This window comes from Balaenoptera musculus, chromosome 19 (genome assembly GCF_009873245.2).
Source record: "Balaenoptera musculus isolate JJ_BM4_2016_0621 chromosome 19, mBalMus1.pri.v3, whole genome shotgun sequence".
In the NCBI taxonomy this organism is placed as follows: Eukaryota; Metazoa; Chordata; class Mammalia; order Artiodactyla; family Balaenopteridae; genus Balaenoptera; species Balaenoptera musculus.
In genome coordinates, this window is record NC_045803.1 from 49,652,538 (window position 1) to 49,796,716 (window position 144,179).

A 144,179-nucleotide genomic window follows, 5' to 3' on the forward strand; every position below is an offset into this window, starting at 1 on the left:
TGTTGAGAACAACTGAATTAACTAAATGTAAATAAAAGTTTATAAATGAACTTTTCAACAATAATTATGCTTTATAATATGTCTACTTAAAAATGGTTTCCATAATTTTTTTGGTAACTTTAAACCTTAATGTTATACTGAGGTAAGTTAAATCATGGATATTCACTATCTACATCATTTCCAAATAAGACAAAATACTGAAACATTAATTACTGAACATAGGTTTATCCATTTTTGTTCCTTTTACAGAGGCACCAAAGATTTTTGGGTCTATTAGTAAACACGTCTTATGCCACATTGAAAATTTTACTATGAGGAAGAATATACTTCTAGAAAATGTGAAATGTACATATTTATAAATTTTCCAATCCACAGAATGCTAGTGTAACAGACAGTCCACAATTGCTGACTTCTTAGTTTTGACTAGCAACGAAGGATTCTAAAGGTTAATAATTCTAATTAATATATGTAATTAAAACTACTTAGAAATAATAAAGGTGAAAGGAAACAACTGTGTATGAAAAGTAAGAAAAGTAAAACGACTGACTGGTCCAGAATGAGAAAGAGGAAAAAAACCAAGGGCAAAATCTAAATGGATATAAAAAAGTTGTAGAAGGCTTGTGGAAAAAGAATCTTGGGAAAGGAATTTTATGTGTGGCCACACTAGCTGAGATTGGAATGGATTTATTTGAGTCTTTAAAAGAGTGAGTTTTAATATCAAATGTATACTGGAGCAAAGTTGGAATTTAGTTTTCTATTAAAATGACAAACTTCTATGGACTATTGGTCTGCTCTTGATAAGTGACTGTTAAAGCTTCGGGATGGGGGGGTTATTTTGTTTTGTTTTTAACTTTTGAGTAATCTACCTGGAAAGCAAAGATTTCTGTGGCTTACCAAATAATTTACTCTGCTTCATATTGTCTTAATATATCTTTAATTACTTAAGAAAACCCAGGCTTCTCAACATTAAAACAGCTAAGTTTTGTTCACACTATGTAACCTTCTGTATTTGCCTTTAAAATCTTCTATTGGTTACATAGATAATTAAATATTATTTCATAATGATCTATGCTCCTATTTAATCAAATGTTCAAACATTTGACCTTTTCCCAAAATCAAATTCTAAATGGAGTCATTTGGACCTCAAACTAACTGCAAGATTTCCCAGAGGACCCCTGGAAAGTCTCAAAGGTTTTGTCTCTCACCTTGTAAAACAGAGATGTTAAACTAAGTAGATAAATAACCTACAACTTTAAGCCTTTCAACAAGTAAGCTCCACATTCTCTGTGTAATGAATATTGTGTTGGCAACCAGTGTTTATTTGATTCTTTTATTTTGCTCTTCCCAGCATCAATTGACATCTGCATTTCTCACATTCCTTTGATGCCAAGGTTGTGGATTCTATTTATGTTCTGCCATTGAGATTCATTTCCATGAGATTTTGAAAATGCAAAGACGACAGATGCCGTATTATTCTTCTTTAGAACTGGTGAGCAAAGGCTCACAGTGCCAGATGTGAGGTTGCACTCCCACAGGTTCTTACCCTGATTCATTCACTTCAGTGATCATTAGCACTGGTTTCCCACAATTTCCTTATTAGGGCAGCACCAGTATATTCCTGACCCTCTGGACCGGAACTGTAGTGATAAGCCTGAAAACAAGCTTCAGCCTCTGATGCCTTCTGCAGCCTTTCCAGCATTGTTTAACACCAAATTCCCTATATAAATCACTTTCTGCTACAAATGTCTAAAGTGGTATTATATACTACTAAATATTTACTCTTAATCTTACGACTCAGATAATGAGCAAAGGCACATCCGTGTTTCATCCCCCAAACTACATTTTTATTGGGAAAAGTGCAACTGTCCAAATAAGCCAGGTAATTTAGGTCAAGACGAATAGCACTTCTTACCAGTCTTTGAAACACTCTTAAAGGAAATATATCTACAGAAACCTACATCATTCCAAATTTGAATTCTCATTATTATACAGCAGCATGCTGAATATTGAATGAGTATATCTCTATAAAACTTTAACAATGTGTAAAAAGTCAATTATGTCTCATGTAAAATGGTCTTAATTATAGCTGTGTGGTAAATTTCTTTAAATTCTGCATGTAATCACCAAACCTTGGGGAATAAGGAAGGAGAATGAATTCTTGACCTATAATTTTATAAGACAAACACTATCACAAGAAAGTAATATTGAGGGAGGAGCTTCAAGATGGCAGAAGAGTAAGACGTGGAGATCACCTTCCTCTCCACAAATACATCAGAAATACATCTACATGTGGAACAACTCCTACAGAACGCCTACTGAACTCTGGCAGAAGACCTCAGACCTCTCAAAAGGCTAGAAACTCCCCAGGTACCTGGGTAGGGCAAAAGAAAAAAGAAAAAATAGAGACAAAGAATAGGGACGGGACTTGCACCAGTGGGAGGGAGCTGTGAAGGAGGAAAGGTTTCCACACGCTAGGAAGCCCCTTCGCGGGCAGAGACTGTGGGTGGTGGAGGGGGGAAGCTTCGGAGCCACGGAGGAGAGCGCAGCCACAGGGGTGCGGAGGGCAAAGCGGAGAGATCCCCGCACAGAGGATCGGCGCCGAGCAGCACTCACCAGCCCGAGAGGCTTGTCTGCTCACCCGCCGGGGCGGGCGGGGGCTGGGAGCTGAGGTTCAGGCTTCGGAGTTCAGATCCCAGGGAGAGGACTGGGGTTGGCGGCGTGAACACAGCCTGAAGGGGCTAGTGCGCCACAGCTAGCCGGGAGGGAGTCCGGGAAAAAGTCTGCAGCTGCCGAAGAGACAAGAGACTTTTTCTTACCTCTTTGTTTCCTGGTGCGCAAGGAGAGGGGATTCAGAGCGCCGCCTAAACGAGCTCCAGAGACGGGCGCGAGCCGCAGCTATCAGCGCGGACCCCAGAGACGGGCATGAGACGCTAAGGCTGCTGCTGCCGCCACCAGGAAGCCTGTGTGCGAGCACAGGTCACTCTCCACACCGCCCCTCCCGGGAGCCTGTGCAGCCCGCCACTGCCAGGGTCCCGTCATCCGGGGACAACTTTCCCGGGAGAACGCACGGCGCGCCTCAGGCTGCTGCAACGTCAGGACGCCTCTGACACCGCAGGCTCGCCCCACCTCCGTACCCCTCCCTCCCCGCGGCCTGAATGAGCCAAAGCCCCCGAATCAGCTGCTCCTTCAACCCCGTCCTGTCTGAGCGAAGAACAGACGCCCTCAGGCAACCTACACGCAGAGGCGGGTCCAAATCCAAAGCTGAACCCCAGGAGCTGTGCGAACAAAGAAGAGAAAGGGAAATCTCTCCCAGCAGCCTCAGGAGCAGTGGATTAAATCACCACAATCAACGTGATGTTTGTACCCTGCATCTGTGGAATACCTGAATAGACAATGAGTCATCCCAAATTGAGGAGGTGGACTTTGGGAGCAACGATATATTTTTTTTTCCCCCTTTTTCTCTTTTTGTGAGTGTGTATGTGTATGCTTCTGTGTGTGATTCTGTCTCTATAGCTTTGCTTTTACCACTTGTCCTAGGGTTCTGTCTGTCCGGTTTTTTTTTTTTTAGTATAGTTTTTAGCACTTGTTATCATTGCTGGATTTGTTTTTTGGTTTCGTTGCCCTCTTTTTTCTTTCTTTTTTTTTAAATTACTTATAAAAAATTTTTTTAATAATTATTTTTTATTTTAATAACTTTTAAATGTTATTTTATTTTATTTTGTTTTATCTTCTTCTTTCTTTCTTTCTTTTTTTTTCTCCCTTTTATTCTGAGCCCAGGGGATGACAGGCTCTTGGTGCTCCAGCCAGGTGTCAGGGCTGTGCCTCTGAGGTGGGAGAGCCAACTTCAGCACACTGGTCCACAAGAGACCTCCCAGCTCCATGTAATATCAAACGGCGAAAATCTCACAGAGATCTCCATCTCAACGCCAAGGCCCAGCTTCACTCAATGACCAGCAAGCTACAGTGCTGGACACCCTATGCCAAACAACTAGCAAGACAGGAACACAACCTCACCCATTAGCAGAGAGGCTGCCTAAAATCATAATAAAGCCACAGACACCCCAAAACACACCACCAGACGTGGACCTGGTCACCAGAAAGACAAGATCCAGCCTCATCCACCAGAACACAGGCACTAGTCCCCTCCACCAGGAAGCCTACACAACCCACTGAACCAACCTTAGCCACTGGGGACAGACACCAAAAACAACGGGAACTACGAACCTGCAGCCTGCGAAAAGGAGACCCCAAACACAGTAAGTTAAGCAAAATGAGAAGACAGAGAAACACACAGCAGATGAAGGAGCAAGGTAAAAACCCACCAGAACTAACAAATGAAGAGGAAAAAGGCAGTCTACCTGAAAAAGAATTCAGAATAATGATAGTAAAGATGATCCAAAATCTTGGAAACAGAATGGAGAAAATACAAGGAACGTTTAACAAGGACCTAGAAGAACTAAAGAGCAAACAAACAGTGATGAACAACACAATAAATGAAATTAAAAATTCTCTAGAAGGGATCAAAAGCAGAATAACTGAGGCAGAAGAACAGATAAGTGAGCTGGAAGATAAAATAGTGGAAATAACTACTGCAGAGCAGAATAAAGAAAAAAGAATGAAAAGAATTGAGGACAGTCTCAGAGACCTCTGGGACAACATTAAATCCACCAACATTCGAAATATAGGGGTCCCAGAAGAAGAAGAGAAAAAGAAAGGGACTGAGAAAATATTTGAAGAGATTACAGTTGAAAACCTCCTTAATATGGGAAAGGAAATAATTAATCAAGTCAAGCAAGCACAGAGAGTCCCATACAGGATAAATCCAAGGAGAAACACGCCAAGACACATATTAATCAAACTATCAAAAATAAAATAATAAGAACAAATACTAAAAGCAGCAAGGGAAAAACAACAAATATCACACAAGGGAATCCCCAAAAGGTTAACAGCTGATCTTTCAGCAGAAACTCTGCAAGCCAGAAGGGAGTGGCAGGACATATTTAAAGTGATGAAAGGGAAAAACCTACAAGCCAGATTACTCAACCCAGCAAGGATCTCATTCAGATTTGATGGAGGAATTAAAAGCTTTACAGACAAGCAAAAGCTAAGAGAATTCAGCACCACCAAACCAGCTTTACAACAAATGCTAAAGGAACTTCTCTAGGCAGGAAACACAAGAGAAGGAAAAGACCTACAATAATAAACCCCAAACAATTAAGAAAATGGTAATAGGAACATACATATCAATAATTACCTTAAATGTAAATGGATTAAGTGCTCCAACCAAAGGACATAGACTGCCTGAATGGATACAAAAACAAGACCCGTATATCTGCTGTCTACAAGAGACCCACTTCAGACCTAGGGACACATACAGACTGAAAGTGAGGGGATAGAAAAAGATATTCCATGCAAATGGAAATCAAAAGAAAGCTGGAGAAGCAATTCTCATATCACACAAAATAGACTTTAAAACAAAGACTATTACAAGAGACAAAGAAGGACACTACATAATGATCAAGGGATCAATCAAAGAAGAAGATATAACAATTGTAAATATTTATGAACCCAACATAGGAGCACCTAAATACATAAGACAAAGACTAACAGCCATAAAAGGGGAAATCGACAGTAACACAATCATAGTAGGGGACTTTAACACCCCACTTTCACCAATGGACAGATCATCCAAAATGAAAATAAATAAGGAAACACAAGCTTTAAATGATACATTAAACAAGATGGACTCAATTAATATTTATAGCACATTCCATCCAAAAATAACAGAATACACTTTCTTCTCAAGTGCTCATGGAATATTCTCCAGGACAGATCATATCTTGGGTCACAAATCAAGCCTTGGTAAATTTAAGAAAATTGAAATCATATCAAGTATCATTTCTGACCACAACGCTATGAGACTAGATATCAATTACAGGAAAAAATCTGTAAAAAATACAAGCACATAGGGCTTCCCTGGTGGCGCAGTGGTTGAGAGTCTGCCTGCTAATGCAGGGGACATGGGTTCGAGCCCTGGTCTGGGAAGATCCCACATGCCGCGGAGCGACTGGGCCCGTGAGCCACAACTAATGAGCCTGCGCATCTGGAGCCTGTGCTCGGCAACAAGAGAGGCTGCGATAGTGAGAGGCCCGTGCACTGTGATGAAGAGTGGCCCCCACTTGCCACAACTAGAGAAAGCCCTCGCACAGAAACGAACACTCAACACAGCCATAAATTTAAAAAAATTTAAAAAAATTAAAAAAAATAAAAAAACAAAATACAAGCACATGGAGGCTAAACAATACACTACTTAATAACCAAGAGATCACTGAAGAAATCAAAGAGGAAATCAAAAAATACCTACAAACAAATGACAATGAAAACACAATGACCCAAAACCTATGGGATGCAGCAAAAGCAGTTCTAAGAGGGAAGTATATAGCAATACAATCCTACCTTAAGAAACAAGAAACATCTCAAATAAACAACCTAACCTTACACCTAAAGCAATTAGAGAAAGAAGAACAAAAAACCCCAAAGTTAGCAGAAGGAAAGAAATCATAAAGATCAGATCAGAAATAAATGAAAAAGAAATGAAGGAAACGATAGCAAAGATCAATAAAACTAAAAGCTGGTTCTTTGAGAAGATAAACAAAATTGATAAATCATTAGCCAGACTCATCAAGAAAAAAAGGGAGAAGACTCAAATCAGTAGAATTAGAAATGAAAAAGGAGAAGTAATAACTGATACTGCAGAAATACAAAGGATCATGAGAGATTACCACAAACAACTCTATGCCAATAAAATGGACAACCTGGAAGAAATGGACAAATTCTTAGAAATGGACAATCTACTGAGACTGAACTGGGAAGAAATAGAAAATATGAACAGACCAATCAGAAGCACTGAAATTGAAACTGTGATTAAAATTCTTCCAACAAACAAAAGCCCAGGACCAGATGGCTTCACAGGCGAATCCTATCAAACATTTAGAGAAGAGCTAACACCTATCCTTTTCAAACTCTTCCAAAATATAGCAGAGGGAGGAACACTCCCCAACTCATTCTACGAGGCCACCATCACCCTGATACCAAAACCAGACAAAGATGTCACAAAGAAAGAAAACTACAGGCCAATATCACTGATGAACATAGATGCAAAAATCCTCAACAAAATACTAGCAAACAGAATCCAAAAGCACATTAAAAGGATCATACACCATGATCAAGTGGGGTTTATCCCAGGAATGCAAGGATCCTTCGTTATAGCAAATTAATCAATGTGATACACCATATTAACAAATTGAAGGAGAAAAACCATATGATCATCTCAATAGATGCAGAGGAATCTTTCGACAAAATTGAACACCGATTTACGATAAAAACCCTCCAGAAAGTAGGCATAGAGGGAACTTACCTCGACATAATAAAGCCATATATGACAAACCCACAGCCAACATCGTCCTCAAGGGTGAAAAACTGAAACCATTTTCACTAAGATCAGGAACAAGACAAGTTTGCCCACTCTCACCACTATTATTCAACATAGTTTTGGAAGTTTTAGCCACAGCAATCAGAGAAGAAAAAGAAATAAAAGGAATCCATATCAGAAAAGAAGAAGTAAAACCATCACTGTTTGCAGATGACATGATAATATACATAGAGAATCCTAAAGATGCTACCAGAAAACAACTAGAGCTAATCAATGAATTTGGTAAAGTTGCAGGATACAAAATTAATGCACAGAAATCTCTTGTATTCCTATACACTAATGATGAAAAATCTCAAAGTGAAATTAAGAAAACACTCCCATTTACCACTGCAACAAAAAGTATAAAATATCAAAAAAAAAGTATAAAATATCTAGGAATAAACCTACCTAAGGAGACAAAAGACCTGTATGCAGAAAATTATAAGACACTGATGAAAGGTATTAAAGAGGCTACAAACAGATGGAGAGATATACCATGTTCTTGGATTGGAAGAATCAACATTGTGAAAATGACTATACCACCCAAAGCAATCTACAGATTCAATGCAATCCCTATCAAACTACCACTGGCATTTTTCACAGAACTAGAACAAAAAATTTCATAATTTGTATGGAAACGCAAAAGACCCCAATTAGCCAAAGCAATCTTGAGAAAAACGGAGCTGGAGGAATCAGGCTCCCTGACTTCAGACTATACTACAAAGCTACAGTAATCAAGACAGTATGGTACTGGCATTAAAACAGAAATATAAGTCTATGGAACAGGATAGAAAGCCCAGAGATAAACCCACACACATATGGTCACCTTATCTTTGATAAAGGAGGCAAGACTACACAGTGGAGAAAAGACAGCCTCTTCAATTATTGGTGCTGGGAAAACTGGACAGCTACATGTAAAAGAATGAAATTAGAACACTCCCTAACACCATACACAAAAATAAACTCAAAATGGATTAAAGACCTAAATGTAAGGCCAGACACCATCAAACTCTTAGAGGAAAACATAGGAAGAACACTCTATGACATAAATCACAGGAAGATCCTTTTTGACCCACCTCCTAGAGAAATGGAAATAAAAACAAACATAAACAAATGGGACCTAATGAAACATAAAAGCTTTTGCACAGGAAAAGCTGTCCAAGGAAAACATAAACAAGACGAAAAGACAACCCTCAGAATGGGAGAAAATATTTGCAAATGAAGCAAATGACGAAGGATTAATCTCCAAAATTTACAAGCAGCTCATGCAGCTCAATATCAAAAAAACAACCCAATCCAAAAATGGGCAGAAGACCTAAACAGACATTTCTCCAAAGAAGATATACAGATTGACAACAAACACATGAAGGAATGTTCAACATCATTAATCATTAGAGAAATGCAAATCAAAACTACAATGAGATATCATCTCACACCGGTCAGAATGGCCATCATCAAAAACTCTACAAACAATAAATGCTGGAGAGGGTGTGGAGAAAAGGGAACCCTCTTGCACTGTTGGTGGGAATGTAAATTGATACAGCCACTATGGAGAACAGTATGGAAGTTCCTTAAAAAACTAAAAATAGAACTACCATACGACCTAGCAATCCCACTACTGGGCATATACCCTGAGAAAACCATAATTCAAAAAGAGTCGTGTACCACAATGTTCATTGCAGCTCTATTTACAATAGCCAGGACATGGAAGCAACCTAAGTGTCCTTCAACAGATGAAAGGATAAAGAAGATGTGGCACATATATACAATGGAATATTACTCAGCCATAAAAAGAAACAAAATTGAGTTATTTGTAGTGAGGTGGATGGACCTAGAGTCTGTCATACAGAGTGAAGTAAGTCAGAAAGAGAAAAACAAATACCGTATGCTAACACATATATATGGAATTTAAAAAACAAAGAAAAAAAAATGGTCATGAAGAACCTATGGGCAAGATGGGAATAAAGACTCAGCCCTACTAGAGAATGGACTTTTGGATACGGGGAGGGGGAAGGGTAAGCTGAGACAAAGTGAGAGAGTGGCATGGACATATATACACTACCAAACGTAAAATAGATAGCTAGTGGGAGGCAGCCGCATAGCACAGGGAGATCAGCTCGGTGTTTTGTGATCACCTAGAGGGGTGGGATAGGGAGGGTGGGAGGGAGGTAGACGCAAGAGGGAAGAGATATGGGGATATATGTATATGTATAACTGATTCACTTTGTTATAAAGCAGAAACTAAAACACCATTGTAAAGCAATTACACTCCAATAAAGATGTTTAAAAAAAGAGAAAGTAATATTAATCACCTTGTGCTGATTCTTAATTGTGGACTTCAAAACCAACAAGGGATTAATTTCCAAAATATACAACCAACTTATACAGCTTAATACCAAAAGAAACCCAATCAAGAATGGGCCGAAGACCTAAATAGACATTTCTCCAAAAAAAGACATACAGATGGCGAAGAAGCACATGAAAAGATGCTCAACAGCATTAATTATTAGAGAAATGCAAATCAGAACTACAATGAGGCATCACCTGACACTGGCCATCATCAAAAAGTCTACAAATAATAAGTGCTGGAGAGGGTGTGGAGAAAAGGGAACCCTCCTACGCTGTTGGTGGGAATATAAGTTGGTGTAGTCACTATTGAAAACAGTATGAAGGTTCTTTAAAAAACTAAAAATAGAGTTACTATATGATCCAGCAATCCCACTTCTGTGCATGTATCAGGAGAAAACTCTTAATTTGAAAAGATACATGCACCCCAGTGTTCATTGCAGCAGTATTTACAATAGCCAAGACATGGAAGCAACCTAAATGTCCATCAACAGATGAATAGATAAAGAAGATGTGGTACATATACACAATGAAATACTATCCAGCCGTAAAAAAATGAAATAACGACATTTGCTGCAACATGGATGGACCTAGAGATTATCATACTAAGTGAAGTAAGTCAGAAAGAGAAAGACAAATATTATATGATACCACTTATCTGTGGAATCTAAAAAAATGATGCAAATGAACTTATTTACAAAACAGAAACAGACTCAGAAACAGAGAAAACAAACTTATGGTTACCAAAGGGGAATAGGGGTGAGGGGTAAATTAGGAATTTGGTATTAAGAGATACACACTACTATACATAAAATAGATAAACAACAAGGACCTACTGTATAGCACAGGAATTATATTCAGTATCTTTCAATAACCTATAATGGAAAAGAATCTGAAAAAGAATATATATATGTACATGTATAACTGAATCAGTTTGCTGTACACCTGAAACATTGTAAATCAACTATACTTCAATTTTTTAAAATTGTGGACTGCAAAAATAACTTATTTCATGATATTACCAAATTTAGTCTCATTAAACAAGATAAAGCAGTCCAGTCAGTAGGAAATGGATCCCTGTTTCTAGTGATCCATTTAGAAATAAACAAGTGCACAAATCTTGGTTTCCAGTACAGCAAGCTTGGGAGACAGAAACAGAAGAAGCAGGCCCTACTTCTGATAACAGGAAGAGAATGACAGAGGCCAGGTCATACAGCAGGTCTGCCATGAATCACATTCTGTTTGTGGATAAGATACTTTGAATTTTATTCAACTCTACCACGTTCTCCCCCTCAACCAAACAATCTAATCAGGTTGGACACCAAGAAGCAGCCAAATATAATCCAAGAAGAATCACCCTCAGAGCCTTGGGCACCCTATGTTAGGATAAACAGACCGTGAGGGCCCACCACCCTAAGAAGACCAGGAGACTGGGGAGTTCGTGCCACTAGTTTGCGTTAAAGAAAGAAAAATTAAAGCAATGAAAGAGCCTCTCACACCAGACTTACTGAATCAGAATCTGTCTTTTAACAAGATCCCAGGTGATTTATCTGCAAATTAAATTTCGAGAAGCATGGATCTATGATTCATTGGCAATTACCAGCTGTACTCTCAGAAGAACAAAGTAAAGAGAATAATACTCTTGGCTTTGTAACAGAGAAATGTATTCCTAGTCGCAGGAGAGAATGCTCTGAAAAATAAATACAAATATATGCCAAGGGTGTGGGAAACCAACCAACACATTCTGAATAAAATCAATGCTGGGCTGAGGATCCTGTTCTACGGAAGAGTCACGTCAGGATTATCAGTCCCACATCTTATAGTTTAATAGCCTTGAAATGTGTCCTGTGAGGGAGGAACGGCATTATTATGCTATGAGCCAATTCAGATACAGTTTAATTAAGTAATATGCAAGGTCATGGAGCACAACTGGCAGAGTGATTTAGAACAGAATTAACGACTCCTTTCATTGTGGCCATTTCTGGTTGTCATCGAACACTGCAGCACATAAACTCTAAGAAAGGTTCTGGCATTGCAGATGTATCCCTGCAGTCAGGGGAACTGAATTCTCTCTCTCTCTCTCTCGGAAGCCATAGAAACCCATCCCATCTTTCTGTTTTTAGTCCTTTGCTGATTCTAGGGGCTTTCTATCAAATAATTTGTTGTCAAACAGTTGTTCCCCTTGCAGCTGACAAGCAGACCAGCATTTGCAGCCTCGGGTTGTGTCCTGTGTTGGCTCTCTCCCAAATGTCATTCCCTACCAGGCTTTCTTTCAACTGATGCATTAGGGTCTTGAATGGCTACATGAAATTAACTGGAAACTGACATGCATGAGAAAAGATGTTCCTTTCCAATACTGACTCTCCACCCATCTGTCATTTCTTCCTTCTCTGTCAGCTTCACAGTTTCCCACAAATCCCAAGCAGCTTGATACAAGTATGATCATCAGAGGGGTTTTGTACATTAATGCAAAGTATGCCCTGGCAACACTTAGGATATTCTGCCCAGACTAGACTAATTGATGCCCTCCCGTAGAAGAGTGTGTGTCAAGAGAGTGCAGAGCCAAGCCACGTTCCTTTGAATTAGCTCTCCACTAAAATTATTATAAAACATTTCCAATAAAATTATCCAAAAAAACCAAGGTCCTTTAATTAACTTTGATGACTTTTGTCAATTATAAAATTAAATCAAAACTTTCTTACCTACAGCAAAAATGTATCACCTGATAATATGAGAAAGAAAAGAGAAAGAGAGAGACAAGGATAAATGATTGACAGATAGATAGATAGGTAGATAGATAGATAGATAGATAATGGATGGATGGATAGATAGATAACGTATAAACAGATGCAACAAATTCTGAGACTCTAAAAGAGGGCCAAGAGATCTTAACAGTGCTAGTTACAATAGAAGATCCAGAAAAATGAGAAATCCTATTTTCAAGGAAAATTAAGTTAATTAAAATTTGCTCCAAGAATAAGTATTTGAGCTCCATAAAAGATAAGTTTATATACAATAGACTATATGTGGCAGGAATTGGAGATAAGGACTTGCATAGGTATGAGTTGATAAGACGTAGTTAAAGATTAAGGAAGAATATTTGCTTTGCAGTGAGGAGAAGACAGCTGAATATTTAAAGCAAGCCACACAAAAGAAACCAAGGTGGTGAAGCAGAAAATAAGACCAGTATTTTTAGTCATTTATTAATTCAGTCAGTAAACAATCATTAATCCCCTTCTCCTGGAAGAAAGACCAAGACAGATCCAGGTCACTCCATCCCTATTCTTTAACCACTTATGTTATTGCTGCTGGGAGAAATAAACTCATGAACTGATGAATGAAAGGAACACGCAATTCCACTGACTACCCTTTCAGGCTATTTTAAGTAGGAGGCCATAGATAAGATGCTGGCAAGTTGGTTTAAAGTTGGATCCAAAAAACTCTTTAAAAGTTAGGATGACTATTCATTTTGTCATTGAATTTTTCCTTTTACCAAATTATGTACCTTAAATTTACATTAAATTTCTAGTTTCAGCAGTGGACTCAAAATACATGATTAAAAATATGGTCTGTGCACCTAAATATTTTCAAAATTATTTTAATTCATTTAAATGGCAAAGACAAACATTGTTTATAAAAGAGGTTATCAAAATAGGCCAAAAGTAATGTGGTAGGCTGAATGATGCACCCCCCTACTCCCGCCCCCCACCATAAAGATGTTTATGCCCTGTTCCCAGAAACTGTGAATATATTACTTTATGTGATAAAGGGACTTTGCAAATATAAGTTACGGCTCTTAAAGCAGGGAGATTATCCTAGATTATCTGTTCAGGCCACGTGTAATCACAAGGTCCTTAAAAGATGGAAGAGGGAGAGTCAGAATCAGAGAAGGTGACGTGATGTTAGAAGCAGAGATCAGAAACAGAAAGAGAGAGAGATTGAAAGATATTATGTCATTGTCTTTGAAGATGGGAGACAGGACTAGGAGCCATGAAACACAGGCAGCCTCTAGAAGTTGGAAAAGGTAGGGAAATACATTCTTCCCTAGAGCCTCCAGAAGGAATTCAGTCCTGCTGGCACCTTAATTTTAGGACTTCTGACCTCCAGAACTGTAAGATAATAAATCTGTGTTGTTTGAAGACATTAAATTTCTGGTAATTTGTTACAACAGCAACAGCAAACAAATGCAAGTATACAAAATGTTGTTTAACATCATTCATTGACATTAAAATAAAAATTAAATCACAATGAGAAAACAGTTTATACAAACCAGACTCACTAAAAATGGTGTAACCACTAAAAATGGAAACTATTGCGTATTGGGGAGGCTGTGGCGTTACAGAAGCACTCATACTGGTGGTGGGAATGTAAATTGGTGCAATCACTGTGGCAGACTGTTATCGTACTGGCTCCCATTTACTCTCCCATTTGTGTCGGGCATGGTCACATGACTTGCTTGGCCAATGAAACATCAACTAATGGAAAGTAAACAGAGGCTTGATAAGTGCCAGGACGTTGGAGCCCTCTTGGGACAAGGCTGTCACCATATGAGGAAGAACAGTGTAGTACCTCGGGGTATGGGAGATGACCTGTAGACAGAGGGACACAGTCAGTTATTCTAGCTAAGCCCCTCCCTAGTCAACCTTCTGGGTGTGTATGCAAAACTAGCAGAAGAACACAGCCTGCCCAGAGAACTGTGAGAAATAACACCTTGTTGTTATTTTAAGCCACTGAGCATAGAAGACTAGTTTGTGCTTCAGATCCCATAAAGTTAGGGCAAGGGAAGCACCAGGAACTTCTAGAAGCTAAAGTGTACAAGCATTAGAAACAGAAGGATGAGTTAGAGGCCCCAGGTTTCCTCCATAACATGCCCTGCATCTGGCTGCCTCCTTGACTCTCCTGCTCTCTGGACAGGCACTAGGACTCCAGGGCACAAGTCTCGTGCTGAAAACAAAGGGAACAGGTGAAAGTATCCACTGAGAAGCAAGACTCCGATGCATCAACCAAGTTCACGTAATCAGTCTTAGAATTTCCAGCCACACTGGGAGGGACACCAAGCCAATTTGCAGACAGCTAGAGGTCCCTTGTGAGATAGCTCTGTTGGGTCACCACACAAGGAGGACCACTGGAGGACAATGCCCAAGCTACCCTCACTCCTGAGCTTCCAAAAAAGTTTTATGTAACTTTCTCAAAAACATGAGTAGACAGGCAAGTACAACTGGCATTGAGGTAAAGCTCCTACCGTAACAGACACGAAACCAGAAAAGAGAGAACAAAGGGAAATTGGTGTTTGGAGCAGATTTTTTTTTAATGCTATAATTGATATCCTCAAAGAGATTTGAGAAGGTATTTTATTGGAGAAACAAGAACAGGAGAATATAAGAAAAGAACACCTGGAGGACACTAAAGAGCCCTTGGAAACTGCAATACAATAACCGAAATGAAATTTTTTTCTTTCAAAAAATGTCTGAAAGATAATCTTAAGGGACTCTCCAAGAAGATAAGAAGACAACAGCAAAAAACAAACAAACAACAACGAAACAGCAAAAAAAGGGAAACAGTAGAGGAAAGATAGGAAAATTAAAGTATCTATCCAGGAGGCCCAAATCCAACAATAGGATTTCTGGAAAGATAAAATGGAAAAATTATGGGGAAGAAATTGTCCTCAAAAAATCAGCCAACAAATTTCCCCAGAACTGACATGAAAGTTCAGATTGAGATGGCTCCCCAAACCCAGCATGACGTGAAAAGACCAGGTCAAGCAGGTTTTCAGAATTTTTCAAAAAATAAAAATTTGAAAGTCTCCAGAGGGCCAGGCATTCAATCTTCAATTAGATGGAAAATCAACATGGCATCAGACTTCTCAGAAGAAACACCAGAAAGATGCTAGAAAAATCACCTGAGAGTTCTGAAGGAAGATTATTTTCAGTGGAATGGGATCCTGTTTTTAATATATGCAAGTGAAAGTTCTGACTTTAGTTTTTGCTCAACTAGCACTTGGGAGTATCAGCGACAACTGTCTACTTTGTGCTGCCAGTGAGCAGGCCGTCGATAACCTGCACCATGTCTGAGAGAAAAATATGGGCTTCCCTGGTGGCACAGTGGTTGAGAATCTGCCTGCCAATGCAGGGGACACGGGTTCGAGCCCTGGTCTGGGAAGATCCCACATGCCGTGGAGCGACTGGGCCCGTGAGCCACAATTACTGAGCCTGCGCGTCTGGAGCCTGTGCTCCGCAACAAGAGAGGCCGCGATGGTGAGAGGCCCGCGCACCGCGATGAAGAGTGGCCCCCACTTGCCGCAACTGGGGAAAGCCCTCGCACAGAAGCGAAGACCCAACACAGCCATAAATAAATAAAAAATAAAAGGAATGTTCGTGTAAGTCCCCCAAGATGTGTATCAGTTTCCTAATTAACATATTTGATTTGTATCTCATGCTTCCTAAATAACGGTAATAGCAATAATAATAAAGTTTTGCATCAAAAGGAGCAATGCTCTGCAACGAAAGATCTAGACAGTCTGTATTCTATATTCTAGAATACAATTCTTATTCTATATTCTAAAATAAAATATTCATTGAGGCTTTTAAATGGGTCTGAACTCATACCAATCAGAAGAAATGTTCAAATGAATCTCTTTCCTTTACACAGGAGAAATGGCATTAATTTATTGAACAGTATTTAGCAATTTATACACACCAACTCTTAAAGCTCAGCACATCTCTCCTCAGTAAGAAATTACAAAAGGGGTGGTAGATTTTTATCGTTTAATATGACATCATAGTTTTTCCTTTATCAAATTAAGTGGATTAAAAGTATATATTATCTTTCAGTTTTTTAGTGGAAGACATATGTGAGATGTATAGTTTGGACATTCTGGAGGCAACACTCTCACTTTATTTTTCCCTATATGACTTAGGGAAATAGACTTCTCTATTGTAGTTCAGTATGAGGAGAAAGTTTTCAATAAATACATAATAAGTAAGAGAATAAAATTGTAAAAAATATTTTTCAATGTAAGATATTTGTAAAGTCTGATAATAGATACTAGACAAGAAGTTTAAATAGGATGAATTTTATTTAACTTTCTACTTAGTAAACTTAGTTTTAGAAATATTTCTACTCTGGTAGAATTCTATACAATCAAGTTCTTGGTATTACAGAAATATCTACATGATGCTTGTAATTCATAAGGTCCTGCAAGATATGGAGAAAAGCCTGGCCAGAAACAAAATTCACCCATCTACCAAAATTTGCCAATTCTACCATGAACTAAATGACAACATATACAACAACCTCTCTCTATCTCAGCATCTAGAAATATTATCTCAAAAAAAAAAAAAAAGAATTACAGTGTGCCACTATAGTCTGTTATAATTTGACATAAAAATTTTATGTTCTCATACATTCTGTACCAAGTTTCAATGTAACTGTTAGCAAGGGACCATAACCCCATGTCTGTCAGCGTGAAAAACTGGCCATGTGTCCTTTATAATGCATTCCAGAGCTCCCCCATCTATGCGTTATTTCTTTATTATTAATTCTGAGTCTCCAGTTGCCAGTGAGGCAGCGAGAATGGGAGATAATAAGCCAGTGTGTCCTCTTGCCCCGAATGTTTTCTTATATGCGTCACTCTTCTTGCACTCTTCTCCATCCCATCCCATTCTGGAGGATGCCACGTCGAAATAGAAAATATGTATTGCTTGTATTACAGCTCCTCGAGTTTCCAGGCTCCTCTCCTAAGCTCCCGAAAGTTTTTGAGGTAGCTCAGAAACCATGAAAAGAAGTGAGAGGAAAAGATACACTATGACCCAGGTCCTATCGTAACGCAGGTGCTAAGCATGTTTACTTTGGCTCATACTCTCTAATATTAAGAGGATTATTATTTTATTGCAATTTTATAGATGAGTCGATTGTGACTCCGAATTTAAATAATTTCTGCAGTTCACGGAGCTAGCAAATGGCAAAGCCAGGATTCACAGCCCAGACCACTGGCCCCCGAGTGTTAGCCTTGCCAAGCTGCCCAGGTGCGTCTCATTCTCTGCTCTCTGCTTCTTCCTTGCTGTCCCCCAGTTAAATCAGTTAAGGGCTCCACTGCCCTTGTACAGTTTGCCATTTAGAATTACTGTTACTGAAGATGAACAGAAGTCCATTTGACGCAGCGGGTTTTGAACAATGACCTCCAAGCTCTGTGTCTCAGAACCTCAATATATCTAACCAGGATCAAAAAGAAAACTTTATAAATACCATAGGAAAAAATCAAAACACAATTATTTTTAATTTGCTGATTTCATCTCCCGAGAGTGCTTTTAGAAAAATAATGAGATAAATAATTACAAAGTCATAACTAGATGGTAATTAACATTTTACAAATGCAGTACACTCAGAACCATGTGAAATAATGACGGTATTCATTCCTATTCATCTTCTCTTACTTTCACGCAGGAATAAAAATGGAATGTTCTGGTTACATTTCATTTTTCCTCTTCTTCCATTCTGCTCTGCTCTATGCCCTGCAAGGCTGAAATCTACAGACTATGATTTCCAGGCTTCCCCACCTTCGGCTCCCCATTAGATTCAGCCAGTGAGAGACACAGGAACATGGACTGTAGGAGAAGGAGAGAATCAAGATCTTTTTATGCCTGTCCCCTCCCCGCCAGATTATGGCGTTGGCAGTGGCTGTGTTCTTTTCTCTGCAGCCACAGCTCCTGTCGTCTGGCTGTTCTCCCTCTGCTACAGCTTCCATCACATCCCAAGAATAGCTTCCTCTCCACAGCCCTTCAGACCGGATGGAGGTGACAGCTTTGAGAAGTTATCAGTTCCTTGGTGATTCAACAGCACATCAATTAAACTCTCCTCAGTTGACTCTCTGGTTGTGACAACTGTCTCCTGACTGTGAGAGTAATGACTACTAGAGTTACCCCCAAAGCGTACCCTCAAAATAGGATAATGGGATAGGATTGCTCCCGTATTTCATCAAGGCAGAAAACGCCTCCCTGATGGGGAAAGTGGACCTCCAGCTCTGCGGCCTGCAGTGGCATCACTGTTACTCACACCAACACTCCTGGTGGCGTGGGACGAAGGTCGGGGGCAGGGTAAGGTTGGCACTTAGTTACCAAAGCAACAATACTATTTATCAAGATGTGAGGTGGGATAGCTATTCCTGACTGCTCTGGGGAGTGTAACCAAGGGAACAGATACATTTAAAGTGTTGACTTAATTCCAAGTACTGCGGATTGCAACCCTGCAAGCCTTACAGGGTGATGTTCAACCCTGCCTGCCCTACAGAGTTAAACATGCAACTTGCAGGTCTCCCAGGCTAAGATAAAGCCTTGGTTGAAAAGAAGTGGGATTCTGCATGGCAGTGGCTGAAGCATATTTGAGGTTGAAAAATCAGAATCTCCAAATCTCTCTGTTACCATCAGAAGTATACGATTGAAGAAAAAAATAGTATTAAATTTGGGCTAAATTTATTTATATGCGCCCATATAATCTGGGATTATATGGGTGCATATAATCCCAAACTTGGGATTTAATAAATTGATTTAAGCACCCGGGAATGGTATTAGCATTCCGCATGATGGATCAATTCTTTCATCAATAGGCATTTATAGTTAAAAAAAAAAAAAAAAAAAAGGTTAAAATGAGAACTCTTCAAGGTAAATCGTGAATGAATGGGGCCAATGACTTAGAAAATGGACCTAATCTATGCAAACTGCTCAGCTACCCCTAAACCTACCCCAGGAAGGGACAGGATATGACTTTCACAGAACATTAAATATTTTGTTGTGAGGCTGGCATCACTGTGAAGAGTTTTTCTCAGGATGCCCTCAATGGTCAGCTGCCCAGATGACCCACCCCTGTGGATCCAAGGCACCCCCTTTTTCCGGTTACCCTGGGGCTTGTTCAATGGTCCCACATACAAAGCGGCCAAGGTAGCAAGAACGGAGGCTCCGTGTGAGCGCAATAGCAGGAACCCCCACATCTGACCTGGCTGCTGCTAGCGCTGTGTCCACTCTGCCAGCAGCGGAAGCCAGCGCCAAAGCCTGGTATGGCCTCGTTCCCCTGATGGCCAGAGCCACCATGACCCAGTAATTCACCAAAACGACCAACACAAAGGGACAGAGGAGAGGCCCCGCTGTCCGCTCTCCAGGCCTTTTAGAAAGCATGGCGCTGTTCCTCTGGCCACGTATGTGCAAATCCTCCAGGAGAGCAATGTGGTAGACATCAAGGGAACGGCACTGTTCACAAAGGAGCCCCGAGTCAATGTTCCTAGGGCGAAACCGGAAGCGTCCACAGTGTCAGGCGGCAAGCTGTTGGCATTGCTGCAGCAATGAAACAAAGGTTCTTGCCAAGAGAATTAATTTACGAACTGAGCACATACATTCCGAGAGCACAGACTGCTCCCTGAAGCATGTGAAGGGAATGATCAGAGAGAGAAAGAAGGAAGCTGAACAGAAAGTCACGTGGGCTGGGCTGAAGCACCAGCCTGCTCTGCCCAGAAAAGCGCGCTTTGTGAGAACCACCGAGAAAGGGGCTGAGCTGCTGGAACCCACTCCCTACCAACTCATGGCGCAATAGGCATTAAAAAAAAAAAAAGACTGTGAAAAACACAAACAAAACAACAAACCAGTAAGTAGCACTCTTGCCACTGCTAAAGCTCTGACCAAGTTCCGGACCAGCTTCTTGCCCCTCGGGCCTCGGCAAAGGGACCACTGTCCACGGTGACCAGACCCTGGTGACCTCCTGATGCCCCTGCCTGCTCTTCACTTACGCCTCCACCTGGGCTCTTCATTACACTCTCTTAGTTCACTCAGAGGGTGCCATCCGCTGCCTGCCAGGGCCCGACTCATCCACGGTTGTCATGTCTGTGAATATCAGGTCAGCTGTACACGGTGACTCAAGACTTTGGGAACAATACACCCTCACAAGGTATCATTACATAATGTCTTCTTTTGTGAGCTAAAAATTGTTTTTAGGTCTTTGTATAAGGGATGGCTTCATTTCTTCTAAGTAAAGACATTAATGTTTGATGATACTTGTGAATTATATACAGTTGACCCTTGAACAACAAGGGGATTAGGGGTTCTGACCCCTGTGCAGTTGAAAATCCACATATAACTTTATAGTCGGCTCTCCGTATCCATGGTTCTCCATCCACAAATTCAACCCAACCGCAGCTCCTGTACCCTATAATAAATGTTTATTGAAAAAACTCCCCATATGTGGGCCCACCACCAGTTCAAACCTGTGTTGTTCAAAGGGTCAACTGCAATTCCCTTTTTGTCATTATTTGTTCAGTAAACACATTTACTATTCATTTGTTCAGTAAATGTATTTACTATTTATCTCCACTGTGCTTAGTACTATGAATACAGCAGTGAACAAGGCCCCTACTCTTATGGAGTTTCAAGACATTAAAAAAAAAATGAAATTAACAAAATAAGTAGAGATGAGTCCTGGTGTTAATAGGAAAGGAGTCAGTCAGGTGATGCCATGAAGGAGGCAACTTTCGATCTGAGGGACAGGACGAGTCGGGGGCGGGGGTTGGTGTCCTCCTTATTCTCCATTGTCTGCTTTAGTTCAGGTGTTTACATTCTCATGTACCCAAGAGAATGGCTCATCCCCAGCTCCAGGAGGTAAACGTTGGTGACACCAAGCCAATCATGGTAATTCCACCCCCTTGACACTGAGTCATTCAAGCTTGGGCATGACACATGACCCCATTGAATGGGACATACAGGGATATCCGTGGGGTACCTTCCTGGAAGGATTTTTTTCTCTCTAAGAAAAAAAGACATAGATATAAAGGTTCCTTCCTTTTTGCGTGCATGTCACCATAAACACCTGTGATACTTGAAACTGCGACAGACAACTTCCAATCGTGAGGTGACAAGGCTGTGTCCAGCCATGTCCTGAGGATAGCAGAGCAGAAAGATGAACAGAGCTGGGTCCTGGATGGCACTGCTGAGCTGATAAACCTTGGACTCCCCAGCCCTTTAATTACTTATGCCATGCTTAGTTAGCTTAAGAGCATTCAGGTAGGCAAGAACTCAAGGGAGCCGTCACATTTAAGCCGAGACCTGGAAGTTGAGAAGAGGCCAGCAATTGAAAAAGTAGGGGGCAGCGTGCCAGGGGGAGGGAAAAACAAGGATAAAGACCCGCTACCTGCAAAGGACAGGGCCACCAGCTGCTAAATAGCCCCAGCCTGTGTACACGCATTGTCAGTTAGCGGTGTCCCCAACTTTTTATTGTCTTCACATTTCATTTTCTAGGATCTAATATTTATCCTGTATGTATTTCTGTAAGTAGTCTTAAATAATATTTGGAAAGTATAAAAAAGTACAGAAAGAAATCCCCCAAACTCCACAACTTTCCCAGGTTCAAATAATTTGTCTACTTTTTTCCACTATATTTTACAGAAGTGGAATCCCAATTTTGAAGGGGAAAATATACTCACAATCATCATTATTCATGTTGGACACCAATCCCAATGTCTGAGTCTGATCTGACTCACTGAGACATAGTCCAATAGTTATCAGCCATAGTTTATTCTGATAATAATTTAGGCCATTGTAAAAGATAAATGAATTTAGATACATCAGCTATGCTTCCTGTTTTGACCATCTTGAGTGTGCCCTTCTATACTTTTTCTTATTATTTATTTTTACAGGGCCCATGGGCTTGGCTGAGTCTGTGGAAAAAACCTTCCAGACAGGCATCAAATGTGCTTTAACATAATCCCTTCGTTAACTGCCAACATAATCTCTCTAATAACCGCTAAGCTTCAAAACGCATGACTTACTGTTTGTGGTTTGTGACATTCAAACATGTAGGGTCTTTAATAGTAAAACAAGAAACAAGCAGAAATTTCTTTGAACTCTAACCTTGCAAGACTGAAACAGTTCCCTGATTTGGTTCAAGACCACTTTTTCAAAAATATCAGAAAAAAGTACAATGTACAATAGGAAGTTGCACCATAATCGATTTTGAAGCAAGACTCATGGTCTTAAAAGCGTGACTTCATTTATCCTGTGGTTCTCTTTGCTTCTCCCTCCTTTACTTTTCTCTTTATGTTTGTACCTGAATAATCCCAGGAAGGGTGCTTTGCCAATAGTCTGCAGTGACTCAAGCCTTCTCAAGTTTATTAGAAATCCAATACAGCTGTGCAGTTGCATTGTGGCTCTCTGATTTATGGATCTCAGCTAAAGAAATACACAAAATAAGTATTTCCACCTGTATGTACAGTAAAAATTTGGTAAGGCACAGTTTAAATCAGGTTTGGCAGAAAAAGCTATAAACACATTAGTACAGTTTTAAACAAACTATTCCAAAACATATGAAAGCCCTATAAGTGCTAAGTTATAGCACTGCTCAACATATTATGCAGTTAAGAGCCTGTAGGTCTCATCATTAAAAATCTTGTTTTCAGTGCTGTTTAGCACCCATATAAATATTACACCTGAACAAAGATTGAGGATATAATGCCTCAGTGAAAGAACAAGATATTTTGGGTTCTTTTTTTTTTTTTTTTTTTTTTAAGATTTTTAGAAATTTCATGTAATGTTATTTTGGGTTCTTAAAAGCTTTGGGGTTTTTTCTGTTATTGTTGTTCAGTTAATATAAACCAACAATCTACAGATCATATTCACTTTGATTTTGCCCTTTTATTTGTGAAAACACAAAGACATGTTTTGTTGATGCAAACTGACAAGATTCTAAATAATAAAACAGTGCCTTGCTTGTATGGTATTATTTCTTGGTCCAAATCACTAGCTATGAACTGGTTTGTCACTGATTAAAAGCAGACACTGCTTCTCAAAGTATCATCCCCAGCAGTTCAGAATATTTATCGAATATCCATTAAATAGATAATGGGTAATACATGCAATAGATGTCTTTTCCTACTTTTTTCCCGAGCCAAATAATAAACATCTCTCATTACTCATGTTCTCAAAGCTCTTAAAAGCCTACTGGGTAAGACCACGTGCATGCTTAGATTTTTCATTTATCTAAATAATACATAACGTTATTCTTTTACTCACAAAGTGCTAACAATGGTGAATGGAAAGACTTAGGCTAAGGCCCATGTTTGAGAGGTTACACTGGCCGGCCCCTCATTATCTGTGAATAGCCACGTCACACATCATGGGGTTCCAGTAGTTGATGTCCTATAACAGCTGGTGTCCTTTGGTTTGTTGATAATGACATTTCTTCTCTCTCACTGATTTCAATCAATTATTGCTCTGAGTATTATTATCATCATTATGTATTTAAATCATGCATAATATTTTAATACCTAAAAATTGTAGAGGGGCAGGAAGGAAATCACTATAAGCCATACCCAGGGTGAAGAGGCAGGATTCAGGCTTCCAGGTTACTCAAGAATCTTCTAGAATGTCTCTTCTGGCCAGAGCAGGAAAGAAGGGAAGTGCATGCAGTGCAGGCATCAAGGGCAGTGCAGCCAGTGTAGGAGCCCCAGGAGACACCGAGGGGGAGTTCCAGATGGTATTCGGTCCAGGGAGAAATGTCCTGGGCATTTGGGCCAGATGACCCTGGAGACCCTCAGGGTATGCACTGGGAAGGCTATCTTCCCAGGCCTGACCAGAAACTCACTTTCTACACTAAGCTTGACCCAAGATCAAGAGCTGTGAACTTTCCCTCCCAGGTGAGCAAGACGGTGTTTGCTGCTGCCAAACCAAACATCAGTGCTTTGTCTCGACCAAGAACTGGACTTGCCCTGCCCTCACCCACGCCCACCCATCTATGATTTTAATTCCTTCCAGCACCACTGCAAGAGACTGGAAGAAGACCCTCCTGATAATGTGCGGGCAGTCCAATTTCCATCCTTGAGAAATGTCCACCTTTAAGAGGTAGGTCACATTTGGTTCTCACAGAGTTACCTGAGCCTCTGGCACTCTTGCCAAAAGTCTAGATACTGCCGCCAAACTTCTTGAGCAACCAGAACAGCAGATGCAGTGGATACAGAATGGACAAAGAGGCAGGATAGGTCCCGACGAGTCATCCGGCTCATCTCTGAACAGGGACTGTATGAGGCTTGGAGAGACCAAGAGAGCAAGACAGAGTCTGCCCCTGCCCTCAGAGACAGAAAACAAGACAGAAACTTCAATACTGCATGATCGAGTCTGCTCTAGGACATTAAAAGTAGTGCTACGGAAGATCAAAACGAGGACACCTAATGGAATCTCACGGAGTGGGCAGGTGGGAAGGAAAGGACCCCTTGTAGGCGAAGCCGGGGAAGTCGGTCTGGAGAAAGATAGGCATTTAGGTGAAGACCGGAAGGACTCATCCACTTTAGAGCTTCCCCACCAAAAATTAGAAACAGATTTTCACTTCCAGCCGAATCCCATCACTTGGCTTACTTCCCTAGTTACTATGAAAAGTTGACTATAATTAATTAGTGCCCTAAATTGTTCTCAAATTTGTTTCTGGGTAAAAAACACTGTCTCCATGATTAATTGACATCTCCTTGCCGGCAATCACTGTCCTGGTCATTGTTTGCAGCCCCCAGTGTTTACCAGTGCCGAAAACAGTGAATTTAATTAATAAAACTCTTGTTACATGAATGACTGGTTCACATACTTGAAAAAATAATGTTTGCCAATATTTTATAAATGTCAACTACTGTACTCTGTCATCTTGAGACGAGGGAATCTCTTGAAATGAGTGTAACTTGTATACTGCTTTCTGGGCCCATTTATCACTTTTATCTTTTCTTTAAAAGCATTAGAATTATTGATATTATCTTAGACACATAATTCTACACCATGACCTAAATCTACCAGAAATAGTCTTTTTTATAATGGAGATTTTCAGACAACTGGATTCTCCACATGGCTGTTGTTAATGAGAATCGTCATGATTAATGTTAAAAGATAAAGCACGCAGACCCTAGCTTGCGTTACCCATGTACTGGAAGGACTGTCGTCTCAAGTTCTCGGACAAACTGCCATGGAACACTATTCTCTTTAAACTCCCTCATTTCCAAACTAGCAAATATTTTTCAATAGACGATGTTAGTCGACAGTATAGACTAAAAAGAGTCCTGAAAATGGCCAAATCAATATAAACAAAATTCATTTAGTAGCAGAAAATTGCTTCTGTGCAAATACCTCGTACACTATGTTTTAACTTAAAAGGGATATTTTACAATGATAAGCACCTGGTGACAGATCCATAACTCTGTCAGCGACAGCGGATCTCTGGCTCCTAAATTACTGTCCTGTTTTGGAGTTTAATCATTTTTCTTAAACAAAGTAATTATAATTGTTAAAAACGTGGTCCTAAAATAAAATACAGACCCTTACGAGGAAGCATAATGTCTGAAAATAATGCAAAATAAAATATAAAATAAAAAGTATTTAGATTTATTTTATAAACAGAATTATTTGATTTGTTATTTCTTCCGAGAAAATTACTTTTGTGATTCAATGGTTGCAAGAGGTAAAATCTTTCAAGAAATATAAGGAAAAATTGTTTTCTGAGCTTTACAAAGATGCCTGAAAACCCCTCCTATAGTTTATGTGTACGTTTATAACACATACAGGATTGATAATGTAACACATGTCATGCTAATAATATCTTTTCCCACACTCACCCCCCCAGACCATGTAATATGACTTACTGGGAAATGGTACTCATCTGGGCTTTTACTCTCCTATTCTCATAATTGTGTGAACTTGGAAAACAACGGACATGTGCAAGTTATTTAACTTCTCTCTGCCTTCGTATCTTACCTGTAAAACAAGACAATGACACTTAGCTGGGCTGGGCCGGGACTCTGTCTAATACTTCCCCTCAGCCCGCCCCTCTGTTGGGCTTTGCCAATAGCAGGCGCCAGAGCTAGACCGCGAGGCTGGAGGAGGGACCCGCTCCTTCCTGACTGCTTCCTCTCACTCCCTCCAGCCTGCCTGTCTGCCCCCAGTTCCTGTCAGCACGACCTTGGCCTTGCTTCTCCACCCTGGCAGCAGCACTTCATTCCCATAACAGCCTCTGAACACAGGCTGGAACTGTCCCACTGCCGCAGGACCAGCCTCATCACGGCCTCTCCCCATCAGAGACACCTGCACAGTGGCAACCCTTGATCTCAAAGCCCAGAACCCTAGTCCCCCGTGGCTCCACCTGACACCAGAGACACCAGCATCAGCCAAGCAAGGCCTCCTCCTCTGAGGCTGCCCTCCAAGCTTCTAGTTGTAATCGTTCCAGCCTCAGGCTGAGTGGTGACAGCTGCTTTCTGAAACTGCTACCTGTGAGAGCTCAGTTTTCTCTGTTGGCTTTTTCAGTTGCCTAGCAAACAATGTGTTCCACCAAATGAACAATTCTTTAAAGCAACTTTCTTTCTCTATTAAAATAACTGATGTGACTCCTGTCTCCGTACCAGAGCAGGCCTGACCCAGCAGTATCTCTATACCACCACCCTGTCGCGAAGATCACATTCACTCTTTACTCTTTGGCATTATTTAGCACCTTTAGAGCAGAGACGAGTCTGGTACTGTCCTAGGCGGTGGATGCAGAATGTTGATCAAGGCATACAAAATTATGCTGTAGAATAAAATTTAATTTCACAGTGCTGGACACCACAGAGAGCCCAGAAATTTAGAGAAGCTTCTGGCTCTATCAACTCTGGCTAGAACACTTACAGTCAAGCCTACTGAAAACAAAGCATATTATACATGGTGGCAAATCCAGGAAATTAACAAATCCAGTATAAGTGAAGGAGTTTTCTAACAAATACACGCCACTAAGAAGTGCTGCTGCGAACTGGCCCTCCCTTCCAGGGCAGGGAAGTTCTTGCCTTTATTCGCAGAGGCTGCTCCTGGGTTTTAGTTTAGCTCCGTGAAACGACACAGAGAAGACAAATTGGAAGGAGTTCCAAGAAGTTCACACACACACAAAAAAGAATGAGTCAGAGCAGTGGAAGGGCAGAGTAATGAGGCAAGATTGCAATGACTAGATGTATTTTGATCTAGTATTCAACTAAGTGCAATGGTGACGTCTAAAAATAAGTGAGGCAGAGAAAGAAAAAATAATTATAGGGAAGATAATATATAATAATTAACTACTGAAAAAGAGTATGCTTTAAATAATGAGATACAAGTAAAGCAGGAATAACCTGAGCTGATTATAGAGACTCAATTTCTCACACTGAGGTGAGAGGGGTGTTATCATTTGAAATTCACAGCCCTTAAAAAAAAGAACAGACAAAACATGTAATTATTATCTGCCAACAGCACAGTCCAAAATGATGCAGTAGTGTTTGTCCGTTTCTAATTTATAAAGTTCTACATGTTTCTCAACTTATCCAACCCATTCATTTCTCTTTAATTAAAGTACTCAGAAAATTCTTGTAAATCTTAGAAATGCCTGTGATGTTCTCTTTCTGAAAGGCACTGGTAAGTGCCACAAAAAGCAATGCAGTCACAAAAAATTAAAGTTAGACATCTCTGTAGATACAGTTTTCACTGTGTATCATATAACAAACAAATCTCAAGAAAAACAAATGTATTTTATGTATGAAGTGAGAGTAAGCTCTGATTTTCAATAATAAACTTTACGGCGTTATGAAAGTTAATAGGGGTCTGCTCACAATCAGTTAGCAAAAGCGAATATTTTGTGGTAATTGGGCTATAAATGATCAACATTAGAAGTGAGCAGAAAAGGTCTTTTACCCAGGTATTCTCAATCTCACCAACAAATCTGCTCTAAAACACTCTCTTATGTTACTCTTTAGTCAACCCTTCTCTTGTACTTAAGGGTCTAAACTTAAGTTAATCATCCTTGTTGGTCCTCAGTATAGACATTCATTGTCTTTATTTGTGCAATAACCTTTTAGAAGTATGTCTTCAGGGCTCCCTGTCATGTTCAGCATACAAAGTCCTCTTTATTACCAAGAGAAAGGAGTCGAGGACTGGTTTGAGTTAAATATCAGGTCACTGTAACTGACTGACAACACAACTTCTCAGAGGTTTGGTAGCATGTTTTTCTTTTTGTTCTTTGTACCTCTGCCATACTTTGTCCATTCTTCGGACGGTCTTGAAGCTGAGGTTGTGTATCTTCCTGATTACTGAAAGCTGAAAAAGAAGCTTTTCTAGAGACATAGTAAAATACAAATGTGATGTCATTTTTTGATGTTTAAGTTTTATACTTATATTTTTAAAGAAAAACTTCTCCGCATAATTTATAAGTTGGTTGAGAAAATACATTTGAAAAACACAATTACCATGTAGAGCAAAAGTTAATCAAAGCTGACTCTAGATTACAATCTCATCAAAATGACTCATCTAAACATTTCTCAGAGATTTAGAAGGTAACTTATTTTTTTCTGGTTAGCCGGATGGCCCTCTGGCCCTGCTATAGTTGAGCTCAGACCATAAAGCTTTAACCCCATAAACTATAAAGGCCTATTTTCTAAGTGGTGACTCTTTGGCTCTGAGGGTGACTCGGATGCTATGGCTGAGTCAGTTGCTCTTGCTGCCCGAGCTGACGTCACTTTTCTCTCTGCTTGTTCCATATGAACCCTGAGCAAGCTCAGGACAGCACTGAGAACCACGCATGGACCCACCTGATCCAAAGGTTATAGAAGTATGAGGGAACTCACTAAGCTAATTCTTCTGCTTTACGGGAGATAAAATGAGGCTGGAGTCCTCAAACTAATTATTAAAGCCCTACAGCATGTTAGGAATGATGTGTAATAATAACGAGTGTGTACTGAGGATTTGATATACTTTAGTCAGTACATTAAGGGCTGCCCGTATATTATGAGATTTAATCCTCACATGAGCCACGTGAGAAAGGCACTATTATTACCCTTATTTTACAGAAAAGATGAATGAGGCACAGATAAATGGTGTAATTCATTTTAGGTCTCACATGTAGAATGTGGAATGATTAGAACTCAGATGGCTGGACGTCAGATATAATTCTCTTAACCACTGTATGTAATATACTTATCTGTAGCCAGTTCAACAAATAATTATGAGCTGAGGCAGCACAAAGCAAAACGTCAGGGACTCAGATGTGACTAAATCTTTGTCCTTGCCCTCCTGAAGGTCACAATCTAGTACAGGGGTTGACAAACTTTTTCTGTCAGGGCCCAGATCATAAATATTTTAAGTTTAGTGCGCCATTCAATTTCTGTTGCAACTACTCAATGTTGCCACTGTGGCATGAAATCATCCAGAGACGGTACATAAATAAATGGACATGGCTGGGTGCCGATAAAACTTTATTGACAAAAACAGGATGAGGGCTGACTTAGTTTGCCCATCTCTGGAAAAATCAATTACATAAATGTATTACAATGCAACATATGTCCTGAGGGTGGCATATATAAGCCACTGCCGAATCACAGAGGGAGGAGTGATTTATCCTGCCTGAGGTATTCAGGGGAAGAAACATTTGAGAAATATATCTAAACATTAGTAAATTAATTAGGCAAGAAGGTAAGGATACTCCAGGCAGAGGTGACAGCATAAGTAAAATTTTAGAGACAGGACATTTGAGAAACAGTAGATAGTTTAGCAAGACTGAAGTACAGGTATCTGCTAAGTAATATTGTAAGAGAAAAAAAAAAAGAGGTGGATGGAGTAAAGGTGGCATTTCATGACAGGTCTACAGTAGAGTGCTAAGGAATCTGAATTTTAGATGATAGAAGATGGGGAGATATTGAAAACTCTTTAACAGAGAAATATCATCATTAGATTTATGGGGTTTTTTAAAGAATAATCTTGCAGGATTTTCTTCAAAGGGAAAAATGTGATAGACCATATTCCCAAAGCACCTTTTTTGTATTGGACATATCCAAGTTTTAAAATACAAGTCAACTTCAAGAAATATAGTAATACACCGTAAGAAGAAAAAATGGAAAGGAAAAAAGCCCATGTTGGCTTTTTTAACTTGTGATGCTATTACAGCTTTTTTTTTATTAATGCCCTCAAGCTATACTTTTTGTTTAATTAATCTTTTCATCTTGGATTCATATATTGTTTTATGTTGTTCATGAACAGGAAATCTGTTTAATAATTCTCCTCTGTTCCAGTCTAAATAAAAATGTTTAATAGAAATTTATATTTACAATAAGTCTATCCTGTGCTACCATTTAAAAATATATTTTATACCACCAAATTTATTTTGGCACATTATGCTTATGTTTTCTTCCAGGTCCACCTTAAATGCAATCCAAAAATACAACTCTGGTAGATAAAGGGCATGGGCAAAAGAGCAATGACCTAGAACTTAGGACATGAGAGACCTCTTTAGACCCTGCCACCAATTAGCCATTTCACCTTGAATTTACTAATTCTCAAACCAAAAAGCAGATTACCTGCTATAACAATGTATCAGAGTATTTCAAAAAGATAGGTTCTGTGAATATATGATATTTGGCAAAATGAATCATATTTTTAGGACTTCAGATTTTTAGTTTTCCTAACTTTTCCTTTCACTAACAGGCAATCACACACACACACACACACACACACACTCTCTCTCTCTCTCTCTCACATCTCCAAATGAAACCTTGGAAATTAAAATAATAGGTATAAAAGATTAATGTCTTTTGAAGTAAACTGTGAAATGGTCAATAGAAGCTATGACAGAGTTATCTTAGATGACTCCCAATAACATGGAACAATACATGAATATTTTTAATATAACTAACATGAAATTACAGTGGGTTTTTTTTACAGCTTCTGGTTAAAACTATTGTTCCCTCATATCATAACCTATGGCTTAAGTTACCTTCATTTTCAAGCCCAGCTCTGTCTTGGTGTCTAGGTCTTGGCATTGACAAAGACAGCATTGCTGAAAACTTAACAATACAATATGAATTAGATATAGCCATTTTCACAACAGGATTACCAACCTGAACCAGAAACAGTTTATTAATTGTTCTGAAAAGATCTTTCTTCTCTCTTAGGACAGGTATGGTGAGATGAGGAAAAAGTCTCCTCTAGTCTGTTAAAATGGTGAATACACTAATTGATTTTTTTAATGTTAAAGTCAAATTTGCATTCCAGAGATAAACTCTACTTTTCATCATGCATTATCCTTTTGATATATTCCTAGAATCAAACTGTTAATATTTCATCAAGGATGTTTGCAGCTATGTTTACAAGAGACAGCAGTCTGTAATTTTCTATTCTTGCAATGTCTTTGCTATCAGAGTACTGCTGGCCCCATGAATCAAGTTGGGAATTCTTCCCTCCTCCTCTAATTTCTGAAGGAGAATTTGTACGATTGGTGTTATTTCTTCCTTCAATGTTCTATAGAATTTAACCAGTGAAACTATCTCAGATTTGAGTGTGCTTATATGTATTTGAAGGTTTTTTGGAACAAATTCAATTGTGTGTGTGTGTGTATGTGTGTGTGTGTGTTCAGTTTTCTATCATTTTGTGCCAGCTGGATAAATTCTGGCTTTTATGAATGTGTCTATTTAAGCTAGGTTTTCAGATTTATTGACATTAAAATGTTTGTAATATTCGCTTATCTTTTTAATATCTGTAGACTCTATGGAAATAGCTCTTCTTTTATCCCTGATACTGATTATTTATGGTCTTTCTTTTGTGTGCGATCTTTCTCAAATGAGTTTCCATGAGAAGATTAAGGCCCCAAAATATCCATTGAATGTAATGAACTACCTTATCTATGCACTAGAATGACAGCAACTATGGACCATTTGGGTGGCAATTGGAAAAATAGTCCCTACGTTCATTTTATGTATTGTTTAATTCTCTCATGGAAATTTGTGTGGTTAAGACTCCTCTAGGAGTTATAGTATTTTCTCTTAACTTATCACTGTCTGTTCTTCATATAAAATACAAAGACACTGTAATAATGGAGTTCCATGTAGCCCCCGTCATTTGGGGTATGGTCACATATACTACTCCAAATGCATTATGATCACCATTGAGGTGGTATTATTTTGTTTAAACATTTATGTGTCTTTTAAAAAATTAAAAGAATGAAAATATTTGATATTTTCCCACATATTTACAATTTCTGGTGCTTTTTATTCTTTCCTGGAGTTTTTAGCTTTCATCTTCTGTCGCTTTCCTTTACCCAGAAGAACCTGAGCATTTCTTGTAGTGCTAATCTAAATGCAACAAATTCTCTCACTTTTATTTATCTGTAAATGTCTTTATTTCACCTTGATTTTTGAAGGAGATTGTTGATACATGTAAAATTTAGACTATTATTTTCTTGAAGCACTTTAAAATTTTCACATTGCCTTCTGGCTTCTCTTGATGAGAAATCAGTTATCATTTGTATTTTTGTTCCCATCGTGTAATGTGTAATTTTCTTTTGCTGCTTTTAACATTTCCTCTACATCTCTGGTTTTTAGCAGTTTGACTACCATGTGCTTAGTTGAGCTCTTCTTTGCATTCATCCTATTTGGTGTTTGCTAAGGATGACGGATTTACATGTTTATGTTTTTCACCAAATTTTGGAAATTAAGTCATTATTTCCTCAAATGCTTCTTGTCCCATTTTTGCCTTCCCTGGGGCTCAAATGACACATATGTTATATGTCACATGAGTCACTGAAGTGCTCTTCGTTTCTTTAATCTTACTTCTCTCTGTACTTTAGAAAAGATAATTTCCTTGTTATATCTACAAATTCACTGATGCATTCTTCAGCTATCTTCATGATGCTGTCAAATCCGTCCAGTAAATTTTCCATCTCACATATTTACTTTTAAGTTCTAGAATTATTTGATTCTATGTTATAGTTTGTAATTCTCTGCTTAAATTTTTCTAGTCCCTCATTATGGCCATAATTCCCTTTACATTCTTGAAAATATATTTATAACACATATTTTAAAGTTTTTGTATGTTGATCACAATATCTGAGTTATCATGAGCTGAGTCTTTATGTACTACAGGTTCCCCCTAGTACCCAAAAGTAGACCATTCCTATGAAACCTTTCATAAACTGAAATGGCACAAAGCAAAGAAACAGTTACCTTAGAACACATCTTGCTAATGGGTGAACAAAATAAATCGAGATAAAGCACAGACACTCACAGATACCGTGCAAAGCTACGGCAGCTTAGTGCTTTGACATCAATCTTAGTAATTTTTTTTGGATACGTCTCTTCAGACAAGGGAAACAAAAGCAAAAATAAATGGGACTACACCAAAGTAAAAAGCTATTGCACAGTGAAGGAAACTATCAACAAAATGAAAAGGCAGCCTACTGAATGGGGGAAGATATTTGCAACAATATATCCGATAAGGGGTTAATATCCAAAACACACAAAGAACTAATACAACTCAACATCAAAAACAAAAACAAAAAATAGGCAGAGGACCTAAAATAGACATTTTTCCAAAGAAGACATACAAATGGCCAACAGGCACATAGAAAGATGCTCAACATCACTAATCAAGGAAATGCAAATCAAAGCCACTATGAGATATCACCCCACACCCGTCAGAATGGCTATTACCAAAAAGGCAACAGATAAAACATATTGACAAGAATGGGGACAAAGGGGAACCATCCTGCACTGTTGGTGGGAATGTAAATTGGGGTAAATTGGTGCAGCCACTATGGAGAACAGTATGGAGATGCCTCAAAAAATTAAAAATAGAACTACCATACAATCAAACAATTCCACTTCTGAGTATTTTTCTGAAGAAAACAAAAACACTAATTAGAAAAAATATATGCACCCCTATGTTTATTGCAGCATTATTTACAATAGCTAAGATATGAAAGCAACCTCAGTGCCCATAAGTATATGAATGGATCAAGAAGGTGTGGTATGTATATACACTGGAATATTACTCAGCCATAAAAAAGAATGAAACCTTGTCATTTGCAACAACATGGATGGACTTAGAAGGTATTATGCCAAGTCAAATAAGTCACACAGAGAAAGATAAGTACCACATGATTTCAGTTATATGTGGAATCTTTAAAAAAATGAATAAATATAACAAAACAGAAATAGAATTATAGATACAGAGAAAAAACAGGTGGTTGCCAGAGAGGAGGGGGTTGGGAGGAGGAAAGAAATAGCTGAGGCAGATTAAGAGGTACAAAATAAATGTCATGGGTATGAAATGCACAGTGTGGGGAATATAGTCAATAACTATGTAATATTTTTTTATGGTGATATATTGTAACTGAAATTTTGTGGTACTCATGAAATGTGTAGAAATATTGAATGTGCAGAAATGTGTAGAAATATTGAATGTGTAGAAATACTGAATCACTGTGTTGTATTACAGGAACTAACACAGTGTTGTAGGTCAATTATACTTCAAAAACAAACAAAGAAACTCATAGAAAAAGAGATCAGGGCTTCCCTGGTGGCACAGTGGTTAAGAATCCGCCTGCCAATGCAGGGGACACGGGTTCGAACCCTGGTCTGGGAAGATCCCACATGCCACGAAGCAACAAAGCCCATGCACCGCAACTACTCAGCCTGCGCTCTAGAGCCCGCGAACCACAACTACTGAGCCTGTGTGCCACAACTACTGAAGCCCGTGCGCCTAGAGCCTGAGCTCCACAACAAGAGAAGCCATGGCAATGAGAAGCCCAAGCACTGCAATGAAGAGTAGCCCCCGCTCACTGCAACTAGAGAAAGCCTGCACGCAGCAACGAAGATCCAACACAGCCAAAAATAAATAAAAATAAAATAAATAAATTTATTTTTAAAAAAGAAAAAAAAAAGAAAAAGAGATCAGATTTGTGGTTACCAGGGACAGGGGAGTGGAGGGAGCGGCAACTGGATGAAAGCAGTCAGAAGGTACAAACGTCCAGTTAGAAGATAAGTACCAGGGATGTGATGTACAACAGGATAAACATAATGAACACTGCTGCATGTTATATATGAAAGTTGCCAAGACAGTAAATCCTAAGAGCTCTCATCACAAGGGAAAACATTTTTCTATTTCTATTTTTTTTAAGTTTTTTTTGTTACAAAGTTTCTTTTTTTTTTTAAATTTATTTTATGATTGGCTGCGTTGGGTCTTCAATGCTGCGTGCGGGCTTTGTCTCTAGATGCGGCAAGTGGGCGCTACTCTTTGTTGCAGCGCGCAGGCTTCTCTTGTTGCGGAGCACAGATTCTAAGCACGTGGGCTTCAGTAGTTGTGGTTCACGGGCTCTACAGTGCAGGCTCAGTACTTGTGGCGAACGGGCTTAGTTGCTCCGCGGCATGTGGGATCTTCCCAGACCAGGGCTCGAACCCGTGTCCCTCCCATTGGCAGGCAGATTCTTAACCACTGCGCCACCAGGGAAGCCCTCTAGTTCTTTAATTTTGTATCCATATGAGATGATGGCTGTTCACAGAACTATTTCATTAATCATTTCTTGATGTATGTTGGTCAAATCGTTATGCTGGACACCTTAAATTTATGCTGTACTGTATGTCAATTATATCTCAATAAAACTGAAGGAAAACAAAAAGCTACGGTGGCTTGATGCTGAAATGCTGAGTGCAGTTCCTGGGGAAGGAGCTTAGCAGTGCCACTCTCCCTGCTGAGGGTGAGCACCGCCTCTATACCAGCTCACTGCAAAACCAACAAATCAATGCTGAATGCCATTTCCTGTGTTCGCTTTTGGTCTTTTTTCTTAAAAGTGGAAATCCCCCTTGGATTTCCTCCAGTTAGCAAAAACAGGTACTAATGTAGGTCTTTTGTAAAAACCAAGTGGTGGAAAGTGAACTTTCAAAAGGCAGGGGATGCCTGTATTTTTTCTCTTGATTTTGGGTCACATCATCTTATTCCTTTACAGGTTGGATTTTTTTTTTTAATCCAAGATATTGTGTAAGATATGTTATAGAGACTTTGGGATCTCTTATTCTTCTCTGAAATATTGATGTTTATTTTAGCAAACAGTTAGCTTGGCTGGACCCAAACTTCAAACTCTGTCTCCCTGAGATAAATAGCAGTGAAAATCTCTTCTCCGTTCTTTCAGGTTTCCTGCTGCTGTTTTTCAGTGGCAACTGTGACATCTCCCCCATACGTGCCAAGTGCAAGGGTAGGACAAAGATTAGGGGCTCTCCTTCTATGGCTTCCTTCTTTGTGGGATTCCTCACCTCACATTCTAGCCACTTAGGAAGCCCTAAACTCCATTTCTCTGACTGTCAATTAGTAAGACGGTGGTTTTCTTCTTGATGTCCTGGTCCCATGCAAAACAAAATTGGTAGAACAAATCATATCCAAGGCACTTCTCGTTTTTTTCAAAGACCATGTACCCTACAGTTTCTGACTGCTTTTGGTCATTCTCCAGTGCATTCATATATTGCTTTCTTATATTGGTCTATAGTTATAATTGCTACCTGACAGAGTGTTAGTTTAATACAAGCTACTTCACCATTATTGGAAGTCATTTGTATCCTTTTTATCTAACCTGCACATAGTAGGAATTCGGGGGATATTATGTGGAGCGAATTTAAGTCCCCCTACATATTCCTTTTTTTTCAACTTTCTGATTTATAAAATGAGAGAGATTTCCTACCTTAAACTCCACTTACATTCCTCACCCTCCAGTCTGTCCCGTTTCTCTTGCCTATGTTATTTTAATAACCTCCACCTGTCATTCTTCCTCTAAACTCAGCTCTCCATTGTGTTTTTCACAATGACTAATTTATGTCTCTGGAATCCACACGGATAATGATTTCCAACTTCATCTCAAATAATAAAGTCTTTGATAACTATCATTGCCAGATCAAAAAACCTGATTTTTAAAGTTAGTGAGTCATTTATTATCTCCCAAATTCTGATTCCAAATGAACTTTTCTCTTTTATGCCTCATACACCCTGAGTTCAAGCCTCACCATTCTACTTCACTCAATAGATCTTGTATCCTCCCCACTCCACATCTTCCCTTGTTATTTTCTACTTGCCAAATATGCTAATCTTCTCCAGTTAAAAATAACATTTCCCCGGTAAAGCCTTAGAATTAATCACACTAGGGACTGAATAAGCACTTTTGAGCCTTTATGATGCTCCTTTATCATATTCACCTTATGTCTTGTAGTTCAGCAAAATTATCCTCCCACCTTTATAAGTACTTCTTAAGAAGAAAGTACACTTTATTAATTTGTGTTGCAAGTATAGAGCTAAGTGTATGCTACTGGTCATTCTCTGATGCAACTTCAAAGCAGCACCATTCACACAACTGGATTCCATCTATAGGATATCTATAGAACTCCATCTGTAGGTAGTACCATCTATAGGACAAAATATAAATATCCCTTCCGAGGTTGAGCACTCATCTGGCTCTTCACACTGTATGCTCAGCAAATGCCTGCAGAATACAATTAAAACTCCTTAAACCATATTTTAATAAAGTTGAAAGGGACATGATGACCTCCCTCTCTGTCCCTCATCTGTCATATCCCCAGGTGCTACATATCTAATAGATATTCTATGAATTATTACCATCCTCTTTCCCATCTTATGGTTATCAAGTTCATGGTTTGAAATATGAAAGATCAAACAGCCAAGTTTCACTGCTGGTTTGTCTCACTTTCATACCAAGCGTCAGTCTGGCTAGAGTAGGGGCTACGTTTCCTGTCTGGCCCTTGTCCTACCTATACACATAGTTCCTCATATTTTCTCAGCTGAAAATCAGTTCATGTTAGAAAGAATTTTACAAGCAGAAAAGGCGGGGGTGTGGAAGAAATTGATGCTTCGCTGAAAAAAAAAAGGCATCACCAACCCTTCTGCCACCAACAACAGAGACTGGAAAAATATAAAGCATCAAAATGCATTTTCTCAGCCTCCTTAGCAGCGAGCAATGGACAGTAAACTAGTTCTTTCCCATGGGATAAAGACCGATGGCCCATCGTCCTGATAAGAGGTAGAGATGAAGCTGGTGTCCTTCTCCCCTATTCTTTCATCTCTGAAGGCAGATAGAATATCTGCAGTAGCAGCATTTACTTTGCAAACATAAGACAATACCAAACAAATCATACAAATGTCAGCTTTTACATGACTGAACTGTTGAACCAACTCCAGTGACTGCTTTACTCTGGAACTTTTTATTATATAAGAAAAGTAAACCTCTATTTGCTTAATTGATCATATTCATGTTTCCTGTCACTTAGAGCAATATCAATTTTTATGGCCATCATTGAAAAGAAAAGAGATGACAAACGCTGGTGTGGATGTGGAGAAAAGGAAACCCTTGTTCACTATTAGTGGGACTGTAAATTGGTCCAGTCAGTACGGAAAACAGTGTAAAGGATGCTCAAAAGACTTTAAAAATAGAACTACCATACGATCCAGCAATTCCACTTCTGGGAATACAGTTGACCTTTGAACAAGGTGGGCTTAGGGGTGCCAACCCCCCATGTAGTTGATAATCTGCGTATAAGTTTTGACTCCCCCTAAACTCAATGACCAATAGCCTACTGTTCACCAGAAGCCTTTACCGATAACATAAATAGTCAACTGACATGTATTTTGTTTGTTATATGTATTATAGACTATATTCTTACCATAAAGTAAGCTAGAGAAAATAATTTTTTATTAAGAAAATCAGAAGAGAAAATACATTTACAGTCATGCACTGTAGTTATCAATACCATGTTTACATCATCTGTTTACAAGATAAATCATCTGTCAGTACCTACATCAATATTTTCTCATGATACCAATCACTGTAGTATACGTATTACTAACACTAGACCTCACACATGAAAAGATAATGTGAAAAAGAAATTCATGTTTATTTACAGGTATAATGATTCATGCATTGATAATGAAAAAGCAGCAATCTGATTGCTTTATGGTAGCCTAGCCTACACACTAATGAATGGTTATAAAATTTCTATGGCATACAGTATTAGACATATTCATAATACAGTATTGGAAACATTGCTACATTTTTTTGGTGGGGGGGATGGAGGAAGGTGGTCAAAGGATGCAAACTTCCAGTTATAAGATAAACAAATACTAGGGATGTAATGTACAGCAGGTTGGCTATGGTTAACACTGCTGTACAGTACACAGGTGAGCTGTAAAGACAGCACAGCCTAAGAGTTCTCATTAGAAGGACAAAATTGTTTTTCCTTTTTTCTTTCCTTTTTTCTCTTCTTTTTACTGTATATATATGAAAAAATGGATGTTAGCTGAAGCTACTGTGGTAATCATTTCACAATACATATAAATCGAGCCATCGTGCTGTACCCCTTAAACTTACACAGTGATGTATGTCAATTATTTTTCAATACAACTAGAAAGAAACCTCACAGAACTGTTCACTAAAAGGTTGAATTTAACGTAAGTAAGTTACACCTTAACATTTTTTTAAAAGTATCGATTTCTAAATGAAATGTGACCTAGTGGTATGTAAGCTATGTCTGAAATACTGTCCTCAGCTCTTTAGCTTTTTGTTTGGTTTGTTTTTTAAGTTATTCCTTATGGTAACACATTACACCTCCATTTTTTGGTTGGGTAAATTGAGACTTAGGAAACACAGTGACAGGGTGAGCGGTTGAGAGTATGGATTTGGATATCACACACACCCAGGCTCCGTCCCTGCACCTTGCCACTCCCTGTTTAAGTGATACTAGGCACACTGCCTCTTTAAACTTTAGCTTCCTAATCTGGAAAGCAAGACTACAAGAAGTCCCTATTTATAAAGTGGTTTTGGGGATTAAGTGAGATTAGATGTGTAAAGTGCTAAAGAAGGACCTGACACATACTAAGTGATGAAGAAATACTATCCATTGTCATTGGTTTTGCTGTTATTATTTTACATATTTCATTACTACCACATGCCACAGAAATAGGAAGTGATGGAGAGTTACGAATAAAAATATGACAATATAGGGCTTCCCTGGTGATGCAGTGGCTAAGAATCCGCCTGCCAATGCAGGGGACACGGGTTCGAGCCCTGGTCCAGGAAGATCCCACACGCCGTGGAGCAACTAAGCCTGTGCCGCAACTACTGAGCCTGTGCTCTAGAGCCCGCGAGCCACAACTACTGAGCCCGCGTGCTGCAACTACTGAAGCCCGCGAGCCTAGAGCCCGTGCTCCACAACAAGAGAAGCCACTGCAATGAGAAGCCCACACACTGAAACAAAGAGTAGCCCCCGCTCGCCGCAACTAGAGAAAGCCCATGCAGCAACGAAGACCCAATGCAGCGAAAAATAAATAAATAAAATAAATAAACTTAAAAAAAATGACAATATAAATCGACGATACAAGATTCAAACCCAAGCTTGTTCAATCCCTACACTTGTGGTTTTTTCTATACTATGGTAAGAATATTTAGATAGCTAGAATTTCTCCTAGAAGTCATAGGGATCCAATATACACTCTGTTGTGACATTTTATACTTCTGTATCATGATTTTTTTGTGTGTGAGCTCAGAAAGTGGCAGAATAATACCTTAAATACATAAGTATGTACATCTTGTGGTGTTTTCTGATCTCTTTCTCTTCAAAGAATTTTTAAAAAAAAAATCAAAACAAGCCTTAAACAGACTGAAAATTCCTCTTTGTATGCCTAACCTCACTAACAATGCACACATAGGCATGCGCACGTGGACCATGCATGAACACCCACCCTAACGCAGCCGAGCCCTGGATGGATGGCGATAACTGCTATGGACGCTCAGGTGATGAATACAGTATGTTCAGTGAGGACACAATCCATCTGGTCCCTCAGTCTATGACGATGGCAGGCAGCAGCCAGGATGCGGTGACGGCACATCTTACTTTTCCTGCTTATTAGGCAGAAGGTGAGACAAATGAAGCTGCCGACAAGTCTGCCGTTACACCTTTGAGGGGCGTATATCACAATATTTCATTCCACTCAGCGTGGAAATAACAACCTAAAATTAACTAGCATTTCAGATAACATTAGAAATCTTGTCAGTGGTGCCACAGCCAACGTAGGCTAACAAGCGTTTTTAGTGAGAAGGCTTCCTGTGCGGTGCTTGTTAAATCAAGTGGCGCCTGAGAAGAAGCACCGTTTCTTGGGTAGAATATACCAGCGTTCTTTGAATAGAATATTGGGCATCTCTCTCCCCTTAGATGTCTAAAAAGATGATTCATAGAGGAATAAATTAAATTATATCAATAAATAGTGATGCTTTTCTGACCAATTAAAGTTGCCATCTGCTTAGCTTGGAGAATATCCCCAGAGAAGTCACCTTACAGCTGATTTAAGCCATCGTGGGAGCTTTACACCAAACAGAAACCGCAAGTTGCTTTTCTGCTGATTTAAGAAATATTCTCAGTGTGAGAGGCAAACGCCCTAAAGGCAGGTTTGATGATATGGCATTTTTAGAAACTCTGATTTCTAAAAGATCTCTAAGATCTCGTCCCTAGAGAAAAGGCTTAACTTTTGAACTATCTATTGAAAAGAAATGGAATAAAAATCTAAATACAAGTCGTGACACAGACCTAATTTATTTGAAGAATAAATATTGCATGATGGAAGCTTAGAAGAAGGGTTAGAAGGATAAGGGTGGCACCTGCCTGTGAATCTCAGTGTACGGTTGGCTCTTAGCTTCAGAGCAATGTCAGGGCTGGTTTACATTCAAACTGCCACCTAAGCCATATAACCGGGGGCAAGTCCCTCAGCTGCCAGGGAGCTCATGTAAAACAGAAACACCTGCCTGCTCCCTGAGCTCATGGGAGGGCTGAGTGAGATCCCTCAGCAGAGCCCTGGCCCACAGTATTGGCTCAAAAATGGTAACTCTTTGTATGAGTACAATTCAATAAAAGTCAATGGAAACTATTATTCATACAAACCCTTTAGTAAGTGTATGTTGCAAAAACAGACGATGATGCAGGAAATAAGTTATAATACTCCGTGAAGATTGCCCCATCTATCTGTATAAATGAATAAATACAATTAAGTTTATTATGTACATGGATTAGTTCCCTTCTCCAAAGTGTCTCACATGACAGGGAATGGATTGGCCTTTACTGCTGTCCATTGTTGATAGTTTTAATAAGTTTATGCTATACCTCTTTGAACATAAACAACTATTGCAAAAATATTTTCACAAGAGAAGCATTGTTTTTTCTTCTTAGTTTGCAATTACTGTGTCACAGAATGGAACTTAATGCTGAAAACAACCTGAAAAAGAACTTAATTATAACAAGAGCTACCAGTTAGTGTTTATTGAGCAAATATTCTATCGTTTAATAATCAAAAGTCCAATGAGTGCTCATTATAAATGCACTCTTTACAGATGGGGAACCTGAGCAATACATGAGTTATATGGTTTCTTTAAGTCATATGACTCCTCATTGGAAAAGTCAGAATTCAATTGGCTCCCTGGTGTCACTTGGAGAACAGTTTTGCTGAAACAAATACAGTGGTGGACACCCGTCCCCTGTTCCTCAAGCTCTCCCTTCACATCCGGCAAGCTAGGCTCGCCCTTTCCAGTCAGGGGCAAGAGAACGCCGTCATCTTTTCACGGCCATGTCCCAAGAGATCCAAACTTGTCCTGCTGCCTGTGTCAGGCTGTGTTACTTGGCCGATCTCTGAGGGAAGTGCAAGGAAGCCCACTTGCGCCACCAGAGCTGGAGCAATTTGATGTGGCACGTTTTCTCCATAGGAAAGCACGCATTTTTGGTGTCTCTCATCTGACTCCTGTTTCTATCCTTCAACTGTTTCCAAACTCAGATTTGAAGAAAGGAGGTGCAGTTTATCGTTTCAGAAGCCCAGCATGTGTCAGGAGGTAGTTAGGTGAGAGACTCCTTATTGTAAATGAGATTCAGTAACGTCTGTCTGTCCTTTCCAAAGTGAAAGTCCTCTGCTCTCAGAAATATATAGCCTCTCCCATACTATCCCATCCAACTCATGGGATTATAAATCAAGAGAACAGTATTATAGGCTGTATTATTCTGGGAGACCTGAGAAGATCCCAGCTAACAACAGCATGGGATGTCTTCTCAGCTGGATAGGAAATAAAAAAGCTCAAAGTTGAGAAACAGTTCATGTAAGGTGCTCCAGGCACCCGGTTTTTTTTGTTTTTTGTTTTTGTTTTTTTTAAACAGTTGTTATTTTTTATTTTTATTTTATTTTTATTTTTATTTATTTTTGGTTGTGTTGGGTCTTCGTTCCTGTGAGAGGGCTTTTTCTCTAGTTGCGGCGAGTGGGGGCCACTCTTCATCGCGGTGCGCGGGCCTCTCACTGTCGCGGCCTCTCTTGTTGCGGAGCACAGGCTCCAGACGCGCAGGCTCAGTAATTGTGGCTCACGGGCCCAGTTGCTCCGCGGCATGTGGGATCTTCCCAGACCAGGGCTCGAACCCGTGTCCCCTGCATTGGCAGGCAGACTCTCAACCACTGCGCCACCAGGGAAGCCCCAGGCACCCGTTTTAAAACGAGCAGACTGTGGCACCCACCGCCCGCTGACTGCTGAAGCTGCAGAGTGAATCTGGCCAGCTTAATTCCTCGGACGCTTAGTCTCCTCAAAGCTAACACCATCTATCTCTTCAAATTGTTCTATTATTATTTGAAAATATTACTCTTCATATTTGGTGAAGCCAGCAGATCAGGAGGTGACTGCCACAGAAAGAGTTCTATGAGAGGCCTATCTCAGCAACTGTAGAGCTCACAGTTCTGAGGAGGGGGCATGCCACACCACAGGGGGGCCATCTGGGGGTTGCTAGGGTCCCTCCAGAGGAAAGAGAGAGTAAGGGGGGAAAGTGGGCAAGAGCCTCTATGGTGGTTTCTGCAGGAAGGAAAAGGCAGGCAGGGTAAGCAGGTTTGGGACTGGTGAATCTGACTCACTGCAGTGGGTTCTGAGGCATAGAGGCTGCCCCTAGCTGTCTGGCACCCGGCCCGGGGCTCCTTAGGGACGGGGGGGCTAGGGGCCCAGAGGGTGAGAGCTCTATGAGAGCTCAACAGAAGCAGCCGGTTGGGGGATGGGATCTGGATTGGTTGTTCACACATGAAAGGCACCTTCTATCTCTAGCAACTGGCCCACCCTGTCGGGGGGAGTCTCTCCAGGGTCAGCAAAACTCCAGATGTCAAAGAATCAGAAACAGATGGTTAATACACTCTAGTCTTCAGTTATTCTTGCCTTATCCACTTTAAGCAAAAATATATCCTAGTGGAGGGAGAAAAGATAATGTAGAAATTTTAAGTCATAATTCAAAACCTCAAAGGACAATATATAAATAAATCATGGTCTTATTTAAAATTTACAGACATCATCTTTATAAATATTGGCTTCTGCATCTTACATGATTTCTAAGCTTTCTTCTCCTAGCAGAGGATAAGCTGCATTCATGCTATCAACACAATGACTTCCTCTTACCTATCACCTATCATGGTCACAGGTCACAGGTCACATTCTTGGGGTTTTTTCTCCTAATAATTCTTATAATTAATCTCAAATGAGAGAGAGAGGGTACTACGTGCTCAGGCAGTATGATATGCTGGATGTTGGCGATATGGGCCCATGAGCACTCAGCTCCTGTGTGGAGCTTACAGTCTAGTATAGGAAGCAGTAGAGTATACAGTATAGTATAGGTTTGGTTTCTGTGGCCACAGACCAGCAAACACATTAGACAGATGACAGCGGCACACCTTGGGATGTCTGGATAAAACCTCAAAATCTGAGATGGCAATTGGATGTTTTGCCGATTTGACTCCAGAACACTGGATACTTGAAACATGACATTCTTACTAAGAAGTTCAGTATAATTATACGCACCACTCCCTAATAACTAAATATCAAGATGGTTGAGAGGGTCGTTAATCTTCCATCCGGAAAAGCACGTGAAAACATAAAGGCTGCAGCAGCGTGAGACATTTGATAGCTTATTCGAAAATCCTCACGCTGGTGATTCTACCCGTGCAGAATAACATGAGGCTTTAATGACGAAGGAAAAGAAAACAAAGTTGATGTATTTTGATGTTATTGCCAGTTTTTCTGTGATAAATAAGAATCAAAAAACCCCCACCAAAACCACAAAACCTAAAGCCATTAATTTTGCTCTATAAATGTACAAAATGCCAGCAGAACTTGATTTTACTTTACCTATTAGATTTGTTTCTTCAATAGATGTAAAGATAACTTTATACATCGATTCATTCTGCCACTGATTTTCATTATGATTTAGAAATATGGTCTTTAATAAATAAGTCCAATCTGAATAATGAACAAAGTCCACCCTTCAAACTTTGAGATTCATCTGTCATAGCATGAACAGTGAAGCTATTCATTTTCCCATAAAAGAGGTAAAAACAAGACTAAAACTCTAAATGCACACAATAATTACATGCTCACAATGAAACATATAATCTAATTAAGGCTTCATGTTGCCCATGTTTGTTATTGATCTAGATGTTTTCCAGAAGACATCAAGTGACAAAAGGCTCAATCACACTCGGAAGTTATGATGTGTCAGTCATCTATCTTGCTAAGTGTTAGCTGATTGATCAAATGTTTAATAACATATGGGTTATTCAGAACTTGGTACCTAATTAGATAACCATTTATGTGGATAGTTTACTGACAAAAATTTAAAGTCTCTTTTTGCCATTTAAGGTAGCCAATTCATTTAGAGAGATACCCTAGGGGAGCTTTTCAGCTTTAAGGGGATTAAGAATATTTTCTCCATTTTTCTTTCTCTTTATATTTTATGGTGTAACTGATCATAGAGTAACTTTAGCACATTTGAAGTGTTAACTTTGGAAACCTGAATTCCTCAAAGTGTGGGGACTCACTTGGAACCCCAGAGTTGGTATAAGAATTATTTTAAGCTGAAGACATTTGAAATTCACATATGGAGATAGAAGCCTTTTCAGAGCTTCTCATATCTGACTAAAAACAGAAATTTTGAGAAATGAGGACTGCCTTAAATTCCCTCTTCAGGGCAGCTTCTACTCCAAGGACAGAAACTAAGAGTAAACCTACCATAAATCCCCTTTCTGGGAGAGTTTTATGACCCTGAAGAAAACAGAAAGACACTGCAGAAGACAGAAAATAAAAACAGAAATACCTGCATAGACAAACATTACCACCAACTCATCTCCCATTTTTTCTCCTAAATACCCATTTATCTTTCCTAAAGAACCCTATCTGTTCTTCCCATAAAAGCCATTTCTCCCTACTTCCATTCCCCGAGTAAGTTTGCCCTTTAACTTTAACCATTTAACCAGCAAGCTATTTCTTTTGTTGGCTCTTGTGGGCATACAAATAAACCTTTTATCTTCTCATCTTTTGTCAATTTAATTCACAGTCTCCAGTCACTGAACCTAAGAGGGAGGAGGAAAATGTTTATTTCCCCCCAGAAAGTATCATACTAGGGTAAAACGTGGAATTCCTGGAATGTGTTGATTTGGAGGTGAGAACGGGGTATGGAATTGGAAGGACATCAGAGAGGTACTATCATGATAGATCCCAACTCATCTATAAAATTTGGGAGAAGTTGAATTCTCAGAAACAAGTTTGAGATGAGCCCAGGATCCTGTTCTCACAGTAGTACAGCTGTTCACCCCTCATTTTTAAGTCCTTTTATTTTTCCTTGGTAGATGATATTGATGCAAAAGTTTGACACTAAAATGTTCAAAATTTGAACTATGAAAGTGTTTTCCCCTTAGGTACCTATTCTCCAGATGTGTATTCTTTAGAATGAATACCCCTATGTTCAATTTTAAAATAAAAGTAATTTCACCTGTTTCCTTTCTCCTTCCCACACAGAGATTTTCTGGTATTTAAAGTGCAGCCAACAACTTTTCACTCTCTTGGAATTTTCAGTGGCATCTGCACGAAAATTAAGAAATACTTTGGGAAAGTTATTTAATTTTGCAAATGCAAAGGTAATCTCCGCTCATCATCAAGGCAATAAAACATAAGAGATTTCTGTATGAGGAATCTCAATTTAAAAAACCTTACAGAAGTGAATTACAATGAAGTAAACAATCTCAGAAGTAATACCACAGTGGAGGAGCATCCCAATTACACAGTTATCCAGCCAGGAATTTAGAGCCACATCAGCCCCAGATGCCCCTGTCCGGCTAACCAGACTGTTTGGCAGTGACTATTGCAACTTCTTAACTTTTTTCTCCTTCCAAGATTTCTGGCTCCTGGCAGAAGACAAAAAGCTTCAAGTTGAGAAAATCAAACCGGAAAAAGGGAGAACATTTAGCTTTTGAAGAAATGTGTGCGGCGTTTACACACTTTCATCCTTCAGAAGGTGGTTACATTCCCAACCTTTTTAAAAGAACTCTGCACCATCTGGATTTTACAAGCAGTGGCTCATCCACCTCCACTTTCTTCAATAGGGAAAAATCCTGCTCTCCCAGAATTTAGCAAACAAGCTGACTTCGGCATGAAGATAGAGCCAAAGCAGGTTTTATGTATTACTTGGCAACTTTTCTCTGTAAAATTAATTTCACAAATGCATATTCCCCTATTTGGACTCTATGTATTTGGGAAGGATTTTTTTTTTCTCTTTTCTATACTAGTACTAACAATCTCAACGGTGTCCTAGTATTAATAGGTTAAGATTAAGTAGTCAAACAAGAAAAACGATTAGCATTTGTGGAGCTTACTTCAGTGATAAGCTCGCTATTGTAATAGCTTATTAACTATTTATTTTTATTCAATAAATAAATGATGCAAGAGATCATTTTTTTTTAAAGAGTGGCTTTGGAGCCTAGAGACGGAAAGTATATTCTTATACTACTGGGGCTTAATTTTCAGTCATGATCATTTAAAATAGAACTTTGAAAAAAGACTCTTGCCTCCTCTTCAGAGTGTCTGTGGTGATTCACAACCGTACTCAACATTCTTAACCCCCCAGTAATGCTTTCCTAACCCTGGTCTGAGACCTTAGGATTTCTTTCACTCTCCTTTCTATTCAACATACTTTTTAAAAAGTAACTAAATGGCCAAGACTTGTATAAAAACAACAAGCAAGTTAATGTCGATGAACTCTTTGATTCCTGGGCCATGTTTCTTGGACAGGGATTCTGCTTAAATACTGAGCCATGTGGCCTCAGATTAAACAAGCTCATACCTTCTTCTAGTTTTGTGTCTTCCTTTATTCTTTCTCTTGTGACTGTGACCACCACATCCCTTCTCTCCACGATTCTAAAATCTTCACTTTTTTAAAGGCCTTGTTTAATAACTTATAATTCTCTTAAAGCCTAGGCTTTCAAAAACAAATGTTAATCACTTTCTCCTTTCCTGATATCTGAAACTAACTTTTCCTAAAAAATAATTATACACTATGGTTAACGCCTTTATATGTATTTTGAAATTGATTTCAGGATTAATGTTGTCCTCTAAGCCCAGAATGTTAACTATTGCAGAAGGTAGGCTAATTCTATTACATCTTTTATAAACTCAATAATACATGATATACACTCATATACTAAACCAGTGATGACGCTGTCATTTTTTTCCCTCCACCCAACCCTTTTTATGACCACGTATTAGGTTTCTCCCTCTCCCATATTATGCAACAAGAGACGTCATTTTAAGTGTCATGTACATAAAAGCAATGTTGTATCCTTGAAATAAAGTAAAAATTGAAAGGATACAGAAAAAAACAAACCTATAATTTTGAGATATTAATAGAGTCCTTTCAGAACTTTTGAGATATGCATATAAAAATAAGCAACAATAACATTTGGATAATATGATTTAAAAAGTGGAATTTTATACCTCAGTAGAAAATGTACTTGCATCAAACACAAATTTAAAAAATGACCATGTAGAGATCATAAAAGAATTCTGAACAATTTTATAGAACTAATATTATAAAAGCTATATTATTGGATCAGACTGTAATAAAATTTGAAATCAATGATAATACATAGCTTAAAAATCCCGTGTGTTCTGGGAAATAAAAGAGCACTTCTTTTTCATCTGCCAGTAAATTTGAAAATACAGGTAAAGTGGATAATATTCTTGATTAAAAAATGAACATTCAAAATTGACCTGAGAAGTGGAAACATGACTAGATCATGAAAAATCAAAACAGTGATAAATGTTCTTTTGCAAAAGTCACCTCACTGAAGTAAGTAGTCCTATAGAGTTTTATCAAACTTTCAAAATCCATACGATACAATATCTCTCCTGATCATTTTTTAATGGTAATGACTCCTCCAGAGTCAGCAATTTACATTTGGGCCTAGAGTTAGAAGAGATGGAGATACATTTTGAAATTCTATTTCCTTAAAAAGAGAACAGTCAGTTTATATACTTTTAGGAGTGATACACACCAATTTGAATAGAGTTTTCCAAGATGGCCAACCAGCATGCAAGGCTTTTCAAAAGGAAATATATTTCACTGGAGACAACATCATACCACTGAAGTCTGGGTCTTTTCCTACTAGAGAACCAAGACATTTTAAGTAATAGAAGATTTCATCCTGAACACCATCAGCAAAAGTAAATGAGAAAATGTAATGAAAAAAGGAACAGCAGGAATTAATTTTTAAATTAATTTTAAAATATTGAGAAAATAACTAGCATTGTGTAAAATATTTATGAAGCACATTCTGAAACTTTATTAAAAGACATAAAAGATACCTTAATAAATGAAAAGATATTCCATGTTTATGTGGAAAAGGCTCCACACTATAATGTGTGGGTTAATTTAGAGAATGCAGTTAATCTAAAACTGATCTAAACAAAATCTAATCCAATCTAAAACAAAATCCAATTGCATTTTTTTGGAAACTTGACATACTGCTATTATACATTACACTGAGGAATGATTGTACCAGTAAAGGTCTGAAAATAGCTTAAAAATATCGAAATCATACAAAGGGAACTTGAAATATCATAGTAATTAAAAGAGTGTACATTTGGTACCAGAACAAAAAACAATAGATTGATGGAACCAAATAAAGGGCTTAGTTTACTACAACTTACTCTATGACAAACAGTGCAGAGAAAGGAGTTCATCATTTGGGGGAAAAATTAAATCCCTCCTCATACAATATGTAAAAATTATTTCAGGTAGAGGAAACCTACTAGTGTGAAAATTGAATCTTGGCAAGATTAGAGGAAACTACAGGATAAAAACTTATGATGTTATTAGGGTAAGAGCAGATTTCTTAAGTAAGTCTGAAGAAAATAAATGAAGTACAAAAGAAAAGACTCATAGATTTGGCTATGTTAAAATTAGCAACATTTTATAATGAAGAATGCCATAGATACAATCAAATTAAAGTAGCAGGCCTTGAAAAGACATCTGTAAAGTGTATAACTAATAAGCATTAGACTACATAAACACGTCCTAAAAGTCAACAACAACAAAAAAACACAATACTGGAGGATAGACAGAGAATGTGAACACACATTTCATAGGAAAGAAAACACACACAAGTGACAAGCATAGCAAGAGGTGTTAAAATCTCAGTAGTAATCAATGAAATGAAAACATTGAAATACCACACTTCCTGTAACACAGTTTTAAACAACACAATACTACAGAGGCTTTGGGGATAAACATCCTTGCACACTGTTCCCTGGGAGGTAAATTGATATGACAACTCTGTGAAGCACAATCATCTGACAAAACTGAAAACGCGTGTATGTATACAACTATGTGCTTTTCATCCCTGTTTCTACTAGCTAGAAGTTGGAGACAAACTAAATGTCCACCAGAGTGGAATGGGAAATGAAATTTGCCAAATTCATAAAGCAAAATACCATAGAGCAGTAAAAGCGATAAAATAAACCTACATTTGTTAAGATAGAGCTCAGACACACAATCTTTAGTAAAGCAAGCAAGATTCAGAATGAGACCTAAACTGTGATATAATTTACATATATTTTTAAAGCAACACAACATAATATATACATATTAGAAGGATTATAGACCATGAAATGGGGGCATGAGGCAGGAGGAGAAGAATGGAACTGGCAATAAGAGTAAAGACGTCAAAAAGAGGAATGAAAAAAAAAAGACCTAGAACAATAATGATACTGTCCATCTAATTGAGGAGCATAGTGAATTGAGTCAACCCAATTGTGTGATATCCTGCACAAAGAAAATGGAATAATTTTAGAAACAAACCGAAGGTAATGGTTGAATAGAAAATGTTAAGTGTAGAAGGCAGAAGGGAAATCTATTGTACAGAACAAGTGAAAGGCACCATACATAACGGCAAGTGGACATAAAGAAGCCAATTCCCTGCATTCAAAAGAAGAAACTAAAAACAGTGCTATCACTGTATTGGACTGCTGAGTGGAAAGGAGAAAGGTGTGTAATTGAGCTAAATCATTACCTTCTTAATTTTCTATTCCCTGCTGTAACAAGTTACCAAAAACTTAGTGAATTAAAACAACATAAATTTATTATTTTACAGCTTTGTAAGTTAGAATTCCAAAATGAGTTTCACTGGGCTAAGATCAAGGTGTAGGGAGAAGCATGTTCCTTTCTGGAGGCTCCAGAGGAACCCATTTCTTTGCGTTTCCTAGCTTCTAGAGGCTGAGCACATTCCTTGGTTCCGGACTTCCCTTTCTGCTCTCTTCAAAGACAGCGAAGTTGCATCTTTCTGACCATTTTTCTGCAGTCACATCTCCCTCTTACTCTCCTCTTCTGCCTCTCTCTTGTTAAGACTCTGGTGATTAGATTGAGCCATTCCAGCTCATTCAGAGTAATCTCGGGTTTTTAAGGTCATCTGATTAGCAACCTTAATTCCATCAACAGCCCCAATTCTCCCTTTGCCATATAAGATAACATATTTGCAGGTTCCAAGATTAGCATGGAGCAAAGCGTCAGCTAATAAATTTATCCCCCATTGCAATATATGCAGTTAAAAATACATGATTAAAAGCTTTAATTTTAATTTACTATTTGTTATTTGCAGACATTTTAACCCTGCTTAAAGTTTATTAAATTCTTCCTATTAAATTCTGCCCGTATAGTTTACCATTTGAACCTTCCCTGTTCTGGAGTGCCATCTTCTCCCCTTTTCTGGAACATTCATTTTCCTAGCATTTAATAAACTTTGCTTGAGCAGATATAAAAAAAAAAATGTCACTAACAAATTGGAGCAGTGACCAGAAACAGTCATGATGAAGTCAGGTGATGCTACAAGATAAAAAAGAAATATGACAACCTGATGGACTTTCCTGGTGGCGCAGTGGTTAAGAATCCGCCTGCCAATGCAGGGGGACACAGGTTCGAGCCCTGGTCCGGGAAGATCCCACATGCCGTGAAGCAACTGAGTCTGTGTGCCACAACTACTGAGCCTGCGCTCTAGAGTCCACGAGCCACAACTACTGAGCCCGTGTGCCACAACTACTGAATCCCGCGTGCCTAGAGCCGGTGCTCCACAACAAAAGAAGCCACCGCAATGAGAAGCCCGCTCGCCGCAACTACAGAAAGCCTGCGCACAGCAACGAGGACCCAACACAGCCAAAAATAAATAAATTAGAAAAAAAAAAAGAAATGTGACAACTTGGTAAACATTACCTTGACTAAGTGATCAAGGTTAACAACTACATTATATCAACCTCAGTTATCAACTGAGGTTGATATAATGTAGTCCCTGATGATGTGATGAGAAGGGAACTTTACCTCTGTGGTATTTTCCCCAAAGCCCACAACCCCAGACCAATCATGAGGAAACATTAAACAAATCCAAACTGAGTGACATTCTCCAAAATGCCTGACCAGTACTCTTTAAAACTGTCGAGGTCGAGAAAAATAAGGAAACAATGAAAAACTGTCACTAACCAGAGGACATGAAGGAGACACCACAACTACATGTAATGTGATATCCTGGTTGGGATCTTGGGACAGAAAAGGGACATTAGTGGAAAAACAGATGAAATTTAAATAAAGTTGAGAATTTAGTTAATATTGTGCTGATGTCAGTTCTTTCATTTGATAAATGTACTAGGGTAATGTAAGATGCTAACACCAAGGGAAATTGGGTGAGGAGTATATGGAAACTTTCTCCACCCTCTTTTCAACTTTCCTGTAAAACTAAAATTATTTCAAAACAAAAGATTTATTTTAAAAGCAAAGGAAACCTGACTGCATGACAAATGGATACGGCCAACTATTGTGAGAAAGGATCCAGGGTTCTTAAGACTTAAAGAAAGAAAGATGAATTATGGCCAACATCAATCAACAGTACCCATACCCCCAGATTTATTGAGGGGTTATTGTACTAAGTGCTTTACATACATTATTTACTCACCACTTCAGCTCCAGGTGACAGATATTACTAGTATTGACATTTCAGAGAAGAAGCAGTAAAAGCTCAGAGATTAGCTACTCTGCCCAAGATCACCCTGCTCGGAGGAAGTGAGATTCAAATCCAGAGGTCTGTCCATGAAATTCACCCTCTTAGGCACTAGGCTTGAACATTCCATGACCTCTTCCATAGTTTTCTGTTGTTTTACACAAAAACACATTCCAGTGAATTGAGTAAATACTCAACTATGCCACCTTACACATGGTCTTTGCAGAACAATTTAGCAGAAAGGCATAATGAGGCTTGTTCTCTATGAGATGAGAAGAAATAAGCAAGGTGCACCTGAAGAGAAGGTCAGCTAGATAAAACAACACTCATCTGGTGAGAAGAGTGCCACTAAACTCACTTTGAAACAATAACCTGCCTACTTTCTCAGGATGATCCACCATGACCTGATCTGTTGAAACATCTGTACAGTGTAATTGTTATACTTAATCTTTACTTGTCTCCGTCCACTAGAATGTAATGTCTAGGAGGGTAATGCTTCTTGTCTGTTCTGTTCACTGGCATTTTCCAAATGCCTAGAATAGTGCCTAGGACTTAGTAGATATTCAATAAATATCCCTAGAAAAGAAAAGAAAGAAAAGAAGGGAGGGAAGGAGGGAGAGAGGGTGGAAAGAGAGGAAGGCAAAGGAGACAAAGGAAGTGGAAACCATTTTGACTGTCATCATAGGGTGACATAAGTTGGGAGGAAATATGTGCATTTACTTAATTTCCCTAACTTCAGGAATAGATTTTAAGGAAAACTGGAAAAGCCCCTTTTCTATCAGGTTGGAATCTCAATTTTAGGATATGAATTAGGTGGGCTCCACTCTTAGGACAGGATACAAATTATCAAACTTCCTTCCAAGTTCAAGACATCATTTTATTCATGATCTTTTCATTTTAATCCATAGAAACACTGATAGCAAATTCTGACTGCTACTGAAATATAGAAAATGAAAACCATGAAAAGCCGGAGTTTCTGCTGACAAACTCTAATGCACTCTTCTCTTCCTGAACTTGTAAAGGACTTCATGGCCCAAATCAACTGGTATTCTTCCAGGAGGAGGAAATATTTTTGAACTCTTTTCTTTCAAGTCGGTTGATGACAAATAAGGCTATTTCGCCAAATTTCTACTTGCTTCTGTGTTTCTCTTTGGTGTATAAAGAGTTGATTTACCACTGAAGCAAAATCTTTTGAGGGTTTTATCTTTTATATGGTCGTGAAAACACTGTAATCATTTCTGCGTTCCTGATTAGACTTAAGGACCTTTCATGGATTCCATTTATTATAAATGTGGACGTTATCAAAAGAAGCCAATTTTAATAAAAGTCTCCCTCCAAAAAGGATATTAGAGGCTTGCTCCTTCTGCTGTGATAAATACTTTCAGGTGGTATTTGATGGACAGTAAGAATCCTGTACATCTGGCATTCATAGCAGAGTTTAGAATTAGAATTTTAGATCATGCTGGCAAGCCTGAGTAATTCTTTAATTCTTCAGATGGAACACAATTTGCTCAATCTTCCACAGCATTCTGATTTTAATTAAAATCTACTGTATGATACAGAACTATTACATCAACTTGCAAATCCCTACTTGATAGAAGTTGGGGAGGGGGGTGCACCAAACACTGCTATTTAATTATTTGTATTATACTTTGTCAAAAGAATCTAACATTACCAGAGGAACCAGAGCAGTTTCACACAGAATTTCTGGGAGCTAAGCATTCCAAAAGGATGCTGTAGTGCTATAAAGCAGATGCAAGCAGTCTTCTTTTCTGCAGAAAAGCTTTAAAAGTAAACACTGAGATCTGCTTCTTGAGTGACTAGGCTTCCCCCTAAATTTCTTCTCATCACATGCTGTAAATGGCATTTTCAGGAAGAGCGACTCAGGAAGAGCAACACCTAATTTAAGACCAGAGGGATACTCATTGTTTTAAATCAATGATTGAGTTTCACAATTCAGTATCAAACAAGGCATGGGGTGGTGTGAGCAGCTAATCACACTACTTTGAAATGTTGCCCTTGTGTCAGTAAATGCTTCATTGTATTAAAGAAAAGAATCATGGGTAACAACAGGGGCTCTGTCCAGACCCTCCTGCATCCTTGGGAAAAAAATGGAGACTGAGAATTTTTCCTCAGTGCCTGGACTACAGAAATCTGAAAACTCTTGAAAAGCAAATGTGGTGCTTAGTACTGCTAGATAAATTTCACTATTGGATTTTTAAATGCTCCAAAGCAATTTTTATTCAGGCTTAGAAAGGAAAATGGCCTTGTGGGCTTCTAGCTCAGAAAAGGTGCATATTCTGAACTCTCGGACAAGTATAAGTAATTCTTCTCGCTGAGTCTATAAAACTGTATCAAAGATACTCACGTCTCTATTAGGAGAATTTTACCAAGTGACAGGAACATTCCCAAACTGGAGATTTCATAGGCTCTGTTCTTTTCTGAATTCATGAATGAATTACAGCCTGTATAACCAGCCAGACTGTATAAATCTTCAAGACAGGTGCCTCTGGAATTTGGCCCAGAACTAGGACAGCAAATTTCTTTTGGTTTTATCATTGAATTGTACAAAATTCTTGGACTTTGCTTCTAAACTAGACTGCGGTAAAGCCACTCTGCTCACCCTATATTCTATATACCCCAAAACTCAACCTACACTGGGGCACAATAGGAGAATAATTGCAATAGATAGTATTACTGTTCCCAATTACCAGCCTACATTCCTAAGCACTGCCATGTGACTTACAATGCCTCCTTTGTCCCATAAATGACACGCTTGGTCATGTGACCTCTGTTAGCCAACAGAACACAATGAAAGTCATGTACACCACATCCAGTTAGAAGGCTTAAAAGTCCTTGCTCTTTTGTCCATTGACACTCTTTCGCTCTGCTCTGTGCACACCACGTCCCAAATGTGGTAGCTCCTCTAGCCTGGATCCAGACTAGAAAAAGACAACAGAGCAAAGGCACAGCTAAGCTACAGAGACTGCAGCTAAAACGCACTAAGAACAAGAAATATAAACCTGTGTGGTTCTAAACTACTGATATTTTATTATCAAACAAAAACCTTAGCGAAGACTGACTAATACTGTTTTTAAAACTTTCAGTATCAATTGATAGCTATTGAGTTGCTAGTATATTCTCACATTGTGCTGAATGCATTCACAAATGTAACTTTATTGTCATCGTTTATATAATTTAGAATTCAGAAATTCTGAGCTTGCAAACTCAGTAACATTCAATCCACAGCCCTAGTTTTTTACATAAAAAATGACATTGTGGTGCAGTTTGGGAAGCTAATGTGGTTAATTCTCCAGCCACCATGTCCCCGTTGCAATTCTCTAAAGGTACCCTAGATTTTCATCCTTTGCAAGTATTGTTCTGACATTCAGAATACAGTCAATAATACTGTAAAAACTCTGGTGACAGATGGTAACTAGACTTATCCTGGTGATCATTTTGTAATGTACAAAAATATCTAATCACTATGTTGTACACCTGAAACTAATATAATATTATATGTCAGGTATAATTCAATAAAAAAAGAGCCGGTCCCTACCTCTAGTGCAACTCCTCATTTCTACCTGTAAAAGTTACCTATGTCGTAGGTTTGGGCTCAGATGCCACATTCTGCTTAAAATCTTTGATCCTTCCAGTGGAGTCAATTTCACCATCTCCTCTGCTTTCATGCTACTTATCTTTTTACTCAAGAAGGCACTAGAATGTAAGCTCCTTGAGGTCAGGGACGTTTGCTGTTTTGTTCATTCCTCTTTCCCTGAAGCCTAGAATAGCACATGGCCAAGAGCCCGGGTTCAGTACACGCTATGGGCGCACGAAGCACTTGCCACACCTGCTATGCATGTCTGACTACCACTCACCACAGAGGAAATTCTGAGCAGGGGAAAAAAAATCTATATCTTGATCAGCTTTTCAGCCCCAGAACACCACACATGGTGATTTGAACATAAAAAGTGTTTACTACCGAATGTGAATTTAACAAAAAATCTACAATACGATCAGTTTGTTTGTATCCAAATATTTTTTTTTAATGGGTAGTTTTCATGACTATCCTACCTGTTCAATTGACTGAGACCCAGCTGGCCTATAAAATATGTTAGAACAATATTAAAAAATCACAGATCACTTGTGAGATAATCGTTGTAGGTAGCTACATCTAGGGAATCCAAGAAAGGAGTTGGTACTAATTTGTTTTAGCTTTATCACAATGGTCATCCCCAGCATTCTTTCAATTCTAGGTGTTTGGCTACATCCGTAATTATCACAGTATTCCCTCGGTTGCTCTTCAGCATCTCTCATTTTTGAGTTGGATTTTTCTGCCTTGACTCACAAGGAAAAGTTCTGTAATGTTACACTGGCATGACTCGGTCTGATACCTAAGACAGCTAAGACCTGAACTGAGGACAAGATGATGACAACTTTCTCCTCTATCCGTGACAGCTGAAGATTCAGAGGACCAAATCCCAGTAAATACTATCACAACCTACACAAGGGGCTATGAACTGCTGACCCTTTGATCTGGGCACTCTGAATTTGATTCATTTATTCAGCACGTAGCTGCTGCTCATGTACTGCAGGCCAAATCCAGAGGGAAGAAGTGTTTTGTTTCTACTTGGCTAGTGTTTTAGGTTCAAATACTTAATCAGCTGGCACATTCTAAAAATCAAAATGTTTTACATAAAAGACAATTTCTGATGTCTCTTCAGAAACAGATGTGACCCACACTGGCGTGTGCTTCTGTATAGCAACATCGGCTGGAATGGAGAGGTGGCTGTTTTCCCTCTGGAAATGCTCATATTTTCTGCACTCTGGAAGCCCTCCCCGTGTCTGACACCAGATACAGGTGTAATCTACATAACCATGGAAACACATGAGCTCGTAATACCCCTCTTACTATGTTCCTAACACTGTGAAAGTGCCCGAATCCACAGTGAGGAGAGGTGATTGTAGATACAACAGAGCCACCCTTATCTATAGCACAGTGGTTCTCAACTGTAGTCTGTGGGGTCCCCATGGTCCTGCCATGGCATCTAGAGGTCAAAACCATTTTCGTAATAAAGATGTTAACTGACTTTTCCCTGTGTTGATATTTGTACCTAGAGCGCAAAAACGGTGGTAAAACTGCAGGAGTGCTATTTTGATAATAGCATTTGTGTGATTGCATTTCGAGCTGAAATAGCTTCATTTTTCATGAAACCCCCCTTTTTTTTTAAAGAACAGCTGACAAACTAATATTTACCAGAAATCTTCTTGAAACTGAATGACATGAGCTGTCACTTCAAGGAAAACAACTAACAGTATCTGTTACCAACTTGAGCTCTCTAGGAAAAAAAAAAAGTTAGAAAATTTGTAACTGCTACTAGGAGCTTGACATCTTTCCCAAAAAATTAAAGACTTTTCTGATGAGAATGGTCATAACATTAACAAATGTAATTTTTTGATATTGTATGAATTGGGCCAAAATTTGGAAATGAGCCAATATTTCCCAAATGCCTAATACATTGTATTACAAAATTATCCATAAGTAAAAGATGCTTCACAGGATAGAGCAGTGAGTTTTAACATAACAAGGTACAAAACATTAACAGATATGTTTTCAGATTCCACACTGCAACCAGCCCTCAAGAAACGAGCAGTTTTCAAGTTTGGGTACAGTATTAAAGAAGAAAGAGCACAATTATCTAAAAAGGCTATTAAGATACTCCAGCACAACTACGTATCCGTCCAAGGCCGTTTTCTTCTTCACATACTTCAACCAAAACAGGCTGCAACTGATTGAAAGTAGAAGTAGATGTGGAAATCAAGCTATTTTCTGTTAATCCAGTCTTTAAAGAAATCTTCAAAAATTAAAACAATGCCATTCTTCTGTTTTTTAATTTTTGAAATACAACTATTTTTATAAAATATATAATTTACATTATCAAATGATAGGTTCCTTTTATTATTTTTAATGAATTATTGAACTATATTTTAAAAATTCATCAGCTTAAGTTTCTAGTACAATAACCAAGTCTGTATATAACCCACATTAACAAAGACCCTTTGGGGGTCCTCAATAATTTTTTTGTTTTGTTTTGTTTTTTTTTTTTTTTTTTTTTAAACATCTTTATTGAAGTATAATTGCCTTACAATGGTGTGTTAGCTTCTGCTTTATAACAAAGTGAATCAGTTATACATATACAATATGTTCCCATATCTCTTCCCTCTTGCATCTCCCTCCCTCCCACCCTCCCCATCCCACCCCTCTAGGTGGTCACAAAGCACCGAGCTGATCTCCCTGTGCTATGCGGCTGCTTCCCACTAGCTATCTATTTTACATTTGGTAGTGTATATATGTCCGTGACACTCTCTCACCCTGTCACATCTCACCCCACCCCCTCCCCATATCCTCAAGTCCATTCTCTAGTAGGTCTGTGTCTTTATTCCCGTCTTGCCACTAGGTTTTCATGGCTTTTTTTTTACCTTAGATTCCGTATATATGTGTTAGCATACTGTATTTGTTTTTCTCTTTCTGACTTACTTCACTCTGTATGACAGACTCTAACTCCATCCACCTCATTACAAATACCTCCATTTCATTTCTTTTTATGGCTGAGTAATATTCCATTGTATATATGTGCCACATCTTCTTTATCCATTCATCTGTCGATGGACATTTAGGTTGCTTCCATGTCCTGGCTATTGTAAATAGAGCTGCAATGAACATTTTGGTACATGACTCTTTTTGAACTATGATTTTCTCAGGGTATATGCCCAGTAGTGGGATTGCTGGATCGTATGGTAGTTCTATTTGTAGTTTTTTAAGGAACCTCCATACTGTTCTCCATAGTGGCTGTATCAATTTACATTCCCACCAACAGTGCAAGAGAGTTCCCTTTCCTCCACACCCTCTCCAGCATTTATTGTTTCTAGATTTTTTGATGATGGCCATTCTGACCGGTGTGAGATGATATCTCATTGTAGTTTTGATTTGCATTTCTCTAATGATTAATGATGTTGAGCATTCTTTCATGTGTCTGTAGGCCATCTGTATATCTTCTTTGGAGAAATGTCTATTTAGGTCTTCTGCCCATTTTTGGATTGGGTTGTTCGTTTTTTTGTTATTGAGCTGCATGAGCTGCTTGTAAATCTTGGAGATTAATCCTTTGTCAGTTGCTTCATTTGCAAATATTTTCTCCCATTCTGATGGTTGTCTTTTCATCTTGTTTATGGTTTCCTTTGCTGTGCAAAAGCTTTTAAGTTTCATTAGGTCCCATTTGTTTATTTGTGTTCTTATTTCCATTTCTCTGGGAGCTGGGTCAAAAAGAATCTTGCTGTGATGTATGTCATAGAGTGTTCTGCCTATGTTTTCCTCTAAGAGTTTGATAGTGTCTGGTCTTACACTTAGGTCTTTAATCCATTTTGAGTTTATTTTTGTGCATGGTGTCAGGGAGTGTTCTAATTTCATACTTTTACATGTATCTGTCCAATTTTCCCAGCACCACTTATTGAAGAGGCTGTCTTTTCTCCACTGTATATGCTTGCCTCCTTTATCAAAGATAAGGTGACCATATGTGCGTGGGTTTATCTCTGGGCTTTCTATCCTGTTCCATTGATCAATATTTCTGTTTTTGTGCCAGTACCAAACTGTCTTGATTACTGTAGCTTTGTAATATAGTCTGAAGTCAGGGAGCCTGATTCCCCCAGCTCCATTTTTCGTTCTCAAGATTGCTTTGGCTATTCGGGGTCTTTTGTGTTTCCATACAAATTGTGAAATTTTTTGTTCTAGTTCTGTGAAAAATGCCAGTGGTAGTTTGATAGGGATTGCATTGAATCTGTAGATTGCTTTGGGTAGTAGAGTCATTTTCACAATGTTGATTCTTCCAATCCAGGAACATGGTATATCTTTCCATCTATTTGTATCATCTTTAATTTCTTTCATCAGTGTCTTATAATTTTCTGCATACAGGTCTTTTGTCTTCTTAGGTAGGTTTATTCCTAGATATTTTATTCTTTTTGTTGCAATGGTAAACGGGAGTGTTTTCTTAATTTCACTTTCAGATTTTTCGTCATTAGTGTATAGAAATGCAAGAGATTTCTGTGCATTAATTTTGTATCCTGCTACTTTACCAAATTCATTGATTAGCTCTAGGAGTTTTCTGGTAGCATCTTTAGGATTCTCTATGTATAGTATCATGTCATCTGCAAACAGTGACAGCTTTACTTCTTCTTTTCCGATTTGGATTCCTTTTATTTCTTTGTCTTCTCTGATTGCTGTGGCTAACACTTCCAAAACTATGTTGAATAATAGTGGTGAGAGTGGGCAACCTTGTCTTGTTCCTGATCTTAGTGGAAACGGTTTCAGTTTTTCACCATTGAGGACAATGTTGGCTGTGGGTTTGTCATATATGGCCTTTATTATGTTGAGGAAAGTTCCCTCTATGCCTACTTTCTGCAGGGCTTTTATCATAAATGGGTGTTGAATTTTGTCGAAAGCTTTCTCTGCATCTATTGAGATGATCATATGGTTTTTCTCCTTCAATTTGTTAATATGGTGTATCACATTGATTGATTTGCGTATGTTGAAGAATCCTTGCATTCCTGGGATAAACCCCACTTGATCATGGTGTATGATCCTTTTAATGTGCTGTTGGATTCTGTTTGCGAGTATTTTGTTGAGGATTTTTGCATCTATGTTCATCAGTGATATTGGCCTGTAGTTTTCTTTCTTTGTGACATCTTTGTCTGGTTTTGGTATCAGGGTGATGGTGGCCTCGTAGAATGAGTTGGGGAGTGTTCCTCCCTCTGCAATATTTTGGAAGAGTTGGAGAAGGATAGGTGTTAGCTCTTCTCTAAATGTTTGATAGAATTCACCTGTGAAGCCATCTGGTCCTGGGCTTTTGTTTGTTGGAAGGTTTTTAATCACAGTTTCAATTTCAGTGCTTGTGATTGGTCTGTTCATATTTTCTATTTCTTCCTGGTTCAGTCTCGGCAGGTTGTGCATTTCTAAGAATCTGTCCATTTCTTCCAGGTTGTCCATTTTATTGGCGTAGAGTTGCTTGTAGTAATCTCTCCTGATCTTTTGTATTTCTGCAGTGTCAGTGGTTACTTCTCCTTTTTCATTTCTAATTCTATTGATTTGAGTCTTCTCCCTTTTTCTCTTGATGAGTCTGGCTAATGGTTTATCAATTTTGTTTATCTTCTCAAAGAACCAGCTTTTAGTTTTATTGATTTTTGCTATTGTTTCCTTCATTTCTTTTTCATTTTTTTCTGACCTGATCTTTATGATTTCTTTCCTTCTGCTAGCTTTGGGGTTTTTTTGTTCTTCTTTCTCTAATTGCTTTAGGTGCAAGGTTAGGTTGTTTATTCGAGATGTTTCCTGTTTCTTGAGGTAGGTTTGTATTGCTATAAACTTCCCTCTTAGCACTGCTTTTGCTGCGTCCCATAGGTTTTGGGTCGTCGTATCTCCATTGTCATTTGTTTCTAGGTATTTTTTGATTTCCCCTTTGATTTCTTCGGTGATCACTTCGTTATTAAGTAGTGTATTGTGTAGCCTCCATGTGTTTGTATTTTTTACAGATCTTTTCCTGTAATTGATATCTAGTCTCATGGCGTTGTGGTCAGAAAAGATACTTGATACGATTTCAATTTTCTTAAATTTACCCAGGCTTGATTTGTGACCCAATATATGATCTATCCTGGAGAATGTTCCATGAGCACTTGAGAAAAATGTGTATTCTGTTGTTTTTGGGTGGAATGTCCTATAAATATCAATTAAGTCCATCTTGTTTAATGTATCATTTAAAGCTTCTGTTTCCTTATTTATTTTCATTTTGGATGATCTGTCCATTGGTGAAAGTGGGGTGTTAAAGTCCCCTACTATGATTGTGTTGCTGTCAATTTCCCCTTTTATGGCTGTTAGTATTTGCCTTATGTATTGAGGTGCTCCTATGTTGGGTGCATAAATATTTACAATTGTTATACCTTCCTCTTGGATCGATCCCTTGATCATTATATAGTGTCCTTCTCTGTCTCTTATAATATTCTTTATTTTAAAGTCTATTTTGTCTGATATGAGAATTGCTACTCCAGCTTTCTTTTGATTTCCATTTGCATGGAATATCTTTTTCCATCCCCTCACGTTCAGTCTGTATGTGTCTCTAGGTCTGAAGTGGGTCTCTTGTAGACAGCATATATATGGGTCTTGTTTTTGTATCCATTCAGCCAGTCTGTGTCTTTTGGTGGGAGCATTTAATCCATTTACATTCAAGGTAATTATCGATATGTATGTTCCTATTCCCATTTTCTTAAATGTTTTGGGTTTGTTATTGTAGGTGTTTTCCTTCTCTTGTGTTTCTTGCCTAGAGAAGTTCCTTTAGCATTTGTTGTAAAGCTGGTTTGGTGGTGCTGAACTCTCTCAGCTTTTGCTTGTCTGTAAAGGTTTTAATTTCTCCATCACATCTGAATGAGATCCTTGCTGGGTAGAGTAATCTTGGTTGTAGGTTTTTCTCCTTCATCACTTTAAGTATATCCTGCCACTGCCTTCTGGCTTGCAGAGTTTCTGCTGAAAGATCAGATGTTAACCTTATGGGGATTCCCTTGTGTGTTATGTGTTGTTTTTCCCTTGCTGCTTTTAATATGTTTTCTTTATATTTAATTTTTGACAGTTTGATTAATATGTGTCTTGGCGTGTTTCTCCTTGGGTTTATCCTGTATGGGACTCTCTGTGCTTCCAGGACTTGATTAACTATTTCCTTTCCCATATTAGGGAAGTTTTCAACTATAATCTCTTCAAATATTTTCTCAGTCCCTTTCTTTTTCTCTTCTTCTTCTGGGACCCCTATAATTCGAATGTTGGTGCGTTTAATGTTGTCCCAGAGGTCTCTGAGACTGTCCTCAGTTCTTTTCATTCTTTTTTCTTTATCCTGCTCTGCAGTAGTTATTTCCACCATTTTATCTTCCAGGTCACTTATCCTTTCTTCTGCCTCAGTTATTCTGCTATTGATCCCATCTAGAGTGTTTTTAATTTCATTTATTGTGTTTTTCATCGTTGCTTGGTTCCTCTTTAGTTCTTCTACGTCCTTGTTAAATGTTTCTTGCATTTTGTCTATTCTATTTCCAAGATTTTGGATCATCCTTACTATCATTATTCTGAATTCTTTTTCAGGTAGACTACCTATTTTCTCTTCATTTGTTAGGTCTGGTGTGTTTTGACCCTGCTCCTTCATCTGCTGTGTGTTTTTCTGTCGTCTCATTTTGCTTATCTTACTGTGTTTGGGGTCTCCTTTTCACAGGCTGCAGGTTCGTAGTTCCCATTGTTTTTGGTATCTGTCCCCAGTGGGTAAGGTTGGTTCAGTGGGTTGTGTAGGCTTCCTGGTGGAGGGGACTAGTGCCTGTGTTCTGGTGGATGAGGTTGAATCTTGTCTTTCTGGTGGGCACGTCCACGTCTGGTGGTGTGTTTTGGGGTGTCTGTGGCCTTATGATTTTAGGCAGCCTCTCTGCTAATGGATGGGGCTGTGTTCCTGTCTTGCTAGTTGTTTGGCATAGGTTGTCCAGCCCTGTAGCTTGCTGGTCGTTGAGTGAAGCTGGGTCTTGATGTTGAGATGGAGATCTCTGAGAGATTTTTGCCGTTTGGTATTACGTGGAGCTGGTAGGTCTCTTGTGGACCAGTGTCCTGAAGTTGGCTCTCCCACCTCAGAGGCACAGCCCTGATGCCTGGCTCGAGCACCAAGAGCCTTTCATCCACACAACTCAGAATATAAGGGAGAAAAAAATAGATAGAAAAAAAGAGGATAAAATAAAATAAAATAAAGCTATTATAATAAAAAATAAGAAAAAAAATTATTAAGAGTAAATGTATTCAGAAAAAAATTTTTTTTAATTTTTAAAAATAGATTTATTAATTTTTTTATAGTAAAAAATAAGAAAAAAATTTTTAAGAAAAAAATTTATTAAGAAAAAAAATTTTAATTTTTTAAAATAAAAAATATGAAAAAACTTATTAAAAATTTTTTTAATTTCTAAAAATAGAAAATACGGAAAAAATTATTAAGAAAACATATATTAGGAAAAAAAAATTTTTTTTAAGTAAAAAAAAAAAAAAAAAAAAAAGTGGACGGACCTAACCCTAGGACTGATGGTGAAAGCAAAGCTATACAGACAAAATCTCACCCAGAAGCATACACATATACACTCACAAAAAAAGGAAAAGGGGAAATTAATATATCCTGCTCCTAAAGTCCACCTTTTGAATTTGGGATGATTCGTTGTCTATTCAGGTATTCAACAGATGCAGGCACATCAAGTTGTTTGTGGAGCTTTAATCCGCTGCTTCTGAGGCTGCTGGGGGAGATTTCCCTTTCTCTTTGTTCATACAGCTCCCAGCGTTCAGCTTTGGATTTGGACCCGCCTCTGCATGTACGTCGCCTGAGGGCGTCCGTTCCCCGCCCAGACAGAACGGGGTTAAAGGAGCAGCTGCTTCGGGGGCTCTGGGTCACTCAGGCCGGGGGAGGGAGCGGTACGGAGGAGGCGGGGTTGTGACGTTGCAGCAGCCTGAGGCGCGCCGTGTGTTCCCCCCGGGGAAGTTGTCCCCGGATCACGGGAGCCTGGCAGTGGCGAGCTGCACCGGCTCCCGGGAGGGGCAGTGTGGAGAGTGACCTGTGCTCACACACAGGCTTCTTGGTGGCGGTAGCAGCAGCCTTAGCGTTTCCTACCAGTCTCTGGGGTCCGCGCTGATGGCCGCGGCTCGCGCCCGCCTCTGGAGTTCGTCTAGGCGGCGCTCTGAATCCCCTCTCCTTGCGCGCCGCGAAACAAAGAGGCAAGAAAAAGTCTCTTGCCTCTTCGGCGGCTGCAGACCTCCTCTCCGGCTCCCTCCCGGCTCGCCGCGGCACGCCAACCCCTTCAGGCTGTGTTCACGCCGCCAACCCCAGTCCTCTCCCTGCGATCCGACCGAAGCCCGCGCCTCAGCTCCCAGCCCTGCCTGCCCCAGCGGGTGAGCAGACAAGCCTCTCGGGCTGGTGAGCGCTGCTCGGCGCTGAGCCTCTGTGCGGGAATCTCTCCGTTTTTCCCTCTGCACCCCTGTTGCTGTGGGATCCGCTCTGATAGCCGCGGCTCGCACCAATCTCTGGATTTCGTTTAGGCAGCGCTCTGAATCCCCTCTCCTTGCGCGCCGCGAAACAAAGAGGCAAGAAAAAGTCTCTTGCCTCTTCGGCAGCTGCAGACTTTTTCCCGGACTCCCTCCCGGCTAGCACCAAAGCCCGAGCCTCAGCTCCCAGCCCCCGCCCGCCCCGGCGGGTGAGCAGACAAGCCTCTCGGGCTGGTGAGTGCTGGTTGGCGCCGAGCCTCTGTGCGGGAGTCTCTCCGCTTTGCCCTCCGCACCCCTGTGGCTGCGCTCTCCTCCGCAGCTCCGAAGCTTCCCCCCTCTGCCACCCGCAGTCTCTGCCCGCAAAGGGGCTTCCTAGTGCCTGGAAACCTTTCCTCCTTCACGGCTCCCTCCCACTGGCGCAGGTCCCGTCCCTATTCTTTTGTCTCTGTTATTTCTTTTTTCTTTTACCCTACCCAAGTACGTGGGGATTTTCTTGCCTTTTGGGAGGTCTGACGTCTTCTGCCAGCGTTCAGTGGGTGTTCTGTAGGAGCAGTTCCACGTGTAGATGTATTTCTACTGTATCTGTGGGAAGGAAGGTGATCTCCGCGTCTTACTCTTCCGCCATCTTGCCCCTCCAAATCCTCAATAATTTTTAAGATTATAAAGTTATCCAAAGCCAGAAGTTTGAGATTTGTTGCTTTAGCATATCATCGATAATGTCATTTATCTTAATGAAATACACATTATAACAATTGCTTATTTTATTGTCATTTCTGAAAAGGAAAGAAGAAAAATCCATATTTTCTGAATCAGAATCAATAGCATTCAAAATTTTTAATCTTTCAAAGGCACTTATAATAACGAGATGGGTGTAACGCATAACTAAAAAGATATTGATAAATATTTTAAAATACCATTTTTTCCAGGATTTGCTATTATGAGGGAACTATCCCAATTTTACTCCTTTTATATATCATTTACTGTATGAATTCCCTCTGAGACAGCAACTCAGCAGAAATTTTTAATTTTAGCAATTAGAGATTATGTAATATACAAATATATACCCATGTATGTATGCCTGTGTGTACAGATGTGTGTTTACATATATACGCATGTGTTTATATATGTGTATCCCTGCGCTCTAAAAAATAATTAATGATGGTTTTGTGGTTCCATTTCCCACACCTGAAGTACACAGTCTACATTAGTTTCCTATTGCTGCTGTAGCAAATTAAAACAATATAAATGTACTATCTTAAATTTCTGTAGGTCACAAGACCAAGAGGTCTCATTGACTAAAATCAATGTGTTGATAGGGCCACATTTCCTTTCTGGAGACTCTAGAGGGGAATCTATTTCCTTGCTTTTTCCAGCTCCTCGAAATCTCCTTCTTCATTTTTAAAGCCAACAATGTTGCACATCTCTGTGTCCTTCTCCTGTGGTCACGTATCCTTCTGATCACAGCTGGGAAAGCTTCAAAGATCCCTTGTGATCACATTGAGGAATCCAGGATAATCTCCCTGTCTCAAGAACTTTAACTTGGGACTTCCCTGGTGGTCCAGTGGCTAAGGCCCCATGCTCCCAATGCAGGGGGCCCGGGTTCCATCCCTGGTCAGGGAACTAGATCCTGCATGCCGCAACGAAGATGCCGCATACTGCAACTAAGACCCGGTGAAGCCAAATAAGTAAATAAATATTTAAAAAACCAAAAAACTTTAACTTATCTCCTGAATCCCTTTTGCCTTGTAAGGTAACATATTCACAGGTTCCAAGGTACGTGGTCTTCTTTGGGTGGCCATTATTACGCCTACCACACAGCCAAATGAAGTAAATGAATTGCTTCTTCATAAATCCTATCTGTGCAATCAACATATATATCACAGTAGTCAGCTGAATGGCAGATAGTGGTTTGTAGTAAATGACCATTCTCTCTGTTACACTAAATCTCCTGAGACTTGCATCAAAGAAAAGCAGTGTGACTCTGAAAACTAGCTGTCTATTAGGGAAAAGCCAAACCATCTGATTATTAAAATAACTAGTCACCGGTATATGTAAAACTATTTCATGAGGTCACATTCCCATTGACCTCCCCTGCTGCACTTCAGGCCCTTAGTAACCACTGAAAGAATTAATCTCCCATAGGCATAGATAAGTCCTTTCTTCTTGGGCCACACTGTCCAAAAGGGAAAATGATACAGAAAAATTAAAAAGCAAACACTCATACCACTCTCACCCCCACCCCATCCCCCACACACACATTTGTTGTCAGCCAACTGGAATCATCCCTGTTTTTTCAATAAAATTCTACTCTATAAAAATGTCAATATTTTCCATTGCAGCTGAAGATGCATTTAACACTTGTTGCATGTTTGTAACCAAGTTAATTATGGTTAATTATTGAAAATCACATTCCAAGACACTAATGGCCAGCCCATGCCTATGCTGGACAGAGCTATGACTTGAGGAGGCCGTGCAGTGACAGGTCATTCATTTACATGTAATCATTTCCTGGCATGGCATCTTCCAGGTTCACTCAATTCAGTACAAGCCAGTAGTATCTGAACCACGGGAAAATCACACCTGGTGGAGTGATGATGAAACTGGGGATGATTTCTAAAAGAAAAGCAGCTTTGGTACCCACTCCAAGAGCTGGGTGAGTCTCCCACTGCACACTGCTCTCTCTGCAGCACCATTTGAGGGCAGCTGTAAGACAAGCTATATACCTTCCCCTCCTAGTCGTGGTGGATGTTAGGGTCCTGGCTGAGGATAGACAGAGACAAAAGTTCTGATTATTGAGAGGTGCTGAAGTGCTGGGACCAGTAAGGAAGCCCACACTGTGATCAGAAGCAAGAAGAAATACAGTCCTGCAGCCTGTGGAACAAAAACCACATTCACAGAAAGACAGACAAGATGAAAAGGCAGAGGGCTATGTACCAGATGAAGGAACAAGATAAAACCCCAGAAAAACAACTAAATGAAGTGGAGATAGGCAACCTTCCAGAAAAAGAATTCAGAATAATGATAGTGAAGATGATCCAGGACCTCGGAAAAAGAATGGACGCAAAGATCGAGAAGATGAAAGAAATGTTTAACAAAGATCTAGAAGAATTAAAGAACAAACAAACAGAGATGAACAATACAATAACTGAAATGAAAAACACACTAAAAGGAATCAATAGCAGAATAACTGAGGCAGAAGAACGGATAAGTGACCTGGAAGACAGAATGGTGGAATTCACTGCTGCGGAACAGAATAAAGAAAAAAGAATGAAAAGAAATGAAGACAGCCTAACAGACCTCTGGGACAACATTAAACGCAACAACATTCACATTATAGGGGTCCCAGAAGGAGAAGAGAGAGAGAAAGGACCCGAGAAAATATTTGAAGAGATTATAGTCGAAAACTTCCCTAACATGGGAAAGGAAATAGCCACCCAAGTCCAGGAAGTGCAGAGAGTCCCATACAGGATAAACCTAAGGAGAAAGACGCCAAGACACACAGTAATCAAATTGGTAAAAATTAAAGACCAAGAAAAGTTACTGAAAGCAACAAGGGAAAAACGACAAATAACATACAAGGGAACTCCCATAAGGTTGACAGCTGATTTCTCAGCAGAAACTCTACAAGCCAGAAGGCAGTGGCATGATACACTTAAAGTGATGAAAGGGAAGAACCTACAACCAAGATTATTCTACTCAGCAAGGATCTCATTCAGATTTGATGGAGAAATCAAAAGTTTTACAGACAAGGAAAAGCTAAGAGAATTCAGCACCACCAAATCAGCTCTACAACAAATGCTAAAGGAACTTTTCTAAGTGGGAAACACAAGGGAAGAAAAGGACCTACAAAAACAAAATCAAAACAATTAAGAAAACGGTCATAGGAACATACATATTGATAATTACCTTAAATGTGAATGGATTAATTGCTCCAACCAAAAGACACAGGCTTGCTGAATGGATACAAAAACAAGACCCATATATATGCTGTCTACAAGAGACCCACTTCAGACCTAGGGACACATACACACTGAAAGTGAGGTGATGGAAAAAGATATTCCATGCAAATGGAAATCAAAAGAAAGCTGGAGTAGCAATACTCATATCAGATAAAATAGACTTTAAAATAAAGAATGTTACAAGAGACAAGGAAGGACACTACATAATGATCAAGGGATCAATCCAAGAAGAAGATATAACAATTATAAATATATATGCACCCAATATAGGAGCACCTCAATACATAAAGCAACTGCTAACAGCTATAAAAGAGGAAATTGACAGTAACACAATAATAGTGGGGGACTTTAACACTTCACTTACACCAATGGACAGATCATCCAAACAGAAAATTAAAAAGGAAACACAAGCTTTAAATGACACAATAGACCAGATAGATTTAATTGATATTTATAGGACATTCCATCCAAAAACAGCAGATTACACTTTCTTCTCAAGTGCACATGGAACATTCTCCAGGATATATCACATCGTGGGTCACAAATCAAGCCTCAGTAAATTTAAGAAAATTAAAATCATATCAAGCATCTTTTCTGACCACAATGCTATGAGATTAGAAATCAATTACAGGGAAAAAAATGTAAAATACACAAACACATGGAGGCTAAACAATACATTACTAAGTAACCAAGAGATCACTGAAGAAATCAAAGAGGAAATCAAAAGTTACCTAGAGACAAGTGACAATAAAAACACGACAATCCAAAACCTATGGGATGCAGCAAAAGCAGTTCTAAGAGGGAAGTTTATAGCTATACAAGCCTACCTCAAGAAACAAGAAAAATCTGAAGTAAACAATCTAACCTTACACCTAAAGGAACTAGAGAAAGAAGAACAAACAAAACCCAAAGTTAGCAGAAGGAAAGAAATCATAAAGGTCAGAGCAGAAATAAATGAAACAGAAACAAAGAAAACAATAGCAAAGATCAATAAAACTAAAAGCAGGTTCTTTAGGAAGATAAACAAAATTGATAAACCATTAGCCAGACTCATCAAGAAAAAGAGGGAGAGGACTCAAATCAATAAAATTAGAAATGAAAAAGGAGAAGTTACAACAGACACCACAGAAATACAAAGCATCCTAAGAGACTACTACAAGCAACTCTATGCCAGTAAAATGGACAACCTGGAAGAAACGGACAAATTCTTAGAAAGGTATAACCTTCCAAGACTGAACCAGGAAGAAATAGAAAATATGAACAGACCAATCACAAGCACTGAAATTGAAACTGTGATGAAAAATCTTCCAACAAACAAAAGCCCAGGACCAGATGGCTTCACAGGCGAATTCTATGAAACATTTAGAGAAGAGCTAACACCCATCCTTCTCAAACTCTTCCAGAAAATTGCAGACGTAGGAACACTCCCAAAGTCATTCTATGAGGCCACCATCACCCTGATACCAAAACCAGACAAAGAGACTACAAAAAAAGAAAATTACAGACCAATATCACTGATGAATATAGATGCAAAAATCCTCGACAAAATACTAGCAAACAGAATCCAACAACACATTAAAAGGATCATACACCATGATCAAGTGGGATTTATCCCAGGGATGCAAGGATTCTTCAATATATGCAAATCAATCAATGTGATACACCATATTAACAAATTGAAGAGGAAAAACCATATGATCATCTCAATAGATGCAGAAAAAGCTTTTGACAAAATTTAACACCATTTATGATAAAATCTCTCCAGAAAGTGGGCATAGAGGGAACCTACCTCAACATAATAAAGGCCATCTACGACAAACCCACAGCAAACATCATTCTCAATGGTGAGAAACTGAAAGCATTTCCTCTAAGATCAGGAACAAGACAAGGATGTCCACTCTCACCACTATTATTCAACATAGGTTTGGAAGTCCTAGCCACGGCAATCAGAGAAGAAAAAGAAAGAAAAGGAATACAAATTGGAAAAGAACAAGTAAAACTGTCACTGTTTGCAGATGACATGATACTATACATAGAGAATCCTAAAGATGCTACCAGAAAACTACTAGAGCTAATCAACGAATTTGGTAAAGTAGCAGGATACAAAATTAATGCACAGAAATCTCTTGCATTCCTATATACTAATGATGAAAAATCTGAAAGAGAAATTAAGGAAACACTCCCATTTACCACTGCAACACAAAGAATAAAATACTTAGGAATAAACCTACCTAGGGAGACAAAAGACCTGTATGCAGAAAACTATAAGACACTGATGAAAGAAATTAAAGATGATATCAACAGATGGAGAGATATACCATGTTCTTGGATTGGAAGAATCAATATTGTGAAAATGACTCTACTACCCAAAGCAATCTACAGATGCAATGCAACCCCTATCAAATTACCAATGGCATTTTTTACAGAACTAGGACAAAAAAATCTTAAAATTTGTATGGAGACACAAAAGACCCCGAATAGCCAAAGCAGTCTTGAGGGAAAAAGACGGAGCTGGAGGAATCAGACTCCCTGACTTCAGACTATATTACAAAGCTACAGTAATCAAGACAATATGGTACTGGCACAAAAACAGAAATATAGATCAATGGAACAAGATAGAAAGCCCAGAGATAAACCCACACACCTATGGTCAACTAATCTATGACAAAGGAGGTAAGGATATACAATGGAGAAAAGACAGTCTCTTCAATAAGTGGTACTGGGAAAACTGGACAGCTACATGTAAAAGAATGAAATTAGAACACACCCTAACACCATACACAAAAATAAACTCAAAATGGATTAAAGACCTAAATGTAAGACCAGACACTATAAAACTCTTAGAGGAAAACATAGGAAGAACACTCTTTGACATAAATCACAGCAAGATCTTTTTTGATCCACCTCCTAGAGTAATGGAAATAAAAACAAAAATAAACAAATGGGACCTAATGAAACTTCAAAGCTTTTGCACAGCAAAGGAAACCATAAACAAGACCAAAAGACAACCCTCAGAATGGGAGAAAATATCTGCAAATGAATCAACGGACAAAGGATTGATCTCCAAAATATATAAACAGCTCATGCAGCTCAATATTAAAAAAAACAAACAACTCAATCCAAAAATGGGCAGAAGACCTAAATAGACATTTCTCCAAAGAAGACAGATGGCCAAGAAGCACATGAAAAGCTGTTCAACATCACTAATTATTAGAGAAATGCAAATCAAAACTACAATGAGGTATCACCTCACACCAGTTAGAATGGGCTTCATCAGAAAATCTACAAACAACAAATGCTGGAGAGGGTGTGGAGAAAAGGGAACCCTCCTACACTGTTGGTGGGAATGTAAATTGATACAGCCACTATGGAGAACAGTATGGAGGTTCCTTAAAGAACTAAAAATAGAATTACCATATGACCCAGCAATCCCACTACTGGGCATATACCCACAGAAAACCATAATTCAAAAAGACACACGCACCCCAATGTTCATTGCAGCACTATATACAATAGCCAGGTCATGGGAGCAACCTAAATGCCCATCGACAGATGAATGGATAAAGAAGATGTGGTACATATATACAGTGGAATATTACTCAGCCAAAATAAGGAACGAAATTGGGTCATTTGTAGAGACGTGGATGGACCTAGAGACTGTCATACAGAGTGAAGTAAGTCAGAAAGAGAAAAACAAATATCATATATTAATGCATATATGTGAAATCTAGAAAAATGGTACAGATGAACCGGTTTGCAGGGCAGAAATTGAGACACAGATATAGAGGACAAATGTATGGACACCAAGGGGCGGAAGCGGCGGGGGGGGGGGGGAGCGTGTCGTGATGAATTGGGCGATTGGGATTGACATGTATACCCTGATGTGTATAAAACTGATGACTAACAAGAACCTGCTTTATAAAAAATAAATAAAATGAAATTCAAAAATTCAAGAAAAAAATAGTTCTGATTATCAAAACAAGGCAACTTTCATCATCTAATGCAGAGGTACAAATGAAGTTATTTTCACAGAATATGCTACTTTCTTTTCCTTTTGCCTAGCAAACCTGAGAATCCAAAAGCTTCACGAGGACCCCTAAAGAATCCCATGGGCGCCTTCATTCTTCTGACTGTGAGGCTCACAACTACGGAATAGGCTCTCACAGGAGGGCAAATCTCATGTCACTGGACATATTCAACATGAGGCTGGAAGACTACTTTTCTGGATGTTCTTCGGAAGTTTCTATGCAAGAAAAGACTTTTCTATACAATCTCATTTCAATGAAAATTGCTGTCAATAAGATACTTTTAACAACCACAAAAATAACAACAAATGTTATACAGTGAGAAAGAAAAGTCTACTTTAAGGAAGTATTACCAAATCTAGCTGACAAGCAAAAATTAACTCAAAATGAATCATAGACCCAAATGTAAAAGCAAACACTATAATATTCAAAGAAGAAAAATACAGGAGATCATTGTGACCTTGAAATAGGCAAAGATTTCTTAGATAGTACATAACCAAAAAATAAATAAAAGGACCAAAAAAGGAAAAAAATGACAAATCAGATTTCAACAAAATTAAAAACCTTCACTCTTCATAAGACGCTGTTCAGAAAATAAAGATGAGACATAAAACAGAGGAAACTATTTGCAGTACATCTACCTAGCAAATTCAACCCATAACTGAATAAGAAGACAAAAAATAAATTTAAATTGTCACAAAACTGAATAGACACCTTACCAAAGAAGAAATAAGAATGGCCAATAAGCACATAAAAAGGTGGATAACTTCACTAGTCTTTAGGGAAATATAAATTAAAACCACAGTGAGACACTATTATCAGTTTTTTAAAAATGGCTTAAATTAAAAAGCTGATGATCCAAGTGTTGTTGAGAATGTGGGGAAAAAAGGTCAAGTGTAGGGTTAGACCAGTGATTAATTCCATAAGAAAAAAAATTTTTAATGTAACATATGGGGAGAGAAATGCAGACAATATACCCTAAATATTACAAATCAGATGATCTTTCTTAGGGCAGGAATAAAAACTGGAGAATCTTTTTTTCTTTAATTTTTTTTGATGTGGACCAATTTTAAAGTCTTCATTGAATTTGTTACAATACTGCTTCTGTTTTGTGTTTTGGTTCTTTGGCCCCGAGGCATGTGGGATCTTAGCTCGCCGGCCAGGGATTGAACCCGCACCTCCTGCATTGGAAGGCGAAGTCTTAACCACTGGACCACCAGGAAAGTCCCTAAGAAATTGGAGAATCTTAAAGCAGCATTCTTATCCTACTTTGGGTCCTAACACTTTTTGTGGAGAATCCAATAAAGGTTATGTATTCTTTTCTCTAAAAAGTATACAAACGCACAAAATGTTCTTCTATCCTTCTTTCCTTTGGCTCAAGTTGTATAACTCATTTAAATTCTGGAGTTTTACAGTTGGTAGTCTGCATAAAAAGAATGTTTTCAGAATGAAGTGGGCTCAAGTAAATATATAAATAAATATATTTCAATATACTGCCTGGTAGCATATCATCAACAATTTTCACAGACTTATTTGAATTTAACTAGGTACGGAAGTTTTAAAACAGTGTACTGAAGTAGTATGTCCATTAAAATTCATGTACCATAATGATCACGCCATCTTTATACATAAATGTCAAACTTGAAACAACTCAAACTCAAATGTCTATCAAGAGGTTTAACTGATAAACAAATGTGGTGTTTCCATCCAGCAGAACGCTGCTCACCAGTAAAATGGGAACTACTGACACACACAGCAAAATGGGTGAGTCTCAGAAACATCATGCTGAGTGAGAGAAGGCAGACACAAAATAGTACATACTATAGGATTCCATTTATATGAAGTTCCAGAACAAGCAAAATTAATCTATAGTAAGTGAAAGCAGATCACTGGTTGTCTGGGGCTGGAGTTTGTAAGGGGACAAAAAGGAACACTTTGGGGTGATGGAAATGTTCTATGTCTTGATTACGGCGGTGGCTCTGTTGGTACATCATTCGTCCAAATTCACTGAATTGTTCACTTTTGGTGTATTCTCTTGAATGTAAATTACGCCCTAATGAATTTGATTTTAAAAATCTTATAAGTGAATTTACCTCTACATTCATGATTTCAAGAGCGACTACTCCCACTTACCTGAAACATATTATCAAGACATATCTTCTTCAACACACAGCACATACACTGTGGCTTATTTTGGAATATAATGCAATCCAGTGCATAATTACGTTCACTCTCCTAGGTCTATGAGCAGTCGTAATATTTATCACATAGTTACACAGGTACATTTTCCTCCTTTGGCATTTACTAACACACATCTTTATGTTGTTTTTGAATTATGCTGTGTACACAGAATAACACCACTTTGTATTTAAGAAAAAAAATGGAATCCTTAATCTTCTTGACAAAATCAAAAGAGAATAAAATAGCAGGTAATTTTTAATCTCTAGCTTGCATCTGGAGAAACTGAATATAACATATTAATTTAGTAGGTGCCCTTAGGTCACTAATGAGTCAGAAATAAAGTCAGAAACTTAATTTCCATTCTGCTGATTTTCATTCCATTATGTCTAATTCCCAAACACTTCATAAAACATCAACAAAGTCACTTTTAGGTAATAACGTTTCTTCAATACTTCTAAGTAGTTTCCTCTAGGGATAAACAGGCATGTCTATATCTATTTAATAATAATTTTAAATTGTGCAAAAGCAATAGCCTCGATACTACTATTTCCAAGCTCAAAAACATGCTGACATTTATTTCACATTTAACATTTGTAGACAGGTCGATCCTATCAATACAAGTATTGGTCCCAAACCAGGATTTAAATTAATATCTTATATTCTTATTAATATCTAGACAACCATGAAGCTTCAGTGTCCTCATCAGAGGCATATATTTATATTTTATCAGATATTTCAGCAATTGGAAAGAAATAGCTCCTGTGAAACATTCACACTAAATTACCTGAATTGTCCCTATGTTAGTCTGCTGGGGATGCTAGTGGAGGCGTCACCCGCACCTCACGTGGCATTTTTCCTGTGTGCCCGTCTGTGCCCACATCTCTGCTTTGTTTTAAGGACACCAAGCACGTTACAGGAAGTGCTCACCTTACCCCAGCATCACATCTTAAGTAATCACAACCGCCATCACCCTATTTCCAAACAAGGGAGCGTTCTGAGGTACCGGAGGTTAAGATTTCAACATGTGGATTAGGGGTGGGGGGCACAATTCAACCCCAAACAGCCCCAAATTACCTTTCTGTCTTCCCCTCCTTAGTACATCCTCTTTCACACCAAATTCAGCCATCTTTCCAGTGCTCCTTCTAAAAAGACAACACGATGGAGGGCTCCAGGCTCCTGGGGAACTGCCTGTTCACCTGCCCCCAACCCTGCGCCGACGTCTGGGGGTCCTAACTGGGTAGAGCCGAGGCTGGGAGCTCCAGGTGGCTGTCATTCTGGAGGCTTCTGCTGACGTCCAGAGGGCATACCAGGTGACTGGACTCCACCCCTTCCACCTGCCTGGCACCAGCTGCCCCTCTTCACCCCAGACCCCTCCAGGGAGAAAGGGACTCCCCTTCGCTCACAAGGGGGAAGGAGAACGAGGCTGCAGAGGCGCCGGGTGTCCAAGGCACCAGGAGCGAGATGCAGGCACGGGCCTGAGGCCCCGCCCCACGCACCTGCCCCTCCCAGGCCCTGCCCACCACTCCCCTGGTGAAGGACAAATACCCACATCTTCCGAAACCGCCTGTGTTTACCCTCCGCTCTCACCTCTCACCATTTCCCTATTTCCAACTAGACCGTAGTTCTCTGAATGCCTGGACCTCATCACGGTGTCTCTCCTCTCCGGACCTTCACACAGAATTCCCTCTGTCTACACCCTCACCTGGGCAACACCTACTCTTACTCTCAGCTCAGATGTCCCTCCCTGACTCTGACAGCACCTTGGATTTGCCTTTTCGTAACGAGGCTGGCTGGAGCCATGGGATCTCACCTGTGCGGAAGCTCTGTGCCACCTGCACCCCGCCAGCTCCAGTACCTGGCACCGGTCTGGCCTGCAGACTGTCCAACAGCCGTCCGCTGGTGAATCACTGAATGCAGAGTGTCTGCAGATGGCCTTGACTCAGTGCTCTGAGAGAACCAGAGGGCTATTTTTTTTTGCGGGGGGGCTGTTTTCCGCTTAATGTCCCATCTTCCCATGATTCTGTTTAAAGACCTTGTTTGACAGACGTCTTCCTCACAGGTAAGTATTAGCCCACCACCAGTCCCAGAACATCACTACTGGAAGCTGTCTTACACACCACGTGGTGATGAGCCCTCTTGTTTTCAAGCCCAGCGAGGTGAAGTGACCTGCCTCAAGTCCAGCCAGCTCAGGGGTGACAGAGCGGTGCCCGGATCTCAGAGTCTCCACTCGGGTCGGTGCTCGCCTACTTTCTACCGTCTCACTCCGTCTCAAGACTCCGGGGAACAAACGCACACGTCTGAGTCCACACTGTGCTCTGTGAGGTCCCGGCCAGGGCTACGCCATCGGCCCCTGCTGATTCTTCTTTGTACCCCACAGGCTATACTTCCTTAAAATGAACTACTCAAAAGGGCATCCCAGACACACACGTCTAATAACATTCCAGTAGTGCAATTCACGCTGTTTCCCCAACCCTCAATCCTCTTGCTTCCACTGCCTTAAGGCTCCCTTTAAATGCATCTATTTTTCTGTGATTCCAACAGGAATTTTTCCATCTCTGGGCTGCAGAACTAGCCCCATGTGCATGTTTATATCAATGTGCAATCAATCACAGTCTGTTCTTTTTAAAATGCTTTTCTTTTTAAAGACCCAAAGCCATTTTGCACATTTTTTCCCAAGACTTGAGATTTGAATGGCTGGTTCAAATCAACTGGTCACTTAGGAAGGAAATTAACAGTCTTTTCTGATTGCAGATCAAGATTTGCTTTTTTTCATTATAATTGCTATTATTTTATCCTGAATACCAAAGCATTCTAGGGCTATACAATTATAAAACAAAAACAGTTCAGTAATGATTTTTGTATGAATTGCAGATACTAAGCATGGAGAAGAAACATCTGAAAAACAGCTCTTCTAAACAAGCAAATGTTGAATGGACCCTCACATAAAATACAATTATGACCAGAAATACATTATGCTTGGGCAATACTCTAATCAAAATATAACATCATATGTCAACTATAGCTCAAAAAATATTCTGCATCTCAATGCAAATATAAAAGAAGGTCTAACATTTAACAACAGTAGAAATCAGTAAAAATAATACTGGTGGAGGGTCTGGGCAAGATGGCGGAAGAGTAAGACGCGGAGATCACCTTCCTTCCCACAGATACATTAGAAGTACATCTACATGTGGAACTGCTCCTACAGAACACCCACTGAACGCTGGCAGAAGACGTCAGACCTCCCAAAAGGCAAGAAACTCCCCACGTACTTGGGTAGGGCAAAAGAAAAAAGAAATAACAGAGACAAAAGAATAGGGATGGGACCTGCACCAGTGGGAGGGAGCCGTGAAGGAGGAAAAGCTTCCACACATTAGGAAGCCCCTTCGCAGGCGGAGACTGCAGGTGGCAGAGGGGGGAAGCTTCGGAGCCACGGAGGAGAGCGCAGCCACAGGGGTGCGGAGGGCAAAGTGGAGAGATTCCCGCACAGAGGATCGGGGCCCACCAGCACTCACCAGCCCGAGAGGCTTGTCTGCTCACCCGCCGGGGCGAGCGGGGGCTGGGAGCTGAGGCTTGGGCTTCGGTCGGATCGCAGGGAGAGGACTGGGGTTGGCGGCGTGAACAAAGCCTGAAGGGGCTAGTGCACCACAGCTACCCGGGAGGGAGTCCAGGGAAAAGTCTGCAGCTGCCGAAGAGGCAAGAGACTTTTTCTTGCCTCTTTGTTTCACGGTGCACAGGAGAGGAGATTCAGAGCGCCACCTAAACGAACTCCAGAGATGGGCGCGAGCCGCGGCTATCAGCGCGGACCCCAGAGACGGGCATGAGACGCTAAGGCTGCTGCTGCCGCCACCAAGAAGCCTGTGTGCGAGCACAGGTCACTCTCCACACCGCCCCTCCCGGGAGCCTGTGCAGCCCGCCACTGCCAGGGTCCCGTGATCCGGGGGCAACTTCCCCGGGAGAACGCACGGCGCGCCTCAGGCTGCTGCAACGTCACGCCGGCCTCTGCCGCCGCAGGCTCGCCCCACATCCGTACCCCTCCCTCCCCCCGGCCTGAGTGAGCCAAAGCCCCCGAAGCAGCTGCTCCTTTAACCCCGTTCTGTCTGAGTGAAGAACAGACGCCCTCAGGCGACCTACACGCAGAGGCGGGTCCAAATCCAAAGCTGAACCCCAGGAGCTGTAAGAACAAAGAAGAGAAAGGGAAATTTCTCCCAGCAGCCTCAGAAGCAGCGGATTAAAGCTCCACAAACAACCTGATGTACCTGCATCTGTTGAATACCCGAATAGACAACGAATCATCCCAAATTCAGGAGGTGGACTTTGGGAGCAGGATATATTAATTTTTCCCCTTTTCCTTTTTTTGTGAGTGTATATGTGTATGCTCCTGGGTGAGATTTTGTCTGTATAGCTTTGCTTTCACCATTTGTCCTAGGGTTCGGTCCGTCCATTTTTGTTTTTTTCTTTTTTACTTAAAAATTTTTTTTCTTAATAAATTTTTTCTTAATAATTTTTTCCTTATTTTTTATTTTAAAAAATTAAAAAAATTTTTTCTTAATAATTCTTTTCTTATTTTTTATTTTAAAAAATTAAAAATTTTTAATTTTTTTCTTATTTTTTTATTTTAAAAAATTAAAATTTTTTTCTTAATAAATTTTCTTCTTAATAATTTTTTTCTTATGTTTTATTATAAAAAATTAATAAATTTATTTTTAAAAATTAAAAAAATTTTTTTCTTAATAATTTTTTCTTATTTTTAATTATAATAGCTTTATTTTATTTTATTTTATTTTATCCTCTTTCTTTCTTTCTTTCTATTTTTTCTTCCTTTTATTCTGAGCCATGTGGATGAAAGGCTCTTGGTGCTCCAGCCAGGCATCAAGGCTGTGCCTCTGAGGTGGGAGAGCCAAGTTCAACACACTGGTCCACAAGAGACCTCCCAGCTCCACGTAATACCAAATGGCGAAAATCTCTCAGAGATCTCCATCTCAACATCAAGACCCAGCTTCACTCAACGACCAGCAAGCTACAGTGCTGGACACCCTATGCCAAACAACTAGCAAGACAGGAACACAGCCCCATCCATTAGCAGAGAGGCTGCCTAAAATCATAATAAGGCCACAGACACCCCAAAACACACCACCAGACGTGGACGGGCCCACCAGAAAGACAAGATCCAGCCTCATCCACCAGAACACAGGCACTAGTCCCCTCCACCAGGAAGCCTACACAACCCACTGAACCAACCTTAGCCACTGGGGACAGATACCAAAAACAACGGGAACTATGAACCTGCAGCCTGTGAAAAGGAGACCCCAAACACAGTAAGATAAGCAAAATGAAAAGACAGAAAAACACACAGCAGATGAAGGAGCAGGGTCAAAACACACCAGACCTAACAAATGAAGAGGAAATAGGCAGTCTACCTGAAAAAGAATTCAGAAAAATGATAGTAAAGATGATCCAAAATCTTGGAAATAGAATAGACAAAATGCAAGAAACATTTAACAAGGACATAGAAGAACTAAAGAGGAACCAACCAACGATGAAAAACACAATAAATGAAATTAAAAATACTCTAGAAGGGATCAATAGCACAATAACTGAGGCAGAAGAACGGGTAAGTGACCTGGAAGATAAAATAGTGGAAATAACTACTGCAGAGCAGAATAAAGAAAAAAGAATGAAAAGAACTGAGGACAGTCTCAGAGACCTCTGGGACAACATTAAACGCACCAACATTCGAATTATAGGGGTCCCAGAAGAAGAAGAGAAAAAGAAAGGGACTGAGAAAATATCTGAATAGATTATAGTTGAAAACTTCCCTAATATGGGAAAGGAAATAGTTAATCAAGTCCAGGAAGCACAGAGAGTCCCATACAGGATAAATCCAAGGAGAAACACACCAAGACACATATTAATCAAACTATCAAAAATTAAATATAAAGAAAACATATTAAAAGCAGCAAGGGAAAAACAACAAATAACACACAAGGGGATCCCCATAAGGTTAACAGCTGATCTTTCAGCAGAAATTCTGCAAGCCAGAAGGGAGCGGCAGGATATACTTAAAGTGATGTAGGAGAAAAACCTACAACCAAGATTACTCTACCCAGCAAGGATCTCATTCAGATTTGATGGAAAAATTAAAACCTTTACAGACAAGCAAAAGCTGAGAGAGTTCAGCACCACCAAACCAGCTTTACAACAAATGCTAAAGGAACTTCTCTAGGCAAGAAACACAAGAGAAGGAAAACACCTACAATAACAAACCCAAAACATTTAAGAAAATGGGAATAGGAACATATATATCGATAATTACCTTAAACGTAAATGGATTAAATGCTCCCACCAAAAGACACAGACTGGCTGAATGGATACAAAAACAAGACCCATATATATGCTGTCTACAAGAGACCCACTTCAGACCTAGGGACACATACAGACTGAAAGTGAGGGGATGGAAAAAGATATTCCATGCAAATGGAAATCAAAAGAAAGCTGGAGTAGCAATTCTCATATCAGACAAAATAGACTTTATTTTAAAGACTATTACAAGAGACAAAGAAGGACACTATATAATGATCAAGGGATTGATCCAAAAAGAAGGTATAACAATTGTAAATATTTATGCACCCAACATAGGAGCACCTCAATACATAAGGCAAATACTAACAGCCATAAAAGGGGAAATCGACAGGAACACAATCATAGTAGGGGACTTTAACACCCCACTTTCACCAATGGACAGATCATCCAAAATGAAAATAAATAAGGAAACACAAGCTTTAAATGATACATTAAACAAGATGGACTTAATTGATATTTATAGGACATTCCACCCAAAAACAACAGAATACACATTTTTCTCAAGTGCTCATGGAACATTCCCCAGGATAGATCATATCTTGGGTCACAAATCAAGCCTTGGTAAATTTAAGAAAATTGAAATCGTATCAATATCTTTTCATAGCATTTTCGCACAACGCTATGAGACTAGATATCAATTACAGGAAAAGATCTGTAAAAAATACAAACACATGGAGGCTACACAATACACAACTTAATAACGAAGTGATCACTGAAGAAATCAAAGGGGAAATCAAAAAATACCTAGAAACAAATGACAATGGAGACACGACGACCCAAAACCTATGGGATGCAGCAAAAGCAGTTCTAAGAGGGAAGTTTATAGCAATACAAGCCTACATCAAGAAACAGGAAACATCTCGAATAAACAACCTAACCTTGCACCTAAAGCAATTAGAGAAAGAAGAACAAAAAAACCCCAAAGCTAGCAGAAGGAAAGAAATCATAAAGATCAGATCAGAAATAAATGAAAAAGAAATGAAGGAGACAATAGCAAAGATAAATAAAACTAAAAGCTGGTTCTTTGAGAAGATAAAAAAAAATTGATAAACCATTAGCCAGACTCATCAAGAGAAAAAGGGAGAAGACTCAAATCAATAGAATTAGAAATGAAAAAGAAGAAGTAACCACTGACACTGCAGAAATACAAACGATCATGAGAGATTACTACAAGCAACTCTATGCCAATAAAATGGACAACCTGGAAGAAATGGACAAATTCTTAGAAATGCACAACCTGCCGAGACTGAACCAGGAAGAAATAGAAAATATGAACAGACCAATCACAAGCACTGAACTTGAAACTGTGATTAAAAATCTTCCAACAAACAAAAGCCCAGGACCAGATGGCTTCACAGGCGAATTCTATCAAACATTTAGAGACGAGCTAACACCTATCCTTCTCAAACTCTTCCAAAATATTGCAGAGGCAGGAACACTACCCAACTCATTCTACGAGGCCACCATCACCCTGATACCAAAACCAGACAAAGATGTCACAAAGAAAGAAAACTACAGGCCAATATCACTGATGAACATAGATGCAAAAATCCTCAACAAAATACTAGCAAACAGAATCCAAAAGCACATTAAAAGGATCATACACCATGATCAAGTGGGGTTTATCCCAGGAATGCAAGGATTCTTCAATATATGCAAATCAATCAACGTGATACATCATATTAACAAATTGAAGGAGAAAAACCATATGATCATCTCAATAGATGCAGAGAAAGCTTTTGACAAAATTCAACACCCATTTATGATAAAAACCTTCCAGAAAGTAGGCATAGAGGGAACTTACCTCGACATAATAAAGGCCATATATGACAAACCCACAGCCAACGTTGTCCTCAATGGTGAAAAACTGAAACCATTTCCTCTAAGATCAGGAACAAGACAAGGTTGCCCACTCTCACCACTATTATTCAACATAGTTTTGGAAGTGTTAGCCACAGCAATCAGAGAAGAAAAAGAAATAAAAGGAATCCAAATCGGAAAAGAAGAAGTAAAGCTGTCACTGTTTGCAGATGACATGATACTATACATAGATAATCCTAAAGATGCTACCAGAAAACTACTAGAGCTAATCAATGAATTTGGTAAAGTAGCAGGATACAAAATTAATGCACAGAAATCTCTTGCATTCCTATACACCAACAACGAAAAATCTGAAAGTGAAATTAAGAAAACACTCCCGTTTACCACTGCAACAAAAAGAATAAAATATCTAGGAATAAACCTACCTAAGGAGACAAAAGACCTGTATGCAGAAAATTATAAGACACTGATGAAAGAAATTAAAGATGATACAAATAGATGGAGAGATATACCATGTTCTTGGATTGGAAGAATCAACATTGTGAAAATGACTCTACTACCCAAAGCAATCTACAGATTCAATGCAATCCCTATCAAACTACCACTGGCATTTTTCACAGAACTAGAAGAAAAAATTTCACAATTTGTATGGAAACACAAAAGACCCCGAATAGCCAAAGCAATCTTGAGAACGAAAAATGGAGCTGGAGGAATCAGGCTCCCTGACTTCAGACTATATTACAAAGCTACAGTAATCAAGACAGTTTGGTACTGGCACAAAAACAGAAACATAGATCAATGGGACAGGATAGAAATCCCAGAGATAAACCCACACACATATGGTCACCTTATCTTTGATAAAGGAGGCAAGCATATACAGTGGAGAAAAGACAGCCTCTTCAATAAGTGGTGCTGGGAAAACTGGACAGGTACATGTAGAAGTATGAAATTAGAACACTCCCTAACACCATACACAAAAATAAACTCAAAATGGATTAAAGACCTAAATGTAAGGTCAGACACTATCAAACTCTTAGAGGAAAACATAGGCAGAACACTCTATGACATAAATCACAGCAAGATCCTTTTTGACCCAGCTCCTAGAGAAATGGAAATAAAAACACAAATAAACAAATGGGACCTAATGAAACTTAAAAGCTTTTGCACAGCAAAGGAAACCATAAACAAGACCAAAAGACAACCCTCAGAATGGGAGAAAATATTTGCAAATGAAGCAACTGACAAAGGATTAATCTCCACGATTTACAAGCAGCTCATGCAGCTCAATAACAAAAAAACAAACAACCCAATCCAAAAATGGGCAGAAGACCTAAGTAGACATTTCTCCAAAGAAGATATACAGATGGCCAACAGACACATGAAAGCATGCTCAACATCCTTAATCATTAGAGAAATGCAAATCAAAACTACAATGAGATATCATCTCACACCGGTCAGAATGGCCATCATCAAAAAATCTAGAAACAATAAATGCCGGAGAGGGTGTGGAGAAAAGGGAACCCTCTTGCACTGTTGGTGGGAATGTAAATTGGTACAGCCACTATGGAGAACAGTATGGAGGTTCCTTAAAAAACTAAAAATAGAACTACCATACGACCCAGCAATCCCACTACTGGGCATATACCCTGAGAAAACCATAATTCAAAAAGAGTCATGTACCAAAATGTTCATTGCAGCTCTATTTACAATAGCCAGGACATGGAAGCAACCTAAGTGTCCATCATCGGATGAATGGATAAAGAAGATGTGGCTCATATATGCAATGGAATATTACTCAGCCATAAAAAGAAACGAAATGGAGGTATTTGTAATGAGGTGGATGGAGTTAGAGTTTGTCATACAGAGTGAAGTAAGTCAGAAAGAGAAAAACAAATACAGTATGCTAACACATATATATGGAATCTAAGGGAAAAAAAAAAAGGTCATGAAGAACCTAGTGGCAAGACGGGAATAAAGACACAGACCTACTAGAGAATGGACATGAGGATATGGAGAGGGGGAAGGGTAAGATGTGACAGGGTGAGAGAGTGGCATAGACATATATACACTATCAAATGTAAAATAGATAGCTAGTGGGAAGCAGCCTCATAGCACAGGGAGATCAGCTCGGTGCTTTGTGACCACCTAGAGGGGTGGGATAGGGAGGGTGGGAGGGAGGGAGACACAAGAGGGAAGAGATATGGGAACATATGTATATGTATAACTGATTCACTTTGTTATAAAGCAGAAACTAACACACCATTGTAAAGCAATTATACTCCAATAAAAAATAATAATAATAATAGTACTGATGGTCCTTGACAGGGGCACCTGTGAAATAGGAGCTTCTAAAACTTTAATTTCTGGAATTTTTGGTGTTTACAGTCAGTTGCACTTCTATGGCTTATCACCTTGATTTCAACTTAAGTTTTTAAAAGTGTATCATTAAGTATTTGTCTAGGCCATTGAAGCATGAAAAATGACCTGTTACCAGATAAACCAGAGAAGAGAATCCATGAGGAGAAGACAAGTTTAGACGAAGAGGGACAGGGTCAACTGACACTGCTCCCGGCAGGAAAGCAATAACAGAAACTCAATTTGTGGTGAATGTGTTGGAATCACTGACTTATTAAATGTAAATGCTCAGGCTTGCATTAAGGAAGTTCATGCATTTTGGCCTCCGCTCTGAGTTTACAAATTCCAATTTTAATTTTTACCCTCAATTTTCTTACCAGCAAATTTAAAATATCCTTGAAATATACCCAAATACCTAAAATGTAATATAATCCACTTTCGTTTGTGTACATTAAAATGAATATATATTTAACCTATCTTTCCAATCCTCACATATTCTTTATTTTCATTAACAGCCATCGATTTTTTCTAAAAAAAATAGCATATATAATTAAGGCCAGTTGTTTCATTCTGTCTAATGAAGCTGACTATAAATCCAGCAAATTACTGGTTCCTTTATATTTTGTAAAACAAAGAGAGATTATTTAAGACACTTCTAAGCCAAATCACCTATCATCATGATAAATGATAATTCAAAGCTTTTCATCTAAAGTTTGTGAAGCTTGGAGGCCAAGAGACCGAATCTACTAACATACAGTTATACACTGCCACAGAAAATGTTTTGAAAAATAAAATTTGGAGATGTAAACTATAAATTATCTTGTCATATCTAGTCATACTTATCTATTTAGCATATCTGCAACACAAACCCAATTCACTCTTTAGAGATTCCAAACCCAATTTTCAACCCATATAGGCACCCAGTATATCTCATGCAGCTCCCAAGACTTCCCTCCTCTTCCTGTATTCTGTCTTGGTGTGTGACAACTCCACCCACCTGAATGACTAACCCAGAAATCCAGGAGTCACACTAGTCTCTTCCTTCTGCCACCCCATAAACAATCAATCACTACATCCCCACAATTTTGCCTAGAAACTTCTTGAGATCTGTCCAGTGGCACATTGGCAAAATGGCTCTCTGTGCAGAAAATAGTATTAATAGACATGTAGGTCATTTTCAGTTTGAAGCTATCACAAACAATGCTTCGACGAACATTCTTACCCATGTCTTTGGGTGAAGATGCGTAAATACCTCTGGAGTGGAAGTGCTCGGCATTATGCAAATATTTATCTTGAATAGATATCGTCAAACCGTTTTCCAGAGAGAGTGTACCATTCCCCCCGGAAGTGTATGAGAATTCTGGCTGCTCCATTTCCTTGCCAACATCTGAAAATGTTCAGTCTTTTTCATTTCAGCCATCTCTATGAGCATATAATTCTATCATGGTATGATTTTACTATTTCCTCACCAAATAAGAAATATTGAACCCATTTTCATATTTGAATAGCCTATTTTATAAAGTGCTCACTTAAGTTTCGTGCACATTTTTTTTTAATTTTTATTTTATTTTATTTATTTATTTATGGTGGAGTTGGGTCTTTGTTGCTGGGTGTGGGCTTTCTCTAGTTGCGGCGAGCGGGGGCTACTCTTCATTGTGGTGCGCGGGCTTCTCATTGCGGTGGCTTCTCTTGTTGCAGAGCATGGGCTCTAGGCGCGCGGGCTTCAGTAGTTGTGGCACGCGGGCTCAGTAGTTGTGGCTCGCCGGCTCTAGAGTGCAGGCTCAGTAGTTGCGGCACACAGGCTTAGTTGCTCCGCAGCATGTGGGATCTTCCCGGACCAGGGATCAAACCCGTGTCCCCTGCAGTGGCAGGCAGATTCTTAACCACTGCGCCACCAGGGAAGCCCAAGTTTCTTGCACATTTTTAAGGGCTCTCTTTTTTCTTACTGTTTTGTAGGAATTTTTTTATCATTTGAAATAGGCCCTTCAGCAGATAAATGTATAAATGCAGATAAATGTCTTCTATGCTGTAGTTTGCCTTTTCACTTTCTCAGGGATGTTTTCTGATGACTAAAAATTCTTAATGTAGTTCAACCGATCAACTCTTTTCTTTAAAGCTAGTGCCTTCTGTGTCCTATTAAAGAAGATTTTTGCCTACCCCAAGGTCATGAAAATATTGTCCTATGCTTTCTTCTATAAGTTATATTGTTGTAGTTTTCAAAAGGACCACATTTTATCTGTAGGCTTAGTTGTGGAGCAGACATTTTAGTAATAATAAGCACTAATAAATGCTAGAACTTTAGTCACTGTATGAAAAGTCATGAAGCAGAGACAAAGAAAAATATTCTTTCTCTTGCTTTTCTTCATGCAAAAATAAGAAGAAAAGCAGCCTCGGAAAAAGAAAGAAAGAGAAGCTTCACCTTGAATATATTCAAATGGTGTGATTCCAAAGTCCTTGCCAATGTTTCTTTCCCATGGAAACCGTCTAGAGATCTCCATGCACTGATTCCCCAGAGGCGCACACTGCTTTCTCCCAGGGATGCTGACACGTGTATCTGCGAAGCCTCTGACCTATTAGGTGCCAAAGGTGAGAAAAGATAAGACCAAGAATGACTGTGACATCCAGATCTTTGCTGGAAAGAAAAAAAAAGAACCAGCACTGACTGTCTGAGCAATGCAATTTCCTACAAACTGCTGAGACACTCTCTTACTTCTTTAAAGAAAAAGTATAAAGACTTTTAAAGGTGAACCAGTTACATTATAACCAAAACATCCCACTGCCCTATTTTTTTTGCAGCACAGACACTTTAAACAAATACAGGTAAAATGTATGACCCTTGAGGTTACTTGAACTACTGAAAAACAGTCCCTGAAATAAACTATGGAGAAATTTTTTAAATGAGAGCAGAAAACAAAAACAAAAACAAAAAACAAGAGACGAGTCCTTGGCATGTCTTAGAATTTGTCCAACTTGGTTCAGCAAAATACTGAATTTTTTTCCTACATGTGGCTGGCCGTGATTTTGCAGTTGGTTCCTTTCAGATAAGGGTGTTCCTTAGAATTTTCTTTCTTGCAGTCACATTTCAAAAAATGTTTGTTTCCGTGCTCTAAAAGCCAGTAATGTGGCCGAATTAGTCATCTATTTGTATTCGCAAGAAATGACGTGAGACTATTATAAAGTGTGGAAGGGGAATTATTTGCCCGCAAACCACATGAATAAATGTAGTCCATGTTTGATTGATGGCAATGTCCTGCCTAGTGAGGAAGAGTTACAGGGAAACACACGTAGCTGGAGCCTGACACGCATGGTGGGAACGCCGGCTAATCATAGGGCTGAGGGGAAAAACGGTTGTCAGACAGTCCTCATAAAGATACTAAATCAAACATATTTTACTATCTTGGTGATGATGATGAAAAGGAAGCAGTCCCCTGAACAGGAGGGAAGTGATTAGTTATATAATAAAGGTGAGACTATGCCTGATAAACCACCTGACATAAGATCTCTAAAAACAGCAGCATTAACAGGAGGGAAAACGAGGCTACGTAAATCACCAAAACATAAACAGAGCTTCGTTTTATCGTCCTTTGTTCTGCATGGTTCCAACTTCTCTGTTAGACATTTTGCTCAGTTGGGAAAAAAGAACTCAGTAGCAAGACCTGCCTTGGTCTTGATTCGTGCCCAGAGGTGTTATCTTGAGAACGTTCGGCACCGACCGCAAAGCAGCCTGGCCAGCCCGGTGGGCTGCGCCTGATAGCAGTCATCAAAGGGGGTGGTCCTCAAATGTCAGGATCCCGGGACCAGCCTCACCTACTTTCTCTGTCCACCACTGAGGCTTTTTATTTTACAATTCACACAGTAAGAAATGGTGGGACCTGTTCTGACTGCTGTTCTCTAAGTGCAAGACAGGCTGTCTGGTCTTGAATTCTGAGTATCTGCAATAAAAATTCTCACCTACCTACTAATTTGCAGTACTTACTTGAAGCAAAGAGGAAAAGCCCAGAAGTAAAGGCAAGACTGCCTCTATGGTTTTAAACCATTATTCTCATATCAATTTTAAGTATATTCTTTAGAGGTCCTCTTTAATAAGGCATGCCTCTAAGGAAATAATTGCTGATGTCCAAAGACAGACTTAAAAGGGCCTTTAATTTCCTGATTTTCAGAATTCCAAACGTAGATTGTGATTATAAAACAGTCAGCTGTAATTTTACAGTCATGCATTAAATTGTGTCATTATCATATTTCTCCCCCTACCCCCATCACATTGTAAACTCCATGACTGACAAGCATTGTATGTGTTTCTCCTCAGCATTAGATCCCCAGGACCTTGCACGATATTAGCAAGACTAGGGTTATTATTCCAATTTAATGGATTAAAAAAAAAAAACTGAGGCTCAAATTGGTTAACTTTAGTAGCCGACCATGGCAAAACTCGGACCTGAACACAGGCATTTTGACTCCAAATGAAAGCTCACTCTCTCGTGCTTTACTGTCTCCCCATTTTTATATGTGATCTGGCAGCTACCACTTTCAAAAACACACCCACTCTTATCGTTCATCCAGCTCGTTAATTATGCCTCTGGATCATCTTCATCAATTAATTAAAGGTGCATATCTAATCCTGCCATTCATATAAATGCATCAACTCAATTTTTTTCCAAGTCTCAAAAACAGCGTTTCTCTGTAACTACCTCATATCGTAATTAAAGTTCTTATTTCAATTAAAGTGTTTTCCCTCTAATACTATTCTTTGTGGAGAAGCCGCAGAACACAATTACTGATATTTAGACTTTTTGCTTTTTTATCTAATTGGTTTACTTTCTTCAGCTTCAATCCCAAATAAAAAGATAAAGATTTAAAACTCTAAATAGGTACTGTAATTCGCTTCTGTGCCCTCAGTCTGTTTGATCACAAGGGAACAGGATACTGCCTTTGAAAAGAAAGTGGATAACCTCAAGAAACCACGGCACTTCAGAAGGAACGCCGTGACTGGATCTCAGCCTCTGGTTCCCCGGGGATGGCTTTCACAGCGCCAGATGGAGTGGGCCTGTTTGCGCATCCCCACAGGTGGCTAGAGAAGAATTAATTACTGTATGTTTTGTTGTTGTTGCACGTTTAGAATAATCCTTTCTGTGGGTTTCACAGAACTAGAACAATATGACATCCTCATTCGTAAGACTAGGGCCATTAATCAACGTGGGTAACGTGCTTTTCCACCTGGCCAGGCGCAGTGCCAGTTCCCTGTTTGGGCATCCATCATCCCAAGCTTTCTCTCCACCCATCGAAAACCCCCTTTCCATAGAGTCTTCTTCATGTCCCTGCTCACCCATTTTCTGCTGTGTCTTTCCCTATTACAAATAGCCTCTGTCTTTCACCATTTTTCTATGCCCTATAGAAGATTCCTTGTTATTCCCAAGTTCTGCTACCAAGAAGCAGTGAAATAATATTCTACATATACTCGAGTTACTCAGCCAGAGCAGTATCTAATGCCCGTTAGAAAAAATTTCTTGAATAAGCACAGCACGTTAAAGCTTCAAGCATTAATCTAGGCCAGACGGCTGCATGTTGTCGGACAGGTCATGACCCATGCGACTGAGGGGACATCTGAGCACAGGGCACTTCCAGCTTCGAACCTTCAGCCTCCGTCTACCTCTCAGAGACTCATCAGACAAATTAGCACAGCCGCGCTTTAAAGTGTGCTCCGACAACCATCACTTGAAAACACGAGGGGTGTCCTCTTCTATGGGGATTGAGAGGCACACCAGTCCTGTGTCCTAGACTACAGGCAAGGCAAGGGCGGGGCTCCCTAATGGGGGCCCACACATTTCACGAGGAGGGGTCAGACTAAGTCAGTCCAGGGCTAACCAGTTCTGGATTGGGGGCGGGGAGGCGGCTACTGTGGAGCAACAAGGACTAATCACTGACCCTCAGATCTGTTTCTGACTTTTAGGAACTGCAGTGACTCGTCAGGTTTGTTAGATTGCAGCCAAGCAGTATCACTGTGTCTAGACCACTGATAGGTCCATGGTCACCACTGACCTCTTTTTCCGCTGATTCTGTTCAACTTTCCAAAGAGGCAGTAGCTCTATTTCCTCCTTCTGGGGACCGACTACTTGTCACCTTGGAGCCTCTCACACCCTCCAAGCTAAGGGTCATGCGAGGGTCACGTCTATGTGCACGGGCTCAAGGCTCAGCGAAAACAGTCCTTTATTACATCACGTTTGTTTTCCGGATTAACAGGGAAGCTGGCTGTGTGCACTGCAGGAGTTTCGTGGAGAGATTACTAACACAGGCTTTGGCATCAGAACCGGAGGGAAACCTTGGTTCCACCCCTTGATATTTAGGTGACTTTAGGCAAATAAATGAATCTCTCTAAGCCTTAGTGAAAAGTGGCAATCACGCCTCCTTTATGAGATGGTTTCTAGGATGGCACTTAAAAAAAAAAAAAAATGCAGGTTCCTGAGTGCACTCCAGACGGAGCCAAAATCACTGGTGTTGAAACCAAGGCGCCTGTATGTTCACTACACCCACACTCATTTCTTACACACAGACACATCTGAAATATCCTGCAAACTCTGTGCAGTGATTCTTAACAGAAAGTGCAGGGTGTAGTTGAAAATCAGACTATCTCTGGGAGTTTGCCCCTCCTTCAAAATACAAACGATCACTCCCGTTTCCTGAACCGGGGGGTATACCATAATCTGTTCTGATTTCTGTTTGAAACCCAAGGTTCTGGATTTTTTCCCTTAATAAAGAGGACACCTCAGGGGTAAAAACAAAGTAGCCATTAACGAGTGAACATTAAGGGCATAGCAACAGCCTGATAATACCTCTGTGTGTCACCGAATTTTAGGATGCATACAACTTGCTTACAACTACATGTTTCATGACCTCTCCCCACCCCTCTGGTATTTTGGGAACTGCTCACGAGTAAGGCGGAGGCTGGTCCTAGCCAGGGTGTCCTCAGTGCCCCTGAGGAGTGGAGGGGCCTGGCCTGGTGACAGTGGTCTTGTGCACAATCTGGTACCTGCCCTATGAGACCACCATCAGGGAATGAAAGCCACGTGATGAATGGAGATGCTCCCGGAATGCAGGGGAGGGAAGTGGCACAAGCATCTCAGGCAGCACGAGGGATGCCTGGCTTTGTGAGACGCCTCTCCCCCTTTGGACACTGAAGCTGCGCCCTCATAAAAAAAAAAAAATGGAATGGGACAGTAAACAGAGGGTCCTGACACCTGCTCTGGCTGGAGGAGACCTCAGAACCAGCACTGAGTATCTCTGCTTTACAAACGCAGCCGTGGCAACTTGAGAAGAAGCTGGTGAGGCTTTAGGGTAAAGAAGAAAAAAGCACGAGGGATGGGGAGAGAAGGTAGGCAGAGTGGCTGAGAAATTTTCGTAGGGATTGTGAATTTCTCTGCACCTAAAGCCAAAGTGAAACACCTCATAAACTGAGTTAAAATTTAAAATGATTACTTGGCAGTTTTGTTTGAAAGAAAAGAAGCTCTACAAACATGGTGAAATGTATTTATATCAAGTAGCTTAACTAGCTTTTTAAACATGATTTAATCTCTCTACTCCCATAATAATATTTATTGTTTTATCTTACCTTAATTAAAATTCAATGCCATGTGGTTTTATACACACACACACACACACACACACATAAAAGTTTCGTAAATACAATCTTGATTTTTAAACAGTCATGGTTTTAAAAGATAAGATAAAATTTGCAATCACTAAAAAAGCATTATTAGTTTTACCAAATCAGATTGAAGCATCATGTCTTATTAAACTAAAAATGAGCATCCTTCATGCTACAGCAATACTGATTTATAGTCCTCTATTGAGAAGGTTCCTGAGTTTATTTCATCACTGCATCACTCAGAGCTAAGGAGACACCAGTTCTCCTGACTGCTTTTGCTTCCCTGCCTTGTCCTTTACTTTCAACTTAGGTAATAATCTTCTTTGACACGACGAGTATAAAAAGGCAATCAAATCTATTGAGATGTTTCTTTTTGGTTTTCACCTTTAACAACATGCTTAGAAACGTCTTTCCCACCCCTCAAATGTACAGCTAACTCTATTTAATTGCAGAATGTCTTCTAGTTCTGTGTCTTTCCTTTATTTCACTCTGCATTCCACAAAGGCCCCTTTGAGACAATATCTCATTGTAGTATGAAACTACAAACACAGTTGCTTTGGAAAATACTGTTAAGTCCACTTCCCCTCTGGTTATAGCAGATCTTGGAAGGGTTAGCAGGTTATGGCAAACAGTCGCCTGGTCAATCAGTAGGCATTTATTGAGCAGTTACTCTCTAGAAAACACGGGGCTGGGGGAGAGGGGGACAGGGAAGGGGTAATTGACTCAATCCCTATAGTGTGAGTGTCAACTTTAAATGAGGAAGTAAAACAAATACATATGAAATACATTTAAAAATACATCTGTTGTGGGTTGAATTATGTCCCCTCAAAAGATACTTTCAGTTCCTAACTCCCTGGTATTTGTGAATGTGTCCTTGTTTGGAAATAGGGTTTTACAGATATAATCAACTTAAAGTAAGATTGTGCAGGATTAGGATGGGTCCTAAATTCAATGACTGTTATCCTTATAAGAGAAAGGTGAGAGATTTGGACCCAGGGATACATACAAAGGAGACACACAGAGGGAAGAAGGTTATGTAAAGATAGAAGCAGAGATTGGAGTGATGCTACCTTAAGCCAAGGAATGCCAAGAGCCACCAGAAGCTGGAAGAGGCCAGGAAGGCTTCTCCCCTAGAGCCTTCAAGGGAGCATGGCCCTGCACCTTTATTTCTGACTCTGGCATCCAGAACTGGGAGATAACAAATTTCTCTTGTTTTAAGACACCTAGTTCATGCTACTTTGTTATGGTGGCCCTAGGAAACTAATACAACACTCACTGCTCCTATATGACCAAGTATTTGGCCAAGTATTTTAACTGTTTCTAACAATGCATTTGAGTGCTCCAGACTGAGCCAGTATTAGGATTTACAGAACTTCCATATCAAGATGATAAGACAGATTCATATTTCATAACCCTCACCACTCCAGACTCTTAAGAAAGGTCAAATAGAAAAATAGAAAATCACAAAGACACACACAAAAAATAATACAAAACAAATAGCTCTCTGAATCAGAAATAGAACAAATATCCAAAACAGCTAGGGGTGAAGATCCCAGTTTGCTGGTCTCCAGGAGTGAAAGCAGCTGGAGAAATCAATGGGAGCGGCATTGCTCCTTCAGATGGGTCACTGGATCCAAGTGCACACCTGGAAACCAGGGCAGGTAAAAGGATCCCCAATGCCATCATTGCATCCTAGTGTGATAGGCAGACCGGCCTCCCAAAGATGTCCACAACCTAATTCCTAAAACGTGTGGATACATAACATTACACAGCAAAGGGGAATAAAAGATGCAGATGGAATTAAGGTTGCTAATCAGCAGACTTTAAAATATGGAGACTGTCCTGAATTATCTGGGTGGGTCCAATGTAATCATAAGGGTCCTGAAATGCAAAATAGAAAGGCAGAAGTGTCAGTGTCAGTCATGTGACTTGAGAAGGACTTGCTTGGCCATTGTTGGCTTTGAATATGGAAGGGGTCATAAGACAAGCATAAGGGAAGACTCTACAAGCAGGAAAAAGCAAGGAAATGGAAGGCAGCCCTGTTGACTGATTTTAGCTTGATGAGACCCACGCTGGACTTCTTCCGTCCCAAGAACTACAAAATGATGAATTTGTGTTGTCTAAGACAGTGTATTTGTGTTAACTTGTTAGGGCCACAATAGAAGATGAATACATCTAGCACTTATGAAAGGAGACCGAACACAACTGCACCCAGGCTCCTGGTGAGTGGCAGCGCCAAAGAGGAGGAGACATCAGTACAACCCGTGGCTCTGAAGATGGACTGCCGGGCCATGACACCAACAGCTTCTGAAGCAATAACTCTGCATGGCCATTTACGTAACTGGATTCAGAAATGGGGCTTGAAAGAGCCTGGAAGAGTCAGACAGACAGAGCAAGCAGCACAGAAGAGACGGAATGAAAGTGAAACAAAATCAAGACTAAACAAAATTCTTGTGCAAAATATGCCTCCGAACCCAGGTTCTAAAATCACATGGAGATTTGTTTTTCTCTTTCTGACTTACTTCACTCTGTACGACAGACTCTAGGTCAAAGTGAGAGAGTGGCATGGACTTATATACACTACCACACGTAAAACAGATAGCTAGTGGGAAGCAGCCGCATAGCACAGGGAGATCAGCTCGGTGCTTTGTGACCACCTAGAGGGGTGGGATAGGGAGGGTGGGAGGGAGACGCAAGAGGGAGGAGATATGGGGATATATGTATATGTATAGCTGATTCACTTTGTTATAAAGCAGAAACTAACACACCATTGTAAAATAATTATACTCCAATGAAGATGTTAAAAAATAAAATAAAATAAAATCACATGGAGAAATTTAATGCTAACAATGACAGTCAACGCAACCAGGACACTGAACAGGAATTCACTGCTGGTGACAGTCATTTCATAGAATTGTCAGACAAAAGCTTTAAAATAAGTGTTGAAAGAGTTCAAAGTGTTAAAAGCTTTTTTAAAAAAAGATACTTGCTATGGACTGAATGTTTTTATACTTCCAAAATTCATATGTTGAAACTCTTCTCTCCAATGTGACAGTTTTTGGAGATGGGGCCTTTGGGAGGTGATTAGGTCATGAGGGTGGAGCTCTCTTGATGGGATTAGTTAAGAAGAGACAGGAGAGAGTTTGCTTGCCCTATCGCCAAGTGAGGATGCAAGAAAATAAGCCAGGAAATTGGCCTTCAATAGACACTGGATCTTCCTGCACCTTGATCTTGGACTTCCCAGCCTCTAGAACTGGGAGAAATGTTTGCTGTTTATCCATCCAATCTATGGTAATTTGTAATAGCAGCCCAAACTGGCAACAATACAGAAGCACGACCTATCAAGAATAAAATAAGTCATTAAAATGAACCATGAAATACATAAGATAAACTCAAGTATGGGCAGACTTGAAAAAGAACTCTCAAAATGGAACCTGCTGCAAATAGCAGTGTAGCACAGAGATGCAATCCCTTAAGATAAATCAATCCCTAAGACATATATGTATGTATTCATATATGCATTACATGTGCATTCTATATTTTTAATTTTGCAAGAGCAAATAGGATCCAAGATTGATATTTTTTTTTCTGATAACAAACATCTTCCATATACAAGAACATACTGTTTACTCAAAATGAGATATTGGATTTGGGAAGCTGTAATCATGATCAATCCTAAATTTGTTAACCCTCATATGGCAGAGGAGATCCTGGGACTTTGAAAGTAAAAAGATAGGAAAGGACTCCTATCCCCAAGCTTTCTGCTGTTCATCCCTTCGTTGAGACTTGACCCAGTAGGAGTTTAACTTCTGACCAAATGGAAAGTGTGGGAGGGTGGGAAGTGAAGGAAGAAAAGACCAAAGGCAACAGGGAACCCAAAGGTAGAAAAAAATAGCATTCTAAAAATAGTATCCAGCCACACTAGCAATATAAGTACAGATATTCATTCATTTAAAAGATTCACTTTTTTCTAGACAGCCAATTATGTCATGGCTTCTCTTGAGAACTCAATAAACAAATTATCTTGAGGAGAATTTTCTTGTTGTGTTCTACAGCCTAATAAGGCATGAGTGCCATTAGCACACCCAGAGTTGTCACCCACCTCACAGGAAAGCATCTTGGACACACTCAGATAAATGAATTTTCTAATTCGGTCTCTGCCACCAGCTAATTTGGTTTCTTTGGATTAATGATGCCACATCTTAAAAAATGTTAGGACTGGACTAGATGTTCCCTCACATCTCTTTTAGTTCTATAATTTTCATTATTCTGTTTCACAGTGATATTAAAATATCCTAAATCCCCAGTCTTCCCATGTATGATTTATCAAATTGTGGACTGAAGAAGAAGGATACAGCAGAATTCTCAAAATAAACTGCAATCAAAATACGGGATTATTAATGTCCTCACTATATCATACAATAAGTTCTCAGGTAGGAGAAGTGTAAGTCTTCAATTGTTATTAATGATGGAGTACTACACATCTGCAAGAAATTCTTAAAAACTGCAGAAATACATTCTAAGCTATATATTGTAAGGTATATAAAGGAATAGGAAGGCAAGTTTTAGTTTGGGTTAAGTTTTAAATAGTGTTCCATTGTTTCTCCTTAATCGATATCAATTGAAAACAGATTCATCTAATTCACCTCAAAAACCTAGGAATGGATTTGGAAGACCAGTTCCAGGTCTCTCAAGCATTGAGTGAATAACAAAGCACGCATGGTCTTCTGCCAAAGAGCTGAGGCATGAAATAAAACTGTGACTCACTATAAAAACTAAAAGCGTGCTCTAAGGTCATGTGGAGTTCAGAGACCACAGGTGGCTGGGCACAGAGCAGCCCAGGACAAAAATCAGGAAAAGTTCTCCACAGTTCCAAGAAAATGAGGAGTAAAGAATATGAGGTAACTGAGAACAAAACTGGTTAGTATTAGTAAGTGAATTGTGTCTTAAACATGGTGTAATTACTGACTAAATGATGGGTATATGGATTTTCTTACATCTAGAATTAAAACCACACAGCTTTGTACAAATTCATTAAAATTATATTCATAGCCAAAAATGTATTTTCCAGTTACTATTGTTACATCACAAATCATTCCAAAAGGGTGGCTTAAAATAATAATAACTTACGTAATTAATGGATCTGGTATTGACTGGAACCGTCCGGAGAGCTCTTGCTCAGGTTCTTTCCATAGCCATAGGCAGATGCTGGTAGGGGCTGGGGTCATCTTAAAGGCTTCTCTACCCACATGTCTGGTGCCTGGGCTGAGAAAACTTAAATAGCTGGACAATGGAATGTCTAGGGCTCTGTGGACATCTTTCTCTATGCAGTCACTCCAAGCAGCCTCTCCATATGGCAGCTGCAGGGTAGCAAGTCTCCTTACATGATGGCCAAAGCCTTCCAGAGCGAGCACCACAAGAAAAAACCATTAGAAGCAGCATCGCCTGCTACACCTGGTCTTGAAGGTCATGCGGAATCACTTCTGCCAAATTCCATTCATGGAGCTGGTCACAGAGGCTACAGACATCCCCCTCCTGCTGGGAGTATGGCAAACTTCTCGAAAAGCATTTGAGGTGGGAAATACTGTTGCAGCCATTTTTGGAAAATATGATCTGTCAAAAGCTAGTTGGCATAAGAAGACCCCAGTGATTTTAAGAAATAATTTCCAATTTATTGGGAGGAAAGAAAGACTTGGGCACTGTATTAGTTTTCTTCTCTTTAAAATATTTATTTATTTATTTTTGGCTGCGTTGGGTCTTTGTTGCAGCAGGTGGGATCTTCGTTGCGGCATGCGGGAGCTTTAGTTGTGGCATGTGGACTCTTAGTTGCAGCATGCATGAGGAATCTAGTTCCCCGACCAGGGATCGAACCCGGGAACCCTGCATTGGGAGCCCAGAGTCTTACCCACTGGACCACCAGGGAAGTCCCGTATTAGTTTTCTTTGTTGCCGTAATGAGTTGTCACAAATTTAATGGCTTAAAACATAAATTTATTGAATATTATTTTTCAGTACCATAGCTCGGAAATCTGTCTCAGGTCTCTCCTGGCTAAACTCAAGGTGGCATCAGAGCTGTGCTCCCTTCCGGAAGCTCTGGGGGAGACTCGGTCCTCTTGCTCAAACAGATTGTTGTCAGAATGCATTCCCTTGCAGCTGGAGGACTGAGGTGCCTGTACCCTAGCTGGCTTCCAGCTGGGGCCCGTTCCCTGGTGCTAGAGACCAGCTGCATTCCTTGACTCATGGCCCCCTTCCTCCAGCTTAAAAGCCAGCAACAGCCCTTCACACTCCCATTCACACCTCCTCTCTCCTCTCTGTCTTCCATGGCATCTCCCTGACTGACCCTTGATAGAGAAAATCCTCTGCTTTTAAAGGCTCACATGATCAGATGGCGCCCACCTTGAAAATCCCGGGTAATCTCCTTATAAGTTCTAGCACCTGAATCACATTCGAAGAGTTCCTTGGCAGTGTAAGGTAACATATTCTGGGGACTAGGGCTGGGCACCTTTGAGTGCCATAATTCGGCCTACCACAGACATAACGTGTTTGATTAAACAGAGACCATGGCAATGGAATTAAAGAAATTAAATGCAATGATTCTGGGGCCTCCATGAAGTGACTCCACATACATTAAGTACATTTATTTAATCAAGTGATTTCCCTTCTCACACCCGGTCAGATGTAGAAACGTGCATGCCCTTAGGACCATGAGTTTTCTCAGTGGAAAGAAAGACCTTCTCGCTAAAATTTAATTAACTCTATTTTACATGCAATTATAATAAAGGTTACTTGGTTTCTAAGACCAAACAAACCCAGCAGTAACAAATTAGAAACTGCAAATACCAGTCAACAATGACAAGTGACATCTGGCAAGAAAGAATAAATCAAAAAACATTTAACACGTAAATAAAATATCTACCACACATATACAGACACAAATAGCAATCATTTGTTATCAGAGCAGACATTGCTACTGGTGAATGCCACCATGCGGCACTGAGAAACAACTAAGTTAAATTCAGAATATTACAGAAATATTTTACTTCATCGGAAAGGGCTAACATTTTCTTAACACAAGCCTGGGTGCACGTGCAGTGTCACAGACATGTTGGCAAATGTGGCTGCTCCCACCAGGCCTGCGGAGGAGACAATGGACCGTGAGACCACACTCCCTGGACATACGTGTCTGCCCTGTGGGACGTGTGGCCCCGGCTGGGCCCGGGGCGGGCCTGTAGACGCGGAGAGAGGGACGAAGCAGAGCCTCGGGAGAAGCCAACTGTGAGACACAGGAAGGACCACGACGGTCTCCGGGTTCCAACTCCCACTCCCTCCAGAGACGGGGCTGCAGTTTCTGCCTTTGAGTCCCCTACCGTCTTCCCAGTCATTTTGCTTATTTACTCACTTTGGCTTTAACCCAATCCCAGTGAATTTCTCTTCCTTGTGACCAAACAATTCATCACTAAGACAAATGGGCAAAATCTCAGTCATCTGAAAAACAATCCAGCTATCAAAAAGGATCAATTCTCCAAAGAATTGGAGAAGGCTCCAAATGGCTGTCAACTTTTGTATGTTGTGTAGTTTACCGAAGTGCTTTTTGTTCAATATGAGTGTTTCAATAAAATATCCAAGCCTTGATTAGAAGAATATAGTTTCCCACCTCAATAACTAGATTTTAATATCACAGATGTCTGAAATTGTATTTCAGATATGGGGGTTTGATCAAAATGAGTTGAAACACAGTATTTCTCAAACAATGTACTTATAATTGGTTTTAATAAATCTCACACCTTTTTGAAGTTAAGAAATTAAGTCATAGGAATTATAGGTTTCAAAGAAAACTCCTATCACTTATTTTTCACCAGGAAATCTACATTTTTAGAAAAAATAAATCACATTAGCATTATAGACAATAGGATTTCTCTCTGGAAAAAAGTCATTAGTCATTAGTCAGGTTAGAATTTCAGGATTTTGAAGTTCAATGACTTTTATCAGTCAGTGTCAAGGCAGTAATACAGAGCCCACCCCAGGTAATTCAATAGAGGGAATTTAATATGAGGCACCAGTAACCACAGTGTTGGAAGATTTGAAAGGCAAACAGGGAACAGAGGCCAGCTAGAGATTAGCAACAGCAGCTAGGTTGCTACACACCACAGGGCTAGAGGAACCAAGGCAGAAGGCCAGAACTGCCAGGAGGGAGCTAAAATAATCTAGGAGAGACACAACTGTAGCTGAAGACCCTGCCTGGAGTGGAAAGAAAGGGAGAAACACCTGGCTTTTTCCATTGGCTGGTCTTAGCTGGCAGCCAGCTGGCAAGGGAGCCCAGGCAAGGTAAGTGACAGGAGTGGAACCCCTGCAAACTGAGCAGATCACAGAAGAGCTGAAAAAGGTTCTGAGTATAAACAGGCAAATAACCATCACAACATCTGAGCAGATTTTTACGCTTTAAAAAACACATTATAATACATGGAGTGACAGAGGCAATTGCTTCTGGCACAGGACAGTCTCCAGCTGAAACCCACATACTATCCCCCATGATCGTGCTATGTTATACATATACTGAAACCTAAAACATACCAAATAATCCAGAAGTCAAAGAGAAAAATCAGCAAAGATTTTACCTTATTGCCCTCTGGCACAGAGGAACAAAGCTAGGGCTAATAATTTGCCCTGTGAGCAAACAAAATACTACTTATTGTCATTATTATTACATTACTGTGCACAATTATCATATAATAAGTATAACTGATATTTATGAAACACGGTAAAAAATATTAAGGTTGCCTTCCAAAAGCCACTCCACTCTCTTCCATTGTTTTGCAGCCTTATGATTTGGGTGTGTGTGACCCCAGACCTTTCTGGAGGTTGAGTCATGATATGTTCAAGCCATTCAGGGGAATCCCATGGATCTCACAACAGTGGTTCAGAGACAGTCAGCAACCTAGGCATAAGCTAATCAGTATATGATATTCCCTGGGCTACAGAATTTGTGCAGGCATTGTCCATTCATAATTTCATTCAATAATCATGAAAGTGAAACTCTATCTCCTGCCTCTTAGAGGAGAATGAGCAAGTATGATACCTCAATTCCTTTTTGAATCTATCTGGTGACCCTGAGAGAGCTCAGCATGGAAACAAAGTCTGACCTCTGGTACACAGAGGATGTCAAAACAAGTGAATCACAGAAGAATTAAGACAGAGCCCTGATCAAACCATGCTCGAATTCCATATATTTCTGAATATTTCAGATACATAAGTCAATACACCCCCTAAATTCCTTCAGCTAGTTAGAGCTTGGTTTTGGTTGATGTTGTTGTTAGAAGCCAAAAACCAGATATGAGGGACACGGCTACATACTTTACATGGACTACTTCACTTAATTCTGCCAAACTCCAGGGAAGTATGTTTTATTACTGCCTCCACTTTATATTTGAGGAAAGTGAGGAATGCAACTTGTCCAAAGTCCTGCAATCTGTAGAGAGTGAAGAGAGTTTGAATCTGGTCGGTCTGTCTTTAGAGCCTATGCCCTTAGCTGTGGCACCAGACATCCCCATACCCACCTTGCGGCTCCAGAACATTTCCTTAATGGATATCTCTGTTGGCCTTCAACTTTGAAAGAATTTTTTTAAATAAATGATTTTATAAAGCCCAAAAGACAAAACATGAGGACAGGTTAGAGAATGCTCAAATGTACATAATCAAAAAAAAAAAAAAAAACCAAGTTAAACTACAGACATAATCAAATAGAGCAGCTTTTAGCCATCAAATCATTCGGTTACAGTAGACATCCATGAGCCGTGCTGACCACACACAGTAAAATACCAAATCTTTTGAAATACATTAGAGAAAGGTAAATAAAAGGGGATATCACCAGGGCATCCTATTTTGTTTTTAAAACTGGGGAAATGTGTTGGTTGTAACTCAACAATGTGAACATAATAATATTTAGGGTTCTCTTAAGACTCTTAAGACTTGAGGGTTCAATGAAGACCAGCACACCCTCACTTCTCTTAAGACTGTGGTTCCTTGGCTTGAACTGATGGTTTTCTAAACAGATTTCAGTATATGTACTTGAAAGTCATTCCTACAGGAAAGATTTTTGGCAAAAAATACCACATATTGAGTTGGCCACAAAAATTATTAGGGTTTTTCCATAACACCTTACAGAAAACCTGAACAAACTTTTTGGCCAACCCAATATATAATTTATAGACACACACACGTAATTCTATATACACATGCATAGGAATATATACACATATAATTCACATATATATAACCTTATCCCCTAGATATATATGAATTCTATTGTTCTTACAGTATTCCTCCTCACAATCAAGTAAATAACAAAAGCAGATGCTGCCATCCGCAGAACAAGGTAATTCGACTAAATGAGCTAGATTTGCTCACGTTCCCAAGATACTCCCAACGTTCTCCCCCCAGTACTCAAGTTCAGTAGGGGCCCCTAAGGATTCAGAACATGCCGTAGCAATGATTCACTTCGTCATCACCACAGCACCACACTACTGCTGGGAACTAGCAAGCGCACTGGAGAAAACCAGCTCCTTAGCGCCCTTCCTATTAATAAATGTTTATTTCCCCCTGGAAAAGGTCTCTCCCTGCCTGAGAAACCAATTACTAGCTATTCCTGGCTGAATTTAATATTTTTCTTTTGACCTACTGTGAACATTTTGACTCTAATGTGTGCCCATTTTCCCTAAGTAGAAACCACCACAAGGTCTACACTGAATCTTTAAAAAGAGAAAAAGGTAGAAGTTTTTGGTAACCCAGCATTAAACACAGAGGAAGCTGGGACTTCCCTGGTGGCGCAGTGGTTAAGAATCCACCTGCCAATGCAGAGGACACGGGTTCGAGCCCTGGTCCGGGAAGATCCCACATGCCGTGGAGCAACTAAGCCCGTGTGCCACAACTACTGAGCCTGTGCTCTAGAGCCCACGAGCTACAACTACTGAGCCTGCATGCCACAACTACTGAAGTCCACGCACCCAGAGCCCGTGCTCCGCAACAAGAGAATCCACTGCAATGGGAAGCCCGAGCACCACAACGAAGAGTAGCCCCTGCTCGCCTCAACTAGAGAAAGCCCGAGTGCGGCAACAAAGAGCCAACACAGCCAAAAATAAATAAATAAATATTTTAAAAAAACAAACAAAAAAACAGAGGAAGCTAAGACAGTATGTTTTATATTGCTAGTTCTTCTGTTTATTGTTGTTTTTTTTTTTTATGAACTCTAGAGTCAGCCAGAATTGACTTTTTTTTCTGTTTTGTTTATTTATTTTACTTATGGCTGTGTTGGGTCTTCGTTTCTGTGCGAGGGCTTTCTCTAGTTGCGGCAAGCGGGGGCCACTCTTCATCGCGGTGCGTGGGCCTCTCACTATCGCGGCCTCTCTTGTTGCGGAGCACAGGCTCCAGACGCACAGGCTCAGCAATTGTGGCTTACGGGCCTAGTCGCTCCGTGGCATTTGGGATCTTCCCAGACCAGGGCTCGAACCCGTGTCCTCTGCATTAGCAGGCAGATTCTCAACCACTGCGCCACCAGGGAAGCCCAGTTCTTCTGTTTAAAGAAGCAGTAACATTTGAAGCCACTAAACCCACTCAATACTATGCAAGCAAGTGTTAGTTGGATTAGGCCATTTCTGCCCCAGGGTTGTGGACGTGTCAAGGCCCTTGCCTGCTCCAGGACAGAAATAACATCCTGGGAGCCAGGCATTCCTTGCATGAGGGACTTGAAGGCCCTACCGGAAGGCATTCACTTCATGGAAAATTTTTCTGTTCAGCAAACATGTCATTTGGACAGAGCGAATCTTCAAATAAATCTGAGAGCAGACAGACAAGTGTTGATAAAATTTCCAGGGAAGAGGGTCAGGAAAAGCCTGGAACGTGTAGTTACCAAAACAAGACAGCTCAGGCTCCAGGTAAGGGCTGGTATCCCAGCAGAGGGAGCGCGGACCTCCGCATCAAGCAAACCTGGTTTGATACCTGGGTTTGCTACCTACTTGCCGTGAGACATCAGGTAATTCAGTTCTCGCTATGATTTGCTCTTCTCTGTTTTAAAATTAGACCGATGCTGACTTCAAGGGGTTGTGATGAACTGATGAGATTACTTCTCAGTAGTTGTGCTGGTCTTCATTAAACCCTCAAAACACCCTCTCCAAACACACACCCTCACTTCAGATCCCCCATTCTGCAAAGAGCTGCATTCTCACGATACTAAGAGGTAATTACTACTTTTGAAGGTACAGAGTCTTATTTTCTTAATTCCTTCCTACGGTCAACAAAATTCTATTACTCAGCCACAAGAATAATGAAATAATGCCATTTGCAGCCACATGGATGGACCTAGAGATTATCATACTAAGTGAAGTAACTCAGACAGAAAGAAAATACCGTATGATATCACTTATATGTGAAATCTAAAAAAAAAATGATACAAATGAACTTATTTACAAAACAGAAATAGACTCACAGACATAGAGAACAAATTTAAGGTTACCAAAAGGAAAGCAGAGACATAAGAGGGATAAATTAGGAGTTTGGGATAAGCAGATACAAACAACTATATATAAAATAGATAAACAACAAGGACCTAGTATATAGCACAGGGAACTATCTTCAATGTCTTGTAATAACCTATATAGAAAAGAATCTGAAAAAGAATATATATATATGTATGTATGTACATATAATTGAATCGCTTTGGTGTACACCTGAAACTAACATAACATTTTAAATCAACTATACTTCAATTAAAAAACCCTCTAAAAATGACCCCCAAGATTCTACACCGCAGGAAAGGGAACCCTCTTGCACTGTTGGTGGGAATGTAAAGTGACACAGCCACTATGGAGAACAGTATGGAGGTTCCTTAAAAAACTAAAAATAGAATTACCATATGACCCAGCAATCCCACTACTGGGCATATACCCAGAGAAAACCGTAATTCAAAAAGACACATGCACCCCAATGTTCACTGCAGCACTATTTACGATAGCCAGGTCATGGAAGCAACCTAAATGCCCATCAACAGACGAACGGATAAAGAAGATGTAGTACATATATACAATGGAATATTAGCCATAAAAAGGAATGAAATTGGGTCATTTGTAGAGATGTGGATGGACCTAGAGACTGTCATACAGAGTGAAGTAAGTCAGAAAGAGAAAAACAAATATCGTATGTTAATGCATATATGTGGAATCTAGAAAAATGGTACAGATGAACTGGTTTGCAAGGCAAAAATAGAGACACAGATGTAGAGAACAAACGTATGGACACCAAGGGGGGAAAGCAGGGGAGGGGGTTGGTGGTAGGATGAATTGGGAGATTGGGATTAACATGTATACACTAATATGTATAAAATAGATAATAACCTGCTGTATAAAAAATAAATGATTAGGGCTTCCCTGGTGGCGCAGTGGTTGAGAGTCTGCCTGCCAATGCAGGGGACACGGGTTCGAGCCCTGGTCTGGGAAGATCCCACGTGCCGCGGGGCAACTGGGCCCGTGAGCCACAACTGCTGAGCCTGCGCGTCTGGAGCCTGTGCTCCGCAACAAGAGAGGCCGCGACGGTGAGAGGCCCGCGCACCGCGATGAGGAGTGGCCCCCGCTTGCCGCAACTGGAGAAAGCCCTCGCATAGAAACGAAGACCCAACACAGCCAAAAATAAATAAATAAATAAATAAATAATAAACATAAAGGAATTCCTTTAAAAAAAATAAAAATAAAATAAAAAAATAAAAAAAAAATAAATGATTAAAATTTTAAAAAAGAGAAAAGAAAGATTCCACACCACATCCCTGGAAGCTGTGGGTCTGATGAGATGTCCCTCACCATTACTCCCATCTAACACGGCACAGTGACCGTGTGGTGCTATATGGCACTGTTAACCTTAAAATAGGAGATTACCTGTGGGTAATCACAGGGGTCCTTGAAGGCACACAGCTTTCCCAGCTGGCAGGAGAAGGCTGGGAAGGAGAGATATGAAGTGTGAGGAGGGCTTGACATACTGTTTCTGGTTTGAAGACAGAGGGAGCCACAAGGAGTGCAATGCGGGTGGTCTCGAGGAGCAGAGAGAGGTCCCCGGCTGACAGCCAGTGAGTGAGGAGTGGGACCTCAGTCCTACAACTGCAAGGAACTGAATTCTGCCCAAACCTGAATGACCTTGGAAGTGAGTTCTTCATCAGAGACTCCAGAAAGGAAGGAAGCCCGGCTGACTGACGCTTGGATTTCATCTCTGTGAGGGTCAAGCAGAAAATCCAGCTGTGTCAGGCCTGTCTTCTGACCTACAGAATGTGAGATAAGAAACTTGCATGGCTTTAAGTCCCTATATTTCTGGTAAAATGTTACAGAGCAATAAACAACTGCTTCACTCCCACAGAGACAGAAGAGTAATAGAGACAGACACAGACAGAAGGAGCTGATGGGACCAAATCAACAGCCAACAATTGATGAATCTGGCTAAAGAGTATAAGAGACTTCCTTGTAGGATTCTTGCAACTTTTCTGTAAGTTTGAAATTACAGCAAAAAAAAAAAAAAGTCACAAATAATGAAAGCACAGGGCAAAATAAAACCTTTTGGCATCTGTGTAACTGCCAGTAGGTAATACAGATTCATTAGCTCTTCTTCAAGTGTGTAGGAGCCTTGGGTTGTTGGCCACTGGTGGTCCTTAGTGAAAAGGCAAGTATCCCGCGACTGTGATGATATATTCTCAGGTCTATTTTGGACAGTATGAGATCAAAAGATGGCTTACCTTTTTACTTCTGGCATTACCATCTTTTAAAAAAAGATGATCTCTGCCAGAATCTAATAGTAGGAGGTTCATGGATGCTACGAGGCCATGAATCGGAGGACACAGTATTGTACTAAGGCTGAATATTAGTATTTCAAAAAGTGCATGATAATTCCCTTGACAATGTTTAAAAACACATCTGTGTGATGAAGACAGATTTTTTACAACACCACAAAGGAACCTTTCAGACACCAGCTCACTGAGTTTACAATGCAAAGTCTCAAAAAATTAGTATACACACAATAATGTCAATACCTATTCCATCCCTCAGTGGCTTTCCATGGTCCTTCCAAATAAAGTAAAACAAACATGGATAAGCAGAGTCTATTCGTTATTGATTTCTCTGCTTCACACTTACTAAGAAATACATTTCAGAGACTCTAGAAATAAGTCAAATGTTGCTCAAGTTATGTTTTAAAATATCCTAGAGGTCCATTTTCTGTTATTTCTTTTGTCACTTCTCTCAGTTCTGCATTTTTCATTAAGCTTCTTGGATTAACTTTCATCCCATACCTCTGTCAATAACACCCTAAGATATTTTGACATTGATTGTCAACATCAGTTTTGGTTTGATGCCATCTGTTATGCACTGTGGGACTTCAGCATGCCTTTCTTTCCTTTTTTTTTCTAAGCTCATTTGAATTCCCATATCTCCTGATATGTAGGAACATTATGATACTACAAAGTATTTTCAAAAAGAAGAAAATCAGACTTCGAGTTTCACCACTCTTCTGTCCATGGGAAACCATCTCCCTTGCTTATAACGATTCACCAGTGGTCAGAGAACTAAAACCAGGGGTCTCTTGAATCACCATCGGCTTTCTTTAGGGCTGAAGCATAAGATATGGAAGGAAAGCCTCAGCCTTTCTCCCAAGAGAGTACTTTCATTTTTGGACAATTAAAATGAGTTCTTGGAAAATTCTTCCCTGTACAGGTATGCACTTGCATCTCTGTAATTTCTAATCATTGTTCTTCGTTTGGCCTTTTATGTCCACCTGAGTTAAAAGTATTCTCTCTTCCTGGGGACTTACCTGGTGGCCCAGTGGTTAAGAATCCGCCTTCCAATGCAGGGGACACGTGTTCGATCCTGGTCGGGGAACTAAGATCCCACATGCTGTGGAGCAACTAAGCCTGCGCGCCCTAGAGCCCACGCGCCACTACTAGAGAGAAGCTCGGGCGCCGCAGCGAAAGACCCCACGTGCCGCAACTAAGACCCAACGCAGCCAAAATAAATAAATAAATGAAATTTAAAACTATTTTTAAAAAAACAAAACACTATTCTCTCTTCCAGATGACTCCTGATATGTGAAGACATCCTCCTCCCTCCCAGTCCCCAGCTCCTCCCTTTTCCAGATAAAGTCTACCAGAGCTCTCATAAGGCTCACCTGTGAGTCCCTCACACCTAGTGGTGAGCGTCACTCTGGGAGGGCAGCCTGCACGACGCCCCTCGTCGTATCTAATGGACGCATTACACTAGAATGGACTGCAATTCCAAGACAGTGATGCTATTTCATTACAGCTAACAGGTCCAGATCACCTTTCCTGTGACCTCACTACCTGAAGCAAAGTAAGTCAGAGTATAAAACTTTACCCAAAAAATGAGTGATAGTACCACTCTAAATTTACACAATTGAGTGAAAACATAAATCTGCAATTTTTCATGTTAAACATTTAGTATTGTGATTCTATACTTTTATATACTTTATTTAAACACATTAAAATGTTTTATTTATAATAATGATAGGGCTTCCCTGGTGGCACAGTGGTTAGGAATCTGCCTGCCAATGCAGGGGACACGGGTTCGAGCCCTGGTCCGGGAAGATCCCACATGTCACAGAGCAACTGGGCCTGTGGGCCACAACTACTGGGCCTGCGCTCTAGAGCCCGAGAGCGACAACTACTGAGCCCGCGTGCCACAACTACTGAGCCCACGTGCCACAACTACTGAAGCCCGCGCACCTAGAGCCCGTGCTCTGCAACAAGAGAAGCCACTGCAATGAGAAGCCCGCGCACCACAACAAAGTAATCCCCGCTCCCTGCAACTAGAGAAAAGCCTGCACGCAGCAATGAAGACCCAATGCAGCCAAAAATAAGTAAATAAATAAATATAATAATGATTGATAGTATCCTAATGTTTAATCCTCTCATACATGAAATTTGAGCAATATATTGATATAGAGATATAGATATATACACACATACCTCACATTGGTCCAGGATTTTTTTTATATTTTAGTCAACTTAAGATGAATAACCAAGATTTCAGTTGCCTATGTGTAAAATGCAGCAGCAATGTTCATGGAACAGAATTGGAATTTTTAAACTTAGTATGAACTGCTTTTGCATTTTGGAAAAATGAAGGATTTTGTTTTAGATGCTGTTGTCCTTCCTCACATTCTGAATAAGAATGTTCATATATTTTGCAAAATAAGATCTAGGGTTGCCCTTGCATCTGTACTTTTAAACTGTGATATAAAAGAGAAATATAAAAATTAAAGTGCCTACCAAACACAAATGTTCTCCTAACATAAAATGAAAATGACCATTCTAGCTAGTTGTGCTTATAAACTCCATTCATTTTCAGAGGTTACTGCTTTCTTCCTAATGTCTCTCTGGAGTTGTGACCAGCTGTTCTTGTTACTTAAATGTTTGATAGGAAAACACCTGGAAATAAATGGCTTCCACAGGGAAATAGGTTGCACCATTTGCCAAAAAAAGGAAGGGGGTCATGAATGGCTACACGTGAATAACTTTGCTAGTCCATCTTTTTAAAAAGTATAACATCATAAGGTACTGATTTCACATATGTAGGAAATCTAACTTTTATAAAAGTCTGACTCTTTAACAGGAATGCTATACTCAGCTTAACTGTTTTTATTTTAATCCACTATGAATGCTATGGTTGACTTTTTTTTTTTAATCTAACCCTCATATCTAAAACTACATGCAGTGAATGAATTAAATCTGCAATACTTAATAGGTACTGTCAAAAACTACATTTTGGAGAACTGCAAAATTTTCTGCTCTGAACTTTCACTGAATCTCTTGCTCCCTAAGATTCTAACCCATTCTCTTTATATTCCTTCTTGGAGTCAACAATCCCAAGAACAGAACATAAACTGTGGAGACAAGCCAAATTACAAAGGAAAATAACCCCAAGACACGTGGTCCAAGTGTGATAAGCAGCATGTTAAATAGGTGCCCGATATGAACCAGTATCCAGTGATTTCACTTTTGTAAACACACGCGTGCACATGCACACACACACACACACACACGCACGCACGGCTTATATAACCTGGAAACTGTCAGAAAGTGCACATAGCATATTGTTAACAGTCCCTTCTTCTGGGGGTTGGAATTGGAAGGGGGGAGGGACAGAAATCACAATTTTGTTCCTTTGGACTTTTCAATATGTTTCACATTTAAAACAAAGAACAAAGAAAACAAAAGGAAGGTAACTGGTTTTGTTACTGATAGTCATATAATGAAAGGCCTGTGAGTAACAATCATGACAGCGTACTTGGGCCTAGGATTCCGTGGGTGATACCAAGGGTATTCTCATGTATCACCACTCGGGCTCCCTGTGACAGCTCTCTACCGTTGGCAGGACAGATCTTCTCATTTTCACTTGAGCGATTAGTACAATGGGGCTCAGACAAAGTTGGTTAACAGGCTCGAAGGATTTCATACGGGGATGCAGTACCAAGGAACAGGACCCAGGCTTTCCAATGCCAAATGCACAGTTGTTTCTTCTAAAACCTGTCTCTAAAACAAAACAGCCACCCTTGCTGGGAACATTTCATTCAGAAAATGCGCGATGAGCACTGAAAATGTACCAAGAAACAAAATGAAGCTGACGTGTGTTTCAAAAATCTTTCCAGGGACTTCCTTGGTGGCCCAGTGGTTAAGACTCTGCGCTTCCACTGCAGGGGGCAGGGGTTCGATCCCTGGTCGGGGAACTAAGATTCCTGCATGCTGCGCAGCGTGGCCAAAAACAAAATCTTTCCAGAGAAGCAACTGTAGATAAAATGGAATAAACCCAGATAATTATCTCTACAATCTAATAGCGACCAAGCAAGTTTTACAACCTCGGTATATTTTGAAAAGGCAGTCACAGCTGCCAATGAGCCCTTTCATAAGCTTCAGTGTTTTATATTATTAGTATAATGATAATTTGCTTCTTTCTTATTTCAGGTTAGGAATGTTTTAAATTAGTTTACTAGTTTTTAAAACTTATGCCTTTTTTCCTGGGCATTGCTTTGCCCTTCAATCTTCTGTCAGGCTTTCAATCATGCAAAGATTCATTATGTCTTCACTGTGTAATTATTCACTATGCAATTGGTGTTCTCTGTGACTCTTCCGAAATAGTCATAGTACATTAATCGTTCTACCTGGATCACAGATCTCAGACACAGCATATTCTGACTAGGGTATCACTCAAGTTTATTACACATCAAATAGATCTTGTGCATCAACTAGCATTTTCCTTTGTAGCATGGGTGTAAAATACCATAAACTCTCTGACTTCAGAGAAATGAGGCCAACGGTAACATAGAAAGTAGCACTTTTTTATTAAAAAGGCACTAATGTAGCAGGTGCCAAATGACTTACCATAATGCAATGACTACATATCAATGACACACTTTTTGGACACTTTATCACAAACCAAAAATGGCAAGTCAAAAAGCGAGCTGTCTGCCTTCTCTGTGCCAGGCACTGTGAATGGAGCACGAGATACAAAGCCACACAATCCAATAAAATATCATCCTTATCTTCGAGGAATGCACAGCCAAATCGGGGCCAAACACACAAAAAGAGAACATGTCAGGAAAGCAAGGCCATTGCTCTGATGGGGACAAATAAGGATGCTTTGGATGTGGAGTGAGTAGTGGTCAGAGAAAGCTTCCTGGGGGAGACGACACTTGAGCGGAAACTGTAAGGATAAGTGAGGTCAGACAAACGGCAGCGAGAAATGAAGTCATTCCACAAATGAGCAAATTTTCCTCTAGGAAGGTTCAAAACATTTTTGCTCTCAATATCAAGTTAAGAATGCCAATTTCCTCAGACTCAAACACACACATACAACCCCAAAAGAGTACTTTTAAAAAATGCAAGTTGACATGCAAAAATGTTATCTCATTTTGGGTTTTACTATGCAAATACGGAACATTTAACTTCAGTGATTATATTACCTAAGGAGAGTCAGAGGAAAACTAAAGCTGCAATCACAAGGAAAGCAGATTATAACCCTATGGAGGCTGGCAGCCAAGGAACAGGAGATCTGAAAATGTTCTTTCCAAATCCAACATCTTACACAAGTCTGTGGCTTAAAGTTATCTAGCAAAGATTAGCAAAGTGGATCCAACAATGAGCTTTCCCTAAAAAAATGAAAAATTCTTAGCAGCAAGCTAAATTTCTAAAAAGCACATTTTATACATCAGATCCTTTAAAAAGTTTATTTCAGGCTAAAGATACATATATATAATATGCCAATTTATCTGTGCTATTTGAAGAACTAGATTTCCATAAAGCCATATTCAATAATACCACACTGTTTCATAATCATGGTAGTGATAAACATCGTTTCAAAATAGAGGATTTGGTTATTATTTATTCACTTGATTATCACTTTAATCTTCCTGAAACTCTTTGTCGTATTACATGAATTAAAAGATCAGAATTTATCAATATAATCAATTTTAGATTTAATTCAGTTAATTATCACTAGATTGATGTTTATTGGTTACTAAAACATTTTTAATTCTGCTTTTAAAAGTTCTTTGTTCCATTTTGACATTGCAAAATAAAAAAAGGATATTGCAAAAGTTGACAACCAACGTGGAAATTTAATATACGATAAAGGCTTTATGTCAAAGCAGTGAAGAAAAGATGAATTATTTTTAAAAATAGTATTGGGATAATACATTTAGCAGGATAGCAAATATTAGGAGAAAGCACAGGCAAATTCTTCTATAACCTAGGACTAGGAAAAGCTTTTCTTAAATATGACTCAAAATCTAGAAACAATTTGAGAAAAGATAAATTTAACCATGCAAAAAAAATTATGTGATTTAAAAATACCAGAGCAAATTAAAAAACAAATGAAAAACTAGGACAATATTTGCAATTAATATCAGGCCAAGGGTTAATATTCCTACTGTTTAAAGAGTTCTCTTAAAAATAGAGAACCTACTAAGAGAAGAATGGGCAGAGCCACGCACAGGAGTTCACAGCAAATCACATGCAAATGGCTCTCATCTTAAAGATGTTCAACCTCACCCATAACAAGAGAAAAATATGAAACTCAGACATATCATTTTGTTGGAGGAGGACATTGAGAGGATGTGACCACCAGCTGACCTACAAGCTGGACCTAGGCAACAGCAGGGTCCTCATTCCCTCCCCTGACTTGGAATGTACACTCTGCTCACCGTTCCCACAGCGGGACTGTTACCTAACCGACCTCAGGTCGGCTTGTCCAATGCACAGCAAAGCCAATCTACTGACACCAGGTTGTGGTGGAGGAAAGTACAGTGTTTATCTGCAGGGCACCAAGCAAGGAGAATGGGCAACTAATGCTCAGGAGACCTGAACTCCCCAGTGGCTTTCAGGGAAGGATTTTTAAAGGCAACATTAGGGGCCAGAGTTGCAGGCTGCCTGATTAGCTCATGGACAGTCTTCTGATTGTGAGGTGATGACATAACAGGGTGGTATTTCATGAATCTCAATCATCAGTTTTCTGGTTCCAAGCAGTCTGGGGTCTACGTGCTGGTGGTCAGCATGCAGTCAACTTCCTCCACCTGGTATGGGCAGTGGGGGGGAGGGTCTCTTAGTTTCTGCAGAACAACCCAAGGATATGTGTCTGGATATTACCTGTAGCCCTTAGGAGGAACTAAGGGGTCCTTTTCTTTGTTTTATGGCTAAGCTATTATTATTTTGTCTTGCTTGACTGCTTTCCTTTGTTTCTGTATTTTCTCACTTCTCTAATTATTAATGGATTAAATTTGCCCTTTGGAACTCGGGGAAGGCCTAGGAGGCTAAAGCTTTTCTATAAACAAGAAGTGGGGGACATGGTGGAGAGGGGTGTCTGTCCCCAGGAAGGCCCCACAGGGTCCTGCTTAGGTTTCAGGAACTGTCTCAAGGATGCAGCCTTGCAAGGGTAAGGGGTTGTTGAGAACATCTGGATGGTAATAGGTGACTGAACTCAGTTAAGGCCTCTGTATAAACTTTTAATCTCACAGGTGTATGTGGTGATCTATTCATCTTGTGACTGCCTAAGACAAGCCTTGTAAGTCAGTCCCCTTGCTTATTAAAACCTTCTACCTACCAATCTGGAGTGGTCTGCCTCTTTCTTTGGTCTCTCCTTGCCTTCTGTGTACCAGGGCTAGTTTGTAAAGCAATACATTCATCACTTATTATACTGTAAAGGGATTGACCACTTACTTGGTTGACAAGATGTGAATAAACAGACTCTCTCATACATTATTGATAGGAAAGAAAAATGGTGCAACACCTACAGAGGATAATCTACCAATATGTAACTCAATTGCATCAAGGTTTAATTTGGAGGTTTGACCTCAGTAGTAGGTCAAAATTAGTACTATACTAAATGTTGCTGTGGTTCCACCTAATAAAGCTTAAAAGCAAATCTGAGGGGATCAAACTGTTTCCAAGTAACTTAATCCCTAAAAGTCAAAAGCAAAGGGAAACATACAAGCTAAGTACCACAGCGATTGCTTAACAACCCAGGAAGTATTTACCTCAAGTGAATTTGAAACACAACAATTTGACTAGTGGGAGATATCCTCAGGATAAAAGCAAGTTAAGAAATCTTAAATTCTGTTGAGTAATATTGCTTGCAATAATACTGATACTGTTAATCTGAAACTATTATATGTACACACACACAGTAGAATAAAAAAATGAGTAATTATTTTAATCAAGATCTCACTGTGAAAAATATATGAATATTAAATCTAAGAATTAAAACCCTATAATTCTAAATTTGAATTAGAAACATCAGTATGAGCATATAATGTATTTTCTCTGAAAAACATAAACAAAAACAAAAATATATTCCTAGCTATGTCTATTGACAAGGCCTGGAAACAGTTACATAGACCATAAGCAGTGAGCCTTTGGCACCCAGATATTTAAATCTGAATACCATTTCTCACTAGAATGAACAAAGATGCTTAGAATAAATAGCTGAGAATGCACTGGGGAGTAGAGATGGGTGAGATTTGTGAAGGATGATTCTGTATAACACCAACAGTTGATTGAACATAGTGGAGGAACAAGAAATAGAAATTGACTCCAAGGGACAAATCTAAGAAAATGATTGTGTTATTAACATACAGATAATCAGCAGAAATAACTAAATTTGAGTTATTACATAAGACTGAAAAATGGTGCAGTATCTTCTTTCTAAAGATGCTTTGACTTCCTGGACCAGGCTGTTACTTCCTTTGCCAGCTCCCTGACCTGGCTAGAAGTCCTGTGTGTACATACTACCCGACTCCATAAGTGCTGAGTTGTCTCTCCACTTCCTGACTCAGAAGTAATGCTACTCCATGGGGGATAGGATCCGGCTTCCTAAATGACACAATAAATAAGCTTTGATTATACTATGCCTCCAAGATTTAGCTCTGTTTCCTGTCGCAGCATAATCTGCTCTGTCATGACTACATATATATACATAGGTTTGTATGCATGTATATGTATATATATATAATATCTGCATATATATTATATACAGAGATATATATATATTATATCTGCATAACCTTTCTGTCCCTACCACATGTCATGCTCTTCTTTCTCTCAGCCTTGGTTAATGCTCTTTCCCTTACCTGAAAGGCCATTTTCTCACTTTTATTCTGATACCATTTCATAAGAGTGTGTTGCATGGTGATTCCAACCATTGTTGTTGGAATCTTCCCTCTTGTTGTTGGAATCTTCCCCATTGTTGTTGGAATCTCTTCCCTCGATTCCCAAAGAGCTGCCTTCTGTGGAAATTGTGGCATATCTTTCTGCCACCAAACACTCAGTCTATTCTCTTTTATACAATGATATTTGTTGTATGTTTACTTCTTCAGATTCCTACTTTAAGACTTTTTTCCTCCATACTTTCAGCAAGTCCAACCAATAACGTACATCTATGCTTTAATGTGTGCCTGGACCAGCAGCCAATCATCGTAAACAGAGATTTGGCCACAGTCATGCAGGGCGGGGACCCAGGTAAGGAAAGAGAGGTGCCTTAGGACACATACTTCAAGGCACTCATGGTCAGGATTGTTCAAGTGCTAACTCTGAACTGCAAATAGTTAATATTACTGAAAACCCAGGGGTAAGGATGTGGAATGGTGAGAGGTCAGACTGGTCAGAAATGTAGGTAAGGGCTCGATCATGGAGAGCCCTGTACGTCCTGGTGTGGAATCAGACTCTATCCTCAAAGTAAAGTGGAACCGAAATGCGGTGTGGGTCAGGGGAGGGACATGATTTCAAATGGGTGTGTCAGAATGACTGACTTCACGTCAGCCTGGAGAACGGGTTAGAAAGACTAAGGCCAAGAGGCCAGGTCAAGAGAGAGAAGTGTTTAGACTACTCCATGCATGGCAGAAGCAGTAAGAACAGAAGAGATTACTCACAAGAAATCAAAGGTGAAGGATTGAGAGGGTGAGAAAGCAATGAAGGGAGGAGATCAAGAGAGTCACCATGTTTCTGCTTGACCTCCTGGGTCTTTCACAAGGCTGTTGACATTACATCCAGGTCTGGAAGACTACGGACCAGGCATGTGGAAATGAGGAGGACGGCACAGAGCTGAAGCAAACAGTCCCTCACCAGGTTCAACAGAATGGGAGAAAAGTTTTTTTCTGATGACTTTGATATGTGGCCAGATTTGGAAGCCATCACAAACCTTATATAATTCAGTTACTTTGGACAACACACTTAAAAATTCGAATATGCAGAAAACTCCACTGAGAAAGGGAGAGTTGACAAAACGCCCCCTCGGGCCCCAGCCAGCGTTCACCTGCGTGCTGCTTGCCTGCCTGGTCCTAAGTCGTCTGTCAATCAGAAAGAATTGGCAGCCCACCAAGACAGCTACAGGGATGAGTCCCATCAAACTCAACTGAGAAGAACTATGAAACTGGATGTGGGGCTGTTATAAAACAAGGAGGGAATAGCAGCCCTTGGACAAACAGAAAATACATGGCTCCTAGAAACTATGGAGGTAGAACTTCTGAAGATGAACACAATCCCCTGTGAAGAAGTGCTCTTACAATTAGTCATGTTAAATTGCCAAGGTACATGATCAGCATGAGTCCACAGCTGCCCCCTCTCAGCGCCAGGGAATGTTATTTTTACTCTTACAGTTATGGCAAGACTCTAATTACCAAAACTGCCGATGTCACCTTAATTAGTTTTATTTAATGGTCACATTAGGCACTGCTGCATGGTGGAATTTTTTAAGGCAAAGAAAGAGAAATGGAGAAATGACAGAGAAATGAAGAGGGAGAACTCAGCTCCCAACGGATCATTATTCAGCTCGTTGGGGGGCATAAACTTAAGAGAAGTTGGCAAAGAGCTCCAATACAAAGGTAATGTTGAAATTGAAATCTGGCATTTGTTGTTCCAAAAGTTAGAAAAAATAGCACATTTTCAAAATGCAAGTTTATATTTTTCCAGCCAGGCATTACTGGAAATCATAATCATTGATACTGCATTTCTCAGCACATAGAACTCTATTACAAACACAACCAAATTGTGTAGGAAAGTTCTTACATGAGCTAATGATTTGCACATTTCCTGAATACCCCCAGTATGATGGCACTAGGCAAACTCCAGGAACCTGTCATTTCACAGTGGCAGTAAGTGACAAAGACATACATTAACTGCACATAAACAACTGGGCACTATATAGTCTGAAAAAGTATGACTCGTGGCAATAGCCAGGCGTAGTTAATCAAAAAAAGATTTCTTATTGCAATGCAAATCGTCAAAGCTTCAATATGGAGGGACTTCCCTGGTGGTGCAGTGGTTAAGAATCCGCCTCCCAGTGCAGGGGACATGGGTTCAAGCCCTGGTCCAGGAAGATCCTACATGCCCTGTGCCACAACTACTGAGCCTGCGCTCTAGAGCCTGTGCGCCACAACTACTGAAGCCCGGGCACCTAGAGCCCATGCTCTGCAACAAGAGAAGCTACTGCAATTAGAAGCCCGCACACCGCAACGAAGAGTAGCCCCCGATCGCCGCAACTAGAGAAAGCCTGTGCACAGCAATGAAGACCCAATGCAGCCAAAAATAAAAATAAATAAATAAAATGTAAAAAAAAAAGGTTCAGTATGGAATCCACTTTGGAAAACATCTCTTTCATCTCCTTCCTTCTATTGGCAAAGAGAGTGAGGCTCACAGAGGTCAGGGCTTTCCTAAGTTGCACAGTAAATTAGTGATGGAGCTGACATTACAATCCAGGGACCCTGAGACTCAGTGCCGCCCAGGGTCAACTCTTGAGCAGCCTTCAGAATAAGAAAATGGAGAGAAAGTATGTGTGCGCACGTGTTTGTGCATGGTAGAGCTGGCAAATAGACGGATATCCATTTGCAAATATCATCTCCAACGTGCTCACAGACAGAGGCACTACTAGTACGTGTCATGATTTGCTGTGTAAATACACGAGAATGACACAGAGGGTGGGAGAAAACTGTTAGGATAATGAGTGAAGTGGGCTGTGAACAATTTATGGAGAACTACACTCTGGGACCTTAATTTCAAGAAGCGACTGGAAGCTGTTTAAAAATTACCAAAAAACGTGCTTGATATAATCAAAACTTATTTTGTTGATAAATCTTGCTTCTGCAAGTAGGACAGATTAAAGGTGGCAGAAACTAGAAGAGCAAGAAAGCCAGAAATAGGGCTGTCACTGTTAATTGGGAGTCAGCTAGATGTATGACTGGGAAACAGGAGGGAAATAGTCATCACAGAAGAATTTGGATGGAGGGATAAATGAGTAAAGCCTGGAGATTTTATTCAATATTCAAGGACCAAAAAAAAACTAATATCTAAGAATACAAGTTTGTGAGTCAAATAAAAGATTGACGGTGAAAACTTGGATTTTGGACAAAGAACATGAACTTCAACTTTAATATACTTTATTTTAGATGGCAAAGGTCTCCCAGGTGGGAATATCATGCAAAGGGGGAGAAACAAAAATTCAATTATAACATTAATGCTGAGGGCTGGATACAGAAATGTGAGATATAGCTATATATTAAATTTTTTTAAAATGCTCCAAATACCTGAATTCCTATATCCTGTAAAAATATAGATTGTCAAAGCTTAACTTGGTCAAATAGAGAAAAAGTATTTTGGTCAAAATATACTTTTATACCGGTAGCTTTTAAAAATTGGAAAATAATACAAGCCTTCCCTACACGAATCTGATACTAAGGAATCATCCTCAAGATTATCAGAGATTGCCTATAGCTCCATGAGGCTAATGTTACTCTTTATGGGACATAAAGCTGCTTTAGCATCAGGCATATTGCAGAAGGCAGCTTGAAAAGACATATTTGCCCTGCTTAAGCCCTTAAAAACTTATAAAAATAGCAAGTGCATCTCATCTGGATCTACTGAAATAACATCCCTGCAAAGGAAAAGCATTTCAGCGAGCCTGAAAAACAAATGCCTCTCCAGAGATCTGGTCTCTCTTTGCAGAAAAGACTTTTTGTCAAAGCTCTTGGGGAGTTTTATGTAGAACCAGATGCGGCAGATTTTTCCTTTTATCGTCTTCACCTCTAATTGATGGGTATTCAGAGAGAGCCTGACTCATAAAGTGCATGAAACCATCTTCATCCACTCTCCCTTCAGTTCTTTCCAAGAGGTTTATTTTCCGGAAGTCTACCCCATGACAAGAGTGGAATCAACGCAATTAAAATGAACAAATCACTTTGCAAATCACCACCTCTAATTTCTACAATGAGCTTTCTCTTAAAATCCATGAAGGCTTTTATTGCAGTCTACTTTCCTCCATGGAATTCAAATCGCTGCAAATTCGTGAAAGTTTAGATAAGTTGGAGACAAATCAGTCTTTGAGATCAATGAGTGAAATAACTCTTAAAATCCAACCTTTGTCCCCACATCCTACCTCTGGGGACAAACATTGCCAATTTCAATGTACATTCTCTCTATTACTGGACCGAGTTGCCTGGTTTGCACTTCCCCTCAATCTCATTGTTCAACACAACCCGTAAAGGAGGTATAATTATCAAAGAAACCTATAAGGGAACATAGAAATACATATAAATAGTAAATGTGGTCTGTGCCCAGCTCATCTCCCCACGGCACTTGACACTGCAGTACATGGCAAAGATGTCCTATTGCTCTCGGTCCCTGCATGGAAGACTAAATGAAAGTGCTGGGAAACTAAGGGTGGAATGGAGTTGGCAGATAAATGTCCATTTTCATTGTCCCTTGCTTGGATAATTCTGGAACCTGACAGATCTCCAGTGTTTACTGACATGATTCAGCCTCTGCAGCCCGGTGGCAAATCGCTCCGTAAACATACTTCTCACACCCCTGTCAATGCTTTCCGGAATTACCACCCAGACAAACACTTGCATTTAAAGTGTGCTCCATGGTAAACTAACAGAGGTTATTACACCGTAAGTCCACAGCAGCTTACAGGAGGAACAGATCAGGGAATGCAGAGCTTGTCCCACCCCTAGCAACTCCCCTGAAAGTGGAATTCTAAACAGGTAAGAAGCAATCCAGAATGTAATAGTGGATGAGTATATGTGCCCTCCAATTAACTTTCTCCCTTATCACCAAAGAGGATTTAGATGGGCAAAGCTATGAATTTCCTTGTACCCATTCCTTCCTTTTATCCAGGCATCATAGGTAATCAAAAGCAGGCCATGAGTGTGTTTTCATACAAATCAAAGCCAAACCAAGTGTTTTGCATAATAGTACCTTAAAGAAGATATTTTCTTTGGGACACAGTGTAAACTTTAGGTTTGATCCTCAAATCACCATATCTTCCCAGAACCTCCCTCATTTACCAACTTTCATAGAAACTCGTTTGTAAATAAGAGAATTCGAAATTTGAAACCTTAACATTAGTTACCATTTTATATTTGCATAACTCAAGCAAAATTTATGTCAAGTGTAGGCTAATACCTTTAACCAGTATCAAAGAAAATGCTCAAAGTCTATAAACTTCATCAGAAATTAATATGAAACTAGCAATATATATAAAGGAAAGTCTTCCTTAGACAGGTGAGTTTTTTGGGTATTGTTTTCCATCACCGTCTGGAGATTTACCATTTATCAAGAAAATTAGACTGCCTTGTCGCTGCTCATGAATAGAACGGACAGTGAGTAATTTTGGTCCTAATGCCTGATCACGTGATTGTCCGTCTACAACAGACACGGACGCCTCTGGCTATGGCTTCCTCTTCCAACTGCTTCCCCTCTGGCTGAACTTCACAATCAAAGTGAAATTTGTCTGCTTAATTTTTTTTTTTTTAATTATTTTTTAATGCTATTCTTGTCTGCTTACATTCTTTTTATGTATGTATGTATGTATGTATGTATGGCTGTGTTGGGTCTTCGTTTCTGTGCGAGGGCTTTCTCCAGTTGTGGCAAGTGGGGGCCACTCTTCACAGTGGTGCGGGGTCCACTCTTCATCGCGGTGCGCGGGCCTCTCACTATCGCGGCCTCTCTTGTTGCGGAGCACAGGCTCCAGACGCGCAGGCTCAGTGATTGTGGCTCACGGGCCGAGTTGCTCCGCGGCATGTGGGATCCTCCCAGACCAGGGCTCGAACCCGCGTCCCCTGCATTGGCAGGCAAATTCTCAACCACTGCGCCACCAGGGAAGCCCTGTCTGCTTAATTTAATACCTGCTTTGCTCAATTCATTTATCATTGTTTGGCTGACTTCTCTCCAAGTGGCAGATATTTGGGCGTAAATATTTTCTATTCCACGTGTAATATGTAGCCCTGGGTAACTTTCATCACGGATGGCGTTAAGCCATGTGAAATGATGGACTGTTTTCCTTCACATTACCTTCCTCCAGGTAGACTACTCTGTTGATTAGTAACCGGTTTTCCTTGATTTATTTTTGAAGGTTACTCCATATTCCTTTACACAGGACTTTTCAATGAATTATGCATGCTGTTAAGGTCCAACACCCAGCAAACGATGTGGACTATCATTTCTCCTCTTGTAATTTACATTATACCACCATTAATGACTTAAGCTTCTAAATTTTTCATTCAGAAGATACAGCTTGATACTCAAATGGGAGATTTTGAAACTACCTAATAACATTGCAGTTGAGTATTGTTAATTTTGCTCCAAAATTGATATTTCCATATGTTTTCATTATAACCCTTATATACAAACCAGGACATAAACATGGAGGACATAAACATGGAGGACATTACCCCAAAATGTAAAATCTAAAATATGAGCATTGCCTAACACTTTTCTATCTGAAGCAATAAAGTGAGTTGAGAATAAAGAGAGAGAGAGAGAGATGAATGGAAAAAGAAAAAAGAGATAAGAAGAACCTAAATGCTAGAGATGTTAGTTTTAATTACCCTAAGTTGCCCTGTTTTGTTCATCAAGCACATCTGAATAACATTTTGTGAAACCTTTATCTCCTTTATTGCTTCAGTGAATTTTGTTTTAGCCTGTACCTGTCCTTTTCCATGTTTCTCTTCTGTCTACGTAATTTTCTCCTTTAGTTATTAAAATCATAACCTGAAAGAACAGGAAGGGCTTGGAGATCCCCAACCCAGCGGTTCTCAAAGTGTGATCCCCTGACCAGCAGGGGACCGTGTCACACGGTCGCCATCCAGGACCTACTGAATTAGAAACTGTCAGGGTGGGACCCAACCATCTGTTGTAGTCAGTCCTGCAGGGAATTCTGATGCCTGCTCCAGTTTGAGGCTTCCCAAAACTACCTCCCAGGCACTGCCTCATGCCCTCTCTGCTCATCTTACAGCAGCAACTGCTTGCTAGACAATGGCTTCCTACAGGTGTCATCCGGCAACACCTTGCCTTACTAAGTTTTCACTTTGCTCCTGGTCTCCAGCCATCTGGGATGCCCTCAAAGATTAGCTTGTCCCCATATTCCCACAACCTATTATGCAGAGGTAGGGGTGATTAATGCCCCACTAAGAAGCCTTTGATCAGTGGGATGAGAGCTGACAGATGAGTGTTTCCGAATCCACCTCTTGGATGGAAATTCTGAGGCATGTTCTAAACAGCTCAAAGAGAGACCTTTTACTGGCCCACCCTCCGTCTTTGTTTTAAATCCCCGTCTGTTACTCTTCTTCTCTGAGATGACTTTCCAAGATAAACTGCCTGCACATAAGCAGGGTAGAGGAAATCTAGCCTTCTAAGAAGCAAACTCTTATTTTAAAGAAGAAAGGACTAAGTATCACTGGTGTTCCTGTTTAGGTGAGCCAACCAAGAAGAGTCAGAAAAGTCCTCTGGAGAGAGAAGGGAACCCTGTGGTTTCCATTTAAAATCACAGGGATTTGAGTTGGTTGTATTTTAGCTGTTTTTTTCCCTTCTCTCAAAAAAAGAGTGAGGTTTAAAGTGAGAGCTGCATTCCTCAATAAAGCAAACAGAGAGGGGATATAACTCCAAGTACATCCAGTCTGTAGCAATTATTGGAATATCTATAAAAAGAGATGAGTATTTCCACATTTCACCTGGGAGTAGGGACTTCTAGTAACTATATGGTACAACTTGTGACTCATTGGTTCCATGAAGCATTAACTTCCATACACGTGTCTTTGTGTATGTGTGGTGGGTGGACAATCTAGTCTTTTCTGTCCTAAAAAAGAAAGTGAATTCCAGTAAAACTCAACTAGGAACAGAAGAAGTTGATGCAAACCTTGCTATTAACTTAATGCATCACAAAATGACTTCACCTAAGTGTGTTTTGTGCCTATTGTCTAACATCTGTAGTATGATTATAATAAGTTTCTTAGAGAAGGAAATATTTTTCTTTTCTGAAAATTATTTTGCCCTCAATCATGAATATTGCTTTAAAATTCATATTTACTTTCTGTTCTATAAATTAGTTTTCTAAACACATTTTCAACCCACACATATTGCAAATGTTTTAAAATCACTGCAATGAAAAGCACTACATTCAAATCCATAAGATAGTTCCACTAAGGTAATATTCTATTATGCTGCTTTATTTTTTTCTTTTTAATATTTATATACATACATTGAAAAATATACACAGTATCTGGAAGAATCATTTTTAAATGACATGTTTGTTTTGGCAATATATTTGAGTGAAATAATTGCATAAGATGCATTATTTTAGTCATTCATTTGTATGAAGACAAGAAGAGGGTTTGGAACAAAGAGTATTTTTAAATAAATTGTACATAAATTATGCATTTCCAGTAAGTCCAAATTTTCTCCTTTTTTCCATCTTTTTCATGGAAAATATTCCGCCTTTTAAAATATATTCCTAAAGTAGCAGAATTAAAGGATGTGAAATTATAATTTTAAAGTTGCAGGAAAATATGATCATTTAAGGGTTTAATTAATTTCTTATTTTTTGAATTATTTCCTCCTCTTAGAGCAGGAATCCCCAACCCCTGGGGCCATGGACCGGTACCGGTCCGCGCCTGTTAGGAACTGGGCCACACAGCAGGAGGTGAGCAGCGGGCAAGCGAGCCAAGCTTCACCTGCCGCTCCCCATGGCTCCCCATTGCTCGCATTACTGCCTGAAACATCCCCCACTCCCCGTCCGTGGAAAAACTGTCTTCCACGAAACCAGTCCTTGGTGCCAAAAAAGGTTGGGGACCGCTGTCTTACAGGGCTTCACAATTAATTTTTAATTTAAGTGATATTCTTTGGAGGCATTGCCTGAAGATTATAAAGTGTCCTTTCTCTGTTGTATAGCCATTAAGTAAATATTTGGAACTTTTACTGAGCCTCTACCATCAAAAAAGTTGGGTATCACTATTGACATTTAGGAAGTAAATGAGGCTGGTTGTAGAAGGCTTTATGCAGATAGAATTAAAAAATGACTTTCTCATTTTCCAGGCTAGAGATACTCCCTTTAAGACCAGCTGGAGGTGTCAGTATGACTCTTGTATATTTTACAGAAGTCAATTTGATACAGAAGCCAAGTTGACATAGAAGTCAATTATACATACACACACACACACACAAATGTGTATGAATGTGTATCCCTTATTACTTACAAAGGCTATTTATGAAAGTTTACTTCTGTAACAAGACAAATCTGAGTTCCTTTGTTGCTATAGACAATGTTATAAAATGAATCCCGTCATTTCGGCAAACACTATAATGTTACTTTAAGACTTTAGTTAAAGGTATAGACTTGGTACATCCATACAACGGAATACTACTGAACTATAAGAAAGGAAGGGACTCTTGATTTATGCCATAACATAGACAAATCTTAAATGCATTTTTCTAAGTGAAAGAAATCAAACCCAAATGGCTACATACTGTATGATACCATTCATGTGACATTCTAGAAAACACAAACTGTCTGGAAGGTAAACAGATTTGGAAATGTGGTTGCCAACAGTTGGTTGTGGGGAAGGGGATATCTACGAGTGACTACAAAGGGATTTTAGGGTGATGAAACTATTCTATGCTACTTTGTTGGTATATACACAACCCTAAGCATTTCTACACCACCAAGAATGAACTTAACCATATGCAAACATTTATTTTATTTTTTACAGTTTACTGATATATAATTGATACCCAAAGAACTGCACATATCTGTGTACAATCTGATGAGTCTAGACATATGCAAACACCCATGATACCATCACCATAATCAAGGAAGTAGACATAGCCAACACCTCCCTTAACTTTAAAAAAAAATCAACCTGAGGACTTCCCTGGCAGTCCAGTGGTTAAGACTCCGCACTTCCACTGGCAGGAGGCAGGGGTTCGATCCCTGGTCGGGGATCTAAGATTCCACATGCCATGCGTGGAGCGGCAAAAAAAATAAATAAAATTTTAAAATTTAAAAAATAAAAAAATCAACCTGGATATCAGGGGATCCCAAAATGGAATGCAGATGGTGACAAATGAATCTAACTACACATAGTAAGCAGAATTCTGAAACTGTTCCTGGACTTCCTACCCTAATCCCTGGGGCTGGGAATATGAGATCTCACACCCATGACTATGTTATGTTACATGTCAAATGGGGTTTTTCAAATGTAATTAAAATTACTAAGCAGTTGACTTCCAGTTAATCAACAGACAGATTTTTCAGATGCTCTAACGTAATCACATGAGCGATTTAAAAGAAGAAAGTTTTCTCCATTTGGTAACAGACGTTATATTCTAGGCAGAGGAGAGAGTCTAGGCTGACTTTGAAGCAATGGATCATTGCTGGCTTTGAAGTCTGAGGGAGCTGCATCCAAGGACCAGAAAGTAGAAAGTAACCTCTAGGAGCTGAAAGTGACCCCCGCCGAAAGCCAGCAAGGAAATGAAGACTTCAGTCTTACAGCTGCAAGAAACTGGCATCTGCCAAGAATCAGAATGGGCCTGGAAGCGGGTTCTTCCACAGAACTTCCAGACAAGAGCCCAGCATCCTGACGTCTGCCTTGTGAGACCTTAAGCAAAGAGCCCACCTGCACTGGCTGACCTACCCAACTGTGAGCTAACAAATGCGTATCCTTTTGCAGCCACTAGCTTGTGGTAAATTAACGCAGCAACAGAAAACGAATACACTGACTTACAAATGTATGGCGTGTCCTCACTGGAGATGGTGGGGAAAAATGAGCTGACTTACATGACTTTGGAAAACAGTATTCTGAGTGGCTATTGAAGATTAAAGACAAAAAAAACTACACACAAACACTGCACTCTAATGGGTAAGTTTTGTTTCTCACAGGAATACAGGCCTAGCCATTCTGAAACTACTTTATATGCATACTAGGATTAAACAAGTAAATAATCTGTACATTGTAGGAGTCAGGTTTCTCACTATTCCAGGAAGAAGTTACGAAAAAGCAAGGGGAAAGGCTAGAATGTGGATTAGAGTATAGATACAAACTCATGTTTATAGATAAGACACAAATAAAAATAGGTGTGTATGTATACATGAGTTAGTATGCATTGATTTCCTAGCTCTGTTCGCGAAGTGAGCCTAGAATCAGTGATGCCCCAGTAGCAACAGTGAACACACCTGGTGCCCAAATCTTAATTTCTAAATACCATGTTCCAATAAAACGAGCCAGGGCTCTTTGGAGAAATGGCTGATTTTTAACTGGGTCAGGAAAAACACTGAGACTGAAATATCTTATAGTGCCAGGAAAGAAGGAAGTGCTTAATAAACAAAACAAGAAAAAAGAAAAGAATGGAGGCATATCACAAGGAGGAGTCAACTGAAAGAGCCCACAATGGACAAAGCTGAAAAAAACCTTAGCGGTAAATATTGATATTATTGGACTACAGCCCAAATAATAAGATAAATATCCATGAGTCTGTACTGATTAATAAGTGATTGAATAAATAACTAAACAGGGGAAAAGAGACAATCTCTGTCACAGAAGAATTCCGGATAATAAATGTGGAAGCAATGAAGGACGTGCAAAATCACCATTAGCACTAACTGGGGCAGGCAAAAATCCATGGAAGAATGCTAAAATTTGGGGGTAAAACTTTCAGGAGAAGCAGAGTGTATGCACGGCCTCCAAGCGTCTCCAACAGAACATTTATTGATTACTGGAGCAGTTTTAACCTAAATCCACAAAATCTCTGAAGCTCCTCTGCCCAGGAGGTACACCTTGATCACGTTTCCCGTGGCTGTCGGCTGGACTTAGTGAGCTGCTTCTAAGACACAGGTTATGGAAAGGAAAAGAGCGGTGGAGAAAACTGGCAGGTACCCCTTTAACCAGGTGATCAAGGTAATGATCTTTGCTTCACTCACACTGACCTCAAAGACCCTGGCTTTACTTTTCACACTGAGCTATCCTTTAATAAAAACAAAGTAAGGAAGAATATTCTGGCTCTACCACTTTTTGAGCTACTAACTGTGATGATTAATTTTCTGTGTCACCTTGACTGGGCTCAGGGATGCCCAGATCCTGGAAAAACATCATTTCTGGCTGTGCCTGGGTTGGGGTTTCTGGATGAGGTTAGCATTTGGGTCAGCAGACTGAGTAAAGAGATCCAGCCCTCATTGATAGGATGCTGGCACCATCCTATCCACTGAGGGCCTGAATGGAACAAAAAGGAGAAGGAAGGGCAAATTCTCCCCCTTCTTGAGCTGGGGACATCCTCCTTCTCCTGCTTGGACATCAGAGCTCCTGGTTCTCTGGCCTTTGAACTCAGACTGAGTTACACCACTGGCTTTCCTGAGTCTCCAGCCCTTAGAGAGCAGACGGTGGGCCTTCTCCGTCTCTATAAGCGCGTGAAGCACGTGAGCCAGTTCCTATAATCAATCAATCAATCTCTCTCTCTATATATATTTATATATGTATATATATGTATGTGTATATATGTATATGTATATATGTATGTATATATGTATGTGTATATATGTATGTGTATATATGTATGTGTATATGTACATACACACACACACACATATCCTATTGGTTCTGTTTCTTCAGAGAACCCTATTTTCACATACCACCTTGTGTGGTCTTCATCTTCATACATGCATATAGATTTAGATCCTAGACAAAGAGACCCACAGCCTGAGTCTGTGGAATCAGAGACATCTTGCAATTATTGTGGAAACATATGTGTATGGGCATATTTTTTCTGAAAAGAAATTTCATTCCTTCTCAATCCAGGTATCAGATACCCTCAAAATGTTTAAAAAAAAAAAAAAAACAGTAGTCTTGAGGATAGCCATTTTTTGCTTTACTTATCTTTGTAGAAAATCTAGTGTTTCTGTAAAGAAAATACTTGATGCTTAAGTGGAATAAATGAATAAATAAATGAAAAATATAAAGTATTTAAGTTACTTGGCCCTTTACTGAAAATAATGATTCTATCTGGATTTGAGAAACAAATGATTCTCCAATTTTCAGCTTCTAGTTAAGCCAAAATGATAGTAGCTACTATCTTTATAGGCAATTCATTTATAGTTCAATATAGAATTTTCTTATGTATAGTTTTATCCTCATAAATAAAGTAGGCATGTGTCCCGGTTTATCCCTGCTGTCCTAGCATATTGTTTCATCCTGTCTGGTTTGGCACTTGTCCCGGATTCTTCATATTTTAATAAGGTATTACTTTAATACTTGCACCCACATGAGCTAAGCTGGATTTGCTAGAGCAACACGGTGTCCTTTCTCAGCTTCTGCCAGAGCCTGCAAACGAAATGTCTGAGTCACAGGTGCAGAAAAATAGAGGGCTTACTGAAACATGTGATCCAATCTGGACGGCAACTGGCTGTGACCTCTCCTTTCCAAGCACTTTTCAGACACAAGGTAATTAACACCTCCCTCTCAAGGACAGTGTGCAGGGCACTCGCTGATAAAATGAAGTGCTCCAGGACAGGGGCAGCTAGGGACAGTGATCCCATCAGGTCTTGGGCAGTAAAAGCAGGAGGGTAGGACACGAGCTCCTGCTGGCCCCCTGGTGTGGTGGTTTGCACCACTGCTTGTGGGAACACAAGGCAGACAGGGGAGTGGGGAGCATGGGGGATTACAGGTTAGGTATTTACAAGTTAGGTTACGTGAAATCAGTGCGCAAAGATCTAACAGTCTCATACTCTTGCTACAGAGGTTTTGTCATTGGTTGTATGTGTAAGTCTGCTTTATTTCATTTATGTATGTTAATGCTCTTTTGTTTTGTTTTGAAATAAACCTTCGACACAAATGAGCTCCAAAATCGTGTTAACTATTTTAAATCTTGAGAGTTGATGTCAAATGAATACAGTGTCTAGCTCTCATCAACCACAGGAAAACCAGAAAACACAGATTTGCTGGAAAAACACCACCATCTATTTCAAGGTCAGTTGCTATTTTAAGAAGACAGCGCCAAAGTCATCAATCCTCATTCAGCAGCAAAGTACCCAACTCTTCACTGAGATCAAGGAACTGTCCTCCTAAATTAATTTTGCTTAATTTGATTCCAAATATTTTCTGTACACATAAAAAGAAAAACGACTGCTTTTAATATGTTAGCTCCATTTGTAAAATAATAATAATAACATCAACAACAACACCTCAAAAGTTAAATGATACCATTTTATATCAGGACCATCACACATTTTAAATACAAAATTATGTGTTAACACGTTTCAATAAGTGTTCTATGTTTCCATCCAGTTACTGGAATCAAATTCAAGCTTTGGGAAATTTATTTGATGGAAGGTAAAACATCCATTGTCATTGTAGGCGCTATAAAAAATTCAGTAAAATTCTATTTTGAAGAAAATATTACTGATTTTGTAGTGGTAACTCAGAAATTTTGGTAGACCACAGTATCTTGGTAAAGGTTATGTTCTTAATAAATTAAGAAATCTATAGGTTAGAAATGTATTTAAACTTGGCATTTATCACATTTCATATCAACCATTTCATTAATGTACTTAAATTTGGCAAATATGTCATATCAAATTGGCAACCTAATAAGCTGCAGTTTTGGAAGCTTTGGAAACTTGGAACCTGGTATTATTGAAATAAAGTCTGCAAAGAGAATAGTAATGATATTTACTCTTAAAAAATAAAGGGAAGACCCAAACTTACAGATGAGAGCTAAATTGGCATATAAAATTTAGTTTTGTACTTCTATGACAGTGTTTTAGAATATCCCAAGTTCCTATTTATTACTGGATAAATATTATATTCTATCTTAGAACTATACTGAAAAAGGCTACAATTAGGGAAAACATCTACATTTGATTAAACAGTCAAAATAATTATTAATAGAAACAACTTAAGTTTTGCTTGTAAACATATTCGGCAAAGAAAAGTACTTTATATGCAGGCAAAAAGCTAGTGCCCATCAAAATATTTAGGCTGAAATATTTATATGTCTCAATGTGAAACAAACAAACTTGAGAATATTCTCTATTTAGCAGAATGTGCCCTGATTTTACCTGATGACTAGGCATTTACAGTTTTTTCTCAGATTTAAAAATATTACGGCTTACGGAAAAGAGTCATTTGAATGTGCAAACACTTTCACATTTATTAAACAACAAATGCAGTTTTGAAGAATGATTTTCTTTTATTTTTAAAAATTAAAATACATTTTAAAATCAAGAAATCAGATGCACATTATAAGATAAAGATAGAGCTAAGAAACAGACTAAAACAGATGAATATGAACCAAGAAATAATATTCTACCTTTTTTTTTTTTTTGGCTGCTCGCCTTGAAGGATCTTAGCTCCTGACCGGCACCAGGAACCCGTGCCCTCTGCAGTGGAAGCACAGAGTCCTAACCACTGGACCATCAGAGAATTCCCCTACTTACCCTTTTTTAATGTTCAGATAATCAATATAAAGAGGGTTTTTTGTTTAATGTACATAAATATATTATTTTTAGAGTTATAGAAACTGTTTTAAGGAAATAGTTTTAGAATAAATGTATACTACAGATCCACCAATAAAATGACCCATATTTGTCAGTTTATGTATTAGATAAGTTTAACTACTTATTATTAACCCTAGGTACAAAATCAACATGCAGAAATCTGCTGCACTTCTATACACTAATAATCAACTACCAGCAAGAGAAATTAAGGAAATAATTTAGAATTTAACTATTTTAATTTTTTATTTTACTCTCAAAAGTGTCATCCAAAAAGTTTAGATGATCAATTATAAGAAGAAGAATAACTCTACAAGATAAAAATAACACAGATTATTGTTTGTGTGACTATATGCTTACTTACACTCACAAAATAAAGGGAAGACTCAAACCTACTGACAGATGAGAGCTAAAATGGCATATAAAATTTAGTTTTTTCTTCTATCACTGTGTTTTAGAGTATCCCAAGACACACGGCCCAAAGTCACACAGCAGGACATGGAAAGTCAGGGACGTGAGCCAAGTTTATGGAGAAGCATTTAGTGAGAATTTATGACCATGTGCAAGAAACACTGACATTGTGCTCAATATGCTTTATCCACATAGAACACAAAAAGAAAGGGAAAAAAGCAATCAAATAACATGGAAGTCCTTAAAAGGTCCAAAATATCAAATTTTAAAGAACCCAGAACGATAATACACAGAATAACAGAGTGCTGACTGGAAAAGGCTTTGAGACAGGTTACTCTCTGGAAGAATTCTGAATCACGTTTTAGTAAAGAGGAAGGCAGACAGATGTCCATTCCGGGGAGATGGGATGGAACATGTGGTTTGGTGTGCAGATGCAAAAAAGCAAAACCAGCCACAACATCTGTGGGGACCCGAGGGTCCCTAGTGGCCAAAAGATCAGGAGCTGTGATCACTAAGTGAAATGCAAGATTTTAAAGCCTTATATTAGAAAGCCTGGGTGAAATGGAAGTATTACAGCTGCTTAAACAGAAAAGCAAGCTAATAAAGTTTGCCTATAATTAAGAGCATCCACTTGGCAGTCATTTATTCATTCACACATTCAACAAACATTCACTGAGTGTGTACAATGTACCAGGAACTGCTCTATGCAGTAAGAAGAAAACAGTAAACAAAACAAAATCCTTGTCCTCATGGAGAACTATTAGAGAAAACAAACAACACTTTATATGAATCTTAGATTACAATATGATTGAGGACATGGGGAGGGGGAAGGGTAAGCTGGGACAAAGTGAGAGAGTGACATGGACATATATACACTACCAAACGTAAAATAGGTAGCTAGTGGGAAGCAGCCGCATAGCACAGGGAGATCAGCTCCGTGCTTTGTGACCACCTAGAGAGGTGGGATAGGGAGGGTGGGAGGGAGACACAAGAGGGAGGTGATATGGGGACATATGTATATGTATAGCTGATTCACTTTGTTATACAGCAGAAACTAACACACCATTGTAAAGCAATTATACTCCAATAAAGATGTTAAAAAAAAAGAAGCGCAATGAAGAAAAAACAAAGCGAGGCATGGGTATTAAGAAAGCTAATGCTTACAGAGTTCACTTTATACACATTAACACATTTAATCCTCACAACAATGGTATGAGGTAAGTGTGCTATTGTTTTCCTCATTTTATATGAGGAAACAGACACACCGGGTGGCTTAGCAACCTGCCCAAGGGCACAACTAGAAAGCGGCAGAGTTATTTCAAATCCAGACTGTGTGGCTTGAGTCCATGTTCCTAATCATCATGTTAGTACTGCTCCATGACTTTGAGCAGGTGACTTTGAGCTGAGACCTCAATTAAGCAAGGGAGTCAGCCACGTGACGACCTGAAGAAAGACTACGCCAGAGGGAACAGCAAGTGTGAAAGCCCTGATTAAGGGTACACATGGCATGTTCAAGAAACAGCAAAATCGCAAGAAGGAAACAGAAAAATGGTGTCAGATCATTAGATATTGTGGTCTGCTGAAAGGAGAATGGACGGTAGAAGTCTAAGGGTAGAATCAGAAAGATCAATTAGCATAACACCATCCAGGTGACAGGTGATGCCCGCTTGGACTAAGGTGTTGATGGGTGTGACAATCTTTTCGATGTGTCAGCTTGGCTAGGCTATAGTCTCCAGTTATCCAATCAAACATGAATTCAAGTGAAGTTATTTCCGTAGATGTGATTAAAGTCCATGATCTATTGACTTTATTTTTTTTAACCTTTTTATTTTATATTGGAGTGTATTTGATTAACAATGTTATGTTAGCTTCAGGTATACAACAAAGTGATTCAGTTATACATATACATGTATCTATTCTTTTTCAAATTCTTTTCCCAATTAGGTTGTTACAGAATATTGAGCAGAGTTCCCTGGGCTATACAGTAGGTCCTTGTTGGTTATCCATTTTAAAAATAGCAGTATATGGACTGAATGTCAATATTATGACATAGTATGAGTGTGTTTCGTGTTTGGTAATTGCAATCATTGTTGCTTTTGTTGTGGTCATCCAGTTACAATGCTTGGTGTCAGTTTATTTATCTCTTGGAAAAATAAAATACAGTATGTGTGTGTGAAAATAATTAGTTAATTAATTAATTTTTAAAAAATAGCAGTATGTACATGTCAATCCCAAACTCTCTAACTATCCCTCCCCCCTACCCTTACCCCCCTGGTAACCATAAATTCATTCTTTAAGTCTGTGAGTCTGTTTCTGTTTTGTAAATAACTTCATTTATATCATTTTTCTTTAGATTCCAAATATAAACAATATCATATGATATTTCTCTTCCTCTGTCTGACTTTAAGTAAAGGAGATCAGCTAGGACAATCCGAGTGGGCCAAATTTAATCAATTGAGGGCCTTTAAGAGTAGACCCGAGGCTTCTCTGAAGAAGAAAAAAATCCCCTCATGGACAGCAGCTTCAGTTCTTCCCATGGCTTGCCCTGCAGATTTCCAACTTGTCTATTCAGTCTCCACAATCACATAAACCAATTCCTTGCAATACATCTCTCAAGACATATCTCCTACTATGTGGTAAAGCAGTAGATATTAGATTCAGAATATATGCTGATGGTGTCATTAAACACTGGATACAGGTATGAGAGAAAGAGAGGTACTCTCTTCATCAACAATTTCGCACTTGAATCCTTTTCCCATTGGGGCGATCATAAAACAACGGAATAATCACTTTTTTTAACCTCCTTTGGCATTGTCTTCATGTGCCCTCATGTCTTTGGGTAAAATATCAGCAACAAAAACATAGCCCGCTGTCCTGCTGCAAATTTGGATGAGCTATTCCAAATAACTAAATCTATGAATTCATACGAAGGGGTCCATTTACAGAAATGGCATTCAGAGCCCTTCCCTCTGGATAGAGACCCTTTGTTGAGAGACCTAACAGATATAATAGAAAACAAACAAAAATGTCCCAAATGGCAGAATTTTCCAATAAGATTTGGTCTATTTACACAATGGAAAATTATCAAGCCATTAGAAAACGGTATTTGACAGAAAAATTAAATAAGATAAAATGACTGCAATATTTTATTTTTAAGGCTGATTCAGAATACTTGGGACAGTAATTCAGAGTCGAACTTTTATGTAAATAGAACTGCATTTAAATCCTGAGCCAATCACATGTTACCAGTACATCCTTGGTCCGTGTATGTAAAATCCCTGAGCCTCCATTCTCACCTCTCCAGGTTTATATAGTGAGTAAAAAGGGTGGAAAGTGCTCAACAGTGAACAATCAGTATCAAATAAATCTAGTTATCCTCTGTGAATGTACATTTGATGTGCGTCTGTATCTACACATATATATATATATGAAAATACTACCTATAATATAGCTATATATATAATATAGTTAATGTATATATACACACAGAGGGCAAGGTGTGTGTGTATTAATTAAACACACAAAACTATTTTCATTTTACACCGAATACCAAACGTGAATCTTTGGTTGGGTTTGTGAATTCACTTCACTCAGTCAATAAATATTTATTAAAGTACCTTTATAATCCAGGCACAAAATGCTAAGTAAAGGGGAAAGGGTGGTAAATATAATTGTTTTTACTATTTTGGTCATTGCCCAAGTTTTCTATAATGAGTTTACATCATTTTTGAAATGCATAAAATTATTTTTAAGGACAATGTAACTTACAAAAGAACATAAGATTTGTTCTAATGGTATATGTAGAGAAAAGAAACACCAAAAAAAAAATAACTTCAAGGCACCTGGCTCCACCCAGGATAAGAGCAGGTCACCCTGAGCCTGCTCCTATTCTACCTGTAATGATTTTCTCTGTTCCAAGAGCTTAAAACCTAAACTTCCTTCCACATCTCTTGGGTGAGTCCTGCTATTGTTTCAGTGTGCTCTCATGACTGCATCTCCTTTCATAACAGCCTTCAGAGTCTCATGGATAGATTTCCTCTGGCCATAAGCTTCCTGGAAATGTCTTCCAGCAGGATCTTTGCCTTTACAGGAGCTGCCTCATCCGTGTTAAAGACTGTGTGTGTGCGTGTGTGTGTGGAACTCAATTACCCATTCTATCACCTTCTGCTTCCTGGCTGAAAGAGGAATTATAAGATATATGGTCTGTCGGGCTCTCTTATCATAGGCACCCTCCGTGTCCTCAATTTCTGTCTCTGTAAAAGGAGCACAATAATGGCCACCCTGCTTGTATAAAATACATTAGCAGTTATTAAGTGGGTTTAGAAATGCAAACATACCATTCTGATACGAAAGGGTGTTTAAACTGTGTGAAGTGACTATGAGCACATCTCCTCTAAAGGCATTTTTCTTTGGGGCCATTGCTTCCATATCTTACGAAAAGAAGGATAATACCTGGACCAATTTCACATAGCTATTACAACGAGCATCTAAAATGTTATTTTAAGCTACTGGAAAATTATCCTCTAAAAAAGTGTCAGCTTAGCGCTTATCGATAGTAATTTGAAATACACAAGATGTCAGGGTGAACTATGTACTTCCGTTCTTACCGATAAAATGTACTATATGAGTTCAAAGCATTTATTCAAATGCGTCTCCTGAGAGGATAGCAGGGCTGCTGACACTCACTGCACTAGAGGCAGAAAACCCGAGCAGCCTGTGGCTCTGGTGGAAGACGAAGGACTCCCCTTCACCCTCTCGGCCGCCTCCCAGCGTCCTCATCCGTCTCTCCAGCCGGCGGTGGGAGCGCTGCTTTCTTTCTTTCTTTCTTTTTTTTTAACATCTTTATTGGAGTATAATAGCTTTACAATGGTGTGTTAGTTTCTACTTTATAACAAAGTGAATCAGTTATACATAAACATATGTTCCCATATCTCTTCCCTCTTGCATCTCCCGCCCTCCCACCCTCCCTATCCCACCCCCCCTATCCCACCCCTCTAGGTGGTCACAAAGCACCGAGCTGATCTCCCTGTGCTATGCGGCTGCTTCCCACTAGCTATCTATTTTACGTTTGGTAGTGTATATATGTCCATGCCACTCGCTTTCTTGCTGCAGTTTTATAAACAGGAGGCAGTGAGCTACTGTTGCCACATACACTCACGCTTGACTACCAAAAGATAAATACTGTAACTCTTAAGCTTCAGGGAATAGGAAATCTGGCTAAATGCCAAGAAATAAGGAAATTAGGTCGCTGGGCACCCACAGAAACGAGTTCACAGAAAAACCAGCACCACCTTACTCCCCAAGCTCCTGATGCTGACATCACACACACATCGAAGGGACACCGCAGAGGCCAGCACAAAGATTATTCACCAGCATGCCTTATTTATTGTTTAAGGTTAGGTGTCGATTTCACTTATGCTTTACTTCTGTTGCTTTTCCTTTGTGAATACAATTCATGCCGGAATTAGTCACTCCTTTCCCGTGGTCTCGGGGCAGGTTTTTCGTACCTCACTCTGTCTTGTGTTGTCACCAGTGTGTACCAGCTATTCTCAATCTGTCCTCCTCACTAACGGCGTGCCCACACCAGAGGGCAACATAAGACACCCTCCACAGACAGACCCAGAGTGGTGCGCTGTGTCCACTTCAACAGCACACTGTTATTGGGATAACCTTGAAACCACTCCGATTTTTTTTCTTTAAAAAAATGTTCACAACAGATCAGCAAGGATTTAGAAGAACTGAACAACATCATCAACCAGCTGGATCTAGTTTACATTCACAGAACACCAATAACAACAGAAGCCTTCTTTTCAAGTAGTCATAGGATATTCACCAAGATAGAACATATCCTGGGCCATAAAACACACCCTGACAAACACAAAAGAACTGAAATCATAAAAAGTATGTTCTCTGACCATAAAAAATTAATCTAGGAATTAACAGAAATATAATAGGAGAATACACAAATACTTGGCAATTAAACAAAACACATACAAATAATCCACATGTAAAAGGGTAAATCTCCAGAGATTAGAAAATACTTCAAGCTGAATGAAAATAAAAATATAGCACACCTACATCTGTGGGATGCAGCTAAAGCAGTCCTTGCAGGGAAAATTTTAGCATTAAACGATTATATTGGGGGGAAAAGCTATCAAATAAATAATCCAAGAAATTAGGGAAAAAAGAACAAAATAAAGCCAAAGCTTAAAAAAGCCATGGTTCTATAGCTATTACTATGTTAGCACCTATAAAAATTCTCTTTAAAGAATATCTCCAATACCAGGCTTTCTGTGAAGTGTGAAGAGGTGTTTAAAAGTTTCAGAGAAAACACTCCAGTTGAAATATTCAATGTGCAGAACATGTACAGACCCCACTGTGAGGCATTTTCCCAGGCACAGGAAGGATGAAAGGTAGTTGAAAGGGCATGTTTCCTGCTCTCACATGTTTTCACCATAACATGAGACCAGAAATTAAAACCTGAAGCAGAATTTTAAAATATGATGGAAATACTGATAGTTAAACCAACGTGCAGGGTGGAATACTGAGATCAGGGAAGTCCACGATGACCAGTTTTCTTGAAACTTGTTATTTGTACTATATTTCAAGAATTTTGTTTTTAATAAAACTATTTGTGTGTCAAACTTAAAAGTCACCAAGCTACATGCACCTCTAGTACTATTTCCACCACAAGAGAACTGACAGAGACGAGGTAAGTATCACTAGTCCCATTTAAATTCGTGGAAAATGAGACACAGAAACAGTATCAATTATCATGCCTTACTAATAGTTTCAAGGATATGGACAATACCTAGAAACAGTATGCATTACCATGCCTTACTAATAGTTTCAAGGACACGTTCCAATGAAGCAGGGACAGGTATGGGTCACGGAGGGAGGACAGCCACCGGCCCTCCTTGAAGACTTGCCTGCTCTGGCCTACAGAAGATGAAGTCTCTGAGATGAGCAGGGTACCACCTCATATGGGGGGATGTTTAGTGATGAAGCAATTCCACCCGATCCTCCTACTTATCTGATCGTACGCAGGAAGCCAGCCCTCATCAATCCATAGACTGTGGGATTATTTACTATATGCAACCCTTAGCCAGGGGCATCCTGTTAAAAACAGTCAACAGACACAGATAGGGTAATGATTGATTATGTCACTGATAATTTATTTTATTTCACTCTTTCAATAACCATTCAAGGTAGACTTTGTTATACCCATTTTAAAGACAAGAAAACATAAGTGCCAGTAACTTACGTGACATGCCACTTTAGCCCAGGGCCGGGCTGGGGATCCTAAGGCTGGCAGATTTGTGTCTGTGTCACATCACAGTTTTGCTATAACCGCATGGTTCCTGTCATCTGGCAATGACCCAACAGGCTCTGGAGCAGGAACAGAAGAGGGTTCCCTACAGGGCTGGCCCTTAACTGACCACTGTGAGGCCTCAGAACAAAAGGGGTACAAAGAAGTGTTGAAGAAATTGCTAATTACTCTTTTGGAACAATTTAGTGTTTGTGCAAATGTGTCTTTGGGGGCCTAAAAGAGTTAATGCCCACACACACCAAAGAGTTTGAACAGTTGGGAGATCTGCTCCAACGTCTTCGGCCCTTGAAATTCATTATGTAAATTTGAAGGCGATTATAACTGTTGTTTGTTAGGGCACATGACTAGGGCTACTAGCTTTAATTTTACTTGGCAGGTCTTGGCATGAATTTTGGAATCACGAGATATAAGTAATAGAGAAAAGATCAGATGGTCTTCCAGAAAAAATAATGCAAGGTTGGGGCTAATTTTGTGATATCAGTCTTTAACAGTCTTGGAGCTATTTACTCTGTGGAAAACTCTGTGGGACTTTTTTTTTCCCCTTTTGATGTGGACCATTTCATTCTGTGTGCCTTTTTCCAACTCAGTGTATTTTATAATGATATCCATCATGTCTGTCTGTCAGTTGATGGCAGCTTAAAAAATTGCCTCAAGGCCAGTAATGAGAAGAAATCTTTCCCACTTCCTCTAGATTGTTTTATGTGCTTCACAGTTTTCTGCACCAAATAATAAAAAATAACGTTGCTTTCCAAACAGTCCTTTATCTTGCCTCTCTTTTTCTTCTTTTAATCCTTTATGGTTTATTTCCCTCGCTTTACTATGTTTATTCTACTGTGGTTTTGTTCATAATTAACAAGATATAAAAGATAAGAATACATCCTCAAAACGGAAAGTTTTCCAAAGGTCTCGTTTCAGCTAACCTTTAATCCAACACAAAGGAAAGTATCCAGAGTTTTTAATATATATATCCTCTCCCTCCCTCCACCCTCCCCTTTTCCCTCCTTCCCTCTTTTCCTTTCTCCCTCTCTCTCTATATATCTACAGATACATAGATAGACACATAGATAGATAGATCTATATAGAGAGATAGATAGATATATCTTTGACAAGACAGTCCACAGTTTAAGAACTGATCTTTGAAATGGAGAAATCAGTACATACTAGGGATGAGGGCAGACACTTAGCTGAGTTCTGAAGAAATTGCTAGCTAACTTTAATATGGAAAGAAACTTACTATTTCCTCAGTTCATGTATATTAGCACCTGGAAGTGCCAATGAGTCTCAGAAAGGTCAATTGTTTCTGGTTTTGTTAGAAACATGTTGGTGATGATCAGGGGAACTTGAAACTTTTCCAGGATGGCATGTTTAGTACTCTAATTTTTTTTTTTCATCTCAAATTCCTTCCTATCTAAAACATCAAGTTGTGCCATAATTCCACGCATGAATTACCATTTAGCAATGCTTGGTATTTCCAAAACATTGTTTTCACTGCCATTCTATCATGAAAAAGCTTAAACCTTCTGGAGTCAGGAAGCAGGTAATAAATTACTTCAAGAGAAACATTTTCTAAGGTATAGTCCTAAATCTTCCCTTTTGTGAGAATTAGCTGAATTAGCATGCTTCACTAGCTACTGATACTTGATTACCCACAACTTAACAGGGGATATCTGGGAAATCAGTCTTTCATAAGCAAGA